General features: G+C 41.2%; 1 protein-coding gene across 1 annotated transcript; it reads right to left on the bottom strand.

Moving 5' to 3' along the window:
- Positions 1 to 26,258: 26,258 nt before the first annotated feature.
- On the bottom strand, positions 26,259 to 123,489 carry GUCY1B1 (guanylate cyclase 1 soluble subunit beta 1). The gene is made up of 14 exons (XM_040332162.1): positions 123,380 to 123,489; positions 115,073 to 115,146; positions 96,365 to 96,465; positions 90,405 to 90,523; positions 87,750 to 87,947; positions 73,955 to 74,185; positions 71,769 to 71,885; positions 59,463 to 59,596; positions 54,976 to 55,173; positions 50,368 to 50,605; positions 43,468 to 43,608; positions 43,007 to 43,161; positions 30,074 to 30,200; positions 26,259 to 27,042 (listed from the first exon to the last, which is right to left on the bottom strand). Exons 1-14 carry the CDS (start codon positions 123,380 to 123,382, stop codon positions 27,037 to 27,039), a joined length of 1,842 nt encoding a protein of 613 aa, XP_040188096.1. The 5' UTR covers positions 123,383 to 123,489; the 3' UTR covers positions 26,259 to 27,036.
- Between the last annotated feature and the right edge of the window lie 20,690 nt (positions 123,490 to 144,179).

Below are 144,179 nucleotides of genomic sequence, written 5' to 3'. Positions count from 1 at the left end.
AGGGTCATAAGCAGAAGTATAAGGGGTGTGAAGGTAAATGGCAGGAAGGGACTAATAATTTAGTGAGGAATGGTAAATGCGGAAACAGTCAACTACGCAGAGGCCTGTTTGGGAAGGGCATTGGGCACAATAATAAGTGGTGTCTCTTCTCACTCCTCCTTTGGAGCACACCCGGCATTTCTTTTGGCGTTTTTGGCCTGTTGGTCTGGGAGGGACTCTATCTGGGAAGTGGCGCTCGTGAAGTCGGCTAACCACATCGGATCGAATGGTTGCTGGTGGGTTGCTGGGGTATAAAAGGGCAGTGGTGACTTCCTCCTGGTAATAAAGGTAGGATTTGGGTCTTGGAGTGGATTTCCGATATAATACATAAGTGTTGTACATGGCCAAATTGAATAAGTAAATAGAAACTTTCTTGTACCACTGGTAAGATCTTCTCGTGGAAAGGTACGGTTCCAGCATCTGGTCGTTCAAGTCGACACCCCCCATGAACTTATTGTAATCTTGAATACATTTCGGTTTCCGGATTTGCCCATTCCTCCTCCTGATCGTAACAAATGTGTTTTTGTGGATGGTAGAAAGAACGTACACATCCCTTTTGTCCCTCCATTTCACGGCCAGAACTTCCTCATTGCGTACACTCGCCGTCTCCCCTTTTTTTAATTTTTTGGTGACAAGGCTTTGAGGAAAGCCCTTCCGGTTCGACCGTACGGTGCCGCATGCTGGTGTCTTTTTTCTATACAGCTTTCGGAACAGGGGCAAACTTGTGTAGAAATTGTCCACATACAGATGGTATCCTTTCTCCATTAGTGGGTTTAGGAGTTGCCAAACAATTTTCCCGCTGGTCCCAATGTAGTCTGGACAATTAGGGGGGTGTAGCTGGCTGTCCTTTCCTTCATATACGTTGAAGGCATACGTATATCCGGTGGCTCGGTCGCATAATTTATAGAGCTTCACCCCATAGCGGGCCCTTTTGGAGGGAATAAATTGCTTTATGCCGAGCCTGCCAGAAAACTTTACAAGTGACTCGTCAACACATATGTTTTGGTCCGGGGTAAACAACTGGGGGAAAATTTGGGAAAAATAATCAAGAAGTGGCCGAATTTTATAAAGTTTGTCAAAATTTGGGTCATCTCGGGGAGGGCACTGGGTATTGTCACTGTAATGTAGGAATCGCATGATCATTTGATATCTGGACCTGGGCATTTTTGAGGAAAAGACGGGCATGTGGTAGATGGGGCGTTTTGACCAATATGAACGTATTTGGTTTTTGTGGTTTAGTCCCATACAAAAAACGAGGCCCAAAATTTTTTTGAATTCCTCCACTGTTACGGGTCTCCACTCGAAGGGACGGGCATAATAGGACGTGGGGTGACTGGAAATAAATTGTTCGGCATAGAGATTGGACTGGGAAACAATTGAGGCAAGCACGCGTCTGTAAAAATTAGATTGAAAAAATCGATCGGGGCAAAATTTTCTGTGTCCACTTGGACTCCTGGCTGGGCCGTGAAAGGGGGAATGTTGGCTTCTCCTGAATTAGGAGGAAGCCACAAGGGGTTCTGAAGGGAATAGGGAAGGCTGGCATGGGACCTACTGGTACGTGACCTTGCTTGACGAGGTGTTGCGGTTCTGGTGGATGAAACACGGGTGCTGGTGGATGGCACCACGGTGCTGGTGGATGGCACTGCCTCCTCAGCAATACGCCTTCATCTGACGGGCGGACCCTCCTCCTCCTCTTCCTCTTCCTCCTCCTCTTCCTCCTCTTCCTCCTCTTCCTCCTCTTTCTCCTCTTCCTCCTCTTCCTCCTCTTCCTCCTCTTCCTCCCCCTCCTCCTCCCCCTCCTCCTCCGATGTCTCTGTTCCACTGCTAACTACTGGCTCGTAGTCAACGTCAGATTCGGCGCCTGAATTTGCGGAGGAATCCGAATGGGGGAGCTCCCCGTTGCTCCCATCGGCCGCAAATGACCGTTTAGCCATTGTTGATGACACTGACACGTGGCACTGATGACACTGACAGGTGTCACTGACGGCAAATGGCACGGGCAGATGGCACGGGCAGGTGGCACGGGCAGATGGCACAGGCAGATGGCACGGGCAGATGGCACAAGCAGATGGCACGGGCAGATGGCACAGGCAGATGGCACGGGCAGATGGCACAGGCAGATGGCACGGGCAGATGGCACAGGCAGATGGCACGGGCAGATGGCACAGGCAGATGGCACGGGCAGATGGCACGGGCAGATGGCACAGGCAGATGGCACGGGCAGATGGCACAGGCAGATGGCACGGGCAGATGGCACTGATGGCAGATTGCACTGGCAGGTGGCACTGATGGCAGATTGCACTGGCAGGTAGCACTGATGGCAGATGGCACAAGCAGGTGGCAGGGGCAGGTGGCACTGATGGCAGGGGCAGGTGGCACTGATGGCAGGGGCAGATGGCACTGATGGCAGGGGCAGGTGGCACTGGCGAGAATGCACTGACAGGTGGCACTGGGTGATTGCACTGGCAAAGGGGGCACTGGCAGGGACTGTTGGCACTGTAATAGCGTTTTTTCGCTCACTGTAAACTGTTTTTACACTCACTGATGGTTCTCTCCTCACACGCGGTCTGTGTGTGAGGAGAGAAAGCCGGCGATGAGAGATGATCTAATTTGTTTACATTTGAGATCATCTCTCATTGGACGGCTAGATCGAGTACTGAATGGCCGTTGTGATTGGCCATTCAGCACGATCTGTGATTGGCTGTGTCCGATGGACACGGCCAACACAGTTTTTACCCGCGATTCACGCTCGAGGGGACCCGCAGGACCAGGTAAACACAGGACGTCCAGGGACGTCCACCTGGCACTTCAGATCCGCGCTGTAGCGCGGATCTGAAGTGGTTAAAAAACAAAAACTAGGAATATGAGGTAGGAACCTCATATTTCTAATTTTTGTTTCTCAATTATTTGAGTCCCATGTTTTAAAACAGTACCTAAGACAGCACTTATTTATCCCAGTACCATTTTGAAATGGCATTGGGACTCAGTGGCTTGTGCAAATCCTGGATGGCATTTGCACTGGCATCTCTTACTGTCAGTGACAATTGGAATCCAGACCTAAGCTAAGGAGCTGGATTGATCAGCTTCCTCATTGTGTTCAACTCTGTCCAGTCTCTCCCTGCAATAGATATAGCTACCACCCACACAGCACTACAGTCTTTTCTAGCAGTAGATCACTGCAGTAATGATTTATTCTGACAACTCTGCCATTCCATTAAAAAAAAAATTAAGAAATAGACTAATGAGTAATATATTTTCTGTATAATTGATTTAAGATTTGCCCTCTGAATAATGTGATATAAACTCTAAATTACTATATTTTTAATATAAAAACTCTTTAATATTCATATATATCCTGTACAAGCACACAAATGAAATTAAACATTTCCAAATTGTTAAAGTGAATGTCTTTGAAATTATTTTCTAGATATAAAAGAAATCAATTTGATGTTAACAATCTGTTTTGATTGTTTCAAACTTTGTTTTAATGTATAATTTGTAATTACATGTGTACACAGTGGCAGCAAAATATACTTATATTATACACACACTCTGTTTACTGCTATACATTGCAGTACTATACAATGTTTTTATGCAAAGTCATGCATATGGGGTTGCTTCAAAACATAGGGGTTGATTTATTAAAACTAATGAGAGTAAAATCTGGTGCACCTCTGCATGGAAACCAGCTTCCAGATTTTTTGTCAATGCTTAATTGAACAATCTGATGTTAGAAGCTGTTTTGCTACCATGTAGAGCTGCACCAGATTCTGCACTCTCCAGTTTTAGTAAATCAACCCCATAGTCTATAGAAAATGTTTACTTTGCAAAGTAATGTCTACTTAGCTTAGTAAATATTGGGAATTTATGTTCACTGTGCTTAGCCATGATTGGATGAACACAACTTTAGTTTATTTCCTGACATAGGTGAACATTCACATTGCTACTTGAACAGTTTACTCTTCAGTAAATCAATTCCTATGAGTTGGATGATGTGGATGACAACTTTGGGTTGATTACTAAAGCAGTAGAGAATTCCCTCACAATAAATTGTGTGAATATTCACTTGAATTATCCAGTCATGTTTAGAAGAGTTAATAATACGTAATACGTAATACGTTAATAATACGTTAATACGTAAACAAGAATTCGCTTTTCAAATGATTGGATTATGAAAGTAAATATGCACACAATTTCTTGTGTGAAGACTCTCAACTCCTTTAACCGCTTGATTCCCATGTCAATTTTGACATTGTTCCCCTACATGTAATGTAGATTACTTAGAAAAATCCAAACATTATATATTTTTTTAAGAACATAAATTATATCACAAGAGTGTAATTAGACCAGGAAATTAGGTGGTAAATCAATATAATTTTAAACAGTATCCCAGGGGTGGACTTCAACGGGTTCAGGTATACTTTAGTGCAGCACCTCTTTAGAGACTGAAGATTTCTCTGAATCGATATAACAAGGGCAGCAGAAGGTGCATCTGAGTATAGCAGTTAAAATTATTATTATTATTTATTGTGGAAAGACAAATTTCAACTTACATTTAGATAGGTAATACGCACATAAAAAAACAGAAGCCTCCAGTGGTGAAGTCTCAGTGGAGCAGGGCGCAAAGTTTAGCCAGATGGAAGTGGCTGTAAGACCAATAGAGACCACCAGGGGCACAGATCTGGCCACTAGGGGCGACTTGAAGTCGGATCCAAAGTCGTCCCTGTGTGAAAGGGCTCTTAGGATTGAATGTTAACAAATGATACAGTAGCCCAAGGCAACAAATGGAACCCGACACTGCACACATTTTATAAACATTAAGGATATTATTCCTGACTTTTGTAAAGAGGATTTTTGTACAAATGAACCCCTTTTAGTTTACCTATGCTGTTTATTATAACACATTAGTACTGGCTTTCTACAGATAGCTTTAAAATACCTATTTCAGTTGCTCAGAATTGTACAGCTCCCCCTCCACTTAAGTCCTGTACACATGCTCGGCTTTCTCAATGAGAAAACTGAGGGGAAAGCCGAGAACCCGGCAGGAAAACTGCCATGGAGCTTTGGCCGGGAATCCCGCCTATGTGTATGCTCCATCGGCACTGCCTTGCAGTGTTTTTCCATAGGAAAGTAGTAGATCTGGCAGAAAAAAAAATGGCGAGAATCCTGACGGGAAAATAGAGAGCAGGTTCTCTATTTTTCCGATGGGATTCCCGGCTGTTTTCCTGTCGGGATAACTGAGTGGGAAGCATACACGCATCTGGTTTTCCCGGCCAAAAGCTCTCTTGGCAGTTTTCCTGGCAGAAAAAACGGTCGTGTGTACGGGGGCTTCATCCTTGGCTGATCTTAGCGGTGTAGGTATGATAGATTATCAGTGCTTTTGTCAAGCCTCCACTTGTCTATGCTTGACCATTCACAAAACACATGACTGCACCATCATCATACACTGAATTTTCTGTGTATGTTAAATCGAGTGAAGGTAGGTGAAAGGACATCAAAATGGCATATTAATGTGCATGTAGGAGTTTCACTTTTATGCATTTATTGGAATAGTTCTTGTGATGACCAGTTTAAAATATATCCTGTGTAAAATCAATTTGTAAAATTAATGAATCAAATTTAAATAAATAAATAACTTTTACTTGGATCCTTTTGTAATCAGCGTGATATGATTAATAACAAAAGAGAGAGAACTTCAGTAAGATTCCCCATTAGAGTTCCCCCGTCATCAGAGTCCCCCACTTACATCAAGGTCCCTATAGCAGTCTCCACCTTACAGCAGGGTCCTCATCAGATCCCCCTGTAAGGTTTACAAAGTGGCTGTAGCAGCAGGGCATAGGCTGGTAGGCGGAGCAGGTCTGGAAAGAGGAAGTTCCGCTCCTCTGTGAGTACTGGAGCAAGCACATCCTTAGCTGCTATGATGCTGGTGGGGAGAATTGGAGAACATAGGAAGCCTCCACTGTCCTAAATCCTCTATTGGTAGACACTGAGGTATTGCCTCTGACCCTAGCTGCGAGCTGGAGAAAATGTTGTAGTGGGCCATAGTGTGGAGACCCATGCTCTAGGACATATTTCTAGCTCCTTGCTGAAAGTCTTAGGAACTGCTTTGCTTTTGTTTTTTCACAAAAGGTTTTTATTGAGTTTTTTAACAAAATTATACAACACATTATTCACCGAATAGTGCAAACAGTAAAGGTAAGTAGAAAAATAGCAGAGGCAGGTACATGGTAACAAGGCAGTCTGGACATAGTGGCAGTACACAATGATTCTTCAGAAGTTATGGGAGGAAATAGTAAGTATACAAGTTTAGCAACAGTATGACTCAGGAGGCAAGCCATTATCCCAGATAGCAAGGATAACTTGCCACAAATTTTTGGCAGTGTTGAATTGTAAACTGTTAACTTGCTGCACATTTTCACTGGCATGCTGTACACTTGCAGAGCACTTAAAGCACAAGTTCTAGTTTACACTTTTCCAATTTGTACAAAATTTGTGTGGCAAGAGCAACATCAAAGTTGCAGTGGTGAGTCTACAGCAAGAGCTCTGCAAGTCCACAGCATGAAAATTCAGCCACAGTGACTCCTGTGGTGGGATGAATATTGCAAAACATAACTGAAACAGAACCTGCAGCAGACTTACAGAATGTTTTCAAACAAAGTTGATCTGGAGTCATGCGATGTGGACTTGCTGAAATTGTGCAACAAACTTGTGAAACCTGGCAAGTCTAGCAAAAGCTTAGCAAGTCATTTTCAAACGTGCAGCACAATTGCTTGCTATCTGGGATAGAAGTGTATTTCCAACAAGAACTCTTAACCTCAACAAGGGTAGGGAAGAAGCAAAAGGCTTTGAAGCCCAGGGGGAGAGGTTAGAACTAAAGAGGAGAAAAGGATTAATAGAAGATAGCTGCCTGTTATCTTCAGCAGCCCGTAAATGGAGGGGTTAAGGAAGTTTGCCTGCAGCAGAAGAAGGGAGAAGGGGAGATCTCCTGTGCGGTCCAGTTCATTACACTACCCTAGAATGGATCGTCCAAACAGTCATATAATTAGTAAAGAACGATCCAGGCCTGGGTGATCATTAGAGGTAATCCATGGGTGCCAAATCTTCATGAACTTGGTGTGGGTATCTGTGAGTATAGATGTGTGAGCGTCTTGTGAGCCATAGTTCCCATAAGCCACTGTTTTACCTCAGCGTAACTGAGAAATAGCTGGTGCCAAGCCTTTGCCAATGTCGAGCTGCCAGAAAGACAAACCCCACCAGATTCCTCTGTACTTTGATCAAGGACGAAGTAGACTTATACAACAAGGCTAACCAGGCATCACGTGCTAATGAGACATGTAAAAATTATCTGATCAGTGTATAGACCTTAGTGCAGAATTGCAGGACTTTCGGGCAAGTCCACCAGATGTGAAAGAGAGTGCCAGGTTCCCTGCTTCCCTGGAGGCAGGAAAGGGAAGCTGAGGGGAAAAATTTGGCTACTCGTACCAGGGAATAGCTTGTTGGCATTCTTCTGAGCAAAAATTTTCAGAGAACACCAGAGAAGAGTTTTGCCTAAGCTGGCTTCTCATTTAGAAACATAGGAAAGTGTGTAAGGGTCCATATTGTCTGTTTGTGATCTATATAGACAATAAACCTTTCGTAGATGGCTTTTTACGGCAACTATTTTCAAATGGGGTCATGAGTTTGGGGGGGGAGGGTCCATTTGGAGCTCAGGAAGAGAGTGGATATGATGACATATTTGAGTGTATGAGACCAAGCGAGCAGAGAATTTCATGGAATGCTTTTAATGCATAGAGTGTAACAGGGTTGGGTCTGAAAGAGCAGGTCTATAATGGGATGGGTTCTACTTTGCTTTAGTTTAAAACAGATCCATGACCACGAGGAAGGCTACTGAAGAGAAAATATTTAACATACATCCATAATAATAATTTTATATATTACCTTATGCATGAATATAGAACTGTTTGAGTTTCTTGTGGTTGCCATTTGGCCCAAACATTAATGTGTTAAGATCCTCATAACTTTCTGCAGAATTCTGTATATTTTGTTTACTGCTTTTCACTTTAGAACCGTGCCATGCTTATTACTTATTCTGGTCATAATAAAAATGTTTTTTAATGTATTCTTACTTACCTAGTTCATGATTACTGAAACAATTGATACTGTGCACTAAGACTGTCTTATTTGCCTATAAATGTTTGATGTATGTACAATAAAACTTATTTTTGCTTATTTATATATCCTGACAAATTTCTGAGCTATATGAATACATCCAAGCTCTGTGTCGAATGGTGGGTGCGGCCAAATTAAGCTAACAGTGGAAAGGGCAGAAAGGGGCATGGTTCAACAAAAACCTGAGAAATCTTATTGTTTTCAGAACACACATGTCATAGTCCTTCTACCTACACAATATGTGGTGAATTACTGTGCCACAAGTGAGAATCTAAAATATAAGCAAACCCAAACGCAATAATAAAAAAATATAATAAACTTTCATTACATATGCATGTCAGCCTACCTAAAAAAATGTGAATAGGCAGGCTTTTTTAAAAAGAGTCATGCAATATCCTTGTTCCCGTGTTGATGTGAACACGAGTCTGTTCCCCACAGGTGGCCATGATCATCCTAGCAACCAAGGAGGGAAGCTGCCATTTAGTGGCAGTAGTAATACTGCCATTAAATTAATGACTTCTATCTGCAGAAGCTGAAAGTTTGGCATGTGCGTTAGTTCACCCTTTTAGTAAACTATGAACATGTCATTTATAAAGAAAACAGAGGAAGGAGAAAAAAGGGAGGAAATAATAAACACTGATGGGAGACACAGCATGTATCTACAATCATCATTAATTTAATATCACTGATTATAAAAAATATTTCCCATATTTGTCCACAGAACATCATATAATACACAAGTTAAAACATAAAAGTGTGGTAAAACGATGGTTCATTCCTTTCGGCCCAACGTGTTTGATGGACTTGATCCACTTCCTCAGGAGCTGTCATAATGTTTATTCAAATAATAACCTAAACAGAGACAACTAAAATTAGTATTCCTCATTACGGTATGTAGATTGTTAGGAAAACACTCCTGGGCACACAAAAGATGGGGAAAAAAGAGGGGCCAATAGGTCGGAACCAGCTGAAGGCAGCAAGAGGCCCCGGTATGCTTCCAATCATAGAGTTGTGTAATCAGCTAATTCTGAAGACCCATTCAAAAAGCCAGATTAAGCGACAAATCAGCATTAAGAAGTTTCTACCTTATTAAAACATTTTTTTCCCCCAATTGCCACATGCAACAAAAAAAAAAAATGTTCCACACTGCTTAAGGTGAGAATCAACAAAAATACTATGATAGAAAAATAGTGATATGCCATATCACATGTTTATATGTCTGTAAAAATATAAAGTCTCCAAATGCAAAGTTAACGTACAAACATTTACCATTTACACACCTAAGATCAATATTCAATTGGTCGACATATAGGATTATTACAGAATTATGATGTCATGGTTATGCAGTTAATTGCTCTGAACAGGGTCATGGAGGATCCCAAAGGAGGGAAGTGCTTCAGAGAGAGACCAGGTGGATACATTGCCTTAAGACCACAGTGTCACCAGGCCTGAACAATGTTATTAGCTTTGCTATGTTCTAATAACTTCTTATAATTACACACCTGGCTCATGTGACACACGCTCAAGCACCCTGGTTAAATAGGTTATCTTTTGCCCCTTTGACCACACCCACCACTTAATGTGGTTCTGCAAGGGGGGGCATGGTTGAGTTCCTGTACCTATTCTCTGAGGAAAAAAAGGCCTGGAAACATTTATATTGTTTTACAGATACAACCAGCCAACCAACCACAGTGCTGATGCGGCCCACAATGAAATTGAGTTTGACACCTCTGATTTAGATTGACAGCGCTCAATGAAGAAAAGAACTGGAATTAGGAGAAGTTTGTTTTCATTACATTTCTAATTGTGTGAATAAGAAAGCTGTGACTACTTTACAAGAAACGCAAACTTGTAAGACAGGGGTTGGCAACCTACAGTCCGCTTCCGCTAAATGTCCGGCTCATCAGTGAATGTGATGAATTCACCCGGTCCATGGACATTTTAACCCCTTCATGCCGACCTGTACCGGGGTAATGCTTGCAGCTGCAGGCATAACCCTGGTACCATTTTTTAGAGTCAGCGGTTGTCTTTCTTGGAATAACAACTGATGCGGCCTACTGCGGCTCACCCAGGCTCTCCTGTCCCACTGGGAGGCCTGAGCGACCAGTTGGCACATCCACTGGCTATCTGGAGACCTGAACAAAGCAGGAATCGGCTTCAATCGGCTATCGGGTCTAGTAACACGGAAGCAAATAAAAAAAAAAAAAATACAGTATTCAAAACAGCTAAACTTGGCATTTTGAATGCTTTTAAGTGCAAAGGAGGGATTTGGGGTCTTATAGACCCCACGTCCCTCCATAAAGAGTACCTGTCACTGCCTAGTAGTCCCAGTTCATACTTGTGCAATCTGCGAGATCGCATGTGATACGCACTGCAATGCAAATCACATGCAATGTCCGTGCAATGCGATTTCAGCCATAGCTTCCTATTGTGGCACACTGAGAAGATGGGGAGTGGACAGCAATGGCAGGGGACCCCCCCAGAACAGCAGGTTAGGGACTGCACTGTGAAATTCCACTATACAGTGCAGGTAAGTATAAACCTATTTGTTATTTTTAAAAAAATAGGGCTTGCAATCACTTGTCTGCCCCCAAACCAAGTACTTTCTATAGGGCAAACACAGAAGAGGTGGAGCCAAGAGCGCCAATGGGGGACCTCAGTAGTGGAGGGTTGGAGGCTGCTCTGTGCAAAACCATTACACAGAGCAGGTAAGTATAACGTTCAATATTTTTTTTTAAAATTGATAAACACATAATCCCCCCTTACTTTCTCCAAAATTAAAACTTTTATATTTCACTAACATATTTTTATTTTAGGGATTTTTCTGAAGAATATTTTTGCTATTTTATTACACCCTTTTTACTCCCATGTGTAATTGTATACTTTTATACAATAAAATAAAAAACATCTCACAAAGTTTTTTTTACTTTACTTTTTTTAAGAGCCCTCCAATACTTTTCTTTTCAGCTTTTAATCATTGTTGAAATGTATTAAGTATTAATTGGCAGATCAGCAATAACATAATGTATGCAAGGCAGTGTAGGCATGAGAATTTGGCTTATGCCTAGTACACACGATCGATTTTCCCGACGGTCAAAAGACCGCTGGGAAAACCAAGGGGAAAACCGGGAACCGGCTCGGTCCCTTTTCCCCTGTACACACGGACGGTTTTCCAGACAGGAAAACTGCCAGGAGAACTTTGGTTGAGAAAACCGGCCATGTGTATGCTCCCTCGCAGTGTTTCCCATAGGAAAACTGTGGTAAAAAGAAAAACGCCACGACCCGCGGCGAGAAAAAAGAGAACATGTTCTCATTTTTTATACCGCAGTTTTCCTGTCGGGAAAACTGCTAAGAACATAGAACAAAACATCAAAGAAAGACCAATTTGTGTTACAGACAAATAGAAAAGAACCCCCAAAAAATTGGGACTTTAAGAGCCCATTCACACAGGGGCAACACAACTTCCAGCACGACTTTGGGAGGCAACTTGGACACGACTTGAGTATGAATCATCAGGCAACTTATAAGGCAACTTCAAGTTGCCTCCAGGACAGTACAAGGCAACTTCAGGACAGGAGGCTTTCCAGTGGCCAATCAAACAACAGTCAGCTCTGTGGGAGGGGGGGGAGGGAGGGGTTTACCTGAGAAATGTATGTTATCTTCCTGTATTGTTGCTTCAGTTAAGACAGTGATCCGACTTCTGAGGCGACTTCCATTGAAATCAATGGGTACAAGTCGCCTACAAGTCGCCTAGAAGTCGCATTGAAGTAGTACAGGAACCTTTTCTGAAGTCGGAGCGAACCCCGAGCTCCCTCTTGGGAGACATGTCATACAACAGCATAAGAGAAAGTTTCCCAGAATCCAGTTTCTGATCCTGGATAGGATTCATTCTAATTCCAGGGGAGGAGACTGGAATAAGGTGCTGCTCCAGCGGGAGACTCGCTGGATTGTGGACCTTGGGGCTACTCTGCCTTCAGGATTAAATGAACAAATCAGCTTCAGACCCTTCCTGGAAGGCTTCGCCTCTGGAGGATGTGAAAAAGAGTGCGTTTAGTACCATGCTGCTCTAGTGTTCTGTTGGAATAAGCTTATTATGTTATGATATTGCTGTTAGATCTCTTTTTTTATCTGTTTATGTATCTCTGGTTCTATTTGTGTGTTGTATCAGAAGGTATTACCTGTGGTTTATATGTATGCCATTATTGCACTGATTTGGGCCGTATTTGGACCTATGTGTTTTCCGGGCTGACCTGGATGACCTTTGTGGGGGTTATTGTATCCTCCCCCCTTTTTTCCCACCCGGCGCACGTGGGCCGTCCTCTATATGGGGGCGGCCCAATTTTATGGCCTGGCGTGCACCCACTTTGTGGTTGCGTGCCATTGGGCCATACTTGCGTCGGCGGGCGCATGTGTTTTTATTCATATGTATATGTGTAAATTTGTAAATCAATATTATTACTATTGGTACTATTGTATTGTTGCCTTAAAAGTCCCAACTTTTTGGGGGGTTCTTTTCTATTTGTCGGAAAACTGCTAAGTATCATACACACGTCCGGTTTTCCCGGCCAAAGGAAAATACGGCAGTTTTCCCGACGGGAAAAACGATTGTGTGTACTAGGCATTAGTCTTGACAATTAAAAGAAACCTTTTACTGAGAGAGTCATGTAGATTGTCAATGCTATTTTTATTTTGAAAATGCTAGCTGCCTGACTGTCACTGCTTTCACTATTTTATTGACCAAGTATGTAGCCTGTTAAGTCAAAGTTGCAACTACTGACCTCCATGTTTTTTTGTTGTGTTCTGTAACTGAACAAGCATTGACTGAATCAGTATTACAGCAAGGCAGGCAACTAACATTTTGTGAAGAAGAATTTGATAATGGCAGCCTCCCTATAGGAAAATGGTACACCTAAAGGAGCAGTGTGAAAATGATCTCTAAGCGTGGATGGAGTTTGGTGTTTTTTGTCATATGTATATGGACTTGGTATCCTGAATTAACGGGTGAACATCATACTACCTAACAGAAATATACAAATTCCACAATTGAGTATAGCTAGTCTGCCAAATTTCTACTTTTAAGGTTATGCCTATTAGGTGCTTGATTTGAGCCTGGCTTGTAGTTTTATCGCTTGCCAGTAGATGTCCTAATAGACCTTCTATATAAGTAATTGTACTTCCGTTATGAAAAGTCCACAATGCCTGTAGACAGCTGTATTATATCATGCTCCTTATTAGAAGAGATGGATATTTTTGGATTAATTTTTTACATATATTTCAGATGTATCATTGTCCAAATTAAAATTTTCCATAGGAAATAAAACTGTAGAAGAGCCCCACACTGTAAATAATCTATACATTAGTCTATATATTTTTAAAGCTTCCAAAACTTGATGCATTAAAGAGTCTGTCCATGTTTCAGCAAAGGGTGGATACCGGCAAGCTGGATCACACATTGTCCTTTTATATCTCTCAAAACCTCCAGCAATAAAAGCTCAGTGCTTGAGTGCCTGGTTTTGCTCTAGCTTTCTTTGCTGCTTTTGCATAAAATAAAATGAAAACAAAATCCAAATTTAATTTACAAATATACACCCTAAAATAATCTTTTCTTTTCAGACAGGCAGATGTTTTGAATAGCTAAACCAAAAACATTAACACAGAAAAATTATTCGTTATTTTCGGTGCCTATTAATGCTGTTTTAACCACTTCCTTACAGGGCACTTATACACCTTCCCGCCCAGACCAATTTTTAGCAAACTAAATTTTTATCATTTTGTACCCACAAATAGAGCTTTCTTTTGGTGGTATTTGATCACCTCTGGGATTTTTATTTTCTGCAAAAAATAAATAAAAAATGACCAAAAATTTAGAAAAAAAATACATTTTTTTTGTTTCCATTATAAAACATTGTAAATAAGTATGTTTTCTCCTTCACTAATGGGCACTGATGGTACTGCACTGACTGGCACTGATAAGGTGGCACTGATGGGCACCGATGAGGTGGCACTGATGTGGTGGCATTGATGATGGGCACCAATATGCGGCACTGATGGACGGCATGGATGGGCACTGATGGGCGGAACGGATAGGTAGCACAGATGGGCACAGATAGGTGGCATGGATGGGCAGGGATAGGTGGCACAGATGGGCAGGGATAGGCGGCACAGATGGGCAGGGATAGGCGACACCTATGGGCACTGATAGGTGGCATGGATGGGCACTGATAGGCGGCATGGATGGGCACTGATAGGCGGCATGGATGGGCATAGATGAGCACTAACTAATGTGTTGTACTAATGGATGCCAATCAGTGCCAAACAATGCCTGCCAATCAGTGATGCCCATTGTGGGCACTGATTGGCATCTATTGTGGCACTGATTGGCATCCATTATGTGTCATCCCTGGTGGTCTAGGGTGGCATACCTTTGATCTAAATCCCTGGTGATCTAGTGGAATCCCTGGTGGTCCAGTGGGCATCCCTGGTGGTCCAGTGGGCATCCTCAGGGGGGGCTGTGCTGATAATCGATCAGCACAAACCCCCCCTGTCAAAGGAGCAGCCGATCGGCTCTCCTCTACTCGCGTCTGACAGACGCGAGTGAGGAAAAGCCGATTACCGGCGTTTGCTGTTTACATCGTGATCAGCCGTGATTGGACACGGCTGATCACGTGGTAAAGTGTCTCCGTGAGGGACACTTTACCTAGATCGGTGTTGCGGGGTGTCAGACTGACACCCTGCAACAACGATCGCCGCGATGCGCGCCCCCGGGGGCGCGCAGCGGCTCAGAATCCTGAGGACGTCATATGACGTCCAGTCAGGATTCTACAACCACTTTGCCGCCGTCAATCTGTCATTGGCGGGCGGCAAGTGGTTAAACTAAAGCCTTGTACACACGATCGGATTATCAGACAGGAATTGTGTGATGACAGGCTGTTGTCGGAAAATCCGACCGTTTGTATGATCCATCGGACAATTGTCGGATTTTCCGCAGACAAATGTGGGATAGCATGCTTTAAAATTGTCCGCCAACAAATGTGTGTTTTAGGATTATCCGACAAAACTCCATTACATTTACGTTTTTGGTTGTAATATGACAAAATTTCACGGTGTATGAATACTTTTTCAAGACACTGTAAGCCTCAAAGTGATTACATTAAAGGTGCATGAAAAATAACAAAGCAAGCTATGTTTAAAACAAATGCATTTCATATGAAACACAATTTTGGAAATTAGATTTTTGCATTTTTGAATTTAGCAACTTCTTCATACAATTGCTCTTTTTATAGTAAAAAAAAATAATTCAAAGGTAATACTGGCATCTCTCTCAAGCCCTGTACACACGATCGGTTTGTCTGATGAAAACAGACCGATGGACCGTTTTCATCGGACAAACTGATCGTGTGTGGGCCCTATCGGTTTGTTTTCCATCGGTAAAACATGTTTTAAAATTTTCCTATGGATAAAAAACCGATAGAAAAAAACGATCAACTGTGTGGAAGTCCATTGGTCAAAAATCCATGCATGCTCAGAATCAAATCGACGCATGCTCGTAAGCATTGAACTTCATTTTTCTCAGCACGTCGTAGTGTTTTGAGGCTGGGTTCACACTACTACACTACTTTCATCCTACTTTGCTCTGCTACATCGGTCCTACATTTATCCTACATTGGTCCTACATCCATCCTACTTTCATGAACAGGATACTACTTTGGTCCGACTTCAATGATATTCAATGGGCCTGAAGTAGGATCAATGTAGGACCAAAAGTAGTACAGGGAGCATTTTCAAAGTCGGACCGACTTGTGTAGGATGCTACAAGACACTCTCATAGGGAAACATTGAACACAGAGCAAAGAAGGATGAAAGTAGTGTAGTAGTGTGAACCCAGCCTAAGTCACTGCGTTGGACACGGTCGGATTTTTGACCGATGGTGTGTAGGCAAGACTGATGAAAGTCAGCTTCATCGGATATCCAATGAAAAGATCCATCGGATTAGATTCCATCAGATATCCGATCGTGTGTACAGGGCTTCAGTGTCATTATTTGGCTTATCTGTGACTTAAATATTCATATAGTAATTTTCTATTTATAAAAATATTTTTGGACTGAGGTTTTCAAAGCTTTTACAATTCAATCACAGTGCCTAATTTAACGTATTTTTGGTATTATACAATATGCCATATAAGGGGCTGATTAACTTTGAATGTTCTGCAAAGCAAAATCAGATTTCAAGAAAGCATAAATATTGTGAATTGGTATGGTTGGTAGCTTAATGACACATTTGCTAAACCATAAGCCCTAATGTACGGGACGTTGTTTAACCTCTCCTGAACGATTTTAAACATCCATTTAGCCGTGTTTACATGCCTCATTTAGTATTGTTTAGATGCGTTTGTAAAAAAAATCTATTTTTTTGGGGGTTAAAATGAAAAACGTCGGTAAAAAAAACGCTGCTAAACGCAAGTTACTGCGTTTAGCAGCGTTCACAGGCTGTTACATTTGATGTTTCAAATGCATCTGAACATCTACTGAACCCATTTTTTTTTTTGCGTTCCAAAAAATGCTTCTAAACTCAACTGCATAGAAACAACTATAATTGGCCCTGTGTACATGTACTGATAAGATAACATAGAGGAGAGTTCAGGGGCAGCTGAAAAAAATGCCAAACTGCTCCAAAACGTCCGTTTACCAGCAGCAGTGTACATGAGGCTTAACCTCCCTGGCGGTATGATTATTTCAGATTTTAGGTGCTGAAAGCGGTACCATTATTTTGCCAGGAAATTTGGCGTTTTACATAGTAGGCCTGTAATTCTTAGGAATAACTCACTTAAATCTGTCCAAACAAGAGTCTAGTAGGCATCCCGGGTATGATAACGTTTGAAAAACAAAATCATAAATTATAATATAATAAATAATTATAAATAATTATAACAAATAATAATATAATTATAATAAAAATTATTCAATAATGTAATCAACTCAAAATCACTGAAATTTGCTCAGTTGCAGAATTGTCGCTGTCATTTTTTTTTATGACGAATTTCCCCACAAATCGCTATCGCTCAATTCTACAAGTGATTATAATTTATTATCGCTGTTTTCTAGCTGGTCTATAACCACTTTTGACATAAAGGAACACTTTTGATTGCTATGGACAATCTACAGTTTTCAGGCAGAAAGAAAGGTTTTTATTATATAAAAGTACATGCAGGACACAGGGCAGACCACTAGGGACAAGGGGGGTGTGTATTTTTTACATACAGTACTGTAATCTGTAAGATTACAGTATACTGTATGTATTGTGTTTATTTACTTTTTTGAATTTGGCGCCGTTCTCCGCCCCCGTGCGTCGTAACGTCGCAGGGAATGGAGCTCGGCGGCACACAGGGACTGAATTGAGCGAGGAGGTCCCGCTCGCTCACACAGCAGGGCGGCATCACAGGATCCAGGGACAAGGTAAGTAAACCATGCCTGTGGCTGCTGCGAGGCGATCCTGAGTCTGGCTCAGGGTTACCGCTTTTGGTAATGAAATACCACCCCGAGCCAGACTCGGGAATACCGCCAGGGGGGTTAAAAGCCTTCTTTGTGTTTAGGCGATGGACTCCCACTAAACCCTGTTGAACAATCTAGATTCATAATTGTTACACAGTCAGACCACATATACAGTAAAAAAAAAAGCCTATTTTTTATTAGATAAGTACTGCAGCAAGGATTAAAATACACAGCACATACTAGAGTCGGAGCGCTGTTCTTACATACAAGCTCTCCTGCGGTCTGACACACTCCACTGAACACTTCTCTAATAAACAGCAATCTAAAGCCTTGTACACACGATTGGACTTTTTGTCCAAAGGGCGTTGGCCATGAACTTGTATTGCATACAAACAGCTACGAATTGTCGGCCAACAAACACGAAACAATGTGTTTTTTCAGTTCTTTAGAGCCACGCTTTGGGCAGCTTCTGCTAATGTGTTATGGAGAGCATTGGACGTTGGACTTTTGCGTGACGGACTTGTGTACACACGATCAGATAATCCAACAACACACATTTGTTGGCAGACAATTTTAAAGCATGCTATCCCAGATTTGTCCGTGGAAAATCCGACAACAATTGTTCGATGGAGCATACAAATGGTCGGATTATCCGACAACAGCCTGTCATCATACAATACCCGTTGGATTATCCGATCGTGTATACAAGGCTTTACCCCCTGAGAAGTGCTAGTGATTAGAGTATTATTTAGCAAAGGGAACTGGGTAACTGCTTGCATGTGAAAGTAGCCGTCTGACTTTCTAAGTGCTGCCAGCAGGGTTCTCTAACTTAGCAGAGGAAAAGTAAAAAGGTGGCATATTCATTATTTTATATGTAGCCTGACTGAAATACCATAATGAATTAAGAAGGTTCGGCTAGGCTTTCCTCAGAAACACAGTGGGCTGCCATTGAGGAACCCTTGCTGGCGATCACTGATTATCTGAGTTATATTTAGCCTATGAGCAGAAAAATGGTTGAGTCACTTACCTTGAAGAAATATGCACACCAGGAAAGTCAGTTGTCTTTATTTGCATATTTGTTTGAGGTAAGTGACACGGAGGACTTGATTTTCAAAAGGAGCTGAGACTCTTAACCCACTAAAGAGTTATGTAAACTTCATATAAACAATCATGTGCAGATGAAGTAAATGAACAGGAATTATCTTTACACATGACTGGATAATTCAAGTAAATCTTCACAAAATGTACTAAAGATTCTGCACATCGAAGCAACTTGCATTTTCAAAATGAGTTGCAGCAACGGCAGCCTCCAAAAAATGTTCCCTTTAACACCTGTTCTTAACCACTTAACCCCCACTTAACCACAGATAGCGCTTTCTTTTGGTGGTATTTGATCACCTCTGCGGTTTTTATTTTTTGCGCTATAAACAAAAATAGAGCGACAATTTTGAAAAAAATTAATATTTTTTACTTTTTGCTATAATAAATATCCCCCAAAAATATATAAAAAAACATTTTTTTTCTTCAGTTTAGGACGATACGTATTCTTCTACATATTTTTCTAAAAAAAAAATTGCAATAAGCGTTTATTGATTGGTTTGCGCAAAAGTTATAACGTTTACAAAATAGGGGGTATTTTTATGGCATTTTTTTTTATATATTTTTTTTACTAGTAATGGCGGTGATCAGCGATTTTTTTCGGTACTGCGACATTATGGCGGACACTTTTGACACATTTTTGGGACAATTGGCATTTTTATAGCGATCAGTGCTATAAAAATGCATTGGATTACTATAAAAATGCCACTGGCAGTGAAGGGGTTAACACTAGGGGGCGGGGACGGGGTTAAGTATGTCCCTGGGTGTGTTCTTACTGTGGGGGGGGGGTGGCCTCACTAGGGGAAACACTGATCTTCTGTTCATACATTGTATGAACAGAAGATCAACATTTCCCCCCATGACAGGACCAGGAGCTGTGTGTTTACACACACAGCTCCCGGTCCCCGCTCTGTAACGAGCAATTGCGGGTGCCCGGCAGCGATCGAGCCTGCCGGGCACACGCACAGGAGTCGGGGGCGAGCGGGGGGCGCGCCTCCGGCGGCGCGCACGCGCCCCTAGTGGCCGCTCAAAGAGCCGCCGTATAGCTACGGGCTCTCGCCCAGGAGAGCCCACCTGCCGCCGTAGAATGACGGCAGCTGGTCCGCAAGTAGTTAACCGGCTTAGTAGAAAGATCTTCATCTTTATGTTAAACCAGTTTCCGCCTGCCGTATAGTGAAATGACAGCTGGGCGGGGCCGCTGTAGTTCTGGGAGGATGTTATATGACATCCTCTCTTTCTTGCTGCGCATGCACGGCGATCGGGGGTTAGCTGTGTCCCTAGGACACAGCACTTCACCAATTGGGGTAAAGAGCCAATGACAGCAGCTCTTTACCACATTATCTGCTGTGTCCAGGGCCGGACTTACCATTGGCCTTGACTGGGCTCAAGCCCAGGGGCCCCACCCAATAGGGGGCCCCCTTTAAAAAAAAAAAAAAAAAAAAAAAATTTTTTTTTTTTTTTTTTTTTTTTTTTTAGGGGTCCGGAGGTCCCCAGGGCCCCGGACGGCAACCCCCCTTTTCTTTATTTATTTTTTGTAAAAAAATGTTTTTTTTTATATATTTTTTATTTTTATATATATAATATATATATATATATATATAATATATATATATATATATATATATATATATATATATATATATATATATATATATATATATATATATATATATATATTTTTTTTTTATTATTATTAAAGGGCCCAGGGGTCTCCAGGGCCCCGGACGGCAACCCCCCTTTTTTTTATTTATTTTTTGTAAAAAAATGTTTTTTTTTATATATTTTTTATTTTTATATATATAATATATATATATATATATATATATGTATATATATATATATATATATATATATATATATATATATATATATATATATATATATATATATATATATATTTTATTATTATTATTATTAAAGGGCCCAGGGGTCTCCAGGGCCCCCGGATGGCAACCCACCTTTTTAATTTTTTTCTAAAAAAAATTACATTTTTTTTTATATATATATATTTTTTTTTTTATTAAAGGGCTCAGAGGTGCCCAGGGCCCCATGTGGCAACCCCCCCTTTTTTATTTTTTTTATAAATGTTTATTTTTTTATTTTTGTTTATTTTTTTATTTTTTATTAAAAGGCCCAGAGGTTCCCAGGGGCCCAGAGGTCCCCAGGGCCCCCGGGTTTGGCAACCTCCCTTTTTTTATGTAATTTTTATAAATGTTTTTTTTTTTATTATTAAAGGGCCCAGAGGTTTATTTTTTCTTTTTATTAAAAGGCCCAGAGGTCCCCAGGGCCCCGGATGGCTACATATATTTATATATATATTTGTTTTCTTCTTTATTTCTTCTTTTTTTTGTAAAGGCCCCCCGCTTCTCAATTTGCGGCAGCCCCCACGCTTCTCAATTTCAGGCGGCAGCACCCCCACCCCCCCTAGGTTCTCTGCTTCAGGGGGCCCATGCCTTAAGCTGTGCAAGGGGCCCCAAAATTCCTGATGGCGGCCCTGCGCATACCTCCCAACACGCACGGATTCTGTGGGACTTTCCCGCACAGACAGCTTCTTCCCGCAGTCCCGCAAAAGGGTTAATTTTCCCGCACTGCAAGAGGAGGCAGCACGGAAGCAGGAGGAACCAGAGTGGTGTGTGGAGGACTGTGGCTGCTGAAGGGAAGAAAGCCGACAGCCGGGCTAATGACAGTCTGTGGCCCCGGCTGTTGGCACATGTGAGAGGCACTCCCCCCCTCAACAACTGCAAAATCCCCCCCCGCTCAACAACTTTAATGCGCTCCCCCCCCGCTCAACAACTTCAATTCGCCCCCCCCGCTCAACAACTTCGATCCCCCCCAATTCTCGGCTCCAGGGGGCCCCTTCAACACTCAAGCCCAGGGGCCCCCACCACCCTAAGTCCTGCCCTGGCTGTGTCCAATTACAGCTGATCACAATGTAAACATACTTGCTGGTTATAGGCATTCCTTTCCTCATGCCGTCACAGCGCAAGTAGAGGAGAGAGCCAGTAACGAGCTAGTGTTAAAGGGGACATCTGCACTAATGAACAGGGCACATTATCAGTGTCCTGATTATCAGTGTAGCCATAACAGTGCCCACCAGTGCTGCCTATTAGTGACAACCAGTGCTGCCAATCAGTGCCCATTAGTGCTGCCAATCAGTGCCTCCCCATCAGCGCCACCTATCTGTGTCCATCATTGCTGTCTATCATTGCCACCTATTAGTGCCACCTATCAGTGCCTATCAGTGCAGCCTATCAGTGCCCATTAGTGCAGCATCATCAGCGCACATCAGGAGAAAACTTAGCTATATTTGTGTGAACAACATTATAAAAATGTCATATGAGTACAGTGTTGCATGACCATGCAATTGTCATTCAAAGTGCGACAGCGCTGAAAGCTGAAAATTGGCCTGGGCAGGAAGGGGGTATAAGTGCCCAGTAGGCAAGTGTTTAAATAATAATATTATAAGGGTATATGCAGGGCTGTGTTGCCTCAGGTGGCACTTTTGAAGACATGTTGGGGAAAGGCACTGAGGCTGGAGTGTCCATACTGGCATAAATGTCAGCATCAGCCAAAAGCACAGTATGTAAAAAATAAGTAAAAGTTTATTATTTAAAATACTGGTATATACTGGAAATTATATTTTCAAACTGGTAGCTAACTTGAGTGTTATTATAGTGGGTGTCCTGACACTCCTGCTCGCCCCCTTCCCCCTCAAGAGGCTTTCTCCACACCAGGGAGAAAGCCTTGCATTACTGTGTGTAGTTACAGACCGAAGAACAGGAAGTGAGTATTTCTCAGAAGAAATAAGGACATTTAAAAGCAAAATGGAAGGATGAGGTAAGTGAAGGAGGACTGCACTAAGGTAAAGGAAGCCATTTAGGGAAAATTTTTTTCCTTTACAACCCCTTTTAACTCTAACCAATTTTGTTTTGTTTGTTTTGGGAAGAGTAGGGAAGGATTGGACCTGTCAAGTATTTGTCCTGGTCACCATTATCACAAGACAGCAAGTGGTGGAAAATCCAACATTTCCAGTCAGGACACTCTCTACTTTGCAGATAGAGAAAGGAGTTGTGTGTTAGTGGGCGTCCTGACACTCCTGCTCGCCCCCTCCCCCCTCAAGAGGCTTTCTCCACACCAGGGAGAAAGCCTTGCATTACTGTGTGTAGTTACAGACAGAAGAACAGGAAGTGAGCATTTCTCAGAAGAAATAAGGACATTTAAAAGCAAAATCGAAGGATGAGGTAAGTTTGTTTTGTTAGTTTTGGGAAGAGTAGGGAAGGATTGGACCTGTCAAGTATTTGTCCTGGTGACCATTGTCATAAGACAGGAAGTGGTGGGAAATCCAACATTTTTCAGTTGTCAACAAGATTGAAAGAAATTTTGGGCCAGATTCACAGAAAAAGTACGCCGGAGTATCTGCTGATACTCCGGCGTACTTTCAAATTTGCCGCGTCGTATCTTTATTTGTAATTCACAAACAAAGATACAACGGCTTTTGGCTAAGATCCGACAGGCGAACGGCTTCGTACGCCTTCAGATCGTAGGTGCAATTCTCCGGCGGCCGCTGGGTGGAGTTTGCGTAGTTTTCCAGCGTCGGGTATGCAAATTAGCTGTTTACGGCGATCCACGACGCGCGTTCGTCGCATTCTCTTACGTCGGTTTTTCGCGTCGTAAAGTTAAGAGTGATATTTAGATGGTGTAAAATTACACCATCCATGTTAATGTATGGCCGTTGTTCCCGAGTCGAATTTTAATTTTTTTTTTTTGCGTAAGACGTCTGGGAAACGAAATTACGTTACGCACGTCGCCGTTCAAAAAACACGTCGGGGCGCCGTAATTTCGCGCAAAGCACGGCGGAAAATTTTCAAACGGAGCATTCGCAAAACGTTCGGCACTGGAGCGCGCCTAATTTAAATGGTACACGCCCCATTTGAATTAGGCGGGCTTGCGCTTGACGGCTTTACGCTACACCGCCGCAAGTTTACACGCAAGTGCTTTGTGAATCAAGCACTTACGCTGAAAACTTGCGGCGGTGTAACGTAAAGGGGATACGTTACGCCGCCGCGCGGCTACGTGAATCTGGCCCTTTGTATTTTGGGACTTTAAATGAGGAATGGCCTAATAAGGACTTATGCCTCTATCCCTGTTTATGGCCAAGAAGGGGAGGAGGGGCAATACGGCACCAACAAGAGGCAGATGAATCTTGCAACAGAGACACCTGTTTTGATGACAACGGTATAGGAGGTAAGTTTCCCTCACTTTTAGTGGTTTTCACTCACTTTCTCTTGACACTAAAAGTAAAAAGAAATCCCTTATAATGAGACAAAGACAACAAAAAACATCTTGGCTATACATAGACTTTAATATTCCATAAAAAGTAATACCGAATACAGATTTGGTGCAAAAAATGTACTTTAATTAGTGAACTGTTACATGTCTAAGTGCTCATTTGTGTTGACAGTATCACTACACAGTAATGCTTTCCACAGTTGGTAAACCTAACGTTCCATAATACAGTTACTCTCCACCTTGCTGCTGGCTAACTATAGCTCATATTAAAAAGTTCCAAAATAATAACCAACAGCCGGAATAAATAAAAAGCGGGCAGCTTCTTTCTGGCGCCATGCTCCTTACAGCCACAGCTTAGGTAATGATCTGTAGGACACAGAAGGATGGCTTGGCTTGCTATTTCGTGCCACTTTAAAACGTGTCTTTTGAGACACCACAGAACAAAGAAGCTTGGAATGAGTGATAATACTGGAGATATTGTTTTATATCTAACGAATTATATTATATATTCAAACAATATTATAATTACAAGGACTCCAACCTGAACACAAGAATAACTATGCATCAGATCTGCTTCAACAGTGTTATTAAATTGTGAATCTATTATTAATATTAATACTTTGTATTTATTCGTAACAATAGACATTTTGGTGAATTACAATTTACAAAATATTTACATAAAATGTACAGGATGATGTAGAATGTATCACTAGTGTTTTACAGTAGCTAGACAGTTATTACTTTACCTATATCTATTATAAAGTTACAGATACATATTAAGAAACACTTTATTTTGCACAAAAATAGCACAATATAGGTAAATATGAAGGTTTTGATTTACATGTGACCTAAAATATGACATACTATTATATGACACATACATAAAAATACCAATTTTCTGTTAATTAATATTTACAAGCCTTTGCTTATGTGTGTCAAAATCCATGTCTAGTATTTAGTGACATATTACTACAGTCTGACTAGGGTGCCTTGTTAGGAGAACTCCTAGCAAAACACACAATTCAGTACATAAAGTGAGAAGCTTATAATTCCAGATTATATAAATTTACTGCTGATTTTTCTCTTTTTGTTCTGCTTTAAGTAAAATAAGTATCACATATTCTATATTGCTATCATATATATATAAAGCTTTATTAATATAAAGAACTCCAACATTATTAGACATATAAAAATAACTAATGTGTAATTATGTGTATTTAACATATATGTAATGGATATTTTTAAACAAATTATTCTGATGCTGAAGGGCATTCACAATACCAAAGATCTTTGGTAACCTGGTTGATGCCTGATCGGCTAAACCACAATGAGGAAGGGCTACATACAGGTCTTAAAGCAGACCTTCATCATAAAACGAATCTTCTCTCGGGAAATTCGTTTTTTTTTTTTTAACATTTATTGTGCTGCACTTCCGCCATTCACCACTAGGCGAGAACATCTGGGTCCCACCCCACCACCAACCTAGATTCTGCACGTGCACAAATGTGCCACAGGGCTTGTATTTTGCCCCAGTTTAAATCGGCTAAGCATAATCCAGATTCATCATAACAAAAGGTGTGCAACGTCTTAGGCCTCGTACACACGACCGTTTTCCTCGACAGAATCCATCAAGAAACTTGGTGGCAGAACTTTTTTACCAAGGAAAACGGTCCTGTGTATGTTTTTCATCGAGGAAACTGTCGAGGATCTCGACGAGAAAAAAAGAGAACAAGTTCTCTTTTTCCTCGATGGGAGTCTCAATTTCCTCATCGTGTTCCTCGTCGGGCTGGTCTTCGACGAGAGAAAAACATTTGTGTGTATGCTAAGAAACCCGCGCATGCTCAGAATAAAGTATGAGACGGGAGCGCACCTTTGGTAAAAGTAGGGTTTGTAATGGAGATAGCACATTTGTCACGCTGTAACAGACTGAAAAGTGCAAATCGGCTCTTACCAAACTTTTACTTAACACGCAGTAACATGAGATTAGCAAAAGCAGCCCCAAGGGTTGTGCCAGTGGAATCAAACTTCCCCTGCCATTGTATGTGTTGTACGTCACCGCGTTTAAGAAGGAGGAGATTTGGTCTTGACAGTGTGTACGCAAAGCAAGCTTGTCAAGTTTCTCCACAAGCCTGACAAGGAACTCGTCGAGGAAAACGATGTTTCATTTACGACGAGTTCCTCGGTCGTGTGTACGAGGCCTTACACTTTATTTTCTTTGGAGAGCAACCACACAACTTGCATTCTGCAGAGAAAGATGCTTGCTTTCTGCCTCGAAGCATTGGTCTCTCTGTAGAGGTCCAACCCAACCACTGCTGTTTCAGACCTATAGTTCTGCAATCCGAAAAGCTCATGCTCCTTGCTGATTGGAGAGCTCTAGCTTTGACTCTGCAGGGGGACATGTCAGACCTCTGCAGAGACACCATTGCTTCCACACAGAGAGCAAGGTTCCTTCTCTACAACATGCTGGAAGGGGACAGGTCATGGCTGCTTTCAATAAAGGTGAACTGTAATACTTAAGACAGCATTTATTTATGATGCACCTAGAATGCATTTAGCTAAATAAACTAACAGTTTAGTTGAGATTTTACTTCAACCATAAAACATATCATATACTGTATGTTTACTTATGATTATAATAAATAGAGACTGCTAATTATTAGTTAATGGTACTTAAACATTGCTTAGTGAAACATTATACACATTTTTTACAGGCTTCATAATTACTGAGCATACAAATAATATGTTGCCTCCAGGGCAAAGAACATCAAACATTAACAAAATATTCACAGTAAACACATTTACAAATCTGTATATATAACAAAAATAATCAAGTTCAGCTCCCAGGTGGGTTGGTATAGCTGAAACAAAAATGTGGTCAGTCAGAACAGTTGTCCTCTGTGTACAATACTTCGTCGTTTTCCTGGACTCTTAACTTCTCCAAAATCGGAATATTTATTCCTAGAAAAATGGATGATAAACAAAATCAAGAAAAGTGAAAGAAACACATTTTTGTTTTGGTTTTAAGTACAGCATTTTATTGTTTTAAACAATATATATGCCAAATAGAGAATGAAGACAGAATAGAGAATTCCCTTCTACTACCCTCATCACCTGCCAGCCTCTAGTCTACTCACTTGTTAATGATAGCCTTCTCACACTTTAAATGGCTATATACAAGATTCAGATATTCAATAATACAGTAAAACAAAAAAAAACAATACCATCTCTTGCTTACTGATCTTACTACTTTACCAACTAAACCGTATTAACTGATATGGGGGTTGATTTACTAAAGACAAGAAGACTGTTCACTTTTCAAGTACATTTTTCCCATTTTTTTAGTTCTTGAATTGAAGCTTTGCTGCCTGCCAACATCCAATTATGTGCATAAAATCCTGCTTTTTTTATTTTATTTTCCTTGTACGAGATTGGTTATTCTTTACAAAGTGAAATTGGTTATTCTTTACAAAGTGAAATTTCACTACATTCACTAAGCTTTAAAGCTACTTTCACACTGAGGCAGTTTTCAGGCGTTTTAGTGCTAGAAATACCGCTTGTAAAGAGCCCGAAGACTGCCTCTCATGCCTCCCCAGTGTGAAAGCCTGAGTGCATTCACACTGGGGTGGTGTGCTTGTGGAACGGGGAAAAAAGACTTGCAAGCAGCATCTTTGGGGCGGTTTAGGAGCGCTTTATACATTGGAATGAATGGGCACTTCCAAAGTGCCTGAAAATCGCTTATGAAGCACCAAAACTCGGGCGCTTTTAACCCCTTCTAGCGGCGGTTAAAAGTGCACTGCTAGCGGTCAAAAAACGCAGCTCAAACAGCGGTAAAGCACCGTTAAAACTAGTGGGGCTTTACCGCTAAGGGACCCACCGCCCCAGTGTGAAAGCAGCCAAAAGAAAATTAACCTTGCAAAATTCAACTTCCTTTGCAAAGTGAGCTGCCTTTTTGCTTTAGTAAATCAACTCTATGGATTATGGCACTCTAAATATCACTGCAAAATAATAAAGCCCAACTTTTGGCAAATGTTTTTTTGTTTGTTTTGGATTGAGTTGGGAAAATTTAGAGCCTCTCAGGTTTTTATGTCACTTTTTGCTATATTTCCCATCATGCCATGTGTGGACAGAAAGTGGATGGAAAGCATTGTTAAATCTGTCCAATAGGAACATAAACAAAACACATTTTGTTTGGAAGGTTTAGAAGTACTATATTTTGAATTTTTTTTTTTTTCATTCAAATTTAAGTTTATTTTCAATAAAATAAATACATACATTTGTATTAAATTAGCAAGAAATAAGTCAATAGCACGCAGAAATATAATAATTTAAATACATTTAAATTCATAATAATCATTCCTGTCTTATTAACTGCCACTTATATCTATCCATCCTATATGCTCTACACCATGTGGTGAAAGTAAGGCAGTTCACATAAGCTAAATTAAAAGACTATTTCAAAGTAATACTTTAAACTTGAAAGAGAAACAGAATATTTTCATATACAGTATCAAGGAAGTTTTGAATTTTTTTATTGCTTATTTATTTATATATGTATTATTTATTACATATACTTTTATAGCACCATCAATTTACACAACGCTTTACACATATATTGTACATTCACACCAGTCCCTGCCCTCAAGGACCTTACAATCTAATGTCCCCTAACTTTCATACATACACACACTAGGGCCGATGTAAACAGGAGCCAATTAACCTACCAGCATGTCTTTGAAGTGTGGGAGGAAAACAGAATTAGCCAGATACAGGTAGGGAGCCGCATCTTTAAGGCAGAGTAGCGTATCGTATTTGCGCTACGCCGCCTTAAGTCCGAGAGGCAAGTACTGTATTCACAAAGCACTTGCCTCCTAACTTACGGCGGCGTAGCGTAAATGGGGCTGGCGTAAGTACGCCTAATTCAAATGAGAATGGGGGAGTTGTGTTTTATGGAAATGATTGGTGACCCAACGTGATTGACGTTTTTTACGAACGGCGCATGCGCCGTCCGTGTACATATCCCAGTGTGCATTGCTCCAAAGTATGCCGCAAGGACGTATTGGTTTTGACGTGAACGTAAATTACGTCCAGCCCCATTCACGGACGACTTACGCAAATGACGTAAATTTTTCAAATTTTGACGTGGGAACGACGGCCATACTTAACATTGGCTAGGCCAGCTATTTGTTGGAATAACTTTACGCCGGAAAACGCCTTACGTAAACGGCATATCTTTACTGCGACGGGCGCACGTACGTTCGTGAATCGGCGTATCTAGTCATTTACATATTCTACGCTGAACTCAACGGAAGCGCCACCTAGCGGCCAGCGGAAAAATTGCACCCTAAGTTACGACGGCGCAGGCCGTCGTATCTTAGCTAGGTTTAAGTGTATCTCAGTTTGAGCATACACTTAAACTTACGACGGCTTAGATTCCGAGTTACATCGGCGTATCTACTGATACTCCGGCGTAACTCTTTGTGAATCTGGCTATATATGTGCTTACTTAGGTGACCACTGTCCCCATCATTTCCTACATAGGTGTCACAGGGCCAGGAAGTAAGTAAAAATCTTCAGAGGGAGGTGGGGAAAAAAAAAAGACTCAACAAATTCTAACTCTTCCCTGCTCTATTCAAAACTTTAAAAAGTAAAAACTAGTGTTCGCATTATATCTTGTTTCATAGTGAGCAGTCAATATACTCAGTGTGTGACTCTTTAGAGTCTAGTGAAAGAAATCTTGTGTTGTACATATAGTTATAAGAAAAATATAAGATATTTATAAATCTCCATATCATATAAAGATCTACAGTACATCTTTCTGTCTGTCAGTATAAACACTGCTTGTATGTATGATGCTGAAAAAAAAAGCACATCTGAATATTTAGACATACTGTATGAATCACAGACAATGGTTTACTAGCCCAAATTATATCAAACCTGAAATATGTGAAATGTTTAGAAAAGCAAAGTCATACACCCATATTAGTCGTACCTCTACATCTGTTGTCTTCCTGGATAAAAACCAGACTTGCATTGGGTCTGTTTTGCCCTTCATGCTAATTGGACCTCTGTATTGTAAGTTGAATTGAGGATCAGCATTTTCTGGACTCATAAGACACCTGTAAAATAAAGATAAAATTATATTTTGATCAAAGTGAGTCTGAGGCCCCATACTCACGACCAAACATGTTTGCTGAAACTGGCCCGCGGACCAGTTTCAGCATACATGTTTGGTCGTGTGTAGTTACGAGCGTACAGAATTTCACCGTACATTTGCCCGCCGGGCCGTTTTTCAGCAGACATTTATTTCCAAACTTGTTTTAAAACCGTCCGCTCAAATCCTGTCCGAACGTACATGTTTGGTGGTGAGTACACAAAACCAACGTACAAAAACCCCGCGCATGCTCAGACTAAATGAGGCCACGGGAGCGCTCGTTCAGGTAAAACTCACGTTTCTTTGGGATATGGCACATTCGTCAATAGAAAGATTAATTCTAGCAATAGAACACTGAAGCAAAACACACAATAACCAATGCTTGATGCCGTCGTTTTCTTCATTCTTCTCTTGCTATAACTAATCAGTTATTTAGCTCATGTTATTTCAACTGAGTTGTTCCATACTGAAAAGTGACATTTGTTAGCTGTGATGTAGTAAGATTTTTGCAAACTTTTATTGGCCCGACGTATCATATTTTTAGTGGTCCTCCACATTTCAATTTTTTTGCTTTTAATGTTTAATGGTTATCTTTCCCACTTTCTTTAGGTGTTTATAGTTATGTCACCATTTAGAATATTTTAATAGGAAATAGTTTTGATTTAGCTTTTGTTTGTATATTTAACATGATTTTGTTGAAGGTTGTTTAAATTGTCTACCATGTTGGCACACCAAATGACCCCCCCCCTCCCCCACATGAGTTAGTGAATATTTTAGATTAATCATTTTATTTATTTGTAATGTTTGATGCCTAAAATAATACCCACAGTATTACAAACAATAGGCACGTTTTTCAAATCAACAAAAAGGCTTTTATTTGAGCAAATTATAAAAAGGATCAAAAACAGAATGGCAGCACTTGAACAGCTAGCAACATACATGCAAACTTGCATTTCAAACATGGTGAAGGATAAACTAGCCAACCTCAGGAAGCACACAAAATAAAATCTGAAGCAGCAGCACATAACCAAAGCAACCCAAGCTGTGGTAGTCCAAACAAGATGCCATTTGTGGGGGATCAAATGGAAGGCAGGGCATCAACGTCTCCTCTTCCTTGCAACCTTCCTTCCAGGCTGCCTTCCAGCGGGTCTTCCCTGGGCCCTTGCAGGTGGGGATGATGTGGCAGCAGGAGAATGGTGTTCAGCAAGCCGGGCCGGGTCACATAGCCCAGTGTCTGGGGTCAGCAGCTCCCTCTGCATCCACCAAAGGGCCTGGTTGATCACGCCCTTTGCCAGTTGCCTCTGCTCCTCCGTGCCTTGATTCAGGTCATGTGCCACGGAGGCACTGTAGGCCTCAGTGGGGTTGAGGGGGGCCCTCATGATGGCACTCGCCTCCTGAATCATTTTCAGGCTGGCTTCCTCCACTGCCCCCAATTTCTTCTTACGGCCTGGTGGCCTAATATAAAGTGGAGGAGCCTGGCTGGTGGTGGTTGTCCTGGGGAGCTGCTGAACGCCACTGGGCCCGGCCTCCTCCTGGCTGCCACTGACCCCTTCGGCCTGGCTGTCAGTGAGGAGAGGATCTGCCACCTCCTGGCTGGTCTCTTCTTCCTGTGTAAAAAAAAGGGACATGTTGTAATATATTTAGGAATATACTCACTCACATTTTCATGCTTGAATCTTATTTTTTGCCTTGAATTTAAACTTGAAAACAGACTCACCCTCTGACCCCTGCAGTTGTCATCCCTGACACCTATTTGTTTGCCCACGATTTTAGATTTTTACTTCCCAGCTTGTATTTTATTAACCAATATCAAGTCAAGAATCAAACAATAATTAATATTATTACATAAATAGTTATGAAACTACTATACCTCATCATCGTAGAGGCGCAGATCTGCCTCTCTGTCAGCCAGGCCCTCTTCATCCGACTCTGCAGGGCTGTGGTGATCTGGGGAAGTCCCGCTGGGAGGTAGCGTGGAGGAAAGGTTGGGATTCAGACTCGACATTGATGGCCTGCCTTCCAGTTGATCCCGCAAAAATGACATCTGGTTGTAATACCACAGCTTGGGTTCCTTTGGTGGTCTTGCTGCTGCTCCAGATCTTAGCTGCTTTTGGTGAGCTTTGTACGCTCTCCTATATGTGCCCCTGAGGTTGGCAAGTTTATCCTTCACCATGTTGGCACTGCATTCTGGCACCCATGTCCTCATGTATGCTGCTAGCTGTTCAAGTGCTGCCGCTCGTACGTCCTTATTGTGGTAATGGTCCTGCTTTGAATCCCACAGGATGGGCATTTCCCGAAATTTATCCAGCAAATGCTGGATAATGTCTTGGCTCTGCAGGAGATCCATTGTGAATTTATTTTTTTATTTTTTTTATTCTAGATAGAAAAAATGAAAAGAAACCAAAAACACAATTAAAAAAAGCCTCAGCATTTACATTGATAGAATATGTTGTTAAAAAAGTAGTACCTATATAGAAATACAAACACAGTGTCTCTTGTTTTGAAAATGCTGGCCAGCTCTGCCCCATTGGTTGGTTTTAGCTAACATTTTTTTTTAACATGCCGCCCCTTTGGTTACATTGCAGGAAATAATATAAATCTACAACCATACACAATTCTTACAAATGACAGCATTCATCAAGGCACTATTGCATGTGTAGATATCCTGCCCCTCAGCATTGATTACATGAAAGAAACTTCCTAATGACCTCTGTCCAACCAACACAGAACAATACTTGGCCTGATCTGAATACACCCTACATAATTACTAATGAGTCACAGCATTTTTGATCTCTCTATTTTGTGATGTCTACAAAAGCATTTGGGTATGAAAATCACATTCTGGTATCCAAGAGACATAATAGCTTAATAAAACTGTGCAACCAACAGACCAAACCCCCATCCCATTGCTCTACATTTTAGAGCCCGCTGCTGATCCCATGTTTAAATTTCTTACCTGCCTCTCTCACAATCCTCGTTTCTTCCGCTCGCTGAATTAACACGTAACCTACGTAATCACGTCAAGCGCCTTTTATCCACTCCGCGTATGTATGAAACGCCGCCCTCGTCACCTTTGCCATGCCCCTAATCAATTGAAAAAGTAAATATGGCGTTAACTGTGTAGGTTCTGGAATCGCGCGAATATTCTCCGCGTAACCTACGTCAATACGTTGTTGGCATTCGCGACACTCCGCATATGCAATAATCCCCGCCCTCATCTCCGCCCCTGACGGGACATTTCCTCGTTTCCACGCCCCTAATCTCTGTGGGAAGGAAAGATGGCGATGTCACACGAGCGGGCACGGAGCTCTCATGGCGCAAGTGAAGGGACAGAGGCTGGACCGTCCCGATCCAGGCCTAAAAGATATAAAGCCACTAATATGGCGTTCGAAGAAATGGTGGAGTTGGTTTACATCATGAGGAGGAAGGATTATGATGGTGAATGTGGGCCCTACAAAACACCGAACCGTAGGAAGTCACACATAATGGACAAGGTGGCAAGGAGAATGAGGAGAATGTTTGGTGTCACCAGGTCAAAGGAGCAACTACGGAAGCGTTGGTCCGATTTAAAATTGAGGGAGCCACATCACATGAAGAAGATCCTCAAAATTCTGCGTAAAAGTAAGTCCATATTATTTAAGGGGGGGGGGAATGTCTGCAATAATGTGTTGACATGTATTTTTTCACATCTGCCTCCTTGGCCTGCTTTTACTTTTGAACACGTGTAGATACTGTATTGTGTTTATGTCAAATAACAACCTTAAACAAATTTTGTGAAATAGTAAACACGCGTAATATGACATTGTTTAGCAAAAATGTGACGTTACTCCAGGAACAACACACCTGGACATGGCTGACTGGCCCCAAACTTGGTTTTCCAACATTGTTGAATAGCAAAATCACAGAAATTAAATTGAGTGAATGTGACAGGCAAACAAGATTCATTCTCCAAAATGCAAATAAAGCTGATGTTTTAACATCTTGAAATGCAAAGCACCTGTGTCTCAAAAATCAAAGTATATTTATTTGGAGGGTCGACGAGAATTAATGTTTTGGGGGGACATCCATTTGTGTCACTTCTTTGCAAAAAAGGGGCAGGATCAGAGCTTGGCCTAGAACTACGCCAAAAATGGAGGATTGCTGAAAGAATAAACAACCAAAAATCATCATAAATGTATCGTCTATGCAATGTGTGCGATTTATGATATCCAATATCAGTGTGCTGATGAGTATACCTTTTGTTTTTTATTATTTCTTATAGGGGAAAGAAGACGCCAGCAATTGGAGGAGGCAGAGAGGGCCAGACACCCGGAAAATCAAACACCTCCACATGTTGAGCAGGAGGAGGCTGGGGAAGGAAGAGAGGAGGATGTGGAAGGAGAAGAGGATGTGGAAGGAGAAGAGGATGTGGAAGGAGAAGAGGATGTGGAAGGAGAAGAGGATGTGGAAGGAGAAGAGGATGTGGAAGGAGAAGAGGATGTGGAAGGAGAAGAGGATGTAGAAGGAGAAGAGGATGTGGAAGGAGAAGAGGAAGGAAGAAAGGAGGAAGGAAGAGAGGAGGAAGAAGTTATTTTGGACTTAGAATTTATATCAGATGAAGGGCAAGTGGCGGAAGAACAATTTGGCAAATTGCAAGAAGGTGGATTGATGGATGAAGGAGGAGTCGAAGATGATGGGGAGGTGGTGGAAGAAGGAGGAGTGATAGAAGATGATGGGGAGGTGGTGGAAGAAGGAGGAGTGATAGAAGATGAAGAAATTGGGGATGTGGAAATTATCAGGCCATCAGGTCAGTGTCACCCCTATATTAATAGGGCCAAACATATGCAGATAGGCTGGAAATTATTTACATATTTTGAATGCCAATTTGTTTCTTTTTAGGGGATCAAGATGGAGTAGCACATTTTTCACGTGCAAGTGCTTCTATCATTATACAGCAACTAATGGAGTGCAGCACGGAAATGGACATTATGCAGGAAAGGATGCTAGTCATGGAGCAGAATGTGCGAAATGTCATTTCAGAGTGTAGCACGGAAATGGAGAACATGCGACAAAGGATGCTAGTCATCAACCAAAATTACAAAAATATCATGGACATGATGGGCCGTGTCAAAGACTGAACCACAGAATCCCATCCCCCGCCCATCCCCCGCCCACAAAACCCTTTTTAATTTTTGTACTTTATAATACGCCAAAATTTCTAAATGCACACACAGTGTGCCAATATGTGCTAGCTGCCATCACAGACTATCTATTGTCTGTGCTTTGTGGGTACAAACCCCTCCTCGATCCTCAAGTAGTTGAGAGGAAGGGTTTGCTCCCACAAAACACAGACATTGATCACCCATGATGTCAGATAGCACATGTGGCCATTTGTCTGTTTAACCAATGACATTTGGCGAGTTTTCACTGAATGTGTGCATTTAGAAATTTTGGCGTGTTCCAGTGTGAAAGCACACCATCCATATGACTGACTGCTGTTCATTTTTTAAATTTTTGTTTGGTGTTGATCTTTTTTGGTTTGTAAATGTTTCCATTTTCAGATCACAAAACGAACAATAAATCTCACCTAAAGAAAGAAGTTAACTAATTTTTGTAAAAAAAAAAAAATGTTTTGTGTTGTGTTAAAATCTTGTTAAAAAAATTAGACACAAACAAATGACAAGCCCAAAAATTCTTGCGTATAGTTTCAGTGAAATTATTCTTACATTGTGTTTCGATCATTATTATTGATAATCACTGTCAATAAAGACAAAAAAATAAATAATTAAAAGCCAATATTTTGTCTCAAGAATTTGCAGGAAATGTTTTCTGCCTAAAAATACACATTTCTTGTTAAAAAATGACTAAAATAAAAAAAAAAAATGAGACATCAAAAGCAGAAAAAAGAGTGGCTTCTTATTTCTAGACTGAATACCCAGTTAGTAGATGAGTGAATAATGTGCAAATGTGGTTAGTTAATACATCTGAGTAAGTAAATCTGGCACTAGAAGTGCACTATTTTTGGAGATAACCTGGAAGACAGAAAAATAGAGAAAAAGCAGTAATGACAAACAACTGTATAAAGTCCAATGGTCTAATTATTTATTAGTTGTGAGAATATTCCTTTCTTTGGGGGCCGAATTAGAAAGAAATATGATCTGGCATAGCAATGGCCCCCCGACCCATGAAGTACTCAACATATTTGTCGCGTACCTCACGAGCAGATTGGGGGGCCAAGCCAGCGCGACCAGTGTCCAGGCCAGGAATGTTCTCTGAGGGTAGTCCTGCCTCAGAGCCCATGGAGGCTAGGTACGTCTGGGAGTGCCTGCGTAGAAAATTGTGCAAAATGCAGCAGGCAAATATAACGGTGTTCAATTTATATTCCGCCAAATGTATCGATGTCAGGAACAGGCGGAACCGGTTGCTGAGGATCCCAAAGGCATTCTCGACTACCCTCCGAGCCCTGGACAACCGAAAATTGAACACACTCCTCTCTGAGGTGAGGGTCCTCTGGGGAAAAGGCCGCATTAGGTGAGGTCCAAGGCCAAAAGCCTCGTCCGCTAGGAACACAAACGGAAGTCCTTCCACATTATCTTCATCTGGTGGCAATGCCAGACCACCAGTTTGGAGACGATCATAGAAATCAGTCCGTGCGAACACTCCCCCATCTGACATCCGGCCGTTCTTCCCCACGTCCACATATAGAAACTCATACTGTGCCGACACCACCGCCATCAACACGATACTATGATAACCCTTGTAATTATAATAGTAGGACCCCGAGTGGGGTGGGGGCACAATGCGGACGTGTTTCCCATCTATTGCTCCACCGCAGTTAGGAAAATCCCACCGCTCGGCAAATTGGGAAGCCACAGACTGCCATTCCTGTGGTGTGGAGGGTAGCTGTGGGGACAAACAAAAAAAGAGATTTAGTACTTTGGCACATAAACATTGCAAACATAATCATACAAGCATCCTTGTGCAACTTTACATTTTTTAAATAGCATTTGCAAATTATGAAGGGAGAATTTCGGGGCACAAATATATAGGGCCAATTAATTAATAAGAGACTCCACAGCCCTCTGATGGGGACAAAAACACTTTGAAGGGGGGGTGGGGGGTGTTTAAACTGTTTTTAGAAAACCAAAAAAATAAAAAAATAGTGGCATGGTGGGGGTTGGCCCGAAGATAGCATGCTGGACAGGTTAATATTGGGTAAGATCAAAATATGCAGGTAGGCCAAAATAAAAAGAACATGTAAAAGCTGATATCAACATGCATAGTGAGAAAAGGGAACGTTAGTTAAACACACAGCATATCTGGGAAATAAAATAAAAAGTTAGTTTGCCACATTATTAAAGACACATTGTGAGGTTAAAATGAGGAAACTTACCTTCATATACTCCTCGTGCATAACTTTAATGATGGCAGCACACGTGTCCGGTATGATGACCCCAAGCGCCTGCGGAGAGATGCCTGTTGAGAACTTGAGGTCCTGCAGGCTCCTCCCAGTCGCCAGGTACCGCAACGTGGCAATAAGCCTCTGCTCGGCCGTGATGGCTTGGCGCATCACAGTGTCCTGCCTCGTGATATAGGGGGACAGAAGATCCAGCAGACTGTTGAATACGGGGTCCGTCATGCGGAGAAAATTCCTATAGTCATTAGGATTATTCTCCTGGATTTCCCTAAGCAGAGGCATATGTGAGAACTGGTCACGCTGGCGCAACCAATTCTTGGTCCAGAAACGCCTCCGCCCCCTGTTTCTGGCCAAAGTACTGGAATAATGAACATATCCAGCAGCCATCCCATAAACAGCACCAACTCGCGAAAATTGACGCTGCTGCTCCATCATGGCTTCAAACCGGCCGGCTGGTCAGTCAAGAACACACTCCAACAGAAAGCACAATCAAATCCAGTGGTACCTGCAAAGAACGCACGACACACAGATACGAACGCACAGTACGAATCTGCTAAGCAGAACGAACTGCACGCCTGTACCCGAATGCCAACTACGTACCCACAAGCACACGCACTGAACGAGAAAATACTACCTGCTAAAGCCTGGAGACCGAGAAGCGCGAATCAGCTCTAACCAAACCTTCACTAACACGAGCAAAGCCGTAACTAGCAAAAGCGGAACAGAGGGCGTCGCCATTGACTTTGGCCTTTCCCTTTATAGTGACGTCAAACGTGGATTACGTGCACGCGTTCAGGTCCGCAGGGAAATATCGTCCGCTGGTGTGTACAAGCCAGCGGGCCAAATGAAAAAACAGCCTTGTACGCCGGAAACAGCCCGTCGGACATTTCGAACGGACATGTTTGCTCGTGAGTACTCGGCCTAAGAATAATCAGTAGGAGTTATACACCAAAAGCCTTATGTCCTGGAATTTACATTTCTTCCTACACTACGGGCCAAATCCACAAATATCGGGCACAACTTAAATCTTCCGATTTAAGTTACACCGCCGCAAAATTTCTCCCTAAGTGCCCGATCCACAAAGCACTTACCTTGAAATTTGCGGCGGTGTAACTTAAATGTGTCCGGCGCAAGGCGTGCCGAATCTAATGGGGCGAGTCCCATTTAAATTAGGCACGCTCCTGCGCCGGACGTACTGCGCATGCTTCGTCGGGTAACTTACCCGACGTGCATTGCGCTAACTGACGTCGCTCCGACGTCATTTGCTTAGACGTTAACGTAAATGGCGTCCAGCGCCATTCACGAACGTCTTACGCAAACGACGTAGAATTTAAATTTCGACGCGGGAACGACGGCCATACTTAACATGGCTTAAGAGAACTAGGGCTCAGCCCTAGTTTTACGCAGCGTAACTCGACGTAAACGACGTAGATTTAGAGCGACGTTCGTGGATCGCCGTAAGTGTTCATTTGCATATTCTAGGCCGGCCGCAATGGCCTCGCCACCTAGCGGCCGGCCTAGAATTGCATCCTTAAGATCCGACAGTGTAATTCAATTACACATGTCGGATCTTCTGCCTATCTATGGTAAACTGATTCTGTGGATCAGTTCCATAGATAGAAACAGGGATACGACGGCGTATCAGTAGATACGCCGGCGTATCCCTTTTGTGGATTACCCCCTTCATCCTTTATCCATAGCATGACATGGATAAGTTTGGGATTTTGGAAGGGAAAATTGTAAAGCTTCCAAAACCTGGAGAAATATCAAATATAAGGAGCTAGTATAGCACCACACCCTTATGTGTACAAATAATCCAGTAACAAAAGATCAGACTCTAAAGATACCAGCATACATAAAATAACAAAATCCAATTTGTATTCCAAAATATACATAAATCATTTTCTATAAAAATATGTGAAAAAAATCTTGTGATGAATCATGTATTATGCAAACATTACTTATACTTCTATTTACTCCATACACAACCACCTTGCTAATTGCATAAATCAACAAAATAAACTTTTATTAAAAACATGTCTGTGCCGTATACTGTTGTATATTCCATATTGTAATTCTGAGTATTTGGTAGGATGTAGACGACTCTTGTTTCTCAGACAGCTAGGTCTGCTATATCAGGAGAAAATGGGGGTATATATTGAGTAAATATTCAAAGATGCAGCTGTTTGAATTGCTTAAAACGTTCTCAAGTAAGCTCAAGGACAGCTAAGCACAAGGCCAATAACCAAGATTCCCATGTAGGGACATAACTACTGGTACATTTCTCTTATGTACCTGGATATTACACACAGATTGCTATAAAATTGAAGAAGAATCATGAAGGACTGCCACCTATAAACATTCTAAGATAAATCAGTCATAAATGGAAAGAAATGTTCACAAGTAATTTCCTTTTTCTGGACGGAGTATGCTTTATGCTTCTGTAAGCAACACACTCTACAAATATCTAAAATGCAAAATCAATTTGAGGGCAAGAGTATACTAAATGCTCCTTTTACGCAACCCAGTTACAATTGTTTAAGCCCAAACATCCACATCAGACCCCAAGAGTCTCACTTATCTTTGCAGCATTGCAAAAGGAGTAGGGACACCAGTGGTTCCATCAATCCACAAATACCGGACAGAGGAAACTGCTTGACACCTCTCCTTGGCTTCAGGCTTCCAGGTCTACAATAGCTGGCCACCTACAGTCATTTTCCTTTCCCTATTTTTACTTGCTCTCTATCAACTAAATATAATAGGACTTTACAAAATGTTAAAGGCCCATTATGGTGAAAAATGTTGTATTTTGATATCTGTCAATAGTTAATACTATTAGTATTTAGTGTATTATTTTCTTTTTAAATGGCATCCGTCACAACAGTGGTCCTTCAAAGTCTTAAGAGTGATAACACTTTGTTACTAGCAACTCACCTGGGCTATTTGGACTAAAGCCCCGTTCACACGATCGGAATTTCCGATGGAAAAACTCAGACGGACTTTTTCCATCAGAAATTCCGACCGTGTGTATGCCCCATCGGAGAAATTCCATCGGAAATTCCGATAAATTCCATCAGAGTTTAAATATAGAAGATGTTCTATTTTACTCCGATTAAATTCTGTCTGAATTCCGATGTGCTTTTGGCCGGGCAAATGCCCAATCGTGTGTACGCGGCATTAGTGTATATCATTCCATAGCTCACTGGTCTGTCAGTTTGCTCTTACAATGGAATCTTCAGAACTTATACATTTAGGTATTAATGAGAGTTATTAAGGAGCACAGACCTGTATCTTTTAACTCATGCTTATGATCTTTATTAGATCCTTAGGACTGGATTTTATTAACAAAAATCCCTTGGCACTGAAATCCTCCACTGGACGCCAGCTTTTAATAAGTGCACACGTAGACAAATAATTTAGAATTGTTCTATCCTGACTTAATTGCCCATAATATCTCAGTCATGCTTTGGAAAGTACAAACATTATGTGACAAGCCATTTAGGTTAATAAGCTCACTGGGCATACATTTATTACATGGAGAAATTTGGCGCTTCTCTGTTCTCTTAACCTTGGCTAATCTCTCTTCTAAAGTGGCAGTAAATCATATTTGATGTGCCTGGTATCTAGTTACATGTGTCTCACTGTATTTTCCAGCTACAGCAGAAGCAATATAAATCTTTATCTATTGGAGATTACTGTTCTGAAATATTAGGCTTTTATAAAAAAAAAAAAAAACTTCTTGTATAGTCTCACTAAAAGTTCTTCAGGCTTAAGAAGTATAAACGGCAAGGAAATGCAAAAAAATGGTCATATTAAAAATGAATAATGTATACCTGCAATCAGTGGCAGGACAAGGTATTTCAGTGCCCAGGGCGAGGATGGCAAAATGCGACCGCGGTCCCCCCTTTCACAGAGCAGGAGTCGGAGCTAGTAGAAGTTTTTGCAGCACACAAAAACATATTTGATGGTTGCGGCGTGCACCAGTATTACTATTTACATTTGTGATTGGTCATCACAATGATCACAGTACACAATGGCCGCTTGGTTCACAGCCAATAATGAGTAACTTGGCTGCCTAGGGGTGATTTCTGAAGATTGTAAATGGTGTTCTAGAACTAGCTGAAGTTGTTCTCTTGTCCTGCTTGAAAACCTCCTTCAATCTGCGGGCTGCAGAACTGATCATTGTATTCTGACAGCAGAGTCCTGCTGTGAGAGTACAATAGCCAAGAGGTGGGATTCCTCCAATCTACCTTGTATGAGTAGATGAGTGGAGTGTTCAGCTTGCTGGAAAAAAATAATAATAGCGTGTACTAGGGTTGCACTGATACCGGTATCAGTGCTGATACTAAGCATTTGCACGAGTACTTGTACATTTGTAAATGCTCCAATACCTAAAACCAATATTTTGCAGTGCGATTTGAGCTCATACAAAATGAATGGGCTCATATCGCACTATAAAAAACTGCATGCAATTTAAACAGGATTACGGTGCAATTCCTGTCACAATCACATGCGGTTTCCCACACCGCTCCTGTGTGAACCCAGCTTTGTCATAGTGACTTCAGCCTGGGTTTACACATGCTGCAAACCGCATGTGCTCTGGACAGGAATCACATTGCATTCCTGTACAAATCACATGAGATTCTTTGCAGTGTGGCATGAGCCCATTAATTTTGTATGGGCTCAAATCTCACCATAAAGGTTTCAGTAACTAGTATCAGTGAGTACTTGAGCACAAGTATCTGTACTCGTATTTGCCAGTACAAAACAGATTCATAGGAATGAATGGAGTTTGTCTGCGCATATGATGCAAAAGACTTAAAGGGGTTTGAAAGGTTCGCCATTTATTCTCTAAATAGGTTCCTTTAAGCTAGTGCATTGTTGGTTCACTTACCTTTTCCTTTGCTTTCCCTTATACATGTTTTTTTTCTTTGTTTAAATGTCTCACTTCCTGTTTCTCCTCATTAAGCTTGCCCCCATCATCCGAGCGGTGGAAAGTCATTTAGAACAGCTTACCTTGCTGAGGAGGAACAGGAAGTGAGAAATTCAGACAAAGAAAATAAACATTTAGAAGGGAAATCGAAGGAAAAGGTAAGTGTACCAACAATGCACTAGCTTAAAGTAACCTATTTAGAAAATAAAAAATGAACCTTTACAACCCCTTTAAGGCTAGGCTGGAAGTATTCTCATGGATCTGCCAGTATAATACTTTAGTGTGTGTGTGTGTGTGTGTGGGGGGGGGGGGGGGGTTTAAAAGGATATTTGTACAAAAATACAGTTATCCATGAAAGTGCAAAACAGTATTAAATATCTTTTTCATCCCTTGAATAGTTGCGACAAACATCTATTAAGTTCAAAGAATAAACTGGTCTTACCGGTATGTGTATTCGGAAACATTGATCTTTCCTTTTTCCCCTGTTGTCTCTGTTCTGCTGGTCAAATTAACAGTATTTCCAAACAGGCAGTAGCGTGGCATTCTCTGACCGATAACCCCTGTCACCACCTCTCCAGTGTGTATACCAATTGTAATCTGGAAGGGAGAAAAGAATTCAAAAACAAGTTGTGTTTCATTCATTCTGAAAATAAAAAGATGCACAGAACGGATGGATTTGATTACCAGAAAATATGTATGTAAAATAAAACATTCACGAGAAGAAACATGGCTTGAATGCAGTATAGGTGCACCTCTACTAAAAAAAATCCTCTACATGTTGCTTAGGAAAATTCTTTGTAACAAAAATGGTTTTAGTTCATTCAGTTTTAAGGTTACGGGGTGCATTACCCAAATTTAAAATAAAGGTTTGAGATGACTGCCTTCTTATGGAACAGTAATTACCTGTACAGATTCTCCATCCACCTGAACCTGTCCAGCAATCTCCATCATATCCAAGGCAAGATGGCAGATAGAATGTGCATGATGAACACAAGGCTCTGGAAGACCACTGACAGTCATGTATTTGTCTCCAACTGTTTCCACCTGAAAAAGGGTCATGCCAGGTTAAATATCCATGTAATGAATGTACAGTCTGTACAGCTGTAATCGAAGCTCATTCTGCATTTTGTTTTTAGGTTTAATCTGAATTTTATTCATATTCACCCAACAAATTAAATTCAAAATTCTAACAACAACTTACAAAGCCATCCACAACTTGGCCCCCACCTATATCACTAACCTAGTTTCAAAATTCCAACCTACTCGTTCCCTTTGTTCCTCCCCAGACCTCCTGCTCTCTAGTTCCCTTGTCACCTCCTCCCACGCTCGCCTGTAGGACTTTTCCTGAGCCTCTCCTATCCTATTGAACTCCCTACCTCAATCTTTCTGACTATCTCCTTCTCTGCTCACTTTTAGACTATCCTTGAAAACACTTCTCTTCAAAGAAGCCTATCCGGCCCCCACCTAACAACTGTACATTTACTTTCTTCATCAGATCATCCCCCACAACTATTACCTTTTGTATCACTTGACCCCCCCCCCCCCCCGTAGTCTAACGAGCAGGGCTCTCCGATTTCTCCTGTATTGAATTTTTTTGTAACTGTACTGTCTGCCCTCATGTTGTACAGCGATGCGCAAACTGTTGGCACTATATAAATCCTGTATATTAATAATAAATATTTGGAAGTATTTTCTTTCACTTTGATTCATGCGGCATCAAATTGTCATCTAAGCTATGATCATAATTACCAATATCACGAAAATTTTTAAAATCATAAACATTTTCAACAAACTTAATTTCTGCAAATTACATAAATGGTTAACATAAAAAGTAAAAAAAAAATACCATTCATGTTATAACTTAATACCAAATGATTGAACATTTTTTAACCCGTCTGTGACAGACCTACCTGGGACAGAGGCTTTTGGAGAGGACTGAATGCGAGCCTCTTGCCTTCCGATTATGGGCCAGGGCCTCAAAGCGGGAATGCGGATGGGTTGTCCCGGCAGATGGACCTGGAACCTTAAGACTTCTTTTCCAACATTCACAATGTTCGGGGTCCCACTGTGGCTGTTGGACTATTGCCCAGGGGGAGTATTGTCATGAACCTTGGAATACTGAATTATTTCTCTTTTGAATCGGGTTACACAAATTGGGGGGTCTTCTGCCCTGTCTTAAGGCTACCTCCCCCCCCTCCAGACGGCTCCATGGTCTGGAAGAAAAGCATTGTTCTGGGTTTGGCTGTTTATGTACTTTAATTACCCCCTGGGGCTTCTGTGTCATTACACATATCAGTCCTCCTATTCAAACCATTGGACCAATCCCTGCTGACCCTGTTTCAAGTCCTCATTTGCATGGCTAAGAGGACCTAATTGAGAACTACAATGTACTTTACAATTGACCAATAGGAAAGTGGTTGTTGGGGGCAGGGTGTTCAAACTGCTATGTATAAAACTGTGTGTGCAGCCAATAAAAGAGTTTCCTGTTTGAACTTACATACAGCCTGCCTGGTGTTTGTTCTGAGCTATAACAAATGGATTCGAACGGCACATAGCTGTAGTTCGAATCCCGGAGCATCGGATGGCCAAACCATCAGACGTTGCGATCTGGAATTTGATCCAATAGTAGCAGAGGAGTGTCTAGAGAGTGGAACTGAGCGAGCAAGGGTCTCGTTACACCGTCTATTCATTTTTCTATTTGATCTCAAGAAAATAAACTAAAAGCAAGCAACATATACTAACTTACATGGAATTTTGTAGCGCAAATACTGTATCAAAGCAAAAATATTTTTGATATTCTTTTAGTTCCCAAAGTTGAAAAAAGGAGCATTATTATTTTTATTTTTTTTTATCATTCTCAATTATTTTCTCCTAGGTTAAACAGAAATGATCAGACAAGTTAGGCGAATGTTTGATCATTTGAAATGTTTGTGGTAAGCGCAAACTAAACCAATCTTTTTTAATCTGATCTTTTTAGAGCAGGCAAAAAACACCAAAATTATCATTTCGATTAAATATATTTTTAATTGGAATGTGGACTGTATAAAACAGCAAACTCAGGCCACAACCCAAAGAAAGTATTTTTATATACAGCTGAAAGGTAAGAGCAAATCTAATAGTGAACTGATGCAAAAGTGTTGCATGCTATGGATTCAGCAGGGCTTAGATACACTAATACCAAAATGTAAAACTTTGGTTTGAAGTGGCTTAAAGTGGGAATAAAGTCCACTTAAGAACTTGTACCTACAGGTAAGCCTATAATAAAGCTTACCTGTAGGTACCGTAAATATCTCCTAAACTTGCACTGTTATAGGAGATATTCACCCTGCATGCAGCCGATGATGTCACCGGTGCATGCGCTCTGAAAGGAAGGCATACCATGCCGGAACTTCAGAGCTTCATGCTGGCTCCTGAACACGCATGTATGGGAGTGACGTCATTGCAGCCCCAGCCACTCATACAGCCAGAGCCAGCGAACCCGGAAGGAGGACAGAGTGAAGATGGCATCGTTGGGGAGCCATGACAGCGCTGTGCTGGAGGGCTCTGCGTACAGGTAAATCTGTCATAATGTGCTAGTATGCAGTGCATACTAGTACATTATGACTTAAACCTGCAGGGGGGTCTAGTACAGCTTTAAGGGCCAGTTCAAACATATATCGCGCCAGAACGTGGTACACACACCTGTGCGATTCCTGCGTGTAGCCTCTTTTAATTGGGTTGCAAATCACCCTGAAATGCAGTAAAAGTACCGCATTCACTACTTTTCAAAAACACCCCATTCCATATGCATAGTAGTGCGGTACCATATGATTTGCACTGCTTTTGCGATCTGCATTTGGGATGCTGTTATCAATGTATTGGCACCTGCAGCAGATGCGTTCAGAGCGTGGTGTGGGAAACACCGCGTTCTGGTGTGAACCAGCCCAAAAGTGAACTTCTGCAATTTAACTTCCCCCATACTAAAGCATGATACTCTAGAGCTTTTAAAGACTCAAACTAATTAGGCAATGTTTATTTATGCAATTACATATCAAATCATCTGCAATTTGCACGGAAATATACTTTCCTTAACAGTTGGGTCTGTTTTGTAACCAAAGTGGCAGATTTCGCTTCTTATGTTGGTGTGGACAAAGAGCTACTGTACACTCATTTTCACAGTTGTGCTGCAACTTCAAGAGTGTTTATCAGAGGAATTTAACCTTGGAACTGTTGCAGAACTTAAATGTGTAAAACAACATTACCATTTAGAAGAAAAATAAATTGAGCCTGCCTGCAACATGATCACATCCTCTGTGGTTAAAGTGTTTGTAAACCTCTGAAATTAAAAATGAACTACAGATATCATTTTATAGTATGTACTTGCCTCAATCCAAAGTATCTAGTGTGATTTATCCCTCCTCTCTTAGTCCCCCGCTATCTCCATGAGTCTATTCTGACAGTCTATGCTGACATCACAAAATCGTGGGAGATGGCGCCCCTTCAACACACAGCAGGTGATTGACAGCCTCAGCTGTGCATGTTTTCCTATGAGACTGTGTAGAGGGGTGTTTGTTTATTCCTCCACTCAGGTCTCAGATTACACTCAGCTTCCTCCTCAATGCTGTACAGTGTGTGTGACACCAAATCCCAGACACCTGCCTTCTGGAGCTAAGAAATACTGTCTAAATTCTGTACTTTGAAAGGCTGTAGAGAAGAGATAGCTATAGATAAACAGGAACAACTTATGTTGGAGTATTTGTTTAATCTCTGTATATCACCAAAGGCTAGTCACTTCTGTGGGCATGTGTAAGGGTTTAGAGCTGGCCATACACTAGTGGAACTTTGTTCAAAATGTGTTCATACTGACTTCATTTTTGACTATGATGAGAAAAGGAACAGCATGAAAAGTTTTTCTTGAACAAACTAATTTCTAACAGAGTATGTGTTTTTTGTTCAGGAAAGTCCATTCATTCCAAAACTGAATGTTAAAAGCAAACAAAATGTTAAGTACTTTTAAACGACATTCATTAAGTCACTGAATATCCTGAAAATGTTTGTAAAAATGTTCTTTCAAAAATCTACTAATGTATGGCCAGCTTAAAGTGGTTGTAAACCCTTACATTTTAGAAGGGGTGTAGGACTTCCCCGCTAAGACTGGGTAGATGAGCTGCTGCCCCCTGTGTGGTCTCCCAAAGAGAGGCCGAGTAAGGTTGAGGTAAGATAGGTGTACAGGGTGGTGACGCTGCTTAGGTATGGTATTAATGTTTCCTTATGTTTAATCCAACCGAACTGGTGTTAATATAGTGATAAAGTGTCGGGCACCTTTGTGCGGTAGGCTCATAAAAGGAGCCTCCAATTGTATTTGGTCCCCTTATACTGAGTGTTGGTGGTGTGAGAAAAAGGGATGAAAATGAGCCCTCAAGTGGGCTTATAAGTGGAAAAAAAAGGAGTGTAAACTGTGGTAGGCTGGGGGCATGTATATCTAGGGCAAAAAAGCACCCTGGGTGTCCCTCCTAGGCCTCCACTGAGATATAGAAACAGTAGATAGTGAATGTGATAAACCACAGTATTTGAAAGATCACTATAATGAAAACCGATCCTGATAAAAAATTAAAAATATATATAATAAAAGTGAGATAGGAATTCTCCTTTTTGTGCACTATGGTGAGTCACCCTTGTGTAAATTCTAATGCAAACAATTCCTAAAAATATGAGGAAAAAACAGCAAATAATAGCAGTTCCTAAAAATATGAGGAAAAAACAGCAAAATATATATATACGGTATATGTATATATGTGCCACACTCGGCTAGTTTAAACAAATATGTAGTTCATATATGCAGTATTCCCTGTATTAGGCGACCAGTGGTAAGGTCCCTCCAAGCTTTCAGGAAATATATGAAAATCCCCAATCCAATATGTTAACAGTAGTTGATGCAGTATATGAGGGATGAACAACTTCTCATAAGCAATTATTAAAGGCCTCAATTCTCAACTGGAAACAGCTGACGAAATTCGTGTTCCCCCCACCTGGGTCCCCACTCACCGGATGGTAGTCCCCACAAGGGGGTGTAGAGCCTTATGGGATCAGTGTGCCATGTTGGTCGCTTACCAGCTGTCGCCAGGCGGGGTGCTCAGCAGGTCGCAGAGGTCTCGTTCAGTATTGCATGAGCGTGAGAGGGGAAAAAATCACCTTTGAAAACATCCATTCGACGAAACGCGTCTGGATCTTGGCCCTTGCTTGCCTGTTAGCAAGTTTGTTTTTAACCACAAATTGTATTTATTTTTCTAATTTTTGCTGGAACAATCAAGTTTTTTAAATAAATATACCCAGAGTACCGGGATTACTACTCTATGTGGACTTCTCTTTTTTTCCCCTCTCACGCTCATCACCTGCAATACTGAACAAGACCTCTGCGACCTGCTGAGGACCCGGCCTGGTGACAGCTGGTAAGCGACCAACATGGCCCACTGATCCCATAAGGCTCTACACCCCCTTGTGGGGACTACCATCCGGTGAGTGGGGACCCAGGTGGGGGGAACACAGATTTCGTCAGATGTTTCCAGTTGAGAATTGAGGCCGTTAATAATTGCTTATGAGAAGTTGTTCATCCCTCATATACTGCATCAACTACTGTTAACATATTGGATTGGGGATTGTCATATATTTCCTGAAAGCTTGGAGGGACCTTACCACTGGTCGCCTAATACAGGGAATACTGCATATATGAACTACATATTTGTTTAAACTAGCTGAGTGTGGCACATATATACATATATATATATATTTTTTGCATTTTTTTCCTCATATTTTTAGAAACTGCTATTATTTGCTGTTTTTTCCTCATATTTTTAGGAATTGTTTGCATTAGAATTTACACAAGGGTGACTCACCATAATGCACAAAAAAGAGAATTCCTATCTCACCTTTATTATATATATTTTTTATCAGGATCGGTTTTCATTATAGTGATCTTTCAAATACTGTGGTTTATCACATTCACTATCTACTGCTTCTATATCTCAGTGAAGGCCCAGGAGGGACACCCAGGGTGCTTATTTGCCCTAGATATACACGCCCCCAGCCTACCACTGTTTACACTCCTTATTTTTTCACTTATAAGCCCACTTGAGGGCTCATTTTCATCCCCTTTTCTCACACCACCAACACTCAGTATAAGGGGACCAAATACCATTGAAGGCTCCTTTTAAGAGCCTACCGCACAAATGTCCTCGACCCTTTTCACTAATTTAACACCAGTTCGGTTGGATTAAACATAAGGACACATTAATACCATACCTAAGCAGCGCCACCACCCTGTACACCTATCTTACATAAACCCTTACATATACCCAGTGAAGGGACTGGCATCAGGTTATACACAGATCCTCTTATATATGGTGTACCTGTTTATCTGCAGCCCTTTCTTCACTTCATTCAAAGGGCTGAATTTTAAAAAGGGACAGAGCAATAAAGTTACATTCTTTAGAGCTCAGTGAAGAGAGCTCTGAGAGCTGATTTGAGTGACAGGACACCCCCCCCCCTCCTTCCACACAGGAACAAAGCTGAGGCTGACAATCTGCTGGAGGTCTCTCTTCTGTCACCTTTTTCTCTTGGTGTCAGGAAAACTTGACAGAAATGATTCATGCTGATAGCTGAGGAACAGTGCAGCAGACAGAAATTACACTTAATGCTCTTAGAGACGAGTACACACTAGAGGGATATAGTTTGTTCATACTTCATGTCTGAGGTTTACAATCACATTAACTGTATTAATCAATGCAAATAGTCTAGGTTTTTCTCTCCCATTGCTGTTTATTTCACCTTATAGACAAAAGGATTTTTTCGTGAGTCTGTCAAGATGTCAAATCTGGTGTAAACGTCGTTCAAGAGATTCACAATCTTCATGGCTCCTTCACCAGAAGCATGTTTGCTGCAGAATGCATTGAATCCCACAATGCCACTGAAAAGGATTGTGACGTTGTCATATCTTTTGGCTGGAACTGGCCTTTTATGTCTGAGTTCATTAGCGACAGATGGGGGAAGAACAGAGTACAGCAATCTATAAAAGGATAAAAACATGTCTCAGAAACAAATCTTTTCCATTCATTAATTTGTTTGAATTATAAATGACACACACATATACACACACACACATATATATATATATATATATATATATATATATATATATATATACATATATACAGTATCTCACAAAAGTGATAATTGTTGCCAGAATTCCAGTTTCCCATTAGAGACCTTTAATTAAAATTCTTAAATACATACTTTTATTACTAAAGAAATAAAATGTAAATATAATACAGTGTATAATATGTATATACAGGGCTTTTTTTCAGGGGGAACTTGGGGGAACTCAGTTCCACCACCTCTAGCTTAGACCCTTTGGTGCCTGCTCACCACAATCACTTGTAAACACAAAAGTTTGGTTTCTGTGTTTACAGGTGACAGCTCTGCACTCTGTATGTAATGCAATCCTGGTATTTAATGCCCCTTTAAGACCCTTCTACTGTTTGTGAAATCTGAATGGGGTTGTGGTTGAGTTCCTGCACCTATTTTATGAGAAAAAAAGCTTTGTGTGTGTATATATATATATATATATATATATATATATATATATATATTGTATCTCACAAAAGTGAGTACACCCCTCACATGTGTTTGTAAATATTTTATTATATCTTTTTTAATGTGACATCACTGAACAAATGACACTTTGCTACAATGTAAAGTAGTGAGTGTACAGCTTGTATAACAGTGTAACATTGCTGTCCCATTAAAATAATTTAACACACAGCCAATAATGTCTAAACCACTGGCAACAAAAGTGAGTACACCCCTAAGTGAAAATGTCCAAATTGGGTACAATTAGCCATTTTCCCTCAGGTGTGAATGGGGAGCAGGTGTGTTAAATTTGGTGTTATCGCTCTCACTCTCTCATACTGGTCACTGGGAGCTTAACATGGCACCTCATGGCAAAGAACTCTCTGCGGATCTGAAAAAAAGAATTGTTGCTCTACATAAAGTTGGCCTAGGCTATAAGAAGATCGCCAGGACCCTGAAACTGAGCTGCAGAACGGTGGACAAGACCATACAGCGGTTTAACAGGACAGGCTCCACTCAGGACAGTCCTCGCCATGGTCGACCAAAGAAGTTGAGTGCACGTGCTCAGCGTCATATGCAGAGGTTGTCTTTGGGAAATAGACGTATGAGTGCTGCTAGCATTGCTGCAGAGGTTGAAGGGGTCAGCCTGTCAGTGCTTAGACCATACGCCGCACACTGCATGAAATTGGTCTGCATGGCTGTTGTCTCAGAAGGAAGCCTCTCCTAAAGATGATGCACAAGAAAGCCCGCAAACAGACAATCAGACTAAGGACATGGATTACTGGAACCATGTCCTGTGGTCTGATGACACCAAGATAAACTTATTTGGTTCCGATGGTGTCAAGCATGTGTGGCGGAAACCAGGTGAGGAGTACAAAGACAAGTGTGTCTTGCCTAGAGTGAAGCATGGTGGTGGGAGTGTCATAGTCTGGGGCTGCATGAGTGCTGCCAGCACTGGGGAGCTGCAGTTTATTGAGGAAACTATGAATGCCAACATGTACTGTGACATACTGAAGCAGAGCATGATCCCCTCCCTTCGGAGACTGGGCCGTAGGGCAGTATTCCAACATAACGACCCCAAACACACCTCCAAGACGACCACTGCCTTGCTAAAGAATCTGAGGGTAAAGGTGATGCACTGGCCAAGCATGTCTCCAGACCAAAACCCTATTGAGCATCTGTGGGGCATCCTCAAATGGAAGGTGGAGGAGTACAAGGTCTCCAAAATTCACCTGCTCCGTGATGTCGTCATGTAGGAGTGGAAGAGGACTCCAGTGGCAACCTGTAAAGCTCTGGTGAACATTAGACAGTATGTGTGCAGTGGGGGGTATAACTCATTGCAGAGCCATAAGGAGGGATCATACTACATACAAGCTAATGTTGGAATAATTGAATAAACCTTCATACTGATTGGCATAGACCAGGGGCGGACTGACCGGACGGTGAAAACAGCCATGGTCCGAGGGCCCGGCCGTGGAAAGGGGGCCTGCCAGTGTTTTAAAATATTCTTCGACCGTGCCATCACACAGATCATCGGAGGTCAGGGAACATTTTAGAGCTGTGCCTCCTCTGATCTCTGTCAAGTGCTGGGGACTGGATCTCCTCCGCCGCGTCTCCTCCAATCAGTGGCCTCAACTATAGCCATGCTTCCCTCGGTCTGTTGTGTCTCCAAAAGTTGTGAACTTGGTGCTTCTCTCCTTCGATCCAGATAGGAGATCGCCAGCATAGAGGGGCCTGGGGTTCATTCCTCTTCATTTCATATTGCCTCTGCCATCCAGTCTCATGTATGTGGAGATGTTGTGATGGAAATTCAGCACTTACTGTATGTTGCTGCTCTCACTTTACACATTATGTAGATTGTTAGACACAAGCAGCCAGGCACAAAAATCATCACTTCCAATTCACATTCCTCTCCTTTGACCCTGCCATCGCTGCCTTCATCCAAGTTAAAAAGCCCAAGCTGATCAGATGTTTGCAGACATAGCCAGCATGATCCTTCCTATCTGTAGTCACACCATGTGACCCCTGAGAGGGACACAAGCTGTCCAGCCAATCAGATTCTCTCCATTATATTAGGGTGATCCGGGGAGAGGCTTATTGGTCAGTCTGACAACGCAGACAGTTCTGTAGAAGAACATATACATATATATTTGACTTATAACACTGTACTGTATTTGCTTTTATTAATTTGTGCAAAATGTAGGGGCCAGACAGGGAGCCCTTGCTTTATTTGGTCCGGGGGCCCTGAGTGTTGTCAGTCCGCCCCTGGTACAGACTATATGCTGCAGAATGTCAATAAACATATGGGGATTTTGAATATACTAATATTTGTGGAGATATATGTGCACTTAAAACGTCCAGTATGAAATGGCCAGAAGGAGGTTGTTGGCAGGGCCGCTGATAGAAATAATCGGGCCCTGTACAGCCTACCTGACAAGGCCCCCTTCAGCCCCTCCCCTAGTCCCGCCCCTGGTCCCTCCTTCAGCCCCACCCCTTGTCCCTTACAGGCTTTCAGCGGCTGCGGGAGGAAATTGGGGAGATCGGTATTTCTCAACATTTTACCAGTCATGGGGAAATTTATTGCCTCTTCACTGCCTGTCAACTGCCTCTGAAAAGCAATCTGAGCCTGGATTGCTTTTCAGAGGAATGGTATTTTCTTGTTGGTTTTATGAACCCGCTCTAAAAAATCAGTTCTGATCGTACAGAAAAGGGGAGTCAGGTTTAAAAGTAACGTGTGTATACACACACGCATGTAAACACATGTACGCACATACACACACATATACATACACATATAAATACACACAAACATGCACACACACACAGACAAGCCTCTTAAACAGTAGCTGTCTGCTAAGGGGGAGACCTGCAGTTACACATGGCACATGGCATGAAGCTAGATTTACATAGCAGCAGGCAACTTTTTTTTGGGGAACAGGGGGACAAAAATTATAGATTTCTGGCCATGCTTTCTTAACACAATAGGCCCCTCACTTTTAATGTACAGTATATCCAAAATCTGTGCATTTGAAGGGTCTATGGTCTCCTCTCCTGAGGGATACTGTGAGAATTTACCATCTACTATAGTCTGTTATATGCCTCTTCTTCTCTGCCTCCTGATTTTTAACACATACATGCATACAAACATATATAACAGCAGCACTGTACCTTCACTCTCCATGCTGGTTACTGCACTGTAGGGGGAGGCAGAGAGCACAGCACACACTGCAAGACATCTCTCCCTTTGCTTTCACTTTCAGTGTAAACAGTGAGATCGAGCTCCTGCACTGACGATTTACACCCCAGCTGAGTATCTGGCAGCCACCTCTCTAACGTTTCAGACATGGGGGGGCTCAAGGACCCCCTGCAGCATGGAGCCCAGCCGCAATGGTGACTTCTGTGTCCAGTATATGTCACAGTCATGCCACTGCCATGAGTGGAGGGAGATAAATCGCTCCGCTAGGGAAGGGAATATGCAGACTGGGACTTGAGCCAGCATGCGGAGCGGCATGTAAGTGACATGCACCCGAAATAGAAAAAATAGTCCCTCCCACACACCCACAAGAACATCAATATGATGGTACTCAGAAAGAAGAAAAACCCTCAGATAAGTCAGAGCAGAGGGGAGTGGAGGTTGGGGGGTGCTGGCTGGAGAAGGACTTTTTTTATTTTTTATTCTGCATTCTTTTATTTTCTGATTGTCCGGGCCCCCCTGCTGACCGGGGCCCAGTACTTATCAGTGGCCCTGGTTGTTGGCACTAAGTATTTATCATTGACATAACCATAAAATGGTGAAACATTTCTCACGTATCAGTCTTTTTCTTCTCATCTTCTAAAGCTCTTAAGGTGTGCTGCAGCCGATCAGTCAAAATTTCAAGTTCTTGAGTCAGTTTATATTCCTCCCTGAACTGCTCCCCAAGCAGTACCAGGTCACGGGTGGCATCATGGAGAGGGATGTCACTGAGATATAGACCTCTTCTGGTCAAGTCATCCAAGTTCATTACACTGTAAATAATGAATGTATTAATGATTAACAAAATTTCTGAAAAAAAATCGTGGCTCTGTGTGAAATATACTTTAAAATATAAAAACATAATTTTTAGAAAAAAAATTGTCAATACATTTAAAAAAAAAAACCTCAGTTTTCTTGTATTTGCTACATTTCACTGCTGACTCACAAGAACCTGCAAGGGAAATCAAGTATTTCATGCTTATCAAGATATATTGGCCATTCTTTGCTTCAAGGTGGTGGAATCTTACATTATTACACAGTGGTTGTTTGTTGGTGTGTTTAACCAAAAAGAACACAACAAAATACTTTTTGGGGACTTTATCAAATTTATTTTTGTTCAAGTAAATTTTATACATGATTATGTATATTATTACATTTTTATAGTTCTTAAATTATATTAATTTCACTATTCACAATGTAGTACGTGGCACAAATGGTAATTTTATGATCTGAAGCTGTCATGTCTAAATGGTACTCCCCTTTCCTTACAAGCTATCATGTTTAAAAGTGATCCAACAGACTCACCTTACCTTGTAAGGGGACCTCAGTTATGGCTTAATTTATCTTTAGAGTACTTAGGATTCTCCAAAGCCACACAGACTAAATAGATTTACTGACCACACAGTTTTTTGGTTCATAACTGTCACCCCCTCCCTTCACCTTCATTGTGCCTGTCAAGTGAGATGGGTGACCTCAGTGGCCAATAGGAGGGTGCAGGGGCAGGAGTAAGAAGGTCAGCTATGGACCATGCAGCTGTGTATGTCAATACTTGGCGAATGGTGTGTTTTGTGGATCTGTAGGTGCTATGAATATAAACTAAACTGACAAACAGGTCTCTGGATGTTCTTGGACCTGGGGCCACCTCACATGGTCATAAATATGCAGCAAGTGAAGTCAGAACTTCTGATCTGCCTAACTGGTCTGCTTAAGCCTTTGCTTAAGCCTCGTACACACGACCGAGGAACTCGACGGGCGAAACACATCGTTTTCCTGGTCGAGTTCCTTGTCAGGCTGTCGAGGAACTCGACAAGCCAATTTTCTCCATTCAGCCTCGTACACACAACCGAGTTTCTCAGCAAAAACCAGCAAGAAACTTGCTGGGAGATATTTTTTTGCAGAGGAAACCGGTAGTGTGTACATTTTTGTTGAGGAAACTGTCGAGAAACTCGACGAGCCAAAAAGAGAGCATGTTCTCCATTTCCTTGACGGCAATGGAGAAAATTGGCTTGTCGAGTTCCTCGACAGCCTAACAAGGAACTCGACGAGGAAAACGATGTGTTTCGCCCGTCGAGTTTCTCGGTCATGTGTACGAGGCTTAAGGGACTATTTAAATGTAAAAACTAGAGAATCACCATGTCAGCTAGGAAGGTGGAGTTTTTTGGAAGGTGGTCAGTAACAATAGCCTACATATGCCTCTTTTAATATAAATCTGTTAACAAGAAAGAAATGAAAAAACGTATATATTGCAAACAATATTTATTGCCTAGCAGATTTTTATATTTATTGTCCTCGTTGAAGTATAGCAATATTATAAGGCTGGACACCTACATTGCATTACATTCTCAAGAAACCTTTCCTGTGAAAATAATGGCTGCCATTACCGACGCTTCTTTCTGAAAATGCTGCCACTCCCACTTAAATGTTTTTACACCAATAGTTTGTGCAGAAAATTACTACTTACTTTACGATACCTAATAATTGATATATATATATATATATATATATATATATATATATATATATATATATATATATATACACACACATACATACCTGTTATACTGATATTTGTTTCTGGTTGGTGACTCAGAAAGTGCTGAAGTAAAGTATTATTTAGAATACCAGCCAGGTCAACAAATGTGTATTCATAATAATACATAATGCATGCAGCTTGTAAATTTTGACAGGGGCTCCGCGAGGGATCAGTAAACACCTTCCTATCCAAAAAATTACACTGTTTTTTCGAAATTCTATATTTATATTACCATTCGGTAAGCCAATATATAAGCATAGTTGGTTGGTTTCAAGATCAATGGCACATCTATTAGTCCGTCCCACGTGCCAGGGTGCTAGGGGTAACCTTAGACTCTGAACTGTCCTTTCAGGCCCACATCTAATCCCTGTCCAAATCATGCCGCCTTAGCCTCCCCAACATTTCCAGAACACGCCCCTTTTTAACTAATGACACCACCAAGCTTCTAATTCACTCCCTGGTCATCTCTCGCCTAGACTACTGCAACTCCCTCCTCATTGGATTACCTTTACATAGACTATCCCCCCTTCAGTCCATCATGAATGCGCTACAAGACTCACCCACCTTACCAACCATTCAGTGTCCTCCACCCCTCTCTGCCAATCCCTCCACTGGCTCCCATTCACCCAAAAAATAAAATTCAAAGTACTAACAATAATTTACACAGCCATCCACAACTCAACCCCCACTCACTAACCTAGTCCCAAAATACCAACCAAGCCGTTCTTTTCGGTCCTCCCAAGACCTCCTGCTCTCTAGCTCCCTTGTCACCTCCTCTCATGCTCGCCTCCAGGATTTCTCCAGAGCTTCTCCTATTCTTTGGAACTCCCTACCCCAATCTGTCCGACTGTCCCCTAATCTATCCATATTTAGACGATTCCTGAAAACTCTTCTCTTTAAAGAAGCCTATCCTGCTTCTAACTAACACTGTTTTACTTCCTCCATCAGCTCACCCCCCACAGCTACAGTATTACCTTTTGTATCAATTGATCCTCCCTTTTTAGATTGTAATCTCTAATGAGCAGGGCTCTCTGATTCCTCTTGTACTAAATTGTAATGCAACTGTAATGTCTGCCTTTATTTTGTTAAGTGCTGCGCAAACTGTTGGCGCTATATAAAACATGTATAATAATAATAATAATAATTTAGACAGGCCTTGGTTATAGAATGGCACAACCACAACTCTAAAATAAATATTCATCACTGTTCATGGATACTGGGGGTTCATCACCGTTTTATTGATTTTAGTGGTTTTATGGTTTGTGACATGATTTTTTTTATTTCTCTATTTATTTATTAAATTGTGGCGGTGTGTTGTGGCCCCTGAAATACTTTGGCTGGTTTTTATGGTCAAGGCTCTTTCACCTTATGATCTTGGCTCCCATTTGTGATTGTTTCTTTTTTTTAGGAATCTTATCAACTCCACTGTGATCAGATATCAAAAGGTACTGCTTCTTATGCAATATATAAATATCAATCAGAAAACAGCTCACTCAAGACTCCAGTACTGGTTGCTCAGATCGTGGTCCTTCACTAATGGACACAATGTAAAAAAACATAGGGCCAGATTCACAAAAGAGATATGACGGCGTATCTCCTGATACGCCGTCGTATCTCCTGATACGCCGTCGTATCTCTGTGATCCGCCCGTCCTAACTATGCGGCTGATTCATAGAATCAGTTACGCATAGCTAGCCCTAAGATCCGACAGGTGTAATTGACTTACACTGTCGGATCTTAAAGATGCAATTCTATGCCAGCCACTAGGTGGCGAGGCCATTGCGGTCGGCGTAGAATATGCAAATGACTAGTTACGGCGATCCACGAACATCCGCGTTACCCGTCGCTCTAACTTTACGTTGTTTCCGTCGAGATACGCGTCGTAAAATTAGGGCTGAGCCCTAGTTGTTCTAAGCCATGTTAAGTATTGCCGTCGTTCCCGCATCGAAATTTAAAAAATCACGTCGTTTGCGTAAGTCGTCCGTGAATGGCGCTGGACGCCATTTACGTTAACGTCTAAACAAATGACGTCCGTACGACGTCATTTAGCGCAATGCACGTCGGGTAATTTTCCCGACGGAGCATGCGCAGTACGTTTGGCGCGGGAACGCGCCTAATTTAAATGGTGCCCGCCCCATTTGTATTAGGCGGGCTTGCGCCGAGCGGATTTACGCTACACCGCCGCAAGTTTACAGGTAAGAGCTTTGTGAATCAGGCACTTACGCTGTAAACCCGCGGCGGTGTAACGTAAATCAGATACGTTACGCTGCGGTGGAGCAACGTAATTCTTTCAGAATCTGGCCCATAGTGTACAATATAATGTACCAATACATTTATTTCTAAAAAAAAGTCTCCTTAGAATAATACAATCTGTTATGGGTGGTAAGACTAAATATAAATTTGGAGTGTCCGAATCCCTAGTAAAACTAATGATTTATTACGTATAAAATATAGCTGGCTCTTTTAATTTTGTTTTATAAAGCTGCGCTAAAGTTTGTTCAGAGATATTTGACAAACATGACAGCTTACCTTGGAGAGCAGAGGAAGAGAATGTTGTCGGCTTCAGGCAAGTAGATCATCTGTCCTTTCAGCCGAAGACAACTAATTTCATTGACAGTCAGTTCATCTTCTGTCTCTGACTTTTCCACATCAAGTAAGCCTTCCTTAAATAAAATATTATGATATGCATTATATTAGAATACATAGTCACTTTTCTGCACATTTTTCACTTCATTTTAGAACTTTCCAGGTTATGGAGAGTATACCGGCAAACTATCTTTTGAGGAATGTACTGGCGACTGAACCTAAAAAGAATGTACCAGAAACCGAAACTAAGGAGAATGTATTGCACTTGCTTAACCTCCCTAGCGGTATGATTATTTCAGATTTTAGGTGCTGAAAGCGGTACCATTATTTGCAAGGAAATTTGGCGTTTTATACTGTAGGCCTGTAATTCTTAGGAATAATTCACTTAAATCTGACCAAACAAGAGTCTAGTAGACATCCCGGTATGAATTTTTTTTTAAAACAAAATTATAAATTATAATATAATAAATAATTATAAATAATTATAACAAATAATAATATAATTATAATAAAAATTATTCAATAATGTAATCAACTCAAAATCACTGAAATTTGCTCAGTTGCAGAATTGTCGTTGTCATTACTTTTATTTTTTTATGACAAATTTCCCCACAAATCGCTATTGCACAATTCTGCAAGTGATTATAATTGATTATCGCTGCTCTAAAACCATTTTTGACATAAAGGGACACTTTTGGTTGCTATGGACAATCTACAGTTTGCAGGCAGAAAGAACAGTTTTTATTATATAAAAGAACATGTAGGGCACTGGGCAGACCACTAGGGACAAGGGGTGTGTGTATTTTTTACATACAGTACTGTAATCTGTAAGATTAAAGTATACTGTATGTAAGGTGTTTGTTTACCTTTTTGAATTTGGCGCCGTTCTCCGTCCCCGTGCGTCGTAACGTCGCAGGGAACGGAGATCGACGGCACACAGAGGCAGTGTGTGAATCGAGCAAACACCCGCTCGCTCACACAGCGCGGTGGCATCGCTGGATCCAGGGACAAGGTAAGTAAACATTCTGACTCGGGGTTACCGATCGCAGCACAAAAATGTAACCCCGAGTCAGACTCGGGAATACCGCCAGGGGGGTTAAGGAAAATGTTTCCTGGGCCTTACCTAAGAAGAAGGTACCAGCAATCTAACCTAAGGAGACTGTACTGAAAAACTAGCCTTCTTAGGTTAGTTTTCCAGTACAGTGTACTGGAAATATAAACTAAGGAGAATTTAATGGTAACCTAACCTAAGGAGAATGTACTGACAACCTAACTAAACAGGAATGTACTAGATATCTAACCTATGGAAAATGTACCAGTAATGTAACCTAGAGAGAACATCCTAGTGGCCTAATGAGGTACTGGTAATATAATGCAGTGTTTCTCAACCTTTTTTCAGTCAAGGCACCCTTTAAATTCCACACAATCATGAGGCACCCCATTCTATTTTTTTTATAGTTTTGCATAATGTAGCAACAGCCACATGCATAGGACACCCAACATTAGCAGTGATTTATTTCTCTAAAGCAAATACACCTTTGCACTCTGGTACTGACTAGTATTCCAATGTTTCTCTTCTCCCTTGGTTTCTCTCCCTCACTCAGCTAATGTGACCCTAGTGCTAAAGAGGAGGGACAGGTGCCCGACGTCCACCGTATTAACAGATTACATCATTGGTTGTTAGGACACTGGTGACAAGAAGGTTGTAATGATGCACAATGGAAACCGGTGGCTTTGTTTAACTAATAGGTAGGTATAATACACCCTCTGGCTTGTATACAGTTTTTGGGCAATTTGTAGGTATTTTGCTAAGGCACCCCTGAAGACACATGAAGGCACTCTGGTTGAAAAAGGCTGATCTAATCTAATCAGAATGTACAAGAAATCTAACCAAAAGTGAATGTAGAAGTAACCTAACATACAGAGATATGCTGGTAATCTAATATATATAGTATTGTGTATGTGGAGAGATATGGTGCAGAAGTGTATGTAACCGTCACACAGGAGGGAGATGGCTTGGGGGTGTGTGTAAGGTGGTGGAGTGTCTAAAACACTGTAGTGCACATCTCTCAAGAGACCAAATATTCTTTATGGTAATAGATAAGGAAAGCAGAGGGTGCATCTAGAGCAGTGTTTCTCAACTCCAGTCCTCAAGGCGCCCCAACAGGTCACGTTTTCAGGATTTCCCTCAGATGGAACAGCTGTGGTAATTACTAAGGCAGTGAAACTGATCAAATCACCTGTGCAAAATAAAGAAAAACCTGAAAACATGACCTGTTGGGGCGCCTTGAGGACTGGAGTTGAGAAACACTGATCTAGAGTGTAGCAGTATAAAAGCATATTTATTCACATGACAATTGGCAACTTACAAGACAATGTAGTGTTAGCTGTATGCATTTTTTAAAGGGCCAGTTCACCCAAAATTAGAGAATAAATTCATCGGGTTCAGTTGTTTCTTGGGATCAATTGGTTAGATCCTTGAGCTTGAGTTACTGGGTCTGCACATCTGTTGTTGCCATTATGAAGGGTTGTCACTCTCTTTGCTAAATTTGAATTTATTGTATATTAATTAAAATTCAACAAGAGATACTATAGTACCAGTATAAAAACTCATGTATGCACACAACAATTGACAACTTACAAGACAATGTAGTAATATTGGGCATATACACGTAGAAAAGTAATTCAGGGTCAGCTTTTGGGGATGGACCTTCGCAGAACAGGATGGGCTTCCTTTGTAGGGATTTCAGCACCTGTAGCTGTAATGCATAGGAGACACCACCAGGGGCAGCAGACTTAGTGTATCAATAGGTGAATGTAAATAGCAACTCACAGAAGGGTTAAGAGCCTTATAACATGTGGGTCTTCCGCCTCAATCATCCAGATGTAGGAGGATCAAGTGAGGTTCAACTGTCACTGGAGCCTATGGATGTGGATGGGAGCCCTGGAGAGCACTGGGAGACCACACGATGGCCGAGAGTGGACAGCATGTGGCTCAGGAAGTGATGTCATGTGCGTGGGTGTGGTTATTCCTTTCAAGGCGGGGCTGCCTCAAAACTAAGGCTGTTGGTTTGAGAAAGAGGCAGCCCACCTTGAAATGTAACACCACGTCCCACACACATGACTTCACATCCTGAGCCACGTGCTCTTCACTGTCGGCCATCTTGTGGTCTTGCAGTGCTGTTCAGGGCTCCCATCCACAGCCACAGGCGACAATGACAGCTGAACCTGGCTCTCCTACATCTGGATGATTATTGGACGATCGGACCCACATGAGGTGGAAGACCCACATGTTATACGGCTGTTAACCTTTTACTTCTGTGAGTTGCTATTTATAGTTTGGTTTTCATTCAACTATTGCACTTAGTCTGCTGCCCCCGATGGTGTCTCCTTTGCATTACAGCTACAGGTGACACAATCCCTCCCAAGGAAGCTCATCCTGTTCTGCGAAAGTCCATCCACAGAAACTGACCATGAATGAGGCTTCTACATGTATATACCCAATATCACAAAACTATCTTGTAAGTTGCCAATTGTCGTGTGCATAAATGAGTTGTTATACTGTACTTATACTATAGTATCTCTTGTTGCATTTTACTTAATATACAATAAATTCTAATTTAGTGGGGAGTGTGACAATCCCTCATAATGGCAACAGCAGATGTGCAGACCCAGTAACTCAAGCTCAAAGATCTAACCAAAAGATCCCAAGAGACAACTAAAACTGGCCCACGAGACAACTGAAACTGGTGGTTGTAGTCTCTAACATTTTGCCTTTCAGTAGCTACCAAAAAAATAAATATTAATTTTGGGTGAACTGGTCTTTTAAAAATATATACAGGTAACCTTAGTTTAACTCCATTTTTTTTCAAAATTTAAGTCTATTGTCCTTGTTCTCTTTCTCTGTTTATTTATAGGTACAACAAGCCTTGTATTTTCTGGAACCCTGCCCAAATTTCTTTAATAACTTCAATGTTACTGCAGTCAAAAATGTACTATGAGCCTATGCTATTAAAAAAAAAAAGAATAAAAAGTTAAATATAGAAAGATGACATTGACATTAGAAGTATAATGAGCCTAAACAAACCATGTGTCTATACCCTGACAAACTGTTTTTCTATAGATAAAAGGACCAATTATACATCCTTTCCCTTAATATTAAAGGAAAGCCAGCACTGAATTGCACAGCCATCACAATAAAAGGAAGGGACACTTCATTAGGCTGGCTTGGCACTATGCAAAGTATAAACATTCAACTTCAGTCTTTACTTGGCATAATGAGTTGCTATGATCCTATGTATTACAAATTAAATCTCACTGTATATTTTAAAATTGTATTTTACATTTCTTTTTCTTCTAAGACATGAACCGTGGATAAACATAGCCTTATAAGGAAATATACTGAAAATATAGTGGAACTGGAATCAAGCTGTGTGCTAGAATTATGTATATGCAGAGCTTATTGGACACTTGTCTAAGTATATAAAAAAAATAGAAGATTTAAGCATACCTTATAATATCTGTTTATTGTCTTATAGGTTTATTCAATAAAGTAAACATTAACCCCTTCTATACTGGGCATTTTCACCCTCTTCTTGCCTAGACCAATTTTTAGTTTTCAGCGCTGTTGCACTTTGAATTACAATTGTGCGGTCATGCAACACTGTATCCAAATGAAATCCTTATGTTTTTCCCCCCACAAATAGGGCTTTCGTTTGGTGGTATTTGATCATCTCTGCGTTTTTTATTTTTTGCGCAATAAACAAAAGAAGAGCGACAATTATAAAAAAAAAAACACAATATTTTTTAATTTTTGATTTAATAAATACCACCATTTAAAAAAAAAAAAAAATGTTTTCCTCAGTTTAAACCGATACGTATTCTTCTACATATTTTTGGTAAAAAAAATCGCAATAAGCGTATATTGATTGGTTTGCGCAAAAGTTATAGCATTTTTTTTTTTACTAGTAATGGCGGCGATCTGGGATTTTTATTGTGACCGTGACATTTTTGGGACCATTTACATTTATACAGCGATTAGTGCTATAAAACTGCACTAATTACTGTGTAAATGTGACTGGCAGGGAAGGGGTTAACACTAGGGGGCACTGAAGGGGTTATTATGTTCCCTAAAGTGTGTTCTAACTGTAGGGGGGAGGGGACTCACAAGGGGAGGAGACCGATGTGTGTTCCTCTGTACTGGGAGCACAGCATTGGTCTCCTCACCTCTGACAGGAGGTGGATCTGTGTGTTTACACACACAGATCCACACTCCTGCCGTGATCACCGGCATTCGCACGCGCCCTAGATTGCCGATACGAAAGGACGTTATATGACGTCCACCCGGATCGAGGGAGGGTTCCTGCCAGCGTCATTTTACAATAGCCCGGTAAGGAAGAGGTTAATATGCAAAATGTAGAAACCCTGAGCACCCAAATCAACAAGTCACTGTACTGACTGCTCTAAACTCCTAAAAAAGGGTTGCTATGAAGTGCATAGAAGAGCGGCACAATTCTGGCTAAAATGAGAATCACAATTTTTTTGTTCAGAATAAAGATCACGATTCTCGCAGCCTAACATCATCTTTCACATTATACAAAAAAATTGGGCTAACTTTACTGTTTTTTTTTTATTCATTGAAGTGTATTTTTTCCCCAAAAAATTGCATTTGAAAGACTGCAGCGCAAATACAGTGTGACATAAAATATTGCACCAATTTCCATTTTAATCTCTAGGATCTCTGCTAAAAAAATATTAATATTGTTTGGGGGTTCCAAGTAGTTTTCTAGCAAAAAATACTGATTTTAACTTTGTAAGAAACAATTGTCAGAAAAAGGTTTAGGGCCAGATCCTCAAAGAAGTTACGCTGGCGTATTTATAGATACGCCGCGTAACTTCTAGTTTGCTCCGGCGTATCTTTGTTTTGTATCCACAAAACAAGATTTGCCTGAAGCTGTGCTAGATCCGACTGGCGTACGTCTTAGTACGCCATCAGATCCGCGTTGAATATGCAAATTAGCTAGATACGGCGATCCACGAACGTAGTCCGGCCGGTGCATTTTTTTACGTAGTTTCCGTAAGGCTTTTTTCGGCGTATAGTTACCCCTTCTATATGAGGCGTATCCTATGTTAAGTATGGCCGTTGTTCCCCCGTCGAATTTTGAATTTTTTACGTCGTTTGCGTAAGTCGTTCGCGAATAGGGCTTTGCGTAGAATGACGTTCACGTCGTAAGCATTGGCTTGTTGCGAGTTAATTTCGAGCATGCCCACTGGGATACCCCCACGGCGCATGCGCCGTTAAAAAAAAACGTCAAGACGTATTAACATAAAACATGCCCCCATCACATCCATTTGAATTGCGCGCCCTTACGCCGCCAAAGTTACACTACGCCGCCGTAACTTACGGCGCAAATTCTTTCAGGATACAGAAAATACGCTGTAAGTTACGGCGGCGTAGTGTATCAGAGATACGCTACGCCGGGCGGAAATATGCGCCAGGGTACGTGGATCTGGCCCTTAGTCTTTAAGTGGTTAAACTTCCTTCATTTACAGATGAAGTTCATTCATTTGACCTAAAAAAGAAAAGTTACTTTGTTTAGTTATCTGCAGTGTGGTGATAAAACTTGGCAGGCTGCCTGTTTGAGTGAGTATAGAACTCTCTACACTTGTTACATGAATCAGGAAATTCTCCATAGAGATCGTGAGGGGGGTTGAATAAAGATCAACAATTTTATCATTATTACTCTTTCCATCACCTTAAATCTTTCTACAGTATGTAGAATCTGAATGTTCAATGTGATTTATCTGGATGCTATGGGGTTATGGTGCTTAGAACACAGTCATGAATCTTATACAGTAGCTCTTTTATTAACTAAGCAGTTATTTGAATATTGTAGAATTTTTTTATTTATTTGATATATTCTTTATTATTTTCATCCATGTAAAAAATCTTTGAAATACATGCATTTCTAAAAAAAAAAAAATGTTACATAAAAATGTTAAAGTGCACATTGTACCCATATCACCGCCTCCCCCCTCTTCCCCCCACCATCTTATTTGTGCCACACACATAAACTTTATCTCTACTGCAGTGTAAACTTTTTCTTTTTTTTCCTTTCCCCAGGTATTTATTCCCTTTATATTTAATGTACAGCTCTCTCTCTCTCTCTATCTACGCCTTCTCCCCCTCCTCTTGCTAATCTCCCTCTTCCGATCTTACTTCTTCTCCCCTCTCTAGGGTGGACACCCCATTTTACTCAACCAAGGCTCCCACAGTGTCTTAAATTTGTTAAAGTTTCCACGCCTAGTTAATACTACTTTTTCCTTCCACATTGTCGTGTTTATCACATTAACCCATTCCACTGATGTGGGTGCTTTCTGTGATTGCCAGTTTTGCACTATCAATTTTCTAGCCTGGAACAAGCACCTTATAACCGGTGCTTCCATGCCCCTTTGCTCATGTCTCTCCTCTATACAGCCCAGTAGACATACCCTGGCCTCCGGTTCCAGAGCAACTCCAAAGGTTGTGTTTATGATATATAAAATCTCAACCCAGTATCTGTATAATTTTGGGCATTTCCACATAATATGTATAAGGTCTCCTGTACTTTGACACCTAGGTCATTTGTCATCCGGTTTCCTTCCAAACATATATAACTTCTTTGGGGTATAATAAACTCTGTGAACTTTGTGATGGGGCGAGTGACACCAATGTCCCTAGCTCCAGTATCTGTTCCCATTGTTCATTTGTTATGGGGCCTACATCCTCCTCCCACTTTTGTTTATTTTTTCCCAATCTCCCTCCCCCTATGGACCCATCATTAATCTGCTAATATAATTCTGATATAAGACCTTTAGAGGTCCCTGACTTAATTAACCTTTGAAGGTAGGGAATTCTTTGCCATCTCACGGGGTGTACCTTGAATTGGGCTTGAAGGGCATGTCTAATCTGCAGGTACGTATTGAACAAGGAATTTGAAAAAGCATATTCTCCACTTAGTTCTGAAAAAGATTTTAACGTATTACCTACATATATTTGCGCCAATCTGGTTATACCTAACTTTTCTCATTCTTTTAATTTTCCCATAGCTAAAATTTCCTGCAAGTATTTGTTTTCCCAGAGTGGGGAGTATTCCGTTAACCCCTTATACCCCAAAGCTGACTTTTCTGCTTGCCATATTCTTAAAACCATCCTTAATGTAGAATTCTTAGCAGGGAAGGAATCGGCCTCCAGGGTTTCTATTATAGAATTATGTGGGGACTCCATTAACATAATTTTCCCACTGGCACTCTCTCCTTCTTCTGTAATACACCCCCCCCCTTCAAGTGCTGTAATTGCGCTGCTTAAAAATAGCTGTGAGGGTGTGGAACAGCCAAACCTCCCTTATTTGTTGGTAGCTGTAATATCTGGAGACTAATCCTCGCCTTTCCCTTCTTTCAAATGAATTCCCTAAAAAGAGTCTCTATTTTTTTAAACCATGCTTTGTTTATCCATACAGGAGAGTTGTGGAGCACATACAGTAATTGTGGCATCCATATCATCTTAATGAGGTTGCTTCGTCCGGCCACTGAAAGAGGAAGTCGTCCCCAAATATCAGCTTTACGTTTAAACTTGGCTAAAAGTGGCTCTAAGTTATTACTTATGTAATGTTCTGGGTCTCGTGTTACCACTATCCCCCAGAATCCATTTTCTCAGCTATTTTCAATTGGGGGATTCCTGCACCAACAGCATTGCCTACTGAGTCCACTGGCAAAAGTACAGACTTTTCCCAGTTTATCACCAGGCCTGAAAAACGTCCAAATGCCTCCACTGTTTGCACTGCTGTTTTTAAAGACGGTGTAGAGTCCCGCAAGAAAAGCAGGATATCATCCGCATAAATTGAGTTTTTTTACTTTCCTGACCTTCTCTGGAACCCTTGTATGCCCTGTGTAGTTCTAATTACAATTGCCAATGGCTCTATTGCCAGGGCAAAAAGAAGGGGAGACAGAGGGCATCCCTGCCTTGTCCCGCTTTCTAGCCTAAACAAGTGTGAATATTCATTATTGATTTTTATTTTAGCACTTGGGGCATTATAAAGTGTTTTTACCCACCTGATGAAAACAGAGCCAAACCCAAACTTCTCCAGAACATACCAAAGATAATCCCACTCTAGGCTATAAAAAGCCTTAGTGGCGTCTAGGGATAGGGTGGATCTGTCCCCTGTATTCTCAGTTGGCATCTGTAGATTCAGATAAAGCCTTCTAAAGTTAGTACTAGTAGACCTATTCGGGATAAATCCAGATTGATCCGGATGTATAAGTTTCTGAATGTATTTATTTATCCTCACCGCCAGTACCCCAGCCAGAATTTTAACATCTGAGCATAACAATGATATCAGTTTATAGGATGACGTATCTAATTGATCCTTTCCTTCTTTCTGGAGCACTATTATGGTGGCCTCTGATATCGATGGGAGGCAACCTCCCCCTTCTGTTGCCCAGTTCAACACCTTTAGCAATTCAGTGAACAACACTTCGCCATATTGCTTGTAAATCTCTACTGGTAAACCATCTGGTCCAGGGGACTTCTGATTAGACATCCCCTTTACTGCCTGTTGCAGTTCCTCTAACGTAACAAAAAAGAATCCACTATAAATCATTTATATGGGTAAGTAGTCATATATCACTAGTCAAAGCAAATATCTCTCTGTATACAGTGGGGAAATAATTATTTGATCCCCTGCAGATTTTATAAGTTTGCCCACCTACAAAGAAATGAAGAGTCTTAAGATTTTTTGGTCAGCGCTGCAGTGAAGCCTTGACATACAGCCAAGCTGATTGAAGTAAAGACACACACCCCCTCTCCTCATAGGTAGAAACTTTCAGAACTGTTCATGAATAGGGATGGTGTTCTTATGCCCTGTACACACGATCGGTTCGTCTGATGAAAACGGACCGATGGACCATTTTCATCCGACAAACCGATTGTGTGTGGGCCCCATCAGTTTTTTTCCCATCGGTGAAAAAAAAAAGAACCTGTTTAAAATTTTCGTATGGTTAAAAAACCGATAGAAAAAAACGATTGTCTGTGGGGAAATCCATCGGTCAAAAATCCACGCATACTCAGAATCAAGTCGACGCATGCTCGGAAGTATTGAACTTCATTTTTCTCTGCACGTAGTTGTGTTTTATGTCACCGCATTGGACACGATCGGATTTTTAACCAATGGTGTGAAGGCAAGATTGATGAAAGTCAGCTTCATCGCAAATCCATCCGTTCGTTTTTATCAGACAAACCGATCGTGTGTACAGGGCATAAGGCTCATAGTCAGCATTTTTCTTCCTCCAAACACGGCGAGTGGAGTTAATGCCAAAGAGCTCAATTTTGGTCCCATCTGACCACAACACTTTCTCCCAATCCTTCTCTGAATCATTTAGATGTTCATTGGCAAACTTCAGACGGGCCTGTACAGGTGCCTTCCTGAAAAGGAGGACTGTGGTGCCAACTGCCTTCAGAAAATTCACAAGCTCCTCCTATGTAGTTCTGGGCTAATCCCTCACTTTTCTCATGAGGGCGATTGATAGTTATTTTGTATTTCTTCCATTTGCAAATTGTTTCTTTCTCACCAAGCTTCTTGCTGATGTTCTTCTAGCCCATTCCAGCCTTGTGCAAGTCTACAAACTTGTCCCTGACGTCCTTTGACAGCTCTTCGGTCTTGCCCATGATTGTGAGGTTTGAATGGAAGAAAGAGATTCTATGGACAGGTGTCTTTTATACACATAATGAGTTGTCGTTAGGAGCACATTCTTAAATTGACAGGAATAATCTGTGTACCACATGAGCACATACTGTAGCCAATCTGTGGGAGCCAAGATTTTTGTTGGTTGGTAGGAGATCAAATACTTATTTTACTCACTGACTGCAACTCAATTTATAACATTTGTATCATGCGTTTTTTTCTGGATTTTTGGTTGAAATTCTGTCTCTATCATTTAAAATACACATATGATAAGAATTATAGACCCTTAATTTCTTTGTAAGTGGGCAAACTTACAAAAGCTGAAGGGAATCAAATATTTGTTTTCCCTATTGTACTGTTCTCCATTCACTAAACAGTATCTACCGCTTTAAGATCAGCAGGAAGCTCAGAGTGTTTTTAAAAAAAAAATTGCAATGTTTTAAAAATCACTCATAAAATTAAGCATGTATTATTCCATCAACATTTTCAGTATTTATCTTGTGAAACGAATCGGTATTTCATTGCATGGTTTCATATCCATTGGGATGGATACAGTGGAGAGGGATTAGAACACCTGTCAGTCTTTATTGCTGCCTGTACCCCCGTTAAAGACTAGTACACACTACAGTTTTTTTTCGTGCACAAAAAAAACCTGACAACTCCAGTTGGGAGCCACTGAACTAACCAAGCCTAGTATCGAAAATCAGGAATATATAAAGCCCTGTACACACGATCGGTCCATCCGATGAAAACGGTCTGATGGACCGTTTTCATCGGTTAACCGATGAAGCTGACTGATGGTCAGTCGTGCCTACACACCATCGGTTAAAAAAACGATCGTGTCACGTAAACCACGTACGACGGCACTATAAAGGGGAAGTTCAAATCCAATGGCACCACCCTTGGGGCTGCTTTAGCTGATTTTGTGTTAGTAAAAGACGATTCGCGCTTTTCTGTCTGTTACAGTGTGATGAATGTGCTAGCTCCATAACGAACGCTAGTTTTACCAGTTTATTTAGTCTGAGCATGCGTGGATTTTTAAAAGATGGACGTGCCTACAAACGATCGTTTTTTTTCTATCGGTTAGGTATCCATCGGTTAAATTTAAAACAAGATTGCTTTTTTTTAACCTATGGATAAATAACCGATGGGGCCTACACACGATCGTTTTGGTCCGATGAAAACGGTCCATCAGACCGTTCTCAACGGTTTGACTGATCGTGTGTACGCGGCATAAGGGGTAATACATTTTTTTTCAGATCTTTAATCTGAAGATGACAGGGGATATGGTTTGTTTTTTATGGTTGTTCCGTCTCAAAAGAGTGATAGCTAACTATAAACAGGACCGCAAATATATTGTCAGGTTGTCAGCTTTGAAATACTCAACAAAAGACATTTAACATCTGCTACAATCCTGCTATCTTAAATGCCACATCTCCCTGTGCTCTTTTCACATTTTTGTGTTCTTTATCTGCTGAATGCTTATCTCTTTATAGCATATCAGTCTATAGGTTTATTAAAAATCAATTACCTTACTCCGCAGGACAAACACAGTGTTGATGTGAGACAGGATACCATGAAAGCTAATGTCAATATGTGGTCGCACCAAAGTGAACACAGAAAGCAGGTTACAATTTCCAGGCTGCAGCTGTAAAATAATGGAATACACAAGAATAAATCAGATTAAATAGATATATTAGTTTGGTATTGCTATTTATGGAATCCTAAAAAAGTTAAATACACTTTTACAAGAGGCCACTATTTTCAGAAGAATTGGTTCAAGTATTTTTAGTGTAAATACTCAATGTCTTTGCCTTTCTGATTCTATACTAACAATCTGGATTGTTACCACCATGTACTGTATCCTTAAAGTATAACTAAAGCCAAAGCCTTAGTTTTGGATATAGTAGAGCGGGATTAAAACCTCTGTCAGTTTTTATTGCTGTCTGTGTTCTTCTTAGGGAGATTCACTATCTGTATTGTCCTGTTTACCATTATCATTAAAAGTTAAAGTAAAAGAAAATGTTTTGTCCCCAGAAAGTTAATAGAGGCTAAATCTTCCAACGTGGAAAATAATTCTGATAACCTGGGGGGGGGGGGCCTCAAGGGAATCCTTTAATTTTCAGGGATTTTCTCACACTTTCTGTTTTGGCTATGGGACAGGAATCAAAGGTAAATCTCCCCAATTGGACACAGATGACAGGGATTATAATTCTCCCTTACTCCGTCCAAAATGAGAAAAAAAGTTTTGCCTTCAGTTTTGCTTTATTTATTGCATGGGTTGCTACTGACAAAACTTCCACAGAAACTGTTACACAATCCTCCTTTTCAGGGAAGGATTGGCCTAGGTGGATTCCTGGCCAGTACTATCAAGGCATGTTGGACTCTTAGGGCTCTTTCAAACTGCCAGTTTTTTAGGAGGACCTGAACGGGCGCTCCGTGCTCCTCTATGGAGCCACGGATGTCAGCGGTAATATGCCCGTTGACATCTGACCCGCTCCAATCCACCAAAGTGTGACAGAGGAAAAACCTACTTTTCCAACCGCCCTGTCATCTGCCGGCTCAGCAGGGATCAACGGAGCGATCCCCGCTGAGCAAGCGGAGGTTCACAGGGCGGATCATTACTGATCCACCCCGTGTGAAAGGGGCCTAACTGGAGCGACCTCACCAGACCTCGAGCTGTCAGTGAAACATGTTGTGAATTTTATAGCTTCCTGATCCTTATTTAGACCTACAATAAGCAGCTAGAAAATGTAAGTCTTCTAGCACCAACCTGCTTTGAGGTTCTTAGATGTTATGAGACCAAATGCCAAAAGCCAAAAAGAAAGCTGATGCTGGAAAATGTGAAACACTGTGGGGTTCATTTTTATGACTGGAGAGTGAAAAATCTAATGCAACACAATCAACATATAACTTCAGCTTATTCCATTAAGCTTTGACAAAAAAAAAACTGGAAGCTCTATTGGCTTCTGTGCAGCGCTATACTAGTGTCAACCCCAGTGTCACACTAAACCACATTTTACCATGCCAACCAATCAGTGATGCATCTTGGAGCATTTTGTACAGTACACCTTCTTCAGCCCACAACAATATGTCCCTACCATTATACTATGAAAGGCTATCTGGTTGTGTTTGGTTCAGACCAAGTTTCCAATTTTCCTCTGGTCTTTATTTAATAAGTCATAAAAAGATTTACATATAGAAGACCACCATCTGGCTATGGAAAGGTAAAATTGTATGCTATGGTTTTATGTCCATTGCACATGTGATTTTCCTGGTGAAGTAAAGATCAATAAATCTCCTTCATTATATGATAATTTGTTGATGCTTCAATTGTGAACTTCAGAAGATACATTTTTGGTGTTGTAATGGAAATTGTAGAACATGCTAGAAATCAATGCTGTTTAAATTTGAAATAATATGCCTTGTCAATATTAAGAGAAAGATAATTTTAAAGATATAAAAATTAGTCAGGCTGCTTTTAAGAAACTGCTCACTTGTGTAGATACAATAACGAGAAGGCAATTGGAAAAAATTAAAGTCTTTTAGCCCATAGTTTATTGTTGCCCTTCTTGACCAAACAATGCCTTGGGTGTATGCATGGGTACTCAAGTGAACATACTTGTGTTTGTGGCTACCTGGTAAAGATCAATCAGAGGATTTCCTTATGTCTTTATTTACTGAAAATCTCTATCTCTACAGAAATAAAATAATTACCTGTGGCAAAACCCTGTAGATGGCATTTCCACACTGTGTAACAACAAGGTCTCTGTCAAACATTATATGGAATGGAAAAGCCTTGCAGAATGTGTAGGGGCTAATGCGTGATTCCTGGGTCCCATTTTCTTCAAACCTGTCCAGATCCTCATATAAGTCCTCCTCCTTAGAGTCCTTTTCTTCTATCAAGAATTGAGTGTGGTCACATTCTTCATTTCTTTGCTGAACAACCTTATCGAAATCATTAAATGACTGTTATATTTTACTCTCAAGAAGAGAAATATTGTAGCTAGTTAATACTCACTACTATATATTGAAGCTGACTTACTAAAAGTAGTTGAAAATGTTTAAATGAAAAATAAAATTATCCAATTATATGCAGATGAAATAAATAAACAATAATTTCCTTATTACATGATTGGATAACAAGTGAACATTCTAATCTCTTTTAGTAAAATCAGCCTGGCTGTATATGCAGATAAGATATAATATTGTACATAAGAAAATATAGAAATGCTTGTCTGTCAGTCAGCCATATTTTAACTATATGGACCGAGTTATAAAAAATGGAAAAAAGAACAGGGGTAATTTTACTCACAGCCACCAATCAACATCCATTATTTCTTTTTACCAGATTCTGAAAGCTACACTTTGCTAGCATTCGTTTTTATACCAGATTATAAGTATACGTTATCTTTAAAAGTTGAGATCTAAGATGGATATAATATGAAGAGACAATAGTGGACTTGCTGGAAAAAAATATGTGAGGGCTGGCTTAACCGATCTTTGTAATTATCTACAAATTGGCAACATAGATAAGGACAGCATAATAATAATAAGTCAAGTAACAAATATCAAATGAATAAGGTCCATAGAAAATTGAAAATCAGTTTGTTCTTCTCTATTAAGAATAATGTGGTACAATAAAATACAAAAAGCTGCAAGACCAGATATGCTGGGACCAGCCTATCTTACTGGACTTTAAAGGCTCAGCATGAGAGATATCAAATTTCTAAAAAAATATCTTATATTGTACAAAATACAAAAAAAGGCACAAAAGCCTAAAATATATCCACAAATAAATGTTGCAAAGTACACTCTACTAAGGTTTGCATGATCCACTGCAATATTGTAAGCATGTTTATGGGTTAAAGAAATAATATGTCTATTGTGGTTAAATGCTACACTGTATGTATACTATTATTTTCTCTTTTTCTGTATTGTATATCTAGTGTTGCTTTACTTTGCCATATCGGGTCCTGAAGAAGCCATGTTATTGGCGATTATATTTTCACAAGTGCTGATATATATCTTGATATCTACATGTTTAGGTTCTGTTACCTTAGTAGAGTGTAATTTTCAAAAAAAAATTGTGGATCTATTTTAGGCCTTTTTGCCTCTGTTTTTATGTATTTTGTACAATAAAGATAATTTTTTTTATAAATTTGATGTCTCCCATGCTGAGCTTTTAAAGTCCGGTTAGATAGGCGGGTTCCAGCATATCTGGTCCTGCAGCTTTTTGTACTTTGTGTTTCGGATGTGGCTTGAGCCAAATGTATTTTCCTACTGTGGTACGATAAAAAAGCATAACTGTGCCCACATGCAATTCTGTATTACAGAGTGGGGTTTCATGGTTTGGGTACTATTAAGGGACCATTTTACATTTATAATGGAAGCTTCACTATGATGTTTCCAGAAAGATTACTGAATGGGAGGGTCTGATTCATTATAATGCCCTGGTGCACTTTTAGCTGCAGTGTCAGCGTTTTTTCAGAAATAATTAATCTTGCGGAGTGTCTCACCAAAACTGAAATTCCTACTGCAGGAGATGCCTAAAAGTTGGTTTGTATCTTAGTGCAGACTTCTGAGAAAAACAGTGAGTCAATCACACAAGCAGAAATCTTATTTCTGGGGGGCATTACATATGTGAACAAAAAGACAAAAAAAGGGAAAGCTGTATAAATATTTGCTGCTGGCACACAAAATGTGAACATACAACCTCCTAGTAACAGTAAAAACAACAAGGGGTGTGCAGAGCTTCACTGTAATAGATAAACAAAAGTTCAACAATGTATACAAAGTCCCAAAATAAATCTGTGACTTGACTTGACGGAGATCTTCTTTATATATCAGAGTGATTTATTTTAATATGTGTGATATAGCTAACCACTGTCCAAAAAGTGGAACAAATCCAACATTAAATAAACACACTTCACCCAATGTGTTAGGAAAAAAAGCTTGTCACAGCCTTACACCTCAACCAATCTAAATACTCACTAGATGGCAATAAATGATAAGCCTTAAAGCACTGTAATGCAGTGATGAGACATCTTGCGCTGGTGTTTTGTTTGAATGATGGTCATTAATGGGATCTAGCTCTGTGCAAAAGAAGCTCACCTACCAGAGCCCAAATAATGCTCATATAGTGTAGTATTGTAATATTAAAATTCCTATCTAACGCCTTACCCCAATCCGTCTGATTATCTCCTACTCTATTAGCTTTTAGACAATCCCTGAAAACCCTTCTCATCGGAGAAGCCTATCCTACCCACACCTAACAACTGTATTTTAATTCTCTCCATCAGCTCATCCCCCACAGTTATTACCCTTTGTTCCAGTTAACCCTCCCTTCTAGATTGTAAGCTCTAACGAACAGGGCCCTCTGATCCCTCCTGTATTGATTTGTATTGTAACTGTACTGTCTGCCCCCATGTTGTAAAGTGTGGTGCTATATAAATCCTGTATAGTAATAATATTAAAATCGAATGCATAAAAAAGCCACCGCTCCTGCTATACAACCTGATAAACAATATGTCAATTAAATGCTTCCATAAGTTGTATTTATTTTTTGCAGTTGGTCTTGTGTCGTATTGATTCCTGTTTGTCTCAGTGTGAGTGTCCAGCACATGCACTGTAGGAAATATGTTTCAGTGTTAGAGATTAATGTGGTGAGAGGGAGAAAAAAAGGAGAAAAAATAGGAGATGGGGGGGGGAGGGGGGGGTGTATTGGCCATGGTAAGTTGAAATAAATGACTATAAATGACAAATGCGTATCTGACTAAGAAAATATGTGTATATATTCCAGTTGGGTATCTAAGGAAGTTTCAACTGTACACTTGCTTTGTGCGGTACGTTGTATCAACCCTAATTTTCCACAGTTTGCAGTGTACAGGTTAGTGGCTCCAACCAGCCCATGTAGATGTAAATTTGTGGGGCAAGTCATGTGAGATTGCGATGAGCTCCTCCATCCCTGCTATTTTGTTTATACGTTTGTAACAATCTAGCAGGAAAGGGGTTTTGGTGGTACCCCAAAGTGTAGGTATACATATTTTAGCTGCATTGATTAGCATCATCGCTAAAGATTTGTAGTATGGTGTATCTTTAGAGACATAATGGTGTAGTAGGAACTGTGCAGGTGTGTATTCAAGAGAGCTTAAGGGTTATTTTGTATGTTTGTGTGTGATTGAACAAGGGGGCTATCCCACCATATATGTAGGAGATCGCCCGTAGCTTGCTTGCATTTCCAGCATTGATCAGGTATGGAGGCATCTAAATTGTGCAGGATAGAGGGGGTATGGTACCAACAGGAAACTATTTTGTACTTGTTCTCCTGGATAAAGACATTTATAGAGCCTTTGTGTGTGTGTGTGACAGTATATTTTTTCCCAGTTTTTATTTGTTAAGTTTATGTGAAGATCCTGGGCCCAGGCCTTGCAGGCCTTTCTATCTTCTGCTTGAGCGTTTTCTCACAACATGTTGCGGACAGTCGAAATTATATGACGTTGGGGCATTTGGTTTATACATTTCAAAGGAGGTGGTGTATTTGTATGCCAATATTTGTTTGTTTGCGTGTGGGTGAGGGGCCAGTCTGGGAGGGAATTCTGGGTTCATTAGGAGTGGTGAATTGAGGAGAGTTTAATTTTGTGGCAGATTTCTGCAAAATACTTGATGGAGGATCCTATGAGTGGATATTCAGTTAGGTCTTTTGGTAAAACTTTGTTCGGAATCTATAGTGCACAGGTTATAGGGTTTTCGGAAAAGGAATTTTCTAGACTTACCCAATATTTTGTTTGTTGGTGAATATGCCAATTGATAATGTGCTGCAAATGGTAGGCCCACCTTTGATTTTAGGTTTTGCTATTTGGGCATAGCTAATTATGGGGTGTCTTTGATTCCAAACAAAAATGATCTGCAGGCGTTTGGGAATTGTTTGGAGGTGAAATAGAATATGTGGTAAAATAATAATTTTCACGATCACCGCCCTACTAAACCATAAGAAATGTGACTTGTTCCATTTCTGGAGGTCTTCTGTTTGGAGGAGTGGGTGGTAGTTTTTTTTAATATACGTTGGTGAGATGAGTTGGTATCTGAATATCTAGATATGTTTTGGATTCTGTTTGCCATGTAAATGGGATTTTTTTTTTTACATTTAAGAACTTGGGACTCTGGCAGTGTTATGTTCAAGGTATATGACTTTAAAGTGTGCTATGAATTGAAATAACCGAAAGCCTTTGAGAAGATTGGGTAATGTTATGTGGGGGTTTGAGAGAAATAGTAGAATGTCATCCGCAAAAGAGGCTATCTTGTGGATGTGTGCATAGAGTGGATTGTAGTGCTAGCTTTTTTTGGATTGTTAAGCTCTAGCTAGGAGTTTGCCGCTTTTGATGCTATGCCCATAAAGGAGTTTATGTGATAGGGCGTAGTTCCTCCTGACTCTCTTCCCAAGTTCTTCCCTAAGTCGTGTGCATGCTTGATCTAGTTCTATTTGTGTATGTTGGGCTCTAGTCAGTTTGTGAGGGGGGATGGGGATGGGAGTTGACAAAGGGGTGTGGGTTGAGATAGTATGGGGGGAGTGGGATTGGAGAATGGGTAGTGATCCGACTGCTAGCGTAGACCAGCTATCCTGCCTAGATTAGAATGTCGGAGTGTGTCAGTTGTGCTGGATCAGGAGGTGTTAGGATTAAAGAAGATGTTTTACAAACTTTAGTGGTACTGTGAGGTATGGATGTCAGAGTATAATGATACTCAATTGGTCCTGGTAAGCTTAGGTGTAAAGGTGTTGATGAGTGAGGGAGAAGTTGAGGTGAAAGAGGTGTTAGTGCTTGAAGCGATCAGGATGCCATTTTTAGTCAATATTAGCAGTGAAGGAATAAAGGGTGGAAGATATTCCCTATGTATTAGCCAGTTGTAGAAAATAGTGGTTTATGTGTCAGAACTGATATATAAAGTCTTTTGCTGGTGTATGTGAGAGGTTGCTAGGAGCAGTGTCAACCTTTTTACTGTCTTACATAGAAATTAAATTAGGTTATGTGAAGGGTTGTATTATACTTTGTATTCTGTGTTTGATAGCTTTGGAGAAGTGTTTATGTTAGTACATTTTTCTCTCTCCTGACTCTTAGAAGGTTTACTGTTCAGCATTTTTAACAGAAAGGTAGGAAGCTTTTCCCTTCGCTTTATGTTGTAGTGGAGTATTGTATCATTCAGAGTAGGAGTAGTAAATTACTTTCTGTCTAATAAGACTTAATGGTACGTCTCATTTGGGATTTTGTGAATTGTACTATATACAGAAAGCATGTATGACTTATCTTAAAGTGGAATTCCACCCTTAACAAAAAATTACAGCAAAATGCTGCAAAAAAAATCTTCCTCTTCCTTATTCACAGTGGGTCTTCTTCCGCATCCTCTTTCTGGTGGATGGAGCGCGCTGCCTTCTGGGAACTGTGTGTATCCCAGAGAGCATCCGCCCATTCACAAAGCGACACGAGCCTCGCGCATGCGCAGTGAAGCCGCAAGCTTCACTTCCTGTTTCCCTTACTGAGGATGGCGGCGCCGGGACCTGCAATGATCGGAAACCGGCAATGGTGGGCATTATCGTGGGGGCCTAGGACAGGTAAGTGTCCTTATTTAAAGTCAGAAGCTACAGTGTTTGTAGCTGCTGACTTAAAAAAAAAATTGCAGGTGGAATCCCGCTTTAAGATAACTGTATAACATTGCAAAGAAAGAAACATAAATACAAATGATGCAACTTTTAGGTTATAGCTTTGGGAATAAAAGTAAAAAAATAAATATATATATATACCTTTTCTTCTCCCTTATTTCCGTGTATGTCATTTATTCATTCATCCCTCGCACTCCCTGTTTGGGAGTAGATAGAGAGTGAATACATTATAGTATGCTTTACTTGTATCAAGTGGGCCTTGGGTTGGGATGCTAGTGAAATGGATATAAGAAACCCAGGGCTTATCAGGCTTTCATGTACTGTAAATATTGTTGTTTGGTATATGTGTGATGAATGGGGGAATTGATGATAACAAGGGAGAAAAAAAGGTTGGAACATACGCTTTGAACTTTTAATTCAGATGTATTCCTTGACTGAACATCTGGTTTATGGGTTTATTTGGGGCATTACAAGCAGCGCTGCTTGTATGAAGTATAGTAGGACTGTCTTATCTATTATAGCAGGTAGACTCCTATAGGCAGTGATTGGGTGGTTATTATTTTGTTATTGCTTTTGTTTAGTGGAGTATATTAGTTCACTTTCCTTGCACAGGCAAGTTTTTTCCCTCTTTTTCTTTTTTCCTCTTCCTCCTTTCCCTTCTATCCTCTTTCTTTTTCCTCTTTCAGACCATTAATACAGGGATTGTGTCTGAACAGAGATTGTGAATCTTGAGAGAAAATGCACAAGTGACAGTAGATGACAAAGTGTTGGTATGTCAGAGATTGGAGAGCAACAGAGACAGTAACATTTTAGAATGAGAGGCCAGGGGATAATAGACGGCTTTACTCACTCTTAATCTATGGATGTGGGGGACACAGGAGTCGATGGTCAGTATGACTTGCGGAGTTCTTAAAGCATTTTTTGATGTGATTATTCTTTTCTTGCTCTCCTGTGCACTGGTAATGCTGGGGTGCTGCTGCCTCCTCCCGAGAAATGACAGTTCGCTGGTGGTAGAGAGGAGCGAGGGGACAAACAGCATCTTCTCTGAGTGAGAGGGTCACTGCGGTGGTGGACTTCCATAGGTTCCTCTTGTTGCTGTGCCATGCTGTGCGGTTCTTGGCTCCAATCTGGTATCTTGACCAGGGGAATACAGAGTTTTCCACAGAATAGTTGTGCATCGTCTGGATGTCTCAAATATGTGACTCGCCCGGCTGACCCTGTGGATAGACAGAAAGGGAATTTCCATCTATACAGAATTTCTCTTTATTTCAGCCTATGACAGAATTTCAGCCTATGACATCTCTCGGGGGATCACTGTCTCTGCCTCTGTGGCAAAGAGCTTGGTGAAGACGCTCTAGTTTGAGTGGAGTCTCTAGGGGTCTTCCCAGTAAGTAATTGAAAATGGCGACTGTGGCTTGTGAGAGCTGACCCGGTTCAACTGTTTCAGGAGGCCTCTGATTCTTATGTTATGTCTGCAACCTCTATTATCTAGGTCTTCTAGATGTCTGTGGAGGTCTCTTAGCTGTAAAGATTGTGCTTCTAGGGTCTGCTGTGCCACGTGAAAAGCAATGTCTTGGTGTTCTGTGATTTCATCCACTTCTTCTACTCATAAGGTTACTGCTTGTATGTCTAGCCGAAGGTCTGATATAGCTGCAGCTAATGTGTCCTTTATGTCAGTCGCTACTTTTTTCAGCTCTTCGAGGCTAAGAGATTTAGCAGCCGGGGTGTGTAGGTCGAATGGCTGTGTGCTTGAGGCTCGCCTGGGGCTCCTACTTACTTCCCTGGAGGATCTTGCGGTGGGTATTGTCAAGAGGAAGATGAGAGACACCAGACCCAACAATGCAGATGAGCTGAAATCCACTATCAAAGCAACCTGGGCTTCCATAACACCTCAGCAGTGCCACAGGCTGATCACCTCCATGCCATGCCGCATTGATGCAGTGATACATGCAAAAGGAGCCCCAAACAAGTATTGAGTGCATACTATACATGTACATGGACATAGTTTTCAGTAAGCCAATATTTCTGTATTAAAAATCCTTTTTGTTAATTGGTCTTATGTAATATTCTAAATTTCTGAGATACTGAATTTGGGTTTTTCACCCATTTCACGCCATCAAAATTAAAAGAAAGAAATGCTTGAAATATATCACTCTGTGTGTAAGGCATCTACAGTGGGGATCGAACGTTTGGGCACCCCAGGTAAAAATTTGTATTAATGTGCATAACGAAGCCAAGGAAAGATGGAAAAATCTCCAAAAGGCATCAAATTACAGATTAGACATTCTTATAATATGTCAAATAAAAGTTAGATTTTATTTCCATCATTTACACTTTCAAAATTACAGAAAACAAAAAAATGGCTTCTGCAAAAGTTTGGGCACCCTGCAGAATTTATAGCATGCACTGACCCCTTTGCAAAGCTGAGACCTGCCAGTGTCATGGATTGTTCTCAAGACCAGATGATGTCAATCTCAAAGGTTTTAAATGCCCAGACTAATCTGACCTTGCCCCAACAATCAGCACCATGGGTTCTTCTAAGCAGTTGTCTAGAAAACTGAAACTGAAAATAGTTGACGCTCACAAAGCTGGAGAAGGCTATAAGAAGATAGCAAAGCGTTTTTTTCATGGTTTTGCCATGGCCTTCACAATCTCCTGACCTCAACATAATTGAAAATCTATGGATAGACCTTAAAAGAGCAGTGCGTGACAGACAGCCCAGAAGTCTCAAAGAACTGGAAGACTTTTGTAAGGAAGAATGGGCAAATATACCTCAAACAAGAATTGAAAGACTATTGGCTGGCTACAAAAAGCGTTTACAAGCTGTGATACTTGCCAAAGGGGGCAGTACAAGATATTTACTCTGTAGGGTGCCCAAACTTTTGCAGATGCCATTTTTTTGTTTTCTGCAATTTTGAAAGTGTAAATGATGGAAATAAAATCTAACTTTTTTTGACTTATAAGAATGTCTAATCTGTAATTTCATTAGTGTTGCTCACGAATATTCGTATTGCGAATATTCGGCTTGAATATGGCATATTCGAGTATTCGCGATATATTTCGAATTTCGCGGTGAATATTCGCTATTCCGAATATTCACATTTTTTCAATTTTATTTTTAAAACAGATCACATCCTATCGACGTCTAAAAGCATTGCTGGTATGATTAGAGACCCTGGGCCGAGTAGCTAAGCTGAGGCGATCCTTTTATGTTGCCGAATATAAAAAAAAAATTGCGAATTTTCGCTAATGCGAATGCGAAAATGATTGCGAATTTTCGATAACTGTGGTAGGAGAACTCTTATTGTCTCTGATGCAAAAGGGGTGGGCTTTGTGTATGTTTCTGTTATGAATATTTGTATGTTTGATATTATTTTTTTTTGTAAGAAGGAAAAAATTGCGCATACCTTAAAAAAAGGGGAGAATACAGCAGCAACTCAAAAATGTTATACAACATAAATTAATACAAGACAGAAAATGGAGTCGCTCTACAAGAATAAAAAATATGTCTAGTGACAAGACATGTGGGCAAATTATAAAATAAGCAAGCGCAAATAACTTGTGAAATACACAGTGAAACAAATATATAAAGAAATATAGTCCCAATAATAGAAAAATAATCTTTCATAAAAATTTCTTTGATATGTGAAGTGAAAAAAAGTCCAAAGCATGATGCAGCATGAACGTGTTCAATCTTCAAGGTGTTTGATTGACAAACGGCTGTGACAGATGGATAGAGTAAAGAATCACCACCAATGCAAAACACTTTTTATTTTCTATTGTAAAATATCAAGAATATTCTCAGCCAATCAGAGTGCTCCTTCCGCATTTGCCGAATATTCGCAATTATTTTGTATTGTAAAATATCAAGAATATTCTGAGCCAATCAGAGTGCTCCTTCCGCATTTGCCGAATATTCGCAATTATTTTGTATTGTAAAATATCAAGAATATTCTGAGCCAATCAGAGTGCTCCTTCCGCATTTGCCGAATATTCGCAATTATTTTGTATTGTAAAATATCACGAATATTCTGAGCCAATCAGAGTGCTCCTAGCGCTGTTGTCGAAATTTCGCCATCAATATCGCATTTGCATTTTGCGAAATTTCGATAAAATATCACGAATATTCTGAGCCAATCAGAGTGCTCCTACAGCATTTGTCGAAATTGCGCAGTAAATATCGCATTCGCATTTTGCGAAATTTCGAAAAAATATCAAGAATATTCTGAGCCAATCAGAGTGCTCCTACCGCAGTTATCGAAATTTCGCAATTATTTTCGCATTCGCAATAGCGAAAATTCGCAATCATTTCATTTCGATAAAATATCACGAATATTCGAATTTAGCGAATATATCTCGAATATTCGACTATATATTCGAGATATATCGCGAAATCGAATATGGCGTATTCTGCTCAACACTAAATTTCATGGCTTTTGGAGATTTTTCCATCTTTCCTTGGCTTTCGTTATGCACATTAATACAAATTTTTACCTGGGGTGCCCAAACTTTCGATCCCCACTGTATATAAATATATGAGTTTGACTTTTCGAATTGAATTACTGAAACAAATTAAAGGGGTTGTAAACCCTTGTGGTTTTCACCTTAATGCATTCTATGCATTGAGGAGAAAAACCTTCTCTGATGCTGTAGCCTCCCAGACCCCCCCCCCCCCCCCCCGTTTTACTTACCCGAGCCCTGTTTTTCTCACCCTGGGGATGAGCACACCAGCTATGGCTGGTGTCTCGTGTCCTGATTGGATAGATTGATAGCAGCGCAGCCATTGGCTCCCGCTGCTGTCAATCAAATCCAATGACGTGGATTCGGGGGGGGGCCAGTCTAGCTTTAGGTGTCAATAGATGCAGAAGCAGGACATGGGAGCATGCCCCACGGTTGTCCCGAAGGAGAGCGCTTCTTTGACAGGGCACACAAAAAGAGGAGGAGCCACGAGCACTGCTGAGGGACCCAAGAAGAGGAGGATCGGGGCCACTCTGTGCAAAACCAACTGCACAGTGGAGGTAAGTATGACATTTTTATTATATATAAAAAAAAAACAAGGGTTTAGTAACTTTTTGATCATATTCTAATTTATGATATGCATCTTTATAAAGAAGATCTCTTTCAAGTCAAGTCACTGATTTAATATTGGGACTTTGTATACATTATATAACTTTTGCTAAACTATCACAGTGAAGCGCTGCACACCCCTTGTTGTTTTTTCATTCCATATGTGGTTGCCATATTGCTTTATATATATATATATATATATATATATATATATATATATATATATATATATATATATATATATATATACAGTGGGGATTGAAAGTTTGGGCACCCCAGGTAAAAAAAAATATTAATGTGCATAACGAAGCCAAGGAAAGATGGAAAAATCTCCAAAAGGTATCAAATTACAAATTAGACATTCTTATAATATGTCAAAAAAAGTTAGATTTTATTTCCATCATTTACACTTTCAAAATTACAGAAAACAAAAAAATTACGTCTGCAAAAGTTTGGGCACCCTGCAGAGTTAATATCTTGTACTGCCCCCTTTGGCAAGTATCACAGCTTGTGAACGCTTTTTGTAGCCAGCCAAGAGTCTTTCAATTCTTGTTTGAGGTATCTTTGCCCATTCTTCCTTACAAAAGTCTTCCAGTTCTTTGAGATTTCTGGGCTGTCTGTGACGCACTGCTCTTTTAAGGTCTGTCCATAAATTTTCAATTATGTTGAGGTCAGGAGATTGTGAAGGCCATGGCAAAACCTTCAGTTTACGCCTCTTGATGTAATCCCCCATGGATTTCGAGGTGTGTTTAGGATCATTATCCATTTGTAGAAGCCATCCTCTCTTTAACTTCAGGTTATTCACAGATGGCATCAAGTTACCATCCAAAATTTGCTGAAATTTTATTGAATCCATTTTTCCTTCTACTCGTGAAATGTTCCCTGTGCCACTGGCTGCAATACAACCCCAAAGCATGATTGATACAACCCAATGCTTAACAGTTGGACAGAGGTTCTTTTCATTAAATTCTGTGCCCTTTCTTCTCCAAACGTACCTTTGCTCATTCCGGCCAAAAAGTTCTATTTTAACCTCATCGGTCCACAGAACTTGTTTCCAAAATGCATTCGGCTTGTCTATATGTTCATTTGCAAAGTTCAAACGCTGATTTTTGTGGTGAGGACGTAGAAGAGGTTTTCTTCTGATGACTCTTCCATGAAGACCATATTTGTACAAGTATCTCTTTATAGTGGAATAGTGTACCACAACTCCAGTGTCTGCCAGATCTTTCTGGAGGGATCGTGCAGTCAAACGTGGGTTTTGAATTGCTTTTCTCACAATCCTGCAAGCTGTTCTGTCTGATATTTTTCTTGGTCTTCCAGATCTTGCTTTAACTTCCACTGTTCCTGATGACTGCCATTTCTTAATTACATTCCGAACAGAGGATATTGACATCTGAAAATGCTTTGCTATCTTCTTATAGCCTTCTCCAGCTTTGTGAGCGTCAACTATTTTCAGTTTCAGTTTTCTAGACAACTGCTTAGAAGAACCCATGGTGCTGATTGTTGGGGCAAGGTCAAATGAGTCTGGGCATTTAAAACCTTTGAGATTGACATCACCTGGTCTTCCCAGACGATGATTGAGAACAATACATGACACTGGCAGGTCTCAGCTTTGCAAAGGGGTCAGTGCATGCTATAAATTCTGCAGGGTGCCCAAACTTTTGCAGACGCCATTTTTTTGTTTTCTGTAATTTTGAAAGTGTAAATGATGGAAATAAAATCTAACTTTTTTTGACATATTATAAGAATGTCTAATCTGTAATTTGATGCCTTTTGGAGATTTTTCCATCTTTCCTTGGCTTCGTTATGCACATTAATACAAATTTTTACCTGGGGTGCCCAAACTTTCGATCCCCACTGTATATATATATCAAAGTGAAGTTTACCTTTAAGCACTATGACAGAGAAATTTGACAGGGAACAATACTTTTTGCTACCTTGCTCTTCATACATAAGCCCCCGTGGAGTTGATTTACTAAAGGCAAATAGGCTGTTCACTTTGCAAGGGAAATTGCACTTTCCTCAGGCCTTCATGAGTGAGGTGAATTTCCACTGTGGAATGAATACTTGTTTGCACATGATTGGATGATGAAAGTCACCAGAGCTTCACCTTATTCACTAAGCTTTTTTTCCCTTGCAAAATGAACAGTCTATTTGCCTTTAGTAATCGACTCCTATGTCCCTATTCCAGTCAGAATATTTCAGGGTGTATTTAGAGGTTCCTTGTTTAAAGTGTATCTAAACCCCAAAAACAATATATATATATATATATATATATATATATATATATATATATATATATATATATATATATATATATATATATATATATATATAATATTGCAGCTTACTAGTCCTGGGTGTGGGTTAACCTACTTTTCTTTACACGCTCCTGTACCTGGGTGGCTATGCTACTCCTTCATTGTATCTATGGTTGTCACCCTAGTTTGCCCTCCTGATATGGACTACATACATGTTTATATCTCTTTATCTTTATTACATGGGGGGCAGATCAATTGATGGTTTATAAAAGATAGCTAGGAAGGATGATATTTTTCGGTGCACCTCACAGGAAGTGCGAAGGACATGGCATTTCTGGCAAGATCAATGGGTATTTTCTGTGTTTGCTTGAAAAAAAAAACAATGCAGCTACAACATCTCAAGGCCTGTAAACTGCAGTATATTACATTATTGTTTTGGGGTTTTATTATCCTTAAAGCATGTTCTGTAAGTGACCAAACCCATGAGAAGAATGAACTAAGAAATTACACCAGGGCTTCAAGCACTTACCTTCATAACTATTTCAGTTCCATGGATCTGCTGTGCCACTGTTTTAATAATGCCAATTACAATGTCCTGCAGTCCTTCTCTTTCTGAGTAGTAATGCAAAATAAGGCCTTTTCCTTTCTCTGCATCAGTGCACCTAAATGATGGAGCACGCATACCTGGATAAATGGTACCAAGATGATCATGCAGAGCATCTAAGTTCTGTAAATAGAAAAGTAAACATTGTGAGTCTTTTTATTCCACAAATACCTAACCTAAAGGGATTTTCCAATGAAATTGGAGTTCCCACCTGTGAGCCCCTCAAAGTGTTAACTAAGCGGGAAACTCTTCCTACAGCTCTCAATTTCTACCTGCAGGTGGCATTTGGTATTGTATATTAACAATAAGATGCCATCATTCTATGTAGACTACATGCTGTCAAACATTGCAAACAACAGGAGGTTTGTTTATAATGGGATTGTGGGAGACACATTTTATTTGTTACTACAAAGAGGGGACCTAGAAAACATCCATATTGGATAATTACTTCTTTATTATTGTTAATGCTTAACCACTTAAGACCCGGACCATTATGCAGGTTAAGGACCTGGCCGTTTTTTGCGATTCGGCACTGCGTCGCTTTAACTGACAATTGCGCGGTCGTGCAACGTGACTCCAAAACAAAATTAACGTCCTTTTTTACTACAAATAGAGCTTTCTTTTGGTGGTATTTGATCACCTCTGCGGTTTTTATTTTTTGCGCTATAAACAAAAAAAAGCGTCAATTTTGAAAAAAATATATATTTTTTACTTGTTGCTATAATAAATAGCCCAATTTAAAAAAAAATAAAAAATTCTCAGTCTAGGCCGATATGTTTGGTAAAAAAAAAAATCGCAATACGGTTTGCGCAAAAGTTATAGCGCCTACAAAATAGGGGACAGAATTATAATTTTTTTATAATTTTTTTTTTTACTAGTAATGGCGGCGATCTGCGATTTTTATTGGGACTGCGACATTATGGCGGACACATCGGACACGTTTGACACATTTTTGGCACCATTCACATTTATACTGCGATCAGTGCTATAAATATGCACTAATTACTGTATAAATGTGACTGGCATGGAAGGGGTTAACACTAGGGGGTGAGGGAGGGGTTAAATGTGTACCCTGCATAGTGTTCTAACTGTGTGTGGAGGGGGACTGACTGGGGGAGGTGACCGATCTGTGTCCCTATGTACAAGAGACACAGATCGGTCTCCTCTCTCCCTGACAGGACATGGATCTGTGTATTTACACACAGATCCATGTCCTTGTCTCTGTAACCGCCGATCGCGGGTGCCTGGGGGACATCACGGCCGCCAGGTACGCGCTTTGGCATCTCAGTGATGCGGCAGGCATGCGCGCACCGCCGGCGCACTCCCCAGTGGCCAGGAGGAGCGGAGGCCGTAAAAAGACGGCCACTCAGAGATTTAAAGCCACCCTGCGGCCGTACAAAGTCGTACGGCCGTCGGGAAGTGGTTAAAGCACCTCTGTATTCATTAACAAATTGTTATATTTTTTTTTTTAACTACAAGCAGTTTAAGACAAGAGAAGAGTGCAGAGTAGCAGAGAGATAAGCTCATCAGTCTGCTGCTTCTCCTTTCACTGGCGATTCATGGGGCTGGACAAGGGATTAGACCTTGAAGTGTTACTGAACTGCAGCAGAGAAAAATCAGGTTTCCAACTCTGTTAGACGGGACTGTGCTGCATGGAAAAAGCTGTGTAAATCTCAAACTGAATGGACAAAAATACAAATCCTTGGGCAGGTAAACAGTCCCCATATATGTATTTCATTCATGTATTTAGCTGCTTGCCTGGAGTTTAACTTAAAAGTGTTACTAAACCCACAACAGTAAAAGTCAGTCAGTGTATATGCGGCATAGCATGCTTGTTATACTCACTATGGAACTTAATGGGATAATCCTATGCATTGTGTAAAAACGCTGTGTTATCCTGTATGCACAGATCTCCCCCTCCTATCTGGGGAAAACAAGCTAACACAGGCAGGGTAGCCAACCTGCACATGATCAGTTGTGTATTTTATGCTGGAGAGAATATTTACTTGTTTTCTTAAAGCTAGTCAGGTCACATGATATTGGCATCACACATGTGGGCGTGTATACAGGCTGTAGTGAAAATCTCCTCCTTTCTGGCAGTATTTTAATGTAAAAAGAAGATTTATAAGCTGTGAGCACTGTGGGGGGGGTGAACAATTTTTATGTCACTGGGTTTAGTAACACTTTAGGTCTATATTTGAAAGCTTGTTCTTGTGATTCCATTAAGCGTTCTAACCACAGTTCTTTAAAAATAAGTACATATCACTCAATTCATTTGCACTTGCATTTCACCATAATACCAGCAATATACCAGTCTTAAAAGCACACAAGAGACCTCTTAACAGAGATAAGATTCACTGACTGTCATTTTGCTTTTCAGAACTGCTATCGATTTTCATAATGTTTAAGAAATAAGATAGCTTGGCTATTCATTTCCTATCTGTGGTCAATATAAATATAGCACTTAAACTCTGCTATAACCAACGCCAATTAGCTTGGAACTTTCCATTTAGTTTCCTGATATGTTTGCTTGTTGGCAATGTTAATGCGTGATTTACAAAACAGGAACTGTTTTCTGACCTGCAAAAATTCTCTGACATTGGATCCAAGGACACGCAGGATTGTGTCATAGCCAGATTCTTGGCAAAAAACGAAAAACATATTTCCAAACATTTGGAGAATATCCCCAGCATTGAGATCTGCATGACATTTCAGGAAAAAAAAAAAGAATTAGCATAACAAATTTATACAGAACAATACATATTGTATTAGTGCTAGTTAAAGGGCTAAACACAATAGAGGTTGAAGATTTTTTTTTTTCCCATCACTGCTGTCATGAATAGTAAACCAGTAAAAAAAAACTGACAAAGAACAAGAACAAGTGATACAAAGTGACTTGAGGGCAGGGTTAACGTTTACAAATTACGGAACATTCTACCAGTTGCCATAACAAAGAATACATCTGTAGTCAGGCACACCGCTAGATTGTTAGTACAGTGTCGTAGCCAATGTTATTCAAATTCTAAGTATAAAAGCCATCTCTCATGAAAGGTCATGTTATTTTATTTTATTTCTACAAAATAGTAGCCCTTCTTTTAGAATCACTTTGCAATAAGCCATTCCTAGCTAAACACATTAATTTATATAACAATTAAGATTTTTAAGTATGTTGGAAACACGCTTTGCCTTTATATAGATGCCTCTTGTAGTAAATAAGGCTCCAAATGTTTATATAAATGCATATTTTATGACTGCAGAACTTTTAAGCAACTGTTGGTTTGCTTCAAATCTTCATTCATGCAGAAAGGAACTTCAGTAATAGTCACGAGAACAGATTATGTAAATAGACTCAATATCCAAAATTCACAAAGACATTTTCACATAAAATTATCAGTTTCATTTACGACTGAAGATAGCAGGCCAACCTTTGTGTTTAAAAATATTAATTTGTTGTTACATTTCTCCTATAATCTCCTTACTGGTCAAATTGCTGCTGCATACCTGAATTTTTAGACTAAAAGGTGCGCAAAACCAATATCACTGTTGTGATCAACACAAAAACGTGTGCGTCAAAAAATTAAAAATTAACTCTTATTAAACAATAATGAACAATGTGCATCAAATACATTTTGAAATATCAGTCCCATAACATATAATTCACTTATGCATAACAAAGAAATAAACTTCAAAGAGAAACATATAAAAGTCCAAACGTAAAATCTTGAAAATTATGAAAGTCCAGGTGTAAGAATTCCAAACCCCCTCACAGACAAGTGTGCCAGTTTCCTTACCACACAGTAATGATCTCCAAATGATAAAAGATCCACCGCACAGAAATCATTAAATTTAGGGGGCCACCACTCAGGATACCAGCGCCTCCACGATCCTTCACTGGTTATCCAAAGCCAGGACTTAAAAGTAATAATGGGTAGGAAAAACAACAAAGCACCATAATGGGTAGGAAAAACAACAAAGCACCATAGAGTAGTATGCTAAAACCACATTATTTATTCAAAGTAGATATACTCACAAGAGTAACACAGGCAAAACACACACATTTTTGTGTTGATCACTACAGAGGTATTGGTTTTGTGCACCTTTTTAGAATAATTATTCTTGCAATTACTTTGTGTCCAGAATTGAGGTTGCTGCATTACCTCTTTTTGTACTAAGCAAACAGTGTTTCTGTATTTATATACCATAATATAGCCTTGATCAGTCCAACTTCAGTGGGGAATCTGCATTCACTGAAAGCAGAACTGGCATCAAAAAGCAAGGTCCGTTTATTACATCATGTTCTCCCCAACCCTTGCAAAATGTTGCAAAATAGCAAGAAAAAGAGAAAAAAAATTGAATTATATTCACCTTCCATCCAGCTTCTGCCTAGGTAAGGTAATAACATGCTCTTTCTGGTAGATCCTGGGAGCGATGAGGATCCCAGATCTTTACAAGAAGTGCTCCTGCACAATGATGTCATCCTCTCATGTGCAAAAGCTTTTTTTTTTTACTTTCTTTTACAGCTATCATGCAGAGTTGTGTTAAGGTGATAAGGAACATGATTTATTAAGCAAACTTTGATTTTTAGTGCAAGGTCCACTTTCAGTATGAAGATTCCCCTAGTAAAAGCAGAATTAGCTTTTTGCCCCTTCAAAGACAAACTTCAGCGGTTTATGTAAAGATAGGAGCACCACAGGATTCACCACCTAAGGCCTCATACACACGATAGGTTAAACAGAGGACATCGGTCTGATGGACCATTTTCATCGGTCAAAACCGGTCATGTGTGGGCCCCATAGGTTATTTAACCATCGGTTAAAAAAAAGCCAACTTGCTTTAAATTTAACCAATGGATTCCTAACCGATGAGAAAAAAACGATCGTTTGGAGGCACAACCATTAGTTAAAAATCCACACATGCTCAGAATCAAGTCGACGCATGCTTGGAAGCATTGAACTTCGTTTTTTTCAGCACGTCGCGTTCTGACACAATCGTTTTTTTAACCGATGGTGTGTAGGCGCGACGGACCATCAGTCAGCTTCATCGGTTAACCGATGAAAACGGTCCATCAGACCGTTCTCATCTGATTGACTGATCGTGTGTACGAGGATTAATACATCCCTGTCCACATAAAATATAAGTCACAATACTGGCAAGAGTTTCACAACCAATCAACTATAACCAGGTCATTGGAAGTCAAGAATTTGTTTCATTCATTGGGTTCCTGTGCTTGGAGTTATTTTACTGAATAATCTTTTGAAATTAAAAACATAAGAATAGATCACTCAAGCCAATGTAAAGAAGAAAGCTTGCCCCATGGAACCTAATTGTCACCGAGTGGTCAATTTTGACATATTAGCTTAGGGTAGTTTTAGAGTTAAGAGAAAAGCAGGAGTGGAAATATAGGATGTCTGACTTTGTAAATGATTTCCATTCAACCTGGAAGTACAAAGCTTACTGGTGTACATTGTCTGCAGAGAACTCACTCATCAGTGAAATCATAATCCAAGTAATTATAAATATAACAATATATTTCCATGATGGGGTCACAGAGGGTTGTGAGGATGAGGGAATGTTGAACTTGGCTCGAGAATACTTTAATTTTCCAAGTATTCAGCAGTTTTCTTGGAAATATATTTATCCAGTCTATTAACAAATCATTTGATTTGTTTTATATTATTCTATCTCTTAAAGAGGGCCTCTCAATAACTTTACAAGTGTCCATAAATGCACTTTTAACATTTTGTAATATCCAGCAACAGTATTATTTTTTGAATGCTCAATATTTTATCTTCAAAAAGCATTCCTTGACTCCAGTTAGTGATCTTCTCTAGGCTAAGATAAATGCAACAATGTGCTGTAGGCAGGTAAAAGCATTCTGCAACTTTGTAACGAGTCACAATCAGGTCTGAGCTGTAAAACTTTTGTAAACACAACCAAAAACTGCACAGACCCCAATATTAACATGATTGTGTCCTCTCCAAGCCAGTGTCACATTCCAGAAGAAAAAAGTGATCATATAAAATGCCTGAATAAAGACGATGCTTTACTTCCAGATAGAAAAGCAGATTAAGGCATTGTTTGGGGGTATGGTAAACTTTGATAAAGCTAATAAATACTTGTATGTATTGTAATTGTATTTAAAAGGAGAACTGAAATTCCACTGTAAGAAACAGTGAACAGGCAGTCCTTTATTGCCGAAGAGACATGCACTCCTCTGCAATAAAATGCCCCTACCTACCTGACTGCTTGCTGGGTTTTTTTTGCGCTGTAAACTGACGTTGGTGCTGACAAGGGACTGTTGGACTGGTAAGTATTTAGCCTTTCGTTTCGCAGTTTAGTTAACATTTAATATGAAAAAATATATTTGATAATAGGTCCACTTTCATAAAATGTATTGTAAAGTAATATAATCTGTAATGTATATGTAGTTCTAAATATTGTTTTTCTCATGAAGTGAAAAAAGAAAAAAGAGGGAGTATTTGACCGTTGTTCCTTAGATATATGCTACTATCACTGTGATGAATAACCTATTATATGCGATGCCCCAGTTGAAGTCCTGTAGGACAAAACGCGTAGGGCTTGGTTTCGCCACTCCCCATATTGCCTCTTTTAATCATTTGTGATCACTTTTAATGTTTACTTTTTGTGGTTTTACAATAAAACCTTTATACTTTTGACCTGCACTATTGGGGCTCTGTTTTTTCTTTTTCCCCATATGTTCTTTGGAGGTTTGGAGTAGTTCCGTTGTGCCTTCATCCCCTCAAGGGGCTTTATCACCATCTCTTCTATCCATTGGATTTGGGGTGGACACCCTGGGAGATCCGGTTTTGGTACACTGTTCCAGGATATCATTCATTTAGGGTCCATTGTTGAAGATCCTTGGTTTCCAATCATCCAGTTCGTGGTTCCTACTGCACAGTCTTCAGTGAAGTCGAGCTGTTTTCCCCTGAGATTTCTACATGATCTGCTGTCGCTGACAGGTAGATCCACTGGTTCCGGTAAGCGCATTCACATCTATATTTAGTTGGAAGGAATGACTGTTTGCCTATGAGGATCTACGTGGTCACACGTTTGTTTTCTTCACCATTCATCCACAAGTCATATTGATGGACTTATTATTATTAATTTTTGTTTTCTTTTTTGTTTGTGGATTTTTGAACACATTTATTCACTCAATATTGGTTGTTGTCACCATTATCACTGGTTCAGTACAGTGATTACACATTAATTTAGCGAGACATCATTGTCTCTCTTGCACCATTAGCGCTACTTTTTTTTTCACATCACTATATAAGCCAATATTCTGACCTTATGAGGACAGGTTGGTCAAAAAAATCTAAAAAGTCTAACAATATTTTAAATATTACATTATATCCAGGGTGGACATTCAACTCTAGAAGCTGTACAATGTGCAAACATGCTTTAACCCTCCTGTCCTTTCAAAGAGATTACTTGGAGCAGAATGAGACACTAGGTAACATAGAAGCTTTGCACACCTCCTCCCTTTACATCCTTTCAACTTAATTGCAATAATAGTTGCAATCGGCACAGAAAAGCAACCCACCCCATCTGCACTGTCTGGACAGGGATGATCCCCTGGTTCATTTAGGGAGCATGAAAGATTTGACAGGGGCTCCTGAACATCTACAAAGCCCTGCCCAGATTCTTGTAGATGTTGGTTGAACTGGATGGACTAGTGTATTTTTTTAACCAGATTAACTATATATATATATATATATATATATATATATATATATATATATATATATATATATATATATATATATATATATATATATATTACTATGTAGATAGTTCAACTTTTCCACTTAAAAATATTCTAACCGCGCACTCCTAGTTTATCCCTTTAACCAGTCCAATCAACATGAGACATACATATTCGAACCATTAAGCTTATTCAATTAGATAGACTTCTCAACCTCAGAGAGATGGAAAACCAGACGCACTAAGCTTCTCTGCCAAAAACAAAATGTAATGTTTTGTCTGGAGTTGGGCACCAGATATAGTTTAGGTATCTAAAATAAAACAAATATTATTCATTTTGGTATAAAATGGATTATATAACAAATCTTTTTATACATTCAAGTAATAGGGTTAATACATTAGATTGGGTATATTAAACACGATGAACACTAAACTAATATTTATGTTTTGTATGGCTGCTGGCAAGCCACAATGCATACTGTTTTCTCATATCTCTTAGGAACTCTTCTCAGAATCCTCAGTTCTACCCTGAGTACTGTTGTTAGCCATGTCTACCTACAGTACATTGACCTACACAACCATTCAACCCCAGGTGGCACTGCAAGACAGATGCCAATTTCAAAACCCCTAGTGTGAACACTTCCTGGACGGAAACAAATCCAGTATATAAATGACTTGCTAGATAAAGGCTAAGTTTATTAAAGGCATAGAATATTAATAGCCTTATTTTTTTTTATTTTTGACATGCTCTTCCTTTCATACTTCCTGAAACAGTTATCACAGCTTCACATGAGTATATATTTTACAGTACTTACTGAGCACTTTGCTTGCTGCCGATACAAGGTCATAGGTTTTAGAGTCATCATAAATTATCCTCACCAAAAATTGACCTTCTTCATCGAGCTGTGCTTCTCTTCTAGAAATGGCAATGAAATTTGTTAGGAAATGTTCATACAAAGCCTCACGTTTAATAGCTTAATTATTGCATTACTGTTCTGGATAAATCTGGTTAAGGTGGATTAACTCAAGCATGTATAACATCTCAGATTATATATTTCTGCAAAAAGACTGTAAAAGCATACCACTGTAATGCCTGAGATGAATATACGGATATGCTGTTAATATAACTCTTTGGGGTTGATTTAACCAGGGCCATTCTCTTTGCAAGGGAACTCATAAACTCCCTTGCTTAGTGAATGTGGTAACCATTTATTTTGCAAAGAATGCCCAATCACATGCAAGAAAAATTAAACAAATTGTATTTTTTCAGGGAAATAGCCCTTTTAGTGTGTAAATTCCCTTGCAAATCGAACAGCTTATTTGCCTTTAGTAAATCAATCTGTGTTCCAATATACATTAAAGGGGAGTTCCGGCCTTTTTTTATGTTTATTAAAAGTCAGCAACTACAAAAAGTGTAGCTGCTAGCTTTTAATAAACATACACTTACCTGTGCCACGATCCAGCGACTTGCCACTGGGAGCTTCGTTCCGATCCCCCCCCCTTCACCGCCGGCACCTCCACTGCAACTGTGGGCACCTGGCCGTGACAGCTTTCGGCTTTACAGCCAGGCACTCACTGCGCATGCGTGAACGGCGCAGTGCTACCTGATTGGACAGGCGATCGCCTGGGACCTGTCACGTGTCCCAGGTGATCGCCTACAGGGAGGGGCCGTTAAACGGCGATATGACGTATCGCCTTAGTGGTCCCTGGGCGGAAGGAGGAAGTGGGACAGGAAGTGCCACTCCTCCTGAAGCCCCCACTCCCCCCCAAGAAAATTACATGCTAAATGTAGCATGTAAGGGGGCGAGTAGTGGATTAAGCGGAAGTTCTGCTTTTGGGTGGAACTCCGCTCTAACGTGATATTAAGGGTCAAATAAAAAAAACTTCAATGATTTTGCACAGAGCAGCCCCGATCCTCCTCATCTTGGGTCCCCCGGCTAGCACTCGTGGCTCCTCCTTTTCTTTGAGTGCCCCCATAACAAGACGTTTGTTATGGTGGCACTCGTACATGCTAGCTCCTGAGCCCCGTTCTGTGTATCCATAAGACACACAGAATGGGGCCGTCTCCTCCTCACTGGCTGTGATTGACAGCAGCGGGAGTCAATGGCTCCTGCTGCTGTCTCTCAGCCAAAGAGGAGGCAGAGACCCAGGAGAGCAGCCACTCTCATCCATGGCTGGATCGCGATAAGGCGCGGGTAAGTAATAGTAGGTGCTGCGGGAGGAGTTTCGTACTGAAGGTTTTTTACCTTCATGCATAGAATGTATGAAGGTTAAATACCTTCAACCTTTACAACCGCTTTAAAGTGTAACTAAAAGAAAAACTTTTTTTTTTGTTTTGGACAGAGTAGAGAGGGATGAGAACACCTGTCAGTTTTTATTGCTGTCTGTGCCCCTATTAGGTAGAATTCCTTTCTTTATTTGTCCTAATTACTGTTATTCTTAAAAGTGAAAGTAAAAGAAAAATCACAAATTTGGGTTGACAGCAGAACACTAATAGAAGGTAGGGTTGCACCGGTACCGGCGTCGATAATAAGCATTTGCACGAGTATCAGTACTCGTGCAAATGCACCGATACCTGAAACCGATACTTTCAGGCCTTGTACACACGGACCGTTTCCAGCGGATAAATCCTCTGGCGGATTTGGATCTGATGGCTGTACACACCATCAGATCGAAATCCCCGCAGAATACATCCGCAGTGACGTGGCCGCGCCGTCGCCGCGACGATGACGCGGCGACGTGCGCGATCCTGAAGGTAAATACTTCCACGCATGCGCCGAATCATTACGACGCATGCGAGGGATGGGAGCAGACGGACTGATCTGGTGAGTCTGTACAGACGAGCGGACGGACTGATCCGGTGAGTCTGTACAGACGACCGGATCAGTCCGCTGGACTGGATTCAAGCGGATAGATTTCTTAGCATGCTAAGAAATTTTTATCCGCTGGGAATCCGTCGGCTGGATTTTTATCCGCTGGGAAATGTCCGCTCGGACGTACACACGACCGGATCTATCTGCTGGAACTGATCCGCGGATCAATCCCAGCGGATAGATCCGGTCGTGTGTACGAGGCCTTAGACTCGGTTCTTTCAACAGGATTCCCCCACTGACAGTTGAAATGTAAAAAAAAGCTGGCAACTATTGGTCGCCACGTTCTTAACAACCGATGACCCATTTAGCTGTCAGTGGGGTTCCCCTGTTTACAGCTGAAGTGTTAAAGAAGTCCGGTAATTAGAGCTGTTTTTGTTTTATATTTCTATTTTTTTTCATCTACAGATCAGTGGGAAGACCTTCGATCTGCAGATGAAGTCAGTTAGCAACCTCTCAAGTAAAAAAAAATTTTTTTTTTTTTTTTATCAAATGTTCCTCTGTTTAACCCCTTATTAACCTTAATTTACACTAATCTGCCCAAATTAGCTCATTATTCTCCTCAATTTAATTATGTACCTGCTGATTTTTTTTCCTTCTATTTCTATTTTATATACTTCTATTTTATAAACTATTAATAATTAAAACTTTTCTTTTGTTTGCTTTGTTCGTTAATATTTTTACACCTGTTTCATATATTTACACATTTCGGGCCAGATCCACACAGCAGTTACGCTGGCGTATCTATTGATATGCCGCGTAACTTCTAGGTTGCTCCAGCGTATCTTTGTTTTGTATCCACAAAACAAGATACGCCTGAAGCTGGGCTAGATCCGACTGGTGTACGTCTTAGTACGCCGTCGGATCTAAGGTGCATATTTACGCTGGCCGCTAGGTGGTGCTTCCGTCGATTTCTGCGTCGAGTATGCAAATTAGCTAGATACGCCAATCCACAAATGTACGTCCGGCCGGCGCATTTTTTTACGTCGTTTCCGTAAGGCTTTTTTAGGTGTAACGTTACCCCTGCGTATGGACGTCAGGCTAGCGTCAAATTTTCCGTTGTGTACATCGTTTGCGTAAAACGTTCGCGAATAGGGCTTTGCGTAGAATGACGTTCACGCCGAAAGCATTGGCTTGTTGCGGGTTAATTTGGAACATGCGCACTGGGATACCCCCACGGACGGCGCATGCGCCGTTCAGAAAAAACGTCATTTATGTTGGGTCAAGACGTATTAACATAAAACACGCCCACAATTTAGCCATTTGAATTGCGCGCCCTTACACCGACACATTTACACTACGCCACCGTAACTTACAGCGCAAATTCTTTGTGGATATGGGAAATACGCTGTAAGTTACGGCAGCGTAGTGTATCTGAGATACGCTACGCCGGCCGTAAAAATTTGCGGAGGTACGTGGATCTGGCCCTTCACATTGAAAAAAAGCACAAAATGTAAAAACAAAATGTATTTAATTTCTTAATAACTTTTTAATGCTAAGTACAATTGCTGACAGCTGAAGTGTAAACAAAACAGTTGCAGTAGGTATTGGTATCGACGAGTACTAAAAAAGTATCGGTACTCATACTCGTAAAAAAAATCCCTAATAGAAAGGAAACCTTCCAATGGGGACACTAGTTCTGGTGACCCTAGTGGCACACTGGGATTTCCTCACTTTGGAGGGATTTTCTAAAACTTCAGATTTTGGCTTTGGGACAGGAAGTGAAGGGAAATCTACCCGATGTCAAAAGAAAAAGAAACTGATGGGGGTTACAACCCTCTATTATTCTATCCTAAATGAAAAAAAAAAAAAAGTTTTGCCTTTAGTTACATTTTAAACACATTTAAGACCATACAACCTGTGTGACTACAAATGCTGTATTGATTATTTGATTATGGCTGCAAAGTGTATGACTGTCCCTGGGCCCAGAGGGACATCGTTCTACGCAATCACATCTACTCTACATAACTTACCAACTAGAACGATGAGCGGACAGCTAAATAGATTTTGCTGCAAAATTAGCTCATTTAGCTCCTTAGGTGAAAGCGTAAAGTGGATGTAAACCCTCCATACACCCAGTGAAGTGAACAGCCTCAGATGATACACACAGATGAACCAAATCTCCCTACATAGGTTTTACATGTATATCTGCTGTCTTCACATTTATATACTGTTTAGAAAATTCAAATCGTGTTAGGAGATTTTCTCTTCCTGTTTAACACAGAGTGTGATGTCTGGGTATACAGTCAAGATAGCTAAAATTGCTGATTGGAGGAAAGGCACACACCCCCTCTCATCATAGGCAGAGACTCTCAGAGGTGTTTTGTAATAGGACCAGCTCCCTGCTAATCTATTTATAGCAACCTCCCCTGACAGAAATGTCAGACTGCTTTTTTTCTGATGTGTCTGAGAATTTGTCAGGAGCTATCAGGCTCATAACAGAGGAATGGTTCAGGAGAGAGCTATAGCTCTTTGAAGAGAGATAACATAATACTGCAGATATATGTGCCCAGCTCAAATTTCATGAATTGGGTTTACATCCACTTTAACTAAAGTAGTCTAGTTCAATGTTTCTCAACTTTTTTTCAGTCAAGACACCCTTTAAAATTATAGAAAATTTTGAGGAACCCTCCAAAATTATGCACAGTCTTGAGGCGCCCATTCTAAAATGTAAAAACAATTCTGATAGTTTTACATAATACAGCAACATCAATACAAGTAGGACACCCAGCAATAAAGGTGATGTATTCTTCAAAAGAAAATACACTTTTGCAAACTGGTACTGACTAGTATTCCAATGTTTCTGTTCTCCCTCAGTTTTTCTCCGTCGCTTAGCTAATGAGACCCCAAATCTGATGGAGAGAGGCAAGAGAGGCAAGAGAGGGTCGAACAAGGATGATATGCAGGCAACTGACACCCTCCATATCAACTTATGATGTCATTTGTCATTAGGAGGTTGGCAGCTAAAAGGTTATAATGATGTACAAGGAAAACCTATGGCTTTGTGTAACTAAAAGACAGGTTTCATCCACCCACTGGCTTATATACAATTTTGGGGCACTGTTTAGGCATTTTGCCAATGCACCCCTGAATAAACCTCAAGGCACCCTGGTTAAAAAAAAAAAAGGCTAGTCTAGTTTATTTCATTCAGATTAATTTGTATTGTTTTTTTTATTTAACTTTTTTTTTTTTATAAATTTGATTTTAGTGTACCTTTGCCATGAAATTAGTATTTTGCTTTTTTTATGCTTTTTATTTTTGCCTTCCAGAATTGACTCACCATTTTCATAACATTTTACCAAACTCTCTTGATTTTCACCATCATTTTTGGGTAATGAAAACTCACAATTCTGCTTATCCCTAATCCGTTACATATTTACTTTGTGTACAGAGTAAATACTAGTTGCCTGAATGTTATGTTGACATTCTTTGTCGATACTTTGATTGTCACTGATGGGGAACAAGTATGCAGACAAGCATTTTTCTCTGGATTTCCTGACCTATAAATCAGTAAGTACTAATCCAGAACAAACAGACATGTAGCATTTTTAGAACGAGGATAGCAATGGAAGCCTCCCTTATTTTTCCCCGACAGATTTACCTGAAGATTACTAAAGCAGAATGTATCTATTTGGCCTGAACAAGCTGTAAAAGTTAGTTGCATGAGATATTAGAGGATTCATTGTGACATTTTGCTCCAGGTCCTTTTAGTTGTGTTGACCGGATTTTCCATCAGGCTTTATGGCTTCTTGTTACACCTCTGACCTTGAATAAGGGTTGCTGACCTAGAATTAATTTCTTACAGACCACTGCACAAAAATTTACGGACAACTGAAAATTTTCTAGGACACATCACTATAACAAGACCGGACTGCTCACAGCAGTAGTGTATTGTAGTTATTGACAGTGCTGATTTGTAAGTAATATTTTACTAAAGGGGAATATACTGATTTTAGCATAGGAAATCCTTCTATGACAGAAACAGGATAGCATAACACTATAAGAAATGTGTCACTTATGCCGCGTACACACGATTGGTTTGTCTGATGAAAACGGTCTGATGCATCATTTCTGGTTTCCGGCATCTCACCGTGGCCAATCAGGAGTGCTGAAGAATTGCCACCCGGAAAGAAGACAGGGTTAACATGAAAGCTGCGGAGGGGAGCCATATCAGGGGAGTGTGACCGTGGTCTGGAGTGGGGACCTGTAGGGGTTTGTTTGCGCCCCCCCAAAAAAAATGTTTTATAGCACCAGTCGCCACTGCTCAGTTCGCCAGAGTTTTTTTTTGGGTAAGGTGCATGTGATCAGCACTGTCCAGTCAGAGGGTCAGGGGTCATGGAGCCTCATAGGATGGTCAGAGGAGAATGAAATCTCCTGCTACAAGCTTTAATCAGACACTGATAGAAGTCATAAGACTGCTATATACTGTTAATGAGAGGTATTGTTAAAATGGGACGATTTATGAAAACTCTTGTCTATTCCACTGATATTATAGATTATTTATGGTTCAAGGGTTCAGAGTGGAGATGTCATTCATTAGAGCCAAAAAGCACATTTCCAGACCTCTAAATTTACTACTTAATTGATTGCAAAAGATCACCTTGTAAAACAACCCATGCAGTTCAAAGTAGAAATGAAAGGCAAACATGTTTTGTGTAGATATAAAATCATTATAAATACCTTTCTTCCCTTTTAAGTAATCACATTCCCTCTGATCTCTGCCGCAAAAGAGCTGGGTGTATGAGAAACAACATCACACTGAGCTCCCCAGTGAAAGGCTGTGCAGCAGTCTGATCATTGCACAGCTACTGAACTGACCATGCTGTACTCTCCTGCTTAGTGTAGTCAGTTTTTAATAGAAAACCAAAGGGACTAGCAGGAACACCAGGGATTTTGCATAATAAAAGCAATACAAAGAGAACAGGAGACTTTCTCATACAAGTACATGGTACAGCAGGCACATGTTACAGCAGACACATATCAGGAATATAAAGTGTTGGGGTAGCAAACGCTTTAAGCAAACTGTCATGTTACCCTGCAAAATCATGTGAAACTGATAATCTGTGATAAACCATACAGCACTAGTGGATTGGGAGAAGCACAGATTGAAAGAGCAGTGAAATAAATCAGTGGGAAAATAAAACAAATTCACCCCTTTATAAATTGACTGCACACCACCAAACAGATTTTGAGCTCTGTATCAGATTTACTTGGTTTGAAAATAAATGGACTTTGTACTTTTTTTTTAAGTGGATGTAAACCCCCCATATACCCAGTGAAGTGAACAGCCTCAGATGATACACAGAGATTAACCAAATCTCCCTACATAGGTTTTATATGTATATCGGCTGTCTTCACATTTATATACTGTTTAGAAAGTTCAGATTTTGTTAGGAGATTTTCTCTTCCTGGTTAAAACAGAGTGTGATGTCTGGGCATACAGCAAAGATAGCTAAAATTGCTGATTGGAGGAAAGGTACACACCCCCTCTCCTCATAGGCAGAGACTCTCAGAGCTGTTTTGTAATAAGAGCTGCTCTCTGCTAATCTATTTTAGCAACCTCTTTTGACAAAAGAGCTGCTTTTGTCTAAAAAGTCAAAAAATATGTCAGGAGTTCTCAGGCTGATAACAGAGGAACCGTTCAGGAGTGAGCTATAAGACTTAGCTCATTGAAAGGAGATAACAAAATACTGCAGATATATGTGCCCAGCTCAAATGTCATGAATCGGGTTTACATCCACTTTAAGGACACCCTTGTTTCACCTAAAAATGTTTATGTACCATCCGCAACTGTCCAGACATTTGGCAACATAAAACATATTGGGCTAGATTCAGAAAGAAATTACGTCGGTGTATCTATTGATACGCCGCGTAAATTCTAGGATGCGCCGGCGTATCTTCTTTCTGTATTCAGAAAGCAAGATACGCCGAAATTCGGCTAAGATACGACTGACGTAAGTCTCTTACGCCGTCGTATCTTAGTTGCATATTTACGCTGGCCGCTAGGTGGCGCTTCCGTAGATTTACGAGTAGAATATGTAAATGACCTAGATACGCCGATTCACGAACGTACTTGCGCCCGATACGCCGTTTACGTAAGGCTTACGTCCGGCGTAACGTTACTCCTGCTATATGAGGCGCAGCCAATGTTAAGGTATGGACGTCGGAACAGCCGTTGAATTTTACGTCGTTTACGTAAGTGGTACGTGAATGGGGCTGTGCGTAGGTTACGTTCACGTCAAAAGCATTGAGCCGACGTAACTTAGGGAGTATATGCGACGTGACTCTGAGAATGCGCGCATGCGCGGATCGTTAGTGCAAAAATGTACATGGGGTCACGGCTACTTAGAATACAACATGCCCACTACCTTCCACATTTGAATTAGGCGGGCTTACGCCTGCCTAGACTACGCCGGCGCAACGTACGGCGCCAGACCTTTGTGAATAATGGTCTGGGCGCCCTATTTTACGTTGGCGTAGCGCATATGAGATGCGCTACGCCGGCACAACTATACGCTGAGCTACGTGAATCTAGCCCATCATATGTTAAATGAATAAATTATGTAAGTTGTTCTAGCAAATACACTACAAAAATAAATCTTAAAATACAAAACAACACATCAATTGACCAAAAAGTTGTTGACAGTTTAAACCACATCTTAGTAATACAACAAATTGCCAGACTGGTACATCAAAGTAATTTTTTTTTTTTAAATATTAGGAGTGGAATTCAAGAAAATAAGGAAATAAAAAGTTTTGAGCCTTACCCTTCCCCAATTATTTTCAACGTTTTACGAGGTTTTATTTATAATATAAAGTTCACTGCGCTTGTGCAAAGCACATTTTCGAACTATATATGGTTTAACACATTTGGAAGACAAACACATTTTTCTGACATGATTCAGCTTCCATAAATCAAAGCAGACAACTTAGTTAATCATTTATAGAGTTGTGTGAATGTTCCACAAATGTGTTCTTTTATCTGTATTTATATATTTGTCTAGTGACAAAGAACTGCTATATTTTAACACATTGGTTATTTACATTTTTTCATTACATTGTCAGTTTTTCAAAGGGAATATTTCCTATAAAATCATGTATTGCAATCCTTTTTTTAATATAATGAGAGCAGCATATTCCACTTCATACAGAACGGAATACCATTCATCCGTTGCAGTCCAATAATTCTATACAAAAAACTTCCACCTGTAATTTTAAGTCTGCTTTTACCAAAAGCATCTGCTTACATAGACATTACATGTCTAATGTATATCCATTTCTATACATACAGTAGGTGGATGCCTGCAAAAGAGACAATCACATCGCAATGGACTGGTCACCATTATTGTCTATGGTCTCTAAGCAGCTAAACCTTTCTCCACTAACCATTTCAGCTCCGATAGCTATTACCCCCTTCATGACAAGGGCGTTTCATGGCACTGTGCTACTTTCACTGGCGATTGCGCGGTCCGCGACTTTGTACCCAAACAAAATTTATATAATTTTTTTCCCCACAAATAGACCCCTTTTTCTTGGTGGTATTTGATCATCAATGGAGAGATTTTTTGTGATCTAAACAAATTTTTTATTTTTTTGAAAGAACAAAAAACAAAATGTTTTCCTTTCTGCTATAAAACATATCAAATATTTTTTTTTTAACAAAAATTTGATTTCTTCATAAATTTTGGGCAAAATGTATTCTGCTACATATTTTTGATATAAAAAAATCCCAATAAGTGCATATTGGTTGGTTTGTGTGAAAGGTATAGCATCTACAAACTATGGTATACAGTGCCTTGAAAAAGTATTCATACTGTACCCCTTGAAATTTTCCTAATTTTGTCATGTTACAACCAAAAACGTGAATGTGTTTCATTGGGATTTTATGTAATAGACCAACACAAAGTGGCAAATCATTTTGAAGTGGTACGAAAATGATAAATGGTTTTCAATATTTTTTACTCTAATTAAAATCTAGAGGAACCAATTGCCTTCAGAAGTCACCTAATTCGTAAATAGAGTCCACCTGTCAGTAATTTAATCTCAGTATAAATACAGCTGTTCTGTGAAGCCCTCATGGGTTTGTTAGAAAACTTTAGTGAACAAACAGCATCATGAATGCCAAGGAACACACCAGACAGGTCAGGGATAGCATTGTGAAGAAGTTTAAAGCAGGGTTGGTTATAAAAAAAAATCCCAAGCTTTGAACATCTCACAGAGCACTGTTCAATCCATGATCCGAAAATGGAACTGCAAACCTACCATGGCCCTCCACCTAAACTGACAGGCCTGGCAAGGAAAACATTGATCAAAGAAGCAGCCAAGAGGCCCATGGTAACTCTGGAGGAGCTGCAGAGATCCACAGCTCAGGTGGGAGAATCTGTCCACAGGACAACTATTAGTCGCGCACTCCACAAATCTGGCCTTTATGAAAGAGTGGCAATGAGAAAGCTATTGTTGAAAGAAAGATATAAGAAGTCCCGTTTGCAGTTTGTGAGAAGCCATGTGGGGGGGACAGCAAATATGTGGAAGAAGGTGCTCTGGTCAGATGAGACAAAAATTAAATTTTTTGGCCTAAAAGCAAAAATGCTATGTGTGATGGAAAACTAACACTGCACATCACACTGAACACACCATCCCCACTGTGAAAGATGGTGGTGGCAGCATCATGTTGTGGGGATGCTTTGCTTCAGGGACAAGGAAGCTGGTTAGAATTGATGGGAAGATGGATGGAGCCAAATACAGGGCAATCTAAGAAGAAAACCTGTTAGAGTCTGAAAAAGACTTGAGAATGGGGCAGAGGTTCACCTTCCAGCAGGAAAACGACTCTAAACATACAGCCGGAGCTACAATGGAATGGTTTAGATCAAAGCATATTCATGTGTTAGAATGGCCCAGTCAGTCCAGACCTAAATCCAATTGAGAATCTGTGGCAAGACTTGAAAATTGCTGTTCACAGATGCTCTCCATCCAATCTGACAGAGCTTGAGCTATTTTGCAAAGAAGAATGCTCGAAAATGTCACTCTCTAGATGTGCAAAGCTGGTTGAGACATACACAAAAAGACTTGCAGCTGTAATTGCAGCGAAAGATCTACAAAGTATTGACTCAGGGGGGCTGAATAAAAATGCACACCACACCTTTCACATATTTATTTGTAAAAATAATTGAAAACCATTTATCATTTTCCTTCCACTCCAGAATTATGTGCCAATTTGTGTTGGTCTGTCACATTAAATCCCAATAAAATACATTTATGTTTTTGGCTGTAACATGACAAAACGTGGAAAATTTCAAGGTGTAAGAATACTTTTTCAAGACACTGTATTGATGGAATTTTGTATAATACTAATAGTGGCGATCAACGACTTATAATGGGACTGTGAAAGTGCGGCTGGCAATCTGACACCAACTGAGGCTGGGGGGGGGACTACATAACTGCCTCTGACATCACCAGTGACTAACTATGTGTAATGTGTGTGCAGTGTGCGGCTTTTATTAAGAGATCTCTCAGTTTCTCATCCCTGCAGTGGTTGTCAATTTATGAGCCCCAAATGAGGCCCCTGACATAATGTTCAACATATGTAATGCTTGAGAAACCTCTTATCTAATAGAGGTCAGGGGTCCAAAGTGTCAGCTTCTATGCCCGCTCAGTGCAGTGAATGACTACTTGGCTGAAGGAGGTAACTACTTTTCCAATGAAAGTGGAGAACTCCTCTAAAAGTTGTGCTGTCCAAAAAAAAGTGTGGACAGCACAGTATCAAACAATTTTTTTTTTTTATTTGGCATATAGTATTTGAAACATGTTCAACCAGGCTGCATTATAACAACCTCCAGTTTTACAAATTCTGGTGCCTTCGCGATTATCAGTGAAAAACAGAAAATGAAGGTGGTATCCCGTTAGAAGTGAAAGCCTTTTTTCAACATCCTCTAATGCCGTGTACACACAATCGTTTTATCCAATGAAAAAAGTTTGATGGATTTTTCTCATCGGAAAACCTATCGTGTGTGGGCCCCATCGGACTTTTTTCCATCGGTGTAAAAAATGGAACATGTTTTAAATTTTTCAGATGGAAAAAAACTGATAGGAAATTCCGATCGTCTGTGTGGAACTCCATCGGGGAAAAATCCACGCATGCTCAGAATCAAGTCGACGCATGCTCGGAAGCATTGAACTTAATTTTTCTCGGCTCGTTGTAGTGTTTTACGTCACTGCGTTTTGGCATGGTCGCAATTTAGTCTGATAGTGTGTAGGCAAGACTGATGAAAGTCAGCTTCATCCGAATTCCGACCAAAAATTCCATCAGATTTTATTCTATCGGATATCCGATCTTTTGTATGCGGCATAAAAATACACAGTGCTGATTTCTAAAAACTGGAGCACAGAAAAGCTTCATTTAGTTCCAGATATTCTTGAACTATTATTATGGACAGCATCCTGTGTTCCAGTTTTCATCAATCGTCCTTTCTATTAACAAAGATTAGTTTAACCACTGTATCACTTATCATAAATAACACAATCAATTAATCACCCGTGCCTACCACAATTCTGAATAATAATACATATATAAATCAAATATAATACACAGTTAGGTCCAAATATATTTGGACACGGGGCACAATTTTTTTTCAGGTATTTACCAAAACATATTCAAGCTATATTTATATAATGGATATGGGCTGAAAGTGCACACTCTCAGGTTTAATTTGAGGGTATGTACATCCAAATCAGAGGAAGGGTTTAGGAGTTACAGCTCTTAAAAATTTGCCTATTCCCCTTTTTCAAGGGACCAAAAGTAATTGGACAATTAAAGCTATTTCATGGCCAGGTGTGGGCTGCTTCTTTGTTATTTCTTCATCAATTAAGGTCTGGAATTGATTCTAAGTGTGGTATTTACATTTGGAATCTATTACTGTGAACCTACATCATGCGTTCAAAGGAGCTGTCCATGCAAGTGAAACAGGCCATTGTAAGGCTTCAAAAATGAAACTATTCCATCAGAGAGATAGCAGCAACGTTAGGAGTTGCCAAATCAACAGTTTGGTACATTCCAAAGAAAGAAGAATGCACTGGTGAGCTCAGCAACATAAAAAGGCCTGGATGTCCACGGAAGACAACAGCAGTGGATGATCACAGGATCCTCTCTATGGTAAAGAAAAACCCATTCTCAACATCCAGACAAGTGAAGGATACTCTCCAGGAGGTGGACATATTATTGTCAAAGTCTACAATCAAGAGAAGACTTCACAAGAGCAAATACAGAGGGTTCACAAAAGGTGCAAACCATTCCTAAGCCTGGAGAATAGAAAAGACAGATTAGACTTTGCCAAAAAACATCTAAAAAAGCCAGACCAGTTCTGAAAAAGCATTCTTTGGACAAATGAAACTAAGATTAATCTGTACCACAATGATGAGAGGAAAAAAGTGTTGAGAAGGCTTGGAACAGCTCATGATCCAAAGCACACAACCTCTATTGTAAAACATGGTGGAGGCAGCGTGATGGCATGGGCATGCATGTCTTCCAGTGGCACTGGGTCCAATGGTGTTTATTGATGATGTGACAGAAGACAGAAGCAACCGGATTAATTCTGCAGTTTAGAGATATACTGTCAGCCCAGATTCAGACAAATGCAGCAAAGTTGATTGGACAGCGATTTACAGTACAGATGGACAATGATCCAAAACACACTGCAAAAACAACCCAGGAGCTTTCGAAGGAATTTTTTTCTTCTTAATATGGTGTCATAGTGTTCTGAGAAAGGAGGAACCTGAGCCTGGAGCTAAGCTTTAAGCAATTAAAAACTGCCCATGCCTAAAACAAATCATTACATATTACTTTTTATTATTATACAGGATTTATATAGCGCCAACAGTTTGTGCAGCGCTTAACGGATTAAAGGCAGACATTACAGTTACATTACAATTTGGTGCAAGAGGAATCAGAGGGCCCTGCTCACTAGAGCTTACAATCTATGAGGGAAATTGAATTGATACACAGGGTAATAACCGTGGGGATGAGCTGATGGAGAAAGTAAAACAGCGTATTAGTTAGAAGCAGCATAAGCTTATTTAAAGCAAAGGATTTTCAGGGATCGTCTAACTATAGATAGATTAAGAGACAGTCGGACAGAATGGGGTAGGGAGTTCCAAAAGATGGAAGAAGCTCTGGAGAAATCCTTTAGGCGGGCATGGGAGGAGGTTGCAAGGGAGCTAGAGAGCAGGAGGTCTTGGGAGGACCAAAGAAACCGGCTTGGTTGGTATTTTGAGACTAGGTTAGTGATGTAGCTGGGATTACAATGCTTTAATGGGATGATTTGAGCTCCCAATTATCTATCCATTCTGGTTATATAAGTACGTTATATATCTCTTCTCAGGAACCTCTGGTGAAATTTAGAATGAGTGTCGCCTATCATGCAGTTTGTCTACCCAAGCTGTATATTGCCTGCTCAGATTCTCCATTTCATTCCTTTATACCTACACTGACAGAATGAAAGGGGAAATCCAATAGGTTGGTTGGTTAGTTGGTAGGTTATGGCAATTAATAAGCAGATCTAAATAATAAAGAGAGCACAGGTCTAGTAGGGGAGAGGCTTTCTACTGAAGCTGTGGCTGCTTTAGAAAGACTTTGCACACCTTTTGTTTTTATGCACCTAGAATGTATTTAGAGCAGTGTTTCTAAACCTTTTCTCAGTCAAGGCACCCTTTAAAATTCTGCACAATCTCAGGCCACCCCATTCTAAAATGTAAAAAACAAAACAAACAGTTTCATATAATGCAGCAACATCCACACATGTAGATCACTCAATGTTACAACTGATTTATTCTTCCAAAACAAATACACCTTTGCTCACTGGTACTGACTAGCATTCCAATGATTTGGAGAGGGGAAGGGGATAGGCAAACAAGGATGCTGTGCAGGCACCCAACAATCTCCTTATCAACCCGCAGCTAAATGGTTGTAATGGCGCGCAAAGAAAATCTGTAATTTTGTGCAACTAAGGCCTTGTACACACGGTCGGACCAAACCGATGAGAATGAACCGAAGTTCAATTTCATCGAACCAAACCGACCGTGTGTATAGGCCATCGGTCTGTTTTCCTTCGGTCCAAAATTTTAAAACATGCTTCAAAACCGAACCGATGGACGGCTGCCCCATCGGACCAAACCGATGGTTAGTACAGAAAAGCATCGGTTCAAAATCCGTGCATGCTCAGAATCAAGTCGACGCATGCTTGGAAGCATTGAACTTCGTTTTATTCAGCACGTCGTGTGTTTGACGTCACCGCGTTCTGACCCGATCGGATTTTGGACTGACGGTGTGTACACATATCAGGCCGTACGGCCACTTCAGAGGTGAACTGATGATAACGGTCCGACGGACCAGTCACATCGGTTTGATCCGACCGTGTGTACAAGGCCTTAGAGGTAGGCTTGATCCACCTGCTGGCTTGTATACAATTTTTAGGCATTTTACCAAGGCACTTCTAAAGAAACCTGAAGTTACTTTGGGGTGCCTGGGCACCCTGGTGGAAAAAGGCTGATTTATTGGATTTAAACTGAAAGTTCAGTTAGTAAAATAAATAGGTTACTGCAACCTGCAATTACAACTTGCAAAGAAAAAAAATCACAGCAACTAATCTAGACTTAACTATGATTTTCCTATTTGGTCTATTTGCTCACTAAATAATACAGTTCTTGTAAAAAGGCCCTTATTTGAAGTCGATATACACTGATGTAGAAAATTCTATAATCTTTTTTACAATCTGTAAAATATATAAACTATAAAGGAACGTTTTCCACTTTAACTGATGTAGAACTTAAGAGCATTTATTCTTATACAAATGCATTGAATGTCATGTAAGATTTAAATGAAGCTACATACAGTGGATGAAAGGCTGAAGTGTGCCGCATTAACATTCTTGTGTGAAGACAAATCCTTGTTGCACACGCAAACCGTAAAGCAGAGTTTAAAAGAACAGACCACCTAAACTGAAATACACTGTAGATAAAATTGTATGAATCCTCAGACATGCATGAGCACTCACAGACTTAGCTTATTTACCTACATCAGTGGCCTCCAAACTGTGGCCCTGGGGGCCGGATGAGGCCCTTTGCTTGCCTTTGGGGCACTATTTCATCAACTAAAACCAATGATGAAGCACCAATCCCCCTACTGACACCGTTAATGGTGCACTATTCTTCTTTCTCCAATAAAAAACCAATGTTAGGGCACCGATACGGGGCATTTTCTACTCCCACTGGCCACACTCCCCTAAAGCCTGAAGGACAGTAAACGGTCCCTTTGCTTAGAAAGTTTGGAGACCCCTGACCTGTACTTGATAGTATCTACTTACACAATGCGTTTGTCAGACCTTGAAAGGGGTATTGAAAGTCTAATTAAAATTCAACTCTAGGTAAGATTTTTATTGCATAGTTACATTGGTTCAGCTTTGACCAATGTAGGTATGAATACATCATACCTGTGCGATTGCTAGTGGGCCGACTAGATTGATAGCAGTGATATTTTGGGTGCTGTGCTGAGCGGCTTCTCTTTTGCATAGTAACCAAAGGTGGTCTCTTATTTGGCACTGTCACTTTTAACAGAATGCTTTATTTTTTTTTAATGAATACAATGAATTCTTTGATTGGATGAGGTGGAGAGACAGGTGGTGACATCACAAAGTCCATCACAAAGTCCAACTCATTCAATCAGAGAACACCTTCTGTGAAAGGTGAGCGTGCTGACTATGACAGTGATTTGCAGTTTCATGAGATATACATACCTACTTTGGTCGAAAGTGGGCCAACTATAAATTAAAATACATGTCTAGAGTTCAGTTTTAACTTGCTTATGGTTAAGCAGTATTTTTATGGCATTTTTTTTAATATGAAGCCAAGAACACGTGCCATGACCTCAAACTAGCAAAAGGAATGTTCAAAACTAATCTTATAAGTAATATTTTACCAAACTTCCAGCAGTGGTAGTGAGTTAGTAGTCAGCAGTAAGTGGATTCAAACATGCTTGGAACAAACATAGATCTATACTAAGAAAAAAGTTGAAAAATATAAAATAAATAAGGGGCAGACTTGATGGACCACTTGATAATTTTTCTGCCATCACTCTTCTATATATTTACATTTCTATGTTTTTAAGGCCAGAGCATTTAAGGCTCTGGCAACCTCTGACGCATGTACATCATAAGGGGGCAATAGGATCTCGTCCTCCCCTATGTGACTGAGTATCGGGTACCCTTTCCCCAAAAAAGTGTCAAAAAGTAAAAAAAAAAAACAGTAGACAAGTTTTTTACAAATAGTGTCCCTCGATATAAATCCATTATCAATCACGCTGTGCCTCCGACCCTTAAAAAAAAAACGCTTCCCTCTTCTGGGACTGCCTCATGACGAATGCCTCCTCTGCACTCCTCTGACATTTCTTACATAGGTATCGGAAGGGGTGGGATCACTGGGTGATGTAGCCAGATGGCCCCACAACTTCTGACATCACGGACTGGTGCATGCTAGGCCAGTAATGTCACAAGTGGGCAGGGCCACCAGGTGATGTTGCCAGGTGACACCACCCCTTACTTTTATAAGAACTGTCAAATCTCAAGGTTGCCCCAGCAGGCGGAGCGTTTTTTTTTTTGGGCGGCATGATTAACGATGGATTTACATCGAGGGACAATAGAGGATTTGTCAAAAACTTGTCTCTTGTTTTTATTACTTTTTGTAAAAAAAATTGTTGAATGGGTAAGGGTAATATGTACCCGATACTCATTCACATGGGAGGAGGACATCTGGGGGCCCTCTTGTTAAGCCCCCCCACCTGTAGATCCTCACAACACTGGCCCTTGTGCCCATCAATATGGAGACAAGGTGCTTTGTGGTGGGGAGCAGAGCCCCCCCTGCCCGAAGCACCCACCCCCCCATGTTGAGGGCATGTGGCCTAGTATGGTTCAGGAGGGGGGGTCACCCGCTCGCTCCCCCTTTTTGACCTGCTAGGCAGCATGCCCGTATAAGGGTCTGTTATGGATTTTAGGGGAGACCATTTACATAGGGGGTGGGATCTGGGGGCCCTCTTGTTAAAGGGGGCTTGCAGATTCCGATAAGCCCCCCACCTCCAGACCCCCACAACTACCGGCCATGGTTGTGGGGATGAGACCCCTGTCCCAATCAATATGGGGACAAGGTGCTTTGGGGTGGTTTCTCCAAAGCACCCACTCCCCCATGTTGAGGGCATGTGGCCTGGTATAGTTCAGGAGGGGTGGGTCACTCGCTCATCCCTCCCTTTCTTGACCTGCCAGGTTGCATTCCCAGATAGGGATTTGGTATGGATCTTGGGGGGGACCCCACGCCGTTTCATTTTTACATTTTTAACTGGCACTTTTTTTTTTATCATTCAGCTGTTATCTGGGAAACCCAATGACAGCTGATGACTCATTGGTTATTAAGGACTCTGCGGCCGGCTTTCCAGCCCCGCTCCTTAACAACCAGCTTACACTGCGCCCTGCTTAGGCAAAGCTTTTGCCCAAACAGTGCACAGAATGCACTATGCATTGCAGGGTGTTCATCGGGGCGAACCGTTTGCCCATCCCTAGTTATTACCGTTGATCAAAAAGTTGCATCCATATGAACAAGAGTACATCATTAACTTACTTGATGTCTTCCCACACTTCTTCGCCATAGTTTCTTATCACCAACAATTCTAAGGCATGGTTGACAAACCCATACTAGAAACAAAGAAATAGAAATGTTATATGAAACAGAAATGTTATATACAGAATAAACAAATGAACCTCACAAATACAAGATATTATAAATTGGCAAGTGACTCCACCTACAAATTCATGTAAAGTAATCCTCTAAAACGAAACTTCAGGATTACCACTAAAGACACTAAAATACAGTATGTTACAGTAGTTCTTTGTACCACCCTTGTGATTCACACACACCTTTCTCACTACAAAGGCAGCAGGCTGACAACCCATATTTCCTGTTGCATTTTTTTGTTGTCACATACCTATTCTTTTGACAGTGAGTGAGTTTAACCACGCTGCTGAGATCCTTCCTGTGCTCTCCTTCTCTTATGAATTACCTTAACAGCATTCCTTGGATCTATTGCCCAAAAAACATGTTAGACTGACAGCCCCATGCAATGGTTCCCTCAGGATTCAGAACATCTAATTTTGAGGTATCGTACACATGGACATTTTTAAAGTAGTACTAAAGGCTCAGCGGTTCCCTGGTCGGGAGTAGGCATGCACAGGTGTCTCCTTTGCAAATGGCTAGGCAACAGAGATACCCACAAACAGGGAGATGGGGTGAGTTATTGGAGGCCCGGGTGGAGTCAATATGCATAAGTCTGGACTTCCTAAACTAAAATTTAAAAAAATGGTTTTACTATCACTTTAAAGTGGTACTTTAAAGTACTCCACTCTACTGTAAAGTACTCCACAGTGCTCCAGTGTTGTCTCTGGCTCCAGCACCACTCCCTTTACTTCCTGCTTTCTCAGGAGAAACTGAGGGCAGCAGAGCCATAGGCTCCTGCTTCCGTCAGCCGATTTCCTGTGAGGAGGGAGTAGGTGATTGGCTTACCATTGCTGTGTGAGTCTTTATATATTGATTAGCAGTTACAAAACATTTAAAAAACATTATACAGCCTTCTTAAAGTCTTTAAAGCTGGAGTTATAAACATATTACATTTAAAAAGCATTATACAGCCTTCTTAAAGTCTTTAAAGCTGGAGTTATAAACATATAAATCGAAGTACTCACTGTATTGTTTTAACCACTTGCCGGCCAGCTTTTTCTGACACATTTTGGGCCAGATCCACATAGCGAGTACGCCGGCGTATCTACTCATACGCCAGCTTACTTTCAAATTACCCGCGTCGTATCTTTAGTTTAAATCCTCAAACCAAGATACGACGGCTTCTAGGTTCGATCCGACAGGCGTATGGCTTCGTACGCCTTCAGATTGTAGGTGCAATACTTCGGCGCCCGCTGGGTGGAGTTCGCATTGTTTTCCGCGTCGGTATGCAAATTAGCTTTTTCCGAAGATCCACGAACGTACGCGCGGCCGTCGCATTCTCTTATGTCGTCTCTAGCCGGCTTTTTCCAGGGTATAGTTAAAGCTGCTATTTTGCGGCGTATAGATAGACTTGCCATGTTAAAGTATGGCCGTCGTTCCCGCGTCGAAATTTGAATTATTATTTTTTTTGCGTAAGTCGTCCGTGAATAGGGATGGACGTAAGTCACGTCTAAGTTCAAAAAATGACGTTGTTGCGACGTCATTTCGCGCAAAGCACGGTGGGAAATTTCGAAACGGAGCATGCGCAGTTCAATCGGCGCGGGGGCGCGCTTCATTTAAATGAATCACGCCCCCTCCCCGCCGATTTGAATTCCGCCGCCAGAAATACACTACGCCGCCGTAACTTACGGCGCAAAATCTTCCTGGATTTGACTTAAAGCCAGGTAAGATACGGCGGCATAGCGTATCTCTGATACGCTGTGCCTATCCAATTATATGTGGATCTGGCCCGTTGTTTACAAGTTTAAATCAGTATTTTTTCCTAGAAAATAACTTATAACCCCCAAACATTATAATTATTTTTTTAGTAGAGACCTTAGGGAATAAATTGTCGATCAGTGCAATTTTTTATGTCACACATTATTTGCATTACAGTTTTCCAAACGATTTCTTTGGAAAAAATACACTTTAATGAAAAAAAATGATGTGCAATTGTTACCCCAGTTCTTTTGCATAATGTGAAAGGTGAGTAAATAGATACATGTCATGCTTTAATGGCTACAAACTACGGTATTTAAAAATCTCCATAGGTGACGCTTTATATGCTACACAGTTTACCCGAGTCACAGAGGAGGTCTGGCACTAGAATTGTTGCTCTCGCTCTAATGTTCGTGGCAATACCTCACATGTGTGGTTCGAATACCGTTTACATATGGGTGCGTGACTTACGAATGCGTTCGCTTCTTTACGCAAGCATGAAGAGATGAGGCGCGCTTTAAAATATTTTTTATTTTTTATTTAACTTTTTATTTTATTTGTTTACACTGTTATTGCTATTTATTGCTATTACAAGGAATGCAAACATCCCTTGAAATAGAAATAAGGATGACAGGTCCTCTTTGTGGAGGGTCTATATATAGATAGATAGATAGATATAGATAGATAGATAGATAGATAGATAGATAGATAGATAGATAGATAGATAGATAGATAGATAGATAGATAGATAGATAGATAGATAGATAAAATCCTAACCACCAGTTCAAGTAGCCACTAGTATTTTCTTATGCTTATAAATAAAAATAAATAAAAGTACATAGGTTCACTGGCACTTGAAAAAGTGTGTATGTAGTGATAACGTTTCCGGAGGCGGAGTCAGTATAGGAATAAGGGCTTGCAGGCAGCAAGGTACCATGGGATATATAGTCCTTAGAAACTGAAAGTAAGCAGCAGAGGAGAAGCTGCAAGGCATGCAGGGAATCCAGGAAGTTGTGGAAAATGATGGCCAGCAGACAAAACGCACAACATGAAAGGTGAATTTGTCAACTAGTGTTTGAAATCTGGCCTACATCAACAAATATCTGTGGGGTAATCTAATTTTTATAGCAACTGGTACTACCAGAAACCTTATCACTAGGAATCCATGCATGGGAAAAATACATTGAGGGCCCATTTACATCTACAGTATGTCTGAGCGTAGTAATTTTTTGGAGCCCTAGGCAAGTGCATTGTCATACATCAGCTTGCGCTTCCTCTGTTTCCTCTGTGAATTGACATGCATTTTGATGCACATTTCCAATGAGTTTTTTATTATTTCGAATTTGGAGTAGTTGAGAGTTAACAACCATTGACAAAGACTTTATAATACCTGTTGCCAATGCATAGAAGAGCATGCCATATGTGTTTGATGCGCTGCCACTGACGTCTGTGGGCCTCCCAACTAACTAAACATTAAAACGTAGAAGAAAAATACATGGTTTCAAAATGAACCGCACTGCAGCATTGAGGTGGGAACAGACATAGCTATCTTTTTTATTAGCGGAACCGTTCCATGCATTTTAGCACATTGCACATACTATATTAAAGCGGAGTTCCAGCCAAAAGTGGAACCTCTGCCCATTTGTCTCCTCTCCCCCTCCGGTGACACAATTGGCACCTTTCGTGGGGACAGGATACCTGTCTTTGACAGGTACCCTGTTTCCACTTCGGGGAGTCTTGGCCGCGGCCCATGACATCACCACGGGGCTCCCTCCTCCTCTCCCTGTCGCTGGGCCAGTAGGAGAGAGGGGAGGGGCCTTAGCGCATGCGCAGTAGGGTTCCCGTCATGAAGCAGTAAGGCTACACTGCCGAATTCCCTTACCTGCAATGGCGGCCGCAGCACCCGACAGCTGATGGAAACATCAGCTGCGGTGCCGACATCGCTGGACTCCAGGACAGGTAAATGTCCAATTATTAATAGCCAGCAGCTGCACTATGTGTACCTGCTGGCTTTTAATTTTTTTAAAGAGGAGCTTCAGTCTTCCCCCAAAAACGTAAAAGTCAGCAGCTACAAATACTGTATATGCTGACTTTTAATATATGGAAACTGACCTGTCCAGGGATCCAGCAATGTCCTCACCGGAGCCGATTCTTCAATTATCTTTAGAACCAGGCGCCGGCATCTTAGGTAAGGGAAAACCGTCAGTGAAGCCTTCCAGCTGCACAGCCCGTTTTCTACTGTGCATGCACAAGCTGTGCTGCGCTTTGTGAATGGTCCCATCTTCTGGGACCTGTTACAGTATGTGTTTCAGAAGTCTGCAGGGGGGGGGGGAGGAGGGTGCGGTAAACTGAAGTGGGAGTAGGTATTTTCTTTTTATCTATTTTTTGTTTTTTAGTTTGGTCAATTGTCATGAGCTTTTTAATGCATTGGGAGCAGGGTGAATCAAACTGGTGTTGAGCGCTGTTTTTTTTTTTGGGGGGGGGGGGGTTCTCCATAGAACAATGAATTTAGTAACATCAGAAGCAGAACTAAGCAATATTTACTTGTGTTTCAATGGTCCAATGCCCACAAGGTTCACACCGCTAGGGACATCGCCATCTCCCCGACTTCTTCTGGGTGCTGGTCTTCGGGAGCCTTAATTGGCTGGCGTGAGAAAAAGTAACTTCTGCGCATGTGCAGGAGGTCAGTCATCCCAGTACACAGGCACTGTGTTAAAAATGTACCCTAAACTGTACATGCGCAGCTAAGTGTACATTTTAATTAAGACTGCAAGCAGGCATGTAAAATGATTTTATTGCAGAGACATTGCACATCGATCTCTTCTGTTATTAAAGGAGAAGTGTGGGAATGCAAATAAAAGAAGCATACATACCCACCTCAATTGCATACATACCCACCTCAATTGCATACATACCCACCTCAATTGCATACATACCCACCTCAATTGCTTACATACCCACCTCAATTGCTTACATACCCACCTCAATTGCATACATACCCACCTCAATTGCTTACATACCCACCTCAATTGCATACATACCCACCTCAATTGCATACATACCCACCTCAATTGCATACATACCCACCTCAATTGCTTACATACCCACCTCAATTGCATAAAAACCCACCTCAATTGCATACATACCCACCTCAATTGCTTACATACCCACCTCAATTGCATACATACCCACCTCAATTGCTTACATACCCACCTCAATTGCTTACATACCCACCTCAATTGCATACATACCCACCTCAATTGCATACATACCCACCTCAATTGCATACATACCCACCTCAATTGCTTACATAGCCACCTCAATTTCTTACATACCCACCTCAATTGCATACATACCCACCTCAATTGCATACATACCCACCTCAATTGCTTACATACCCACCTCAATTGCTTACATACCCACCTCAATTGCTTACATACCCACCTCAATTGCATACATACCCACCTCAATTGCATACATACCCACCTCAATTGCATACATACCCACCTCAATTGCTTACATAGCCACCTCAATTTCTTACATACCCACCTCAATTGCATACATACCCACCTCAATTGCATACATACCCACCTCAATTGCTTACATACCCACCTCAATTGCATACATACCCACCTCAATTGCTTACATACCCACCTCAATTGCATACATACCCACCTCAATTGCTTACATACCCACCTCAATTGCTTACATACCCACCTCAATTGCTTACATACCCACCTCAATTGCTTACATACCCACCTCAATTGCATACATACCCACCTCAATTGCTTACATACCCACCTCAATTGCTTACATACCCACCTCAATTGCATACATACCCACCTCAATTCCTTACATAGCCACTTCAATTGCTTACATATCCACCTCAATTGCATACATACCCACCTCAATTGCATACATACCCACCTCAATTGCTTACATATCCACCTCAATTGCATACATACCCACCTCAATTGCTTACATATCCACCTCAATTGCTTACATACCCACCTCAATTGCATACATACCCACCTCAATTGCATACATACCCACCTCAATTGCTTACATACCCACCTCAATTGGCTGCATCTGTCCCCCTGTTTTTACCAGGCAATCTCATAATATGATTGATCAAGATATAACCAAATTCATAAGCAAAGCACCTCAGTGCTGCTCATCAGTGCAAAGTAATCAATACTTTTCTGCCCTGTGTGATCCACTCAGTTTGATATTTTGCCTTTTTAACTGTTTGTTGATTTGTTTTTTTTGATTGGATCGCACTTTGATCGAATAATAAAATTGAAGCAAGCATGCCCACCATAATAAGAGCCTTCCTGTAATTTTTAGCTCCTTTTTCATGTTTTCAAAACAATATCTTCTAGTTACTGTTCCATATGTTTAAATATATAAAATGTGTCCTGGGCCAGTCTCCTTTTATGGAGGCAGAAAATAAAGTGACGCATTCGAGTCGAGCCCAGGGCCTTCCTCATACTGACAATCTCAGCTCATGCACTGATGTATACACTTGTGACTGCGTCCCCAATTATTTACGTTGACGATGAGGCAAAGCCATCTTCCCAGCATATTCCTGCCTGATGTGGGGTGAAAGAGCCCGGAAATGGGAGAAGCGATTCATCGGATTAGTATTGTACACTTGGTAGTGTTCTGTGTTATGCTAGATCTGTCTAGCTGGGGGGGTCATTGTTTATGAGAGTCAGGGCTGAAATGTTGCATACTTATGAGACAAAGAAATAATTACAGAAAGAGCTAAAGAGAGGGGAAGAAAATGAAATACAAAAAAAAAAAAAAACTAGAGGGCTGCAGACAGAAAAAATCCTTTAAGGAATGATGTGAAACACCCACCCACATCGGTTGTACTGTGCACTATATTCATGAGCTGTCATCACAGCATCTGAATACATACATGTGAAGCTGCTGATCCATAAGGCACCATTTCAAGGATATGGAGCCTTTTCATCCTGGAAATGATATATATTATACCCAGAGTGCAGGATAAACATATAATATTGGCATATAATATAACCAGGGTGCAATGTAATAATCTAATAATGATATACAATATATGCAGGGTGCAGTGTAAGAATGATATATAATATATGCAGGGTGCAGTGTAAGAATGATATAAAATATATGCAGGGTGCAGTGAAATAATGATATATAATATATGCAGGGTGCAGTGTAATGATGATATATAATATATGCAGGGTGCAGTGTAAGAATGATATATAATATATGCAGGGTGCAGTGTAATGATGATATATAATATATACAGGGTGCAGTGTAAGAATGATATATAATATATGCAGGGTGCAGTGTAATAATGATATATAATATATACAGGGTGCAGTGTAAGAATGATATATAATATATACAGGGTGCAGTGTAAGAATTATATATAATATATGCAGGGTGCAGTGTAAGAATGATATATAATATATACAGGGTGCAGTGTAAGAATGATATATAATATATGCAGGGTGCAGTGTAAGAATGATATATAATATATACAGGCAGGGCCGTCTTAAAAGCATCATGGGCCCCTGGGCAAAGTAATGCCCTAGAGCCCCTACAATGATGACAGTACAGGTAAACAGACATTAAGTAGGTAGGAGGCAGACTGCCTCCCCTTTGCATATATCACTCTAAGTGCCATCATTGGGCCCCCAATTTCAGGGGAGTGTGGGCTCAAGGACCAGCTGCTTTGGGGAAAGTGCAGGGGCCCCCCATGGAGCTGGGGCCCCTGGGCAGTGCCCAGGTGTGCCCTCTCATTGTAAGAATGATATATAATATATGCAGGGTGCAGTGTGAGGCTGGGTTCACACTACGGTTTTCCCGTCCGTCAGCCGCATACGATTTATATGAAAAAACGTATGCGGCTGAAACGGACGGGAACGTATGGCACCGCACATATGTGCGTTTTCCATTGACATTAATGTTAAAGGAAAACGTATGCGGTTGCCATACTGTTTTAAAAACGACCGCAAAACCGTGGTTGAACACGGTTTTGGGTACGTTTAAAAAACGTTTTGCCAGCAAATCGTACGCACCCGGATGCATCCGAGTGCATACGATTTGCAATGCATTCTCTATCTATACGTTTTCCCGTCCGGGCCCGTACGTTTTCAATACTGAAATCGTATGCGGCTGACGGACGGGAAAACCGTAGTGTGAACCCAGCCTGATAATGATATATAATATATGCAGGGTGCAGTGTAATAATGATATACAGTATATGTGCAGTGTAATAATAATATATAATACATGCAATGGGCATTGTAGCCATCTAATGATATATATTAGATCCAGGGTGCAGAATAACAATCCAATAATGAGATATAACATACCCAGGGTGCAGAATACCAATCTAATAGTGATCTCTAACATACCCAGGGTGCAGTGTAACAATGTAATAGTGAAATCATCATATACACTTACCATCCTGCCAGCTGCTCTGCTCTGCCCTGCCCACGGAATGGAACAGAAAGAGTTACTTGGTGACAGTGTCTGCAGCGCTAATGAAGCTTAGGGAAGCAGCAGAACAGACCCGCACACATAGCACCGCCCTTTATTGATAGGCAGCGGTCCACAGCCAATGGCGGAGCGTGCAGTGCAGGATTTCGCCCAATCCCCGGGCAGACGTTGGTTAGTGTAGAGCGGAGGATGCCTGACATAACAATGAGCGCAGAGAGCTGGGAATCATCCTCTTCTCTTGTTGCTGCAGCAACGGCAAAGTCACATTCAAGTTGCTGGCAAATCTTCCTGCTGTGCTGCAGTGTGGGAGGCAGGGGGTTAATCTCAGCCTGGATCACACAGGAAGAGATGATTGTATAATATACACAAATATACATGTGTGTTCCTTCCAGAGTACAACTGTACAAGGGGTGTGATTGGACATGCAGGAATTGTTGTAAAAGGGGGGAATGTATATGTATATAGATAGAAGATATATATATACACTCAGTGAAGGTCCACATGTATGTGGCTTCAAAGTCGCATGATTTTGACAGCCGTCATCCTGCAAGACTTCATTGCGGCTTGCTTGACCCTGGGTTCACACTAGTGCGATGCGGGAACAAGTGCGTTTCCAGCTGCTGCGGGTGTCATTAACCGGTTAAGCCCCGGACCTTTAGGCAGCTAAATGCCCAAGCCAGGTTTTACAATTCGGCACTGCGTCGCTTTAACAGACAATTGCGCGGTCGTGCGACGTGACTCCCAAACAAAATTGGCGTCCTTTTTTCCCCACAAATAGAGCTTTCTTTTGGTGGTATTTGATCACCTCTGCGGTTTTTATTTTTTGCGCTATAAACAAAAATAGAGCGACAATTTTGAAAAAAATTCAATATTTTTTACTTTTTGCTATAATAAATATCCCCCAAAAACATATATAATTTTTTTTTTCCTCAGTTTAGGCCGATACGTATTCTTCTACCTATTTTTGGTAAAAAAAATAGCAATAAGTGTTTATCGATTGGTTTGCGCAAAATTTATAGCGTTTACAAAATAGGGGATAGTTTTATTGCATTTTTATTTTATTTTTATTTTTTTTTACTACTAATGGCGGCGATCAGCGATTTTTTTTTCGTGACTGCGACATTATGGCGGACACTTCGGACAATTTTGACACATTTTTGGGACCATTGTCATTTTCACAGCAAAAAATGCATTTAAAATGCATTCTTTATTGTGAAAATGACAGTTGCAGTTTGGGAGTTAACCACAGGGGGCGCTGTAGGAGTTAGGGTTTACCTAGTGTGTGTTTAGAACTGTAGGGGGGTGTGGCTGTAGGACTGACGTCATCAATCGTGTCTCCCTATAAAAGGGATCACTCGATCGATGCAGCCGCCACAGTGAAGCACGGGGAAGCCGTGTTTACATACGGCTCTCCCCGTTCTTCAGCTCCGGGGAGCGATCGCGACGGGGTGGCTATAAACGAATAGCCGCGCCGTCGTCCCGGATCGCTCCCCGAGGTAAGCCGCACGCAGCGGAGGGGGTCCCGATCGGACCCCCAACCCGCTAGAAGGCAGGGACATATATATACGCCCATCTGCCTGTACGTGCCATTCTGTGGACGTAAATAGGGGTGCGGTGGGCGTTAAGTGGTTAACAACGTTAAACAAAGTTAAAGTTAGCAAAGTTAATGACACACCCCAGTTTAGATCGCAGTGCAAACTGTGAACTCGCACAGGAATCGGTTCGCATAGGTGAGAACACCCATGCGATCCGATTCTAGTGCGGGGAAAAATACATCCCTGCACTATTTTCTGTGCGAATCCAATGCAAGTTCTGCCATACAACTGTATGACTCAACTTGCATTGCACAGAGATCGCAGGGGAAGTTCCATTCGAATGGCGCCACCCTTTGGGCTGCTTTTGCTGATTTTGTGTTAGTAAAACTTTGGTGAGAGATGTGTAGCGCCCGGTCACTTTAGAGTACCGGTGCTATTTAAATTTAGAAGGAGATCAGAGTGTAGTTAAACTCTGATCCAAATTGTTATGTTCAAAACAGGGTCTCTGTATCAGCTTGCCTGTGCTGTAGGCTCATTCTGTTGTGCTGGGGTGTTCTTCCCACCCCGGTGCAGTAGATGGCAGCAGTGGAGTCAAGGTTTGGGTGCTCTTCCCCAGCAGCCAATCAGGAGGGTTGAGCCTCGCTGTGCATGCTGGGGGAGGGTATTATGGTACAGGCGCCATTGGTTCTGGGTTCGTCTTCTTCGTCCAGTGTGGCACCCACCTTTAGGGTGGCCGCATCACGGCGCCCCGGCGTTATGGCCTACGTGGCCGGGGCGTGCGTGCCACACGGTGTTCCTGGTTCCGGGACCATGTTGATCCGGAAGATTTGAGCAGCGACGGGGACCCAGTGAGCGACTGGGTTCCCACCTTTGAGGATCCCAAGCGGTATAGCTGTACGGTGGGGAGTCCGTCTGAGGAGCACCAATGAGAGGCTGGCGGTCCAATAGGATTTCGACAAACCACCAGGGATCAAGGTAGCCCGACACTGAAGGATTGATCACCTGTCAGTTGGTACATGGGCGACGTGAAGAAGGAGATCCAGGCGTAATTTACTTAAGGAGGATTGCCTCCATAACTGCAATCAGAGAGGGCCCTGTGGCAGAGGTGTCTCTCTGACGTTCATTTCAAGGAGAGTCTGTGGCAGAGATTTTTCCTCAAGTCCAAGTTCATTCAGGAGGGTCTGTGGCAGAGACTTTATCCTACAAAGGTTCGAGTGATACTCCGGCTTCCAGGTCATTGAGAGTGGCCTGTCCGGGTACACTGGACCCACTCAGGCAGGAGTGGTGCAGAAAGTGTTATACATGCATAGGTGTGCGCAGACTTAGAGTGTGCACCCCAAAGCTCAAACACATACCATCGATCACTCACGATGAAAGGGAAGGGGCCGGTAAGTTACATTATTACCTGCCCCTTCCCCAACTCATCCTAAAACATCCCTGAAGCAACAGCCAGAGGGAGAGGAGAGAAGGAAGCAGCCAGCGCTGCAAGGGGAAGGAGGGGGAACCTAGGCAGCAGGGGGAATCTGTGCTGCACAGGGTGATAACCCTGTGCGCACACCTATGTATACATGGGAGCAGGACTGTTCCAAATACTACGCCTGAATCTGCTGTTCTCCTTCTTCTTGCAAACTATATCCCTTTTATCACCAGTTCATTGTTTTTACCCGGCTGGGTAATAAAGAGCACAGAAAAGACACTTGTTGAGGACATTCCTTTACTATTGCTATATGCACTATTCACCCCTAGGAAGAGCCACGAGGTAAATGTGCCACCCAAAACAACCCTTTAATAAGGGTGCACCACTATCTTCTTCCAGCTCTTTTACTAGCGGTGGGCCGGTCTTCTGCCCGTCTTCTTCCCTCTTCTCTTCTTCAATGTTGACTCAACGCTTCCTCCCGCTCTAATGCCGGGTGCGCGGTGCGCAACGATTTATATAGGCATGGGGCGTGGTCACCGGATGATATCACCCAGTGACTCCGCCCCTTATGTCGTCACCACCCGGAGCATGATGGGACTGTGACGTCATAAGAGGCCTATATAAATCTTTGCGCACCGCGCACCCAGCATTACAGTGGGAGAGATCGTCGAGTCAACATCGAAGAAGAGGGAAGAAGAAGATGCAGAAGACTGGCCCGCCGCTAGTAGAAGAGCTGGAAGAAGATAGCGGTGCCCGGCAGAAGGCAGAAAGAACCGGAGAGCGGAGAAGTCAGAAGAAGACCCCTGAAGTTGGAAGAAGACCCCCGAAGTCGAAAGAAGGGAGAAGACCGGGCCACCGCGAGTAAAAGAGCTGGAAGGAGATAGAGGAGGAGCCCAGCAGAAAGAACCAGAGAGCGGAGAAGTGGGAAGAAGACCCCCGAAGTGGGAAGAAGACCCCCGAAGTGGGAAGAAGACCCCCGGAGCTGAATAATAAATTACTATAGATATAGATATACACATTTTTATGTTTCATATTTGCCCAGATAAACATCTCTGCATCTTTCATGTTTAATGCTATATTATATAATTTTGTAGCACTGTTATTTATGTATTATCATGACCACCACTTCCAGTGGTTTTATTAATTTCTGATAATTACATTGAGGAAGTGCAGGGCTGGCAAAATGTATCACTTTGAGTGCTGCAATCCCAGGATTTTATTTTATACAGTAATGTATATTAGATGTATTAACAGAACAGTAAAGCCTGGTACACACGGTCGGATTATCCGATGGGAATTGTGTGATGGCAGGATGTTGTCGGATAATCCGACCGTTTGTTGTGTGTTGTCGGATTTTCCTATCGTGTGTACACAAGTACGTCGGACAAAACTCCAAAGTACATACTCGCATGCTCATAGTCAATGCTCACCATAACACAACATTTGCAGAAATTGCCCAAAGTGTGGCGCTAAAGAGCTGAAAAAACATGTCGTTTCGTGTTTGTTGGCCGGCAATTCTTTGCCGTTTGTATGCAAGGCAAGTTCCTGGCCAACGCCCTTTCGGACAAAAGTCCTGCGCTTTGTCAGCAGTAAATCTGATTGTGTGTATGAGGCTATAGTCTAATGCTTCCTCCTACTGCATTAGAATAAAAAAAAAATTATGCAAAGTAAATATAAGGCCCCGTTCACACAGGGTGATCAGTTGCATGCCCCCTGCATCCCTGTGCCAGCAGTCACATAGATGTGTATTGAGCCATGGGGGTTTGCTAACTGTTCAGCCCAATGATTTTGTCACTGCCCAATGAATTTTGAAAAATAAGGTACTGTATTTAGTATGACTCCCCATTTTTACTCAATTTGGGGTTCATCAGACCTTAATACTGCCACAGTTCCCCTATTGCATTAAGGTGCTTTTGAAAATGAATTGCACCTTCATGCACTAATACAATTATGGTAAGTTATTGTGCATTGCATTGATTTAACAGATAAAGCAGCTAGCTACACAAGATGAATGCCACAATAGACATTAGAGCCATTCAGTTGACTTCAGATGAGCTCAAATTACTTAACCCCCGGACCAAAATGCAGGTAAAAGACCAGGCCCCTTTTTGCGATTCGGCACTGCGTCGCTTTAACTGACAATTGCGTGGTCGTGCGACATGGCTCCCAAACAAAATTGGCGTCCTTTTTTTCCCACAAATAGAGCTTTTTTTTGGTGGTATTTGATCACCTCTGCGATTTTTATTTTTTGCGCTATAAACAAAAATAGAGCGACAATTTTGAAAGAAATGCAATATTTTTTACTTTTTGCTATAATAAATATCCCCCAAAAACATATATATATAAAAAAAAAATTTTCTCAGTTTAGGCCGATACGTATTCTTCTACCTATTTTTGGTAAAAAAAATCGCAATAAGCGTTTATCGATTGGTTTGCGCGAAATTTATAGCGTTTACAAAATAGGGGATAGTTTTATTGCATTTTTATTATTATTTTTATTTTTTTTACTACTAATGGCGGTGATCAGCGTTTTTTTTCATCACTGCGACATTATGGCGGACACTTCGGACAATTTTGACACATTTTTGGGACCATTGTCATTTTCACAGCAAAAAATGCATTTAAAATGCATTCTTTATTGTGAAAATGACAGTTGCAGTTTGGGAGTTAACCACTAGGGGCGCTGAAGGGGTTATGTGTTCCCTGAAGTGTGTTTACAACTGTAGGGGGGTGTGGCTGTAGGATTGACATCATCGATTGTGTCTCCCTATAAAAGGGATGACACGATCGATGCAGCCGCCACAGTGAAGAACGGGGAAGCCGTGTTTACATACGGCTCTCCCCGTTCTTCAGCTCCGGGGACCGATCGCGGGACCCCCGCGGCGATCGGGTCCGCGGGTCCCGCGGTCCCGGTCATGGAGCTTCGGACCGGGTCGCGGGAGCGCGCCGCAGGCGTGCACCCACGACCCACGGCTGGGTACATGTACAGGACGTACCTGTACGTACATCTGCCCAGCCGTGCCATTCTGCTGACGTACATATGCAGGAGGCGGTCCTTAAGTGGTTAAAGGGGTTGTAAAGGTTTGTTTTTTTAATTTCTAAATAGGTTCCTTTAAGCTAGTGCATTGTTGGTTCACTTACCTTTTCCTTTGATTTCCCTTCACACTGAGGAGTTTTTCAGGCGGTACAGCGCTAAAAATAGCGCTGCTATACCGCCTGAAAAACTCTTTCACTGCCTACTAATGTGAAAGCCCGAGGGCTTTCACACTGAGGCGATGCACTGGCGGGAGAGAAAAAAATCTCCTGTCAGCAGCATCTTTGGAGCGGTGAGAGGAGCGGCATGTATACCGCTTAGGGTGACCACATTTCCAAACTACCATTCAGGGACACCCTTCCTTCCCAAAAATCAGCTTGTGCTGTAACGAATCACAACACAGTGATTGGACACATGAGGCGGGATTTATGATTTTTCCAATCACAAGCAGGGGGCGGGGACTGTGCTCCTCCAGGCATTCCTGGCCAGGACAAGTACTGTCAGTGAGTAAAGCGGTGATGTGGCAGCCTTTTTTGGGGGCATCAGATTGGCTCGGGGGGTTGGCTGTGTCAGTTTCATTCCGGGACACTGTATTGTCCTGGAATGAATGTGCCCGGGACAGACCTGCAAAATGCGGGACTGTCCCGGGCAATCCGGGACAAGTGGTCACCCTAATACTGCTCCTTCACCGCTCCTTCCCATTTAAAACAATGGGAAACCGCGGCAATACCGCCCGCAATGCGCCTCTGCAGAGGCACATTGCGGGCGGTATTAACCCTTAATCGGTCGCTAGCGGGGGTTAATACCACACCGATTGCGGCCGATTCCCGCGGCAATCCCAGCGGTATAGCGCTGCTGTTTTTAGCGGCGCTATACCGCCACCGCGGCTCCCGCTCCAATGTGAAAGGGGCCTAAATTATTATTTTTTCTTTGTTTTCTTTGTCTGAATTTCTCACCTCCTGTTCCTTCTCAGTAAGCTGTTCAGTAAGCTGTTCTGACTGACTAACCCCCAAACAGAACGGCTTGGATGATGGGGGCAAGCTTACTGAGGAGAAACAGAAAGTGAGAAATTCAGACAAAGAAAAAAAAAACATTTAGAAGGGAAATCGATGGAAAAGGTAAGTGAACCAACAATGCACTAGCTTAAAGGAACCTATTTAGAAAATAAAAAACAAACCTTTCCAACCCCTTTAAGTGTTCTAATAATGAAGACCAAACTGGGAACATTCAGACAGAGTAAGCTTGAGCTGCTAGGTTGTTGCGCCTTCTACATTGGGCCATGCTACAATCAGTAGCAGATTCAGTTCTGAAAAATTCTCTTTGTTCTCGGGATGTTCTAAGGTTAATACTATTTACTATCTAAAGGCAAATTGCTTCAATGTTTTATAGTCCCAGTAAAAGGTTTTTGCCCGCCAAAGTGTGAAACATTTTTTCCTATCTTTACTTTTGAACACAAGCCAATTGTCAGCTGAGCAGGCAGCTGGGATTTATAACATGACAAGGAGCTTTATCAAGTGAACAACAAAATGACTTTCTGAAATACCAGGGCAATGCTTCTGCTACTCCTCCTTCAATGTCCTCCCTGTATACAGAGGAAGCCAATTCTAGATTTATTGATGCTCCAGGCCATTATGTTTAGCTCCAAAGAAACCCATATTATGGCATTAAAACACAGTAATGGCAAATCATTTGTAACAAGGTACGCATATATGATTCCAGTAAAGCAAGCATAGTGTTGTGCTTAGGTGTATTCATTCAGGTGCTCTTTATAAAACACAAGAGAATGCCCAAACCATATTTGGCATCTACCCCCGCAGGAGACACTAAGGCCCCATACACACGATAGAATCCATCCGCTGAAAAATCCCAGCAAATGGGTTTCAGCGGATAGATCCTATGGTGTGTACACTCCAGCGGATCTGTTTCCGTGGATATTTCTCCCCTGGGATGGATTCCAGCAGATCGAATATTTGCTGACATGCACAACAAATCTATCTGCTGGAATCCATCCCAACGGATGGATCCGCTGGTCTGTATAGACTCACCGGATCCATCCGTCCGAAGGGATCCCCCGCATGCGTCGTAATGATTCGACGCATGCGTGGAATTCCTTATATGACAGCGTCGCGCACGTCGCCGCGTCATAATCGCGGCGACGGCGCGACACGTCATCGCCAGAGGATTTCGGCGCGGATTTCAATGCGATGGTGAGTACACTCCGTCGCAGAGAAATCCGCTGAAATCCTCGAGAGGATTTATCCGCGGAAACGGTCCGCTGGACCGTATTCGCGGATAAATCCTCTTGTGTGTATGGGGCCTTAAGGTTGATGGGTCCTCAACTCTAAAGCCTCGTACACACAATCGGATTTTTGTCTGAAGGGCGTTGGCCATTGACTTTTTCAGCCAACATTCACAAAACTACGTTGTTTTTCAGCTCTATAGTGCCACCCTTTGGGCAACTTCTGCTAATGTTGTCTTATGGTTAGCATTGATTCGGAGCATGCGTGTTTGTACTTTGGATTTTATTCAGACTGGTTTGTGTACACACGATCGGATAATCCGACAGAACACATTTGTTCTCGGACAATTTGAGAGCACCCAACATTTGTCCGATGGAGCATACAGACGGTCAGATTATCTGACAAAACACATCCTTCACACAATTGTTGTCGGAATATCCAATCGTGTGTACGGGCCTTTAAACTCGCTCTCCACACTGACACACCCAGTTAGAGGTAGAGAACTTTGTACACCTGGACAACTTAAAGCGGAGGTTCACCCTAATAACATGTATATCTGACCAACTCCCTTATAGTCGTAACAAGTACTGTCCGCAATTATTATTTTTTTATGCTGTACGTACCTTGTAATCCATTTTTTAAATCTACTTCTCCCCGCGGGAGTAGGCGTTTCTATGCCTAGGGGGATTGTCATCTGGGAGGTCGCCCAGATGATTGACCTCTGTTCGCCCCGGCAGATAAGGCCCCGCCCCCCGTATTGCGTAGGCGCGCACGAGTTACGGGGCTTACGAAAAAAGCCGAACATGCGGAGATGTGAGTCGGCTCTATACGGCGCCCGCGCTCTGCATGTTCGGCTTTTTTTCCGAAGCCCCGTAACTCGTGCGCGCCTACGCAATACGGGGGGCGGGGCCTTATCTGCCAGGGGGAAAATACGTCAATCATCTGGGTGACCTCCCAGATGACAATCCCCCTAGGCATAGAAACGCCTACTCCCGCGGGGAGAAGTGGATTGAAAAAATGGATTACAAGGTACGTAAAGCATAAAAAAATTAAATAATTGCGGACAGTACTTGTTACGACTATAAGGGATTTGGTCAGATATACATGTTATTAGGGTGAACCTCCGCTTTAAACATTTGTGATTGACAACAATGTAACAAGGCACAGACCCTGACTATCAGATAGCAGGTTGAGTAGATGTATTATCTCAAATCTGCTAACAGTACAATATTTGATATGATGCCAATCAACACTATAGGGCAAATAAACACTGCAAAGTTGCAGAACTGAGTAAGGCAAGCCATAGATGGTGCAAATTTCTTTCCTGCAACCACAATGCTGACAGGGGTATCACTCCTGCCAAGGAATTGTCTGTTCCCTGCTGAGGGAGCAGCAATATAGCGATAATCGCAAGTGAGTTGTACCCGAGTTGATAGGTCGATCAACTTGGTACCTTCAGCCTGCCCACACAGGGTACAAACCATCTATGGTCAGCCTAAGTGGAAAAAATATCAGGGTTCTCAATCTTATCAAATTGCAGGGCAGTGCCCTGAATACAAAAAAAAAAACAACAGAAAAGGGAGAGGAAGGAAGGAAGGAAGAAAAGTAAAGGAAGAGCAACAGAAGGAAAGAGGGAAACCCAGAAACAAAAGAGCTCCAAAAGATTAAAGAGGAGCTCCAGGCTCCCCCCAGAAAAATGTACAAATACTGTAGCTTCTGACTTTTAATATAAGGACAACTACCTGTCCAGGGATCCAGCAATGTCTGCACCTAGCCTAATTGTTCAATCGGCTTTGGGTGCAGGCGCCACCATCTTAGGCAAGGGAAACCGGCAGTGAAGCCTCCCTGCTGCACATGCGCAAATCGTGCTGCTCTTTGTGCATGGTCCCACATCTTTTGGGACCTGTGTGTGTCCCAGAAGGCTGCGGGGGGAAGGATGAGGGACCAAACATCCTTATAGATCCCTGCAGCGATCTGACCTGGAAGTGGGAGCGGGTACCCGCTACCCCCTTCCCCCAAAAAGTGCCAATGGAGGGGGGAGAATGCGAACAAACGGAACTTCCCCTTTTGGATAAAGTTACGCTTTAAGCTCAGTGTGGCCAAGACCTCTAGAGCTTGACATGAATGTAGCTGGCCCATGGGCAACACACCACCTTGAATCTTTTAGTTGTATCATTGACCTCACTAGTGAGTTGTTTATTAAGCATAATCCAAGATACTTTTGTCTATACAGAGACTTACATACAGAGGGTTTCTACCAAGAATGGGCTATGGTGAGTTTAGCAGCCAAAGACGTAAAGAAGATTAGCCTTTGCAGGTGCTCTACTGATTTGTTTATTAAAGCAATGCAAGGTTGTTGGGGAAGCGGAATCCCCGAGACCTTTTCGTATGAGAGCAAATACCTTGGGCCAGATTCACAGCCGAGATACGACGGTGTATCTCAGATACTCCGTCGTATCTCTCAGAGTATCTATGCGACTGATTCATAGAATCAGTTACGCATAGATAGCCCTAAGATGCGACAGGTGTAATTGTTTTACATTGTCGGATCTTAGGATGCAGTACCGCGGCCGCCGCTGGGGGGAGTTTGCGTCGTAAACCAGCGTCGGGTATGCAAATTAGGAGTTACGGCGATCCACAACGGTTTTTCGCGTTCGCTACGTCGCTGCTAGTCTAGTTTCCCGTCGCAAAGTTAGTCGTCGTTTTGGGTGCCTTAACTTTACACATCACACGTATGTGCTGTATAAAGTATGGCCGTCGTTCCCGCGTCGAAATTTAAAAATTCACGTCGTTTCCGTAAGCCGTCCGGGAATACGGAATTACGCTACGCGCGTCGCCGTTCGAAAAAATTATGTCACTTTGCGCAAAGCACGGCGGGTAATTCAAAAGGGAGCATGCGCAGTAGGTCCGGCGCGGGAGCGCGCCTAATTTAAATAGCATACGCCCCTTTGAATTACGCAGGCTTACGCCGGAGGCCGCCGGCGTAGGTTTTCATTGCAAGTGCTCTGTGAATCAGGCACTTCCGATTAAAACTTGCGGCGGTGTAACGTATCTATGATACGTTACGCCGCCGCACTTCTACCTGAATCTGGCCCCTTATTCCAGAAGCCCTGTAGCTTCTGGCACTCCCAGCATATACTGTATGATACATAGTACCAAAATATGGGCAACCACAGGAAAAAAGGATGAGAAAGTCATGTACAGCCTCGAAAGACAGGATTGCTAATAAGGTAAGATAATTAAGATACGAAGAGAGGAAATGGATAGCCGCACTCCAATAACCAAAAAGGTTGTCTTTTTATTCAAACGAACAGAAAATGCATCACTTCACAAGGTTACAGCAAAGGAACAGGGGAACAGCCGACGCGTTTCGCACTGAGCTAGTGCTTAATCATGGCCATCTCTAGCCATGATTAAGCACTAGCTCAGTGCGAAACGCGTCAGCTGTTCCCCTGTTCCTTTGCTGTAACCTTGTGAAGTGATGTATTTGCTGTTCGTTTGAATAAAAAGACAACCTTTTTGGTTATTGTAGTGCGGCTATCCATTTCCTCTCTTCGTATCTTATGCATGGTCAGTGCATTGCCAGCACCCACGGTATCCTGAGTCAGTCTACTCTGCATAGCGACCCACCTGGAGCGGTGATCCTCTTTTTTCTCTATTTGCCTAAGGTAAGATAATTAGTGAAAGGACGAAATTAGCGTGTAACTATTTTGCTCTCTATCCCAAACAGCAAGAGAGTTGGATAAAGTATGAGCCAAAATAAGTGTTTTTTGCCTCGCAGGCTGCAGGCTAATGAAGTCCAGTGGGACCATAATAACCGCCCTCCTTTCCATAGCTATCCAATCCGGTTTCTCTGAACGGCTTAGGCCGCGTACACACAGTCGTTCCAAACCGATGAGAATGGTCCGACCGGCCATTTCCATCGGTTCACCGCTGAAGTGGCCTGATGGTCTGATGTGCGTACACACCATCGTTCCAAAAACCGATCGGGTCAGAATGCGGTGACTTCAAACACACGACGTGCTGAAAAAAACGTTCAATGCTTCCATGCATGCGTCGACTTGATTCTGAGCATGCGCGGGTTTTGAACCGATGTATTTCTGTACTAACCATCGGTTTGGACCGATCGGTCAGCGGTCCATCGGTTCGATTTTGAAGCATGTTTTAAAATTTTGGACCGAAGGACAACAGACCGATGGGCTATACAAACGGTCGGTTTGGACCGATGAAACTGAACCTCGGTCCATTCTCATCAGTTTGGAACGATCGTGTGTACGCGGCCATAGACTGCTGACAGTTGGTCGACCTGAGCAGCCTGATAGTATTGTGCCAAATGGGGGAGACCCAGCCCTCCAAATGTTTTATGGGCAAAAAGAACCTGTTTTCTATGACCTATGACCCTTTTAACCCCACACATAACTGATACGTTTGGAAAGTTAGAAAGATCTGAATGAACAATTGCTCTTACTGTGACCATGGGCAGATTTCCATTACTGTATACTGCAGGCACACAACTGTAGGCCAGTGTTGGCAACTGCCGTTTATTTTGTTATAAGCCATTTTTTTGTCCTAGTGTCCACTTTCTATTTTTGACTGCACTGTTTTTGGATCATGTTTTGATTTGATTTTATCCAAAAAATACGTTTTTTAACGGAGTGAGGCAGTCCAGGATTTCTTTCCAATACCATGCACTTGTGCAGAGCCAGCACCTTTCGGCCTCAGTAGGGCGGGAGCCACTCAAGGGATCCGCAGCTTTTTCAGAGCGGTATCACCTCTTTATTTTGTTATTAAGCCGGCTTCCATTAAGTCCCCCTGCAGTCTTCTGGCAGTTCACACTAAGCTGCCAGCCCTGTTGAAATGATTGATTGCTAGAACTGCCTAGCGTCCTAGCAACCAATGAAGTGCTTGCACAGGCCCCGCAGCAGAGGAGGAGGATGTAACTTCCTCCTCCTATCCAGACTTTCTTTGCCTCCCTTCTACCCTGCAGTGAGTCCAAATGGAACTGGAAGGCTGCTGAGACCCCGAAGGGGGCACCCACCACGAGAACACTGATGTATGGGGAGTGTGGGGAGGAGCGATGTGTATGGCAGCCAGGGAGTGAGGTTATGGGGGTGGCAGGCTGCCGCTGTAGTGACAACAGTGCAGGCTCATCATGCTGTGTGTGAGGAACTGATGGCAGCACGCTATGCAGAGATTTGGAGTGCCGTCTGTGGGGGGTTGAGGAATTGCAGTCCACTATGCTGGGACTTGTAGTGCCCTCTGTGAGGGACTAAGGAGTCCTCAGTCCCTCACAGAGGGCTCTATAAGCCCCGCAGTACGGTCTGGAAGTGGTTAAGGCAGTCTCAGCCAGACAAAATGATATCATTTTTGTGCACAAAAGCATATGCAATGCTGAGGTGTCCTGAGATAGTCATGTGTCTGTGAGGCTGCCTCTGTGAGGCTGCCTCTGTGAGGCTGTCATTTGTCGCACAGTAATTAGGAATATTTTGTGTGTACAAGGACTCTGGTATGCACAACACGGTGCAGTGTACATTAGACATGTGCACACTGAAAAATTTTGTTTCGGAATTTCGTTTTCGTCCGGAATTTTTTTTTATTTAGTTACTCCCGAAATTCGTTTTTATTTATTTTGTTTTTCATTGGAAATTGCATTTGTCCAAAAATCTGAACAAATTAAGGTTGAATCTGTCATTGAAGGCTTATGGTGTCTGTCGAATGTTCAAAGAAGATTCGACGGAGCAGCGAAACTGTACGACGCCGCAATCATACTTTTCCAGGCGAATGTTCCGCCTGTAAGCTATAGTAGAATTCTAATGTTGTATGACACTAGTAATAATTATATTTATTAATCATTATTACTAGTCAACCAACATTAGAATTTTTCTATAGCCTATGGGCGGAGTATTTGACCGGAAATGTATGATTGCGGCGTCGTACAGTTTAGCTGCTCCGTCGAATCTTCTTAGAACTATCAACAGACACTATAAGCCTTCAATGACAGATTAAACGTTTGTATGTTTTTCGATGCTTTGTCGAATCTTCGTCGTTCATGTTGAATTGTCAAGTTAGTTCTAGCTATTTTACTGCTCCTCCTCTTTGGTTACAATCAGCCAATAACATTCATCATCATCATTATTTTTATTTTACTTCCCCCACCCAATTCCAGCAGTGATCTTTTCTCTCTATAATGTCGAATCTTTTCTCTCTATAATGTCGAATCTTTCCTCTCTATAATGTCGAATCTTTCCTCTCTATAATGTCAAAACTTTTCTCTTTATAATGTCGAATCTTTTCTCTCTATGTAGAATAATCTTGGACTAATAGAGTTAAAGGGCTTGTAAAGGAATTTTTTTTTTTTTTATCTTAATAGCTTCCTTTACCTTAATGCAGTGCTGTTTTCATGTCCTCATTGTTCGTTTTTGCTCTCAAGTTGCTGTAATTCTTCTCTGATCTCCACACTTCCTGGTTGTCTGTATCCTGATGACCACAGTGCTGGGAGATTTCTCTCTGTGGTCACTAAGGAGGTGTGATTACTGTGTGTCTAGTTTCTAGTTTCGTTTTCCAAACCATCACTGCTCTATGGCTCTGTAAGGCAGAGCGGCAGGAAACAACATGCAAAACGAAACTAGAAACTACAGGTACATTATATGATTGATTTTTATCTATTTTTAATCGTTTTAAAAAGGAATCAGTTAACTATTATGTCTCTATACCCTGTAAACAGTCATTTCAGCAAAAACATTGTTTTTATTTACAACCCGTTTATGGATAGGCACATTCGACCAATGAAAACTAAAATAAAGCATTTGTTTATGTTGGATCTTTCAGTTTTCGTATTCTGTGCGTTCGTTTTCGTTTGTTAAAATGATAACGAAAATACCTGAAATTCGGACAAAAATGCATTTGGACGAAAACGAATGCACGTCTAGTGTACATAGCTTTTAGGCCATAATCTGGCCATGTACATCATTTGCTGCAGCATGCGTAGCATGCTGACAAACTTTTTATCCCAGGGTGTCTCAGGTCTTTTATCATCCTAGTCATGCTCACATTTTGTCACTCTGTTTTCAATTTTTTATTGAAAAGACAGCAGATTTCTTGTTATAAGTATTGTTATTGTTTACATATTATTTATACTGTTTAAATATTGATTGTCTTAGTTTATAATAGTAGTTTCTGTCATAATATAGGGTGTCAGTAAAAAATGTGCTCCATCAGTAAATTGTTCATGTTTTGTCAGTAAAAAAAGTTGTGTGTGTGTGTAGGGTTCAATGATTGGGGTCAATCATTTTGCACTTAAAATATTGTGACTAGTGTGTGTGTGTGTGTATATATGTGTATATATATATATATATATATATATATATATATATATATTTTTTTGTACATAAATCTGGTACTGACTGACGTTTTCTGTATACATTTATCTCCAAATTACTTTGATATAAAACATTTTTTATATCAGTAGTAATGATAAAGTGCTAGTGATGGAACTGCAGTAAGCTACCTTGGAAAGAGCTCTTTGTGTTTTATAGCTTGATTTACATGGTGCTGCCAATGCTTTAATTATGTAATATCTGTGCAATAAATGATAAGAAGTGCTCTCATGCTTCCAAAATAAAGTAGTTTAGCAGCACTTAATTTTCCTGGGATATTCCTTGGAATCTAGCCTACAAGAGGTAACCTTTCTTACATCTACAGCAACAGGCGACTGAGCTGGCAGCCGTTTGCCCTTCTGGCTTGTCTGTCGCACACATACATCCACATAGGTCCCAGTGTTTAGAATGTTAACAGGGGCTCTGTCTGTACACATGTTTAACTACTTGCCGACTGCAGCACGCACTTATACGTCGACAGCATGGCACTCCTGGGCTAAAGGACGTACCTGTACGTCCCCTTTAAGGAAGCGGCATTGTGGACGTGCACGCACGCCCGCCGCAAGCTCCGTGAGTCTGAGGAAGCCTGATGTAAACAAGCATCTCCCCGCTCTGCCTAGTGACAATGACAGTGATCACCGCTTCCTGTAATCGGAAGCGGTGATCACTGTCTTGTCACACACAGCCCATCCCCCCTACAGTAAGAAGCACTCCATAGGGCACACTTAACCCCTATAGCGCCACCTAGTGGTTAACCCCTTCACTGCCAGTGTCATTTTGACAGTAATCGGTGCATTTTTATAGCACTAATTGCTGGAAAAATTACAATGGTCCCAAAAATGTGTCAAAAGTGTTCGATGTGTCTGCCATAATGTCGCAGTACTGATAAAAATCGATGATCACCGTCATTACTAGTAAAAAGAAATATTAATAAAAATGCTATAAAACTATTCCCTATTTTGTAGACGCTATAATTTTTGCGCAAACCAATCAATCAAACCGAACATTAACCAAAAATATGTCGAAGAATAGACTACGTATCAGCCTAAACTGAGGGAAAAAAATATTTATATACTTTTTGGGGATATTTATTATAGCAAAAAGTAAAAAATATTGATTTTTTTTTCAAAATTGTCGCTCTACTTTTGTATATAGCGGCAAAAACAAAAACCGCAGAGGTGATCAAATACCACCAAAAGAAAGCTCTATTTGTGGGAAAAAAAGGACATCAATTTTGTTTGGGAGCCACGTCGCACGACGCAATTGTCAGTTAAAGCGACGCAGTGCCGAATCACAAAAAGTGGCCCGGTCGTTAACCAGACAAATGGTCTGGGGCTTAAGTGGTTAAAAAGGGTAATATTTGTTGTCTAGGTGAAGAGTGTTTAAAACAAAAAACAATGGACAGTAAGAGTCGGTTCACACAGCAGCGGCACGACTTCGGGGGCGACTCTGCAAGTCGTCCTGAGGACGACTTCAGAGGCGATTTGCAAAACGACTTCTATATAGAAGTCAATGCAGGTCGCCCCGAGCCGCCCCTGAAGTCGTACAGGAACCTTTTTCTAAGTCGGAGCGACTTGCGAATCGGGTCTAACTGGGCCAGTTATTTTCTGTGCAACTGTAACCAGCTAATTGCTAACTAAGTAATAGCAAACACAATATTTTGTACTTTTTGCTATAATAAATATCCTCAATTTTTTTTTTTTTCTTTTTTTTTTTTTCTTAGTTTAGGTCGATATGTATTCTTCTACATATTTTTGGTAATACAAATCCCAATAAACATATTGATTGGTTTGCGCAAAAGTTATAGGCCCAGATTCTCAAAGGGCTTACGACGGCGCAACACCATTTGCGCCGTCGTAAGTCCTAATCTGGGCCGTCGTATCTATGCGACTGATTCTTAGAATCAGTTACGCATAGATATCCATTAAATCTGACAGGCGTAAGGCTCTTACGCTGTCAGATCTTAAATGCAAAAATGAAACTAGACTAGCGGCAACGTAGCGAACGCAAAAAAACGTTGTGGATCGCCGTAACTCCTAATTTGCATACCCAACGCTGGTTTACGACGCAAACTCCCCCCAGCGGCGGCCGCGGTACTGCATCCTAAGATCCGACAGTGTAAAACAATTACACCTGTCGGATCTTAGGGCTATCTATGCGTAACTGATTCTATGAATCAGTCGCATAGATACTCTGAGAGATACGACGGAGTATCTGAGATACTCCGTCGTATCTCCTTTGTGAATCTGGGCCATTATGCCTATTTCACATTTCAGTAAATCAAGTTTCTATGGGACTTACATCCAATGGCCCGGATTCACATACATCGGCGCATATTTATGCAGGCGTAGCGTATCTAATATACGCTACGCCGACGCAGCGCACAGAGGCAAGCACTGGATTCACAAAGCACTTGCCTCCAAATCTACGCTGGGTTTCTTAGTCGTAACTTGTCATAAGTGGAAGTGGGCGTGAGCCATGCAAATGAGGCGTGAATCCATGTAAATGATGGATTGAGCATCATAAAGATACGAATAACGTACCGCGCATGCGCCGTCCCGTGGACGCATCCCAGTGCGCATGCTTAGAATCACGTTCAAACAACTGCCTAAGATACGTCGAATCACTGCCTACGACATGAACGTAACCTACGCCTAGCCATATTCACGAACTACGTAAACAACGTAAAATAGGACGGCTGTGTTCCCTGGTCCATACCTTTGCATGAGTTGCGCCTCCTATATGGGGAATACATTTACGCCGGACGTAAGTCTTACGCAAACCGCGTATATTATGCGCCGAGCGCAACTACGTTCGTGAATCGCCGTATTTCACTCATTTGCATATTTGAATCGAAAATCAATGGGAGCGCCAGCGTAAATATGCGCCCACGATACACCGGCGTAGGAAAGTTACGTCGGTCGGATGCAGCCTATTTTCAGGCGTATCTTGGTTTCTGGTTCGGCGCATAGATACGACGGCGCACAAGCCGTCGTAAGTACAAATATCTCGAGATACGTTGGCGTAAGTGCTTTGTGAATCCGGGCCAATGAGTATAATTTCGGAGCATTGCATTTAAATCAGCAGAATCATGTTTATGGTAAGAGCTTGGAGATTTCTGTGTCTATTTATACACCTTGGAAAGTGTGAGTGTCTACTACGTCTTCAATGATGGAGAATTTCCCTGCATCCCCTGCCCAGTGGACTTATTCAGCCATCCATGGTTATAAAACTTAAATCTCTCAGCTGATAAGAATATTCTCTGTGTTTATGTAATGTCTACTCCCCTTTAAATGAACAGATTATTATCATGTATATTAATAGTAACATAAACAACGTATGTGTGTGAAAAGAAACAGAGTGCAGGCCTGGTGTTTAATATAATAACACAGGCATATTCTACTACAATGAAAATAAAACCAAAAGCTGTTAAAGCAGAACTCCAGGTAAATGGCTAAATACAGTACACAGTTGTAATACCTATTTGAGAGTTGTTTAATCCATTGATGAATTTGTATTTATTGTATTCATCCAATCCTGAGATTTACACAGTCCTGCTAAATGGTAGAGTCAGGCCAGTGACCTTAAAGAGGAACGTCACCCTCGTCTTTACAGTTTTTCTCTTTACCCTCTTACCTGCTGGGTTGTCCACAAAAAAACATACCCACCCACCCAGGGCCGCCATCAGTGATTATGGGGCCTCTTACAAAGCTTCAGGCATGAGCCCCCTGGAGAAGAGAACCGGGGGTGGGGGATGCTGCCCCTGCCTCAAATCGAGAGGTGGAGGGGGGCTTGCGCGAATTGAGAAGTAGGGGGTGCCGCTGTGAATTGAGAAGGGGGGGGTGCCATGAATTGGGGGGGTAGCCCTGGGGACCTCTGGGCCCCTAACAAAAAAAAAAGAAATAATAATAAAAATATATATATATATATATATATATATATATATATATATATATATATAAAACAAATTATAAAAAAAGGGGGGTAGCCATCCGGGGCCCTGGGGACCTCTGGGCCCTTTAATAAAAAGATCAAATAAAATATATAAAAAAAATGTAAAAAAAAAGGGGGGGTTGCCATCTGGGGTCCTCTGGGCCCTTTAATAAAATAAATAAAAAAATAAATAAAAAAATATTTTTATTAAAAAAAAGGGGGGGTTGCCATCTGGGGCCCTGGGGACCTCCGGGCCCCTTACAGGTGTACTGCCTGTACCCCCCTGATGGTGGTCCTGCACCCACCCAGTGAATCCAGCGATGTCTCCCTCTCTGTGACATCATCAGAAAGCCAGACAGAACTTCCCGATGATGTATAAAAAAAAGGGGGGGTTGCCATCCGGGGCCCTGTGGACCTCTGGGCCCTTTAATAAAAAATAAATAAAATTAAATATATATATATAAAAAAAATAATAATATAAAAAAGGGGGGGTTGCCATCTGGGGCCCTCTGGGCCCTTTAATAAAAAATAAAAATAAAAAATATATATTAAAAAATAAATAAATAAAACATTTTTATAAAAAAAAGGGGGGGTTGCCATCCGGGGTCCTGAGGACCTCCGGGCCCCTTACAGGTGTACTGCCTGTACCCCCCTGATGGCGGCCCTGCACCCACCCAGTGAATCCAGCGATGTCTCACTCTCTGTGACATCATCAGAAAGCCAGCCAGAACTTCCTGATGATGTATAAAAAAGGGGGGTTGCCATCCGGGGCCCTGTGGACCTCTGGGCTCTTTAATAAAAAAAAAAAAAATTAAATATATATATATATATATATATATATATATATATAATATAAAAAAAAGGTGGGGTTGCCATCTGGGGCCCTCTGGGCCCTTTAATAAAGTAAATAAATAAAAAATATATATAAAAAAATAAATGTTATACAAAAAAGGGGGGGTTGCCATCCGGGGCCCTGGGGACCTCCGGGCCCCTTACAGGTGTACTGCCTGTACCCCCCTGATGGCGGCCCTGCACCCACCCAGTGAATCCAGCAATGTCTCACTCTCTGTGACATCATCAGAAAGCCAGCCAGAACTTCCTGATGATGTGAGGCGGCACATGTGCAGCGTGGTGACAATTTCCCAGAGATATGTGACAATGGTATCCCAGGAGGCTTTATGATGGGGTGATGCTCTTGCCTTGGTGACAAAGTAGGGAGTGTGGGCCAT

The sequence above is a fragment of the Rana temporaria genome, chromosome 1 (assembly GCF_905171775.1).
Source record: "Rana temporaria chromosome 1, aRanTem1.1, whole genome shotgun sequence".
In the NCBI taxonomy this organism is placed as follows: domain Eukaryota; kingdom Metazoa; phylum Chordata; class Amphibia; order Anura; family Ranidae; genus Rana; species Rana temporaria.
Note: the sequence above shows the minus strand (reverse complement) of the source record. Positions and strands in the feature narration are given on the sequence as shown.

Excerpts from the sequence above, each read along its gene's own strand:
- GUCY1B1 (XM_040332162.1), bottom strand. Across the intron at positions 55,174-59,462 it reads CTCTTCCTCTGCTCTCCAAG|TGTAATGAACTTGGATGACT; the intron begins GTAAGCTGTCAT and ends CATTATTTACAG. Across the intron at positions 30,201-43,006 it reads GTTTCCGAATACACATACCG|GTGTCTTATGAGTCCAGAAA; the intron begins GTAAGACCAGTT and ends TTTATTTTACAG.